Source organism: Triticum aestivum, chromosome 7A, assembly GCF_018294505.1.
Source record: "Triticum aestivum cultivar Chinese Spring chromosome 7A, IWGSC CS RefSeq v2.1, whole genome shotgun sequence".
In the NCBI taxonomy this organism is placed as follows: domain Eukaryota; kingdom Viridiplantae; phylum Streptophyta; class Magnoliopsida; order Poales; family Poaceae; genus Triticum; species Triticum aestivum.
In genome coordinates, this window is record NC_057812.1 from 698,740,390 (window position 1) to 698,884,568 (window position 144,179).

Sequence of the window (144,179 nt, forward strand, 5' to 3'; positions counted from 1 at the left end):
TGAGAGCTTCATCGCCGAGTTGGATGACTTCAACATTGCCAGGAATTCCACTTCGGCGGGGCGTGCACTTGTAATACCAATGCGAAGCTGTTGGAAACCCCCTTCGAATGAACACGTTAAAATCTATGTAGATGGGGGTTTGTCCTATGATGGGCGTGTTGGAGCTGCGGCGGCAGTATGTAGGGATGAACATGGTCAGTACCTTTGGGTCCTCTCAATTGTTCTACCCGGTATTATTAATCCGATAGTTTTAGAGACCATTGCTTACCGTGAGGCTTTAGCACTTGCGGCTGATCTATCTTTGGGTCACTTGGTAGTTACTAGTGACTGCAAACCGATTGTGGATGACATCATAAAAGGGGTAGAAGGCCCTCATATCACAGTTGCCAAAGAGATAAATAATAGAAAAGCACATTTTGCTAGTTGTGATTTTCCGTTCGAAGGTCATGCTTCGAATCAGGAGGCTCACAATCTTGTAAAATTTTCTGCCTCACTTTCGCAGGGTCTCCACTTGTGGCTTATCTCCACTCATGACTACCTTTGTATCCCTTTGATTATTGTTCAAAATTAATAAAGTATGGGATCCCTAAAAAAATACAGAGGGAGTACTATTTACTGCTAAACTGTCTATCTTTTTGTCTTGGCCTGTGTTATGATTTTTCATTTGATTTTTTGCGACATGAGGGAGTACTATTTACCTATGGGACAGTTTTCCTTTTACAAATTTCTAGAACTTTGATTTCCACAACATTTAAGAAAATATTAAAAACAAAGGTCAGATTTACTTTAAGCCCAAGGAAAATGTACATCTTTTTATTATTATATAAATATGGAAAATTTAATAAAAATAAAAGCAAAACCAGAAAGTTTCGAGCAATTGAAACCAGAAAGTTTCCAGCTTCTCAACCAAGTGTTTACCTACCTTAGCCACTAATACTACGTTAACAACGTTTCGAGCGATTGAAACCAGTGAACGAGTAGAGAAAGCCCCTTCTCTTCCCGTCCATGAGAGCGAACGAATAGACCCGGCCCTTCCCGTCCATGACACTATGTATAATAGTATCTCAAACTCTTGGGGGCATTACATACAATTTCTACCAAATCCACAGTCTTTATAGTTGCTTCAACCAAACAACCTCCAACTTTCCATAGTCCCCACTCTTGGGTTTCGGTAAAATAAGAAAAAACTTGAGTAAAAAAAACATAATAATAAAGAAAATCAAGTACGTCAACCGCTTTGTTGAACGGCCATTAGATTCTACCTGCTTTTTTTTACGGAATTTAGATTCTACCTGCTTATAGTATGTCCAGTAGTGAATATGACAGTACGGTGGTGGCTTCATAAAATGGAAGCTTTGAACGACAACACCATTAATTGGCGGGCTCCTTTCGTTAAGTTAGAGTTGCGTACCACGTTTGCCACGCGGTCTCTAGTAGATCTACATCATGCACCAACTTTATGCTATAAATTTGATCTTAACATAACTTCTTTTTAGGGTTGATCTTGACATACCCAGAAACCTATTTCTAATGAAGTCTCTCTTACCACGTTTACCACTTGCGCCGGCAGAAACGAACGGCCTATCTGCGGCTGACGCGTATTTCTTTGGGACGTGGTGTGGTACCATTGCGTGTGGATCTAGGTGTGTCGTTGCGAATTTGCTTAACGTGACTGCCATGCGTACGTGATCAGGGGACGTGCGACGTGGGTAGGGAGAGTGGGGATCGTGCATGGCATGCTAACCCATGCGTACGTGATCCCTAACTGCTAACACCCCGCCGCAGCTGAAGCGTCTGGTGACTGCATGCACAAGCTGAACCTGAATTCTTGGAACATCGGTGTCGGAAGCCCTTTTGTCATGACATCGATGAACTGCTGCTTGGTGGGGAAGTGCAAGACGCGCAGGTGGCTGATGGCAACTTTCTCCCTGATGAAGTGGATGTTGAGCTCGATATGTTTCGTCCGCCGATGATGTACTGGGTTGGCTGCCATGTAGACAGACTATATGTTGTCGCAAAAGACGATCGTGGGCTTGGGCAGGGTGATGCAAAGCTCGCCAAGCAACTGGCTTAGCTAGCAGCACTCGGCGGCGGTGCTTGCGACGGCACGGTACTCTACCTCAACGCTGCAGCGCGAGACGGTGGCATGTGCTTGGAGGACCAGAAAACCAGGAAGTCGCTGAGGTAGACGATGCAGCTAGAGGTGGAGCGCTTGGTGTCAGGGCAGCCTGCCCAGTCCGCGTCCGAGTACGCGGTGAGGCGGAGAGACGCTGAAAAACCCTAAAATAATGCCCGGACGTGACGCAACGTGCGTTCGGTGTCGGATTTTATTCATTTTTGACGTGGGGTATCGGGGTGGGGCCCCACACGCGCTGGCAAAAGTTGGGGTACATTCCGTGAAAGCGCTCAAGTACTTCATGTGAAAGGCAGTGGTTTCGGTATGGGCGGAAGGGACCTTCCGATGCATGTCTCTCCTTCACATCTGCCAAATGGGCTTAATTTTTTTCATGGGCTACAATGAGCATGACAAGCATGCACGCCAAAATTTGTTGCGTTTCGACGCTGTTTGCATTTTCTATGATTTTCTGGGATGAAAAACCCTAAAATAATGCCCGAACGTGACGCAACGTGCGTTCGGTGTCGCATTTCGTTCATTTTTTGCGTAGGGTATCAGGGTGGGACCCCATACGCGCTGGCAAAAGTTGGGTATATTCCGTGAAAACGCTCAGGTACTTCATGTGGAAGGCAGTGGCTTCGGTATGGGCGGAAAGGACCCTCTGATGCATGTCTCTCCTTCGCATCCGCCAAACGGGCTTAGTTTTTTTTTTCCACGGGCTACAAAAGCCCGCGGCCAAGTTACACGTCGTTGCAAACATCGAGCCACCTGAAAATAATAACTAATAGCTTTTCCAAGCATAAATAAAACCGTTAAGCCACATTTTTGACCGGCCCTACCGCCCACGCGTATGAATAGAGGTTTATGACGCCCGGCTATAGATGCGCTTATGTTACTTTTTCTTCCGCAGGGAAATTTTAAATCTTGCTGCAATTACGATATCATTGTGAAATCACAATTCATTGACGAGGGCAAAGCTTGCTGAAGCTTTTAGCACATTATACGTTTGTTTTCCTCACATGGAATTTCAAATCTTGCTCCGATTACCGATATCACTGGCTTCGCAATATCACCGTTTAATTGCAATTCATTAAGGAGGGCAACGCTTGCTGAAGCTTTTAGCACATTGCACGGTACTGTACCATATGATGATCACAATCTCATTCCGTAACTGAAGTTACCCATCAGGAACTGAATTTATCCCCACAGAAGATGCCCGTTCCGGCAGCCCCCCCCCCCCCTCCGCCCCTAACGATCGACAATTTTAGTAGGAGCAATGAGTAATTACCAACGAGATTAGATCAATATACGTATTCGGCCCTCCAATACTCGAATCCTAACTCCGCTATTGCGTTCTGGTAAATGCATAGGTGGAGAATTTTGATTGACTAAACAAAATTACAGTCAAGTTAGCCGTTCCGTAACGTACGTAGAGCCAGGGCTCCGCCTCCTTCTCCAAGAAAGAAAGTTAGTGTTTGTGCCTCTCGCCGGCGCCGGCGCAGGTCCGCCTCGTCTCCGGTGGCCCTAGGGCCATGGAGGCACGATGGATCCTGGCAAGGGCCGGCGGGAAGGCTCCGTTTTTAGTCGTTTTTTTCAATTTTGTTAGGGTTTATGTCCTACTCAGGAAGGCGAGACGGCGGCGGCTCTGTGAAGATGGAATAAAGGTTTCCCTGCCTAGCCCCTATTCCGGCGGTGCGTCTAACATCGTTGGTGGGCATGTGGAGGTGTGTCTCCGGCAGATCTAGCTTTGGTGGATTTGCTCGGATCTCGTCGTTGTTCGTCTACGTTCGTGTGTCTTTGGTTTGGATCCTTCCGATCTACGTTATTTTTCATCGGCGACGGTTGCTATTCTGGGGTGCTGGTCCTATGGGCCTTAGCACGACGATTTCCCGACTGTCTACTACAACAAAGTTTGTCCGACTCCGGCCATGGAGAGGCGATGACGGCGGCGCGCCTTCGGCTCGCTTCGGTGCTTGTATTGTAGTCGTCGCTAGGTGGTCTACGGATCTGGATGTAAAACTTATTATTTCTAGTGTTCGTTATACTATCATGATTGAAAATGAATAGATTGAAAAAATTTCCCGCAAAAAAAAGTTAGCCGTTCTGTAAATACAAATTCGAATTGCTTTGAGTGAATCAGCAAAAATCAGCTCGATTTTCAGGCTGTGCCCAAACCCAAACAGGGGAGCAACTAGTTAACGAGCGCTCCTTCGGGAGCCTCGCAACGATCAGCGCCACTTGACGCGCTCTCAGCCATTCACCAAGTGTCGCGCTCTGGACGCTCCATTCGGATTTTGTTTTTTTTTTATTTTTCCGCACGCGTTTTCGGCTTTTTAAACGGTTTCCCGGGTTTTTTCGACGTTTTGGTTTTCCCCGGTCGTTCTTAACATTTCGATAAAAAAAATTTAAAATTTTTTTTCGCGAAAAAACGCGTTTTCTTTTTTTCCTTTCGCGAAAGTCACGGTTTTTCTTCCGCGAGAGGCACGGTTGTGCTTTAGCGAGAGTCACGGCCGTGCCTTTCGGAAACGAAACAAAACGCGTTTTTTGTTTTTTTCTTTCGCGAGAGTCACGGTTTTTCTTCCGCGAGAGGCACAGTTGTGCTTTCGCGAGAGTCACGGCCGTGCCTCTCGGAAAGGGAAAAACAAAACGTGTTTTCTGTTTTTTTTCTTTCATGAGAGTCACAGTTTTCCTTCGCGAGAGACACGGTTGTGCTTACGTGAAAGGCACGGCCGTGCCTCTCGGAAAGGAAAAAAAATACGCATTTTCTATTTTTTTTTCTTTCGCGAAAGTCACGGTTTTGCTTTCGCGAGAAGCACGGTTGTGCTTTCGCGAGAGTCACGGCCGTGCCTCTCGGAAACGAAAAAAAAACACGTTTTCTGTTTTTTTTCCCTTATAAGAGAGTCACGGTTTTGCTTCCACGAGAGGCATGGTTGTGATTTTGCGAGAGGCATGGGCTTGCCTCTTTCGGAAAAGGAAAAAACAATGCTCCCGGTTCGGTTTTTTCGCCCGGTTTTTTCGTCTGGTTTTTTTCGTAAAAAAAGTTTATCAAAACCTGTCAACATGGGATCTAGTTTTGAAAATCTCGACGCGAGGAATCCAATGGTGAAAACGGTTTGAGATTTGGATGCACGGTTTAAGAGATAAAATGTTTTGAATAAATAGATCTATGAAAAAAGGGAAAATTCCCAGGTTGCAATAAGTGACGCGCTGCATGTACGCCACTTGTCGCGACCTAGGAAAGTGGAGTGTTCTTTGTAACGAGTATGATTTCGCCTAAACAGTGCCGTGAGCGATGTGTGGGCTTTGCAACGTGGGCCGTGAGGGCCTTAGAAAGCCCAATCAACAACGTGGGGACTTACAAACCCTAAGTCAACGTGGCAGGCCCAGGCCGCACCCATCGGCGAGCCGGCGCCGCAAACTCTGTTTTCCGTCGGCGAGCGACGCGGCGGCGACTCCGTACGGTCGCCCGCCGGTGCAAGCCCAGGCAGCTTCCCCGCCGCGGCCGCCCGCTGGTGCAAGCTCAGGTCCGCTTCCCCCGCGCGGCGTAGCGTGTGAAGCAGAAGCAGCGGCGACTCCGTGCGGCCGCCGGTGCAAGCTCAGGTCTGCTTCCCCGCGCAGAAACGTCGGAGCGGGCGGCGCAGCGGCGGCTCCACGGAGTGCCTGACCAGGTTCGCCCCTCAGCTCATCTATCCCAACTCCCAACTCAATTTGGGGTTTCAATGGTGACCGACAGACTGAGCAAATGTAACTCATTTTCAATGGATTGGCAGGCTCGTCATGTCGTGCTTCACCGGCGTCTCTATCATCGACGGCGAGCAGTGCTGTTACGAGGCGTCGGCCGTGGTGGACGCCGGCGGCGCGGACAGCGGGTACCACTTGCTCGTGGTCCGTGGATACTCGCGCACCAAACAAGAGTTGTCCGCCGGCGAGAGCATCACCTCCGATGCTTTCACCGTAGGAGGCCATTGCTGGTACATCGAGTACTACCCCAAGGGCGAAAACCCAGACTGCGGCGACTTCATTTCTCTCTATGTCACCAATTACGACGACAGTCTCAAAGAGCCCCTGGAGACCAAGTTTTGTTTCAGCTTCGTTGACGAGGTTGAGAAGCAGACGCCAATGTACATTCGTGTGGCTGGTAAGACTTGCCGATTCACCGACGGCCGTTGTTCCTGGGGCACCGACAAGTTTGTGAGAAGAGATGCCCTTGAACGATCATCGGACCTAAAGGGTGATTGCTTCACCATCCGGTGTGATGTCATGGTCATTCGCAAGGATCCCAAAGCCGAGGATGCCGGTGGTCATGACACCAAGGTGCTCCTGTCTGACATAGACCAGCATTTTAACATTCTCCTTCAAACCAAGGTGGGTGCTGATGTGACATTCAAGGTCAGCGGCGAGACCTTCGTCGCACACCGCTGTGTGCTCGCTGCCCGATCCATGGTGTTCATGGCACAACTATTTGGCCCCATGAAGGAGACATCCGCCGTCATACAGATCAAAGACATGGAAGCAAAAGTGTTCAAGGCACTGCTTAGCTTTATCTACACAGACTCATTCCCTGTGATGGAGAAGGCCACCATGGAGGAGGATGCAATGGTGGAAGTTATGGAAGATGGGCAAGAAAAGGAGGCAGTAGAGGATGAAATGTTGCTGCAATGGCTTCAAGACTTGTTGGTAGCGGCTGACAGATATGATGTCCAGCGGCTCAAGTGCATCTGTGAGAAGCAGTTGTCTGAGAACATAGGTGTGAGCACGGTGATGTCCGCTCTTGCTCTAGCCGAGCAGCACCACTGCCAGGGATTAAAGGAGGCGTGCTTGAAGTTTATCCAAGTCCAGTCCCCCTCGTGCTTGCAAACAGTAATGGCAACTAATGGTTGGGATCATGTAGTTTCGACCTATCCCTCAGTTCTGAAGGAGCTCTTTCTCAAGTTTGCTTCGAACCAGCGAAAGTAACACCCTGCATACGGTACGCTATGCATGTTCCTTAGTTAGACCTGAATTGACACTCTTTTGCATATGTGGGATCCTCTAGAGAGATGGTAATCTGTGTGTATTGTGTTTTTCTCATCATGTATATAATTTGCCCATGTGCTGAATCAGGGAAATCCAAAAATATGGCAACATGGAATGGATGGTCTGTAGGAGTAAGTGTCAAATTGATCGGCATATTAGTAATGTGCAAGCTTCCTAGCTAGTCATTTTATCCTTAGTTGTCTCGTATACTGTTGCTTCGTGCCTTCCCTGTCATGTATAACCCTTGGTTATCAAAAAGAACAATGTAGATATTTTGGAAAGGCATTTTATGAACCTGGATTTAGGGGAAACAATTTTTTCTGATTATAATGACAGCGTCAGTGTGAAACCTTGGTCGAGTACCCAGGAACCTTCTCCTGGGTGCTTGATGTTCTCCTTGTGTGGCACTTCCCATGGGAGATGAATGTGGGAGCTTGAAATGTTTTTGCAAAGTCCAATGCTTTAATTGTGCTCTGTACCTGAAAATATTACTTTCATCCTGGTATATTTTGGAGCACAGATGGTTGCTGTCAATTTAGGAAAGCTTGGGAAATCTTGAGTGCACAGACAGGGTCACAGGGGCTATACTTTTTCTTTATATAACAAATAGCTTTTGGCCAACCTACTTGGAGCTATGCTGGTGTTGATGCCCTTGAAAAGCCAAAAAATTAAAATGCCTGTACAACGTATGCAAGGAAACCGGCTGATTGGATCAATCAATGGGAGGTATCTTCGAGAAAATATGAATCATTCGCCCTTTTTAGGACATGATGAATGGGCAAGCAGGGAATGTAATTTTTGTTCCTATTTATTACTACTGGTGTGAGCTATTACCTAGAGCATTGCTTGACCACAAAAGTTCACATTGGAGATCAACTACCAACCAGGCTTGTAGTGCTAACAGCTAAGCAATCAGAATAACCATTTTTTTTGAATTGTATTTATTACATCTCCCGACTTGCCACCATTGGCTCCATTGATACATTTTCCAGTTGTTTTTTTATCCAAATTTTGTGTTTCTTGCAATTTCCAAGTATCTTGATGCAGATATGTGCACCTACCTACTTGTTTCCAATGGGATGGGTCCAGATTTTCAACATATGAATCATCACTCTTATCTGTTTGTATGTTCCGTCAGGCTTGGCAGACAAACATATACTCCCTCCGTTCCAGAATAGATGACTCAACTTTGTACTAACTTTAGTACAAACTTGGGTCATCCATTTTGGAACGGAGGGAGTACGAGTTGGTGTCCGTTGCATCTTAATTTCTTTGCGTCTTTGTGTTGTTACCCACACACCTGATCATTTGAACTGGCATTTGCTACCCATGCTAATGCTTTTTGTGTCTCTGTTCAAAATCAGTGGCAGCACCCTGCTGCTGCAAATTGCACCTTGAGCCTTCATCAGCAAGTGTGGCAGTGCCAGACAGGTAAGCATGCTTGGTTTGTATAGCCATTTGTTTTAGCAGCTCCGAGGCGGTGGACTGCGCCCTGAGGCACCTTTCGCATGGCTATTTAATTTTGGGAGCATGTACCTGGTCATGCTGTTGGTTGTATCTCCTCTCCTGATCTGGGTAAGACCACGATTTCATGACAACTTAAGCTGACTTGTCGATACTTTACAGTCCTCGGATGACTGAACCGGTTCATTGGCTGTGTGTATGTGTAGGTGAAGAATGGCGGCGGTGCTTGAACTACGTGTATGGATTGCACTGAGGAGGATCTGCGAATACATGGCCTATTGGCCTGACCATCCAAACTGAAGAGTTGTATATGCAAGCAAGAATATATCTTTGCTTGTCTAGTGTAGAAATTGTTAACACGTGATAGAATCATAGAAAGAGACCACGAAATTGCTGGAGCTGCCTGTTACTGTTTATTTATTTGCGCGAAATAGAAACGCAACTACATCACTGCTCACTGTTTTTATCTGAATACTGAATATTAGTACCTTTAAAGATATTGTTCATCAGGGTATGAAGAATTACGGGATATACTGACTATTAGCACGGCGTGGCCCTGGCTTGGGCAGCTGCTCCCTGCAGGTGTTTCTCCCTTGTCGGCAATGCCCAGTACCCAGCTGCGTGTGATGGGGCTGACATGGGTTGCAGGCGCGAGTTCTGCGATCAGGCTGCCGTGCTGGCCGGGTTTTGCGAGCCTGCCTTGGCCGGTAAGTCCCCTCGTCCCCGGTGGCGCCTCCTTCCTAGTTGCGGCGACAGCTATGGCGTGGTGGTGTTCAGGTCAAGTTGGTTGTTTCCCAGCGGCGATTGCTTTTGCCGGCGCCGATCTGGTAGCGTGGGGCCGTTTGAGGTCTCGCTTGGGGTCTTTTGCCGACGCTATTTTAACCCCGACAGCCCTAGACATGCGTATTGCAGCATCTATGGTTTGCTGGGCCATTCTTTTTTTACCAGTGAGTGACCGGTCCGTCCACCCGATCGTTTGAGGGGTGTTTGAGGCGCATTGCAGAAGCTGTTAGAAAATTTCTATTTTGGTGATAGAAAAAATCAGTCAAGTTGGGTTTACCATTCCACAAACACTATTTTTTGAATGTAAAATATGGCTAATTGTTTCTAAAAAAAAGCTAACTGTTTTTGATTTGATTGGATTATTATATCGCACAAAATTCAGCGCGATGGGCTTTGCAGTTGGGGCCTTGAGGCCCAATGACGTGATGAGTTGTTTGTGAACCCTATGCAGGCCCAGGCAGCACGCACGCACGCACGCAACAAGCCGACGGCGCACACTCTCTGTTTCCGGCGGCGTCGGCGGCGCAGCTAGCGGGGCGGCGGCGTGAACTCCGTTTCCGGCAGCGCGAGCGGCGCAGCGAGTGGGGAGTCGTCTTCGTGCGGCAGCGAACCCGTGCTGCCGCCGGACGGGTCCAGCCCCTCAGCTCGCCGCAGCCTCTGTTCCGGGGAGAAGCGGCGGCCACTCCGTGGGGTGCTCGCGGCAGCCGGACGTGGGACTGAGTCTCCTCGCATAAACTTTAAGCACTAATTTGAAAATGACTTTGATCAACAATAGGACGGAACTAGGCGATACGGTCTACCCCTGGTATCTTAGGAACAAGTAACATGCCATCGAAATTAATGCACGATATGTCGACCGTTCCCAAAGCAAAGCCGTTAATAATATCTGAGACCAGTGGTTTGATGAAATCCCAGAAACCTGGAGCCAGAACCAACCCATCCCTTCTGGGTTGCACAACCCCTGTAAGCTCGACATAGAAATTGTAGATGTGGTCCGAGAGTTCACGGCCGAAGAATGTTTTCCATGGTGAGTCAAAAGTCGAGGAGTCGCCATAAGTCGCTTGTCGCCATTAAGGTAGTATTAGCGTCCCCTTTGGTCAATCTTAAGAACCACCCCCTTGGCTCCAGTAAACTCCTCTTCCCTCTAGAGTTTGATGATTTTATTCTCGACGACGTAGCGACTTTGCCATTCAGCTTCTGACTGTCTGCTCTCCCAAATGGCTTGTCACTAGTTGCCACGTGAATTTCTCTTGAGGGTCAATTGATTTGAGATCAAAGTAGGAGAATTCGGCCCTGCTCGTTTCTTGGAGCGCAACGTGATCAATATTTTCTCAGGACATATATTCTTTCGGCTGGATTCCGCGTCTTCTTTGCCTAAAACCCCTTATGTTCCCGAACAAGATCCTCATATGAAAATAATAGCTAGCTTTTTCAAGCTAAGATGAACCATAGACCACATTGATTCAGACATATTCAACCAGGCCAATCCAAGCAGGCCACGATTTATATGAACAAATGTCGACGTCCAAGCCACGCTAGCACATTAGTACCTAATTACAATCAGAAGAACCCGCATATGCTGCTCTTACATGCTCCATGGGAACTAGAGCCCATGGCGTACTTATATTCTAGCTAGAGCCAGAGTGCAATTGCAAATTCAGTAACTCCATAGTCCCGCCGGTCTGGGCACATTACTAAGAATATACAGTACTAGCCTTATACAAATTCTGCAGATTAGGACAGTTCTCCTGCTTTCGCCTTGTATCAGCCCCCTCTCTGTCACAATGAGAGAACGATGGTTAGTTAGCATTTCCAACAAGGGAGCACCTGCCAGTGTCATTGTCATAAAAGTTTCAAACTCCTGTTAGTGTCAGAAAAGTTTCACTTTCACCATTTAATCTGTGTTATGAACTTATGATATGTTTGTGTTCTTAAACAAGTGTAAATCATAGAGTATCTTCATTCAATCAAGAGAGTGGTTTTTCTACACCCTAGATCAGTGCACCCACGGTGCACCCACGCAAGAAAACATAGCAAAACATTTCAAAACATTCTGAAACTTTGGTAGAATGATAATCAACAAATTTTATGGGCGCTTGTAAAGTTTGGTGGTCAAAAAACATTCGAGGAGCTCTATACAAAAAAGATAAAATCACTGAAAATTAGTCAAAATATAAGAGCAGATTTTGTAAGTTTGTCTTTTTTGTACAATAGTATGAAAATATGAACTTACTCGCTATCAATAGAAATTTGGCTACTACCAACTTAAAAGATACTTCATCCGTCTCAAAATAAGTGACTCAACTTTGTACTAATTTTGTACTCGAGTTAGTACAAAATTGAGTTATTTATTTTGAGACGGAGGGAGTAGCAAAGAAAGATAGGACACCAAAAAGAGCAGCTGTTAAGTGGCTTCACTTACATCCCGTCTACTTGGCAGGGGTGTGCACCTGCTGCTTCCGACGTGCGAGATATTCCTCATAGTCAGAGTCACTCTCGGAGTCAGAGATCCATCCGTAGCAGGGGCGCCTTGTGCGAATAGTTCCTGTAGATGCCAGATCTGGCGACGCCGCTCTGGGAGAAGGCGGGTCAACGAGCATGGGGACCACTTCCTCTGTCTGCTCAACTGCTAGCACAGTCTCAGATGGTGGTAGTTCACTGCGAACGATTACAATGGGCATGACATTTTCTAACGGTTCCTCCATCGTTGCTGCTTCTTGCTGCTGCATTACCAACCAAGCCCCATGTAAGAATTGGACAATATGCATAAGCTTTGTTTTCATAACTACATCAATGTCTTGTTTTAGAGGTAAATCTAATTTGTCACAAGTAACAGCAGTTTGTGCACCATAAATGTTTCATTATTGCGGAAGTACTGATGGCCAACGTGTTGAAGTTGTATTGCAAACCAACTGAGAAAATATAAAAATAGTGCAGTACTAAAATGTACGACGCTAATTCATCAGTCAACTATGTCAGCTTAAAGGAATCATGGAAGACATCAACCAGATAACTTCTTTCAGTTGGCATCGTTGTAATTTTTATGAATAAACAAGCTTTAATGTGAAAACACAGTGCTTTTTACACAAAACAAGCAAAGAAGTGACAAGTAATCTCCAATAAATCAAGGAAGTTAACAGAGAATGGCTGTACAAATGTAGGTGAAAGAATTAACAAGACAAAACATCAATCAGTCGTAAATTTGTAAGATCAGAAGGTAACCATTGTATAACCTCAAATGCCACTTGAGTTTCCATATACCATATAGATAGTACCATGTTATTCTAGCATGAAAGAGAGTGCTTCATATATCACATAAAAGTACAGTAAGGATATTAAAATAGAAATCAACAGAAACAAGGGAACATGTGAAACCATACTGACTAACTGGTAGAAACTAGGGTTCTATCCGGTCTAGGGCGTAGCCTGTAAGGGAAGGAGGGAGGAGGGAGGAGGAGATTGCGCGGCGGCCGGCGGCTGAGCGCCGTCCTTGCGGCTGGTGCGACGGCGGCGGACGCAAGAGGCGGCTAGGGTTTAGGTCTCCCGGGCTACGCCCTAGACCGGGTAGAACCCTAATTTCTACCAATTTGGTATCAGCTAGCTTTGGTTCGATCATGTCTTCACCGCCGCCCAACCCGTCTCTTCCGCTGCCGGGATCCTCCATCGCTCCCGCCCCCGCCGTCCTCACCCCGGAGGAGGTGTCCAGGGCGCTGCGGGACCTAACCCAGGAGATCCACCTGTTCTTGGTCGGGTCCTACGGGCCGCACCCGGCTGCGCCGCCCATCGCCGCCACCGCGCTGCCGTGGCTACAGTGGCAGCCGCTGCACCAGGCGGCCTCAGCCGCGCTCGCCGGGCCGCTGCAGCTGCCATCCACCGCCCCGCTCTGGCTACAGTGGCAGCCGCCGCTCCTGGCAGCCTCCGCCGCGCCTGGCGCTCCGCCGCAGCAGCCACTGCCGCTGCCCCAGGGCGTCCCCGCCGCGCTCGCCAGACCGCTGCAGCTGCCATCCACCGCCACCACCGCCTCGCCCTGGCTACAGTGGCAGCCGCCACTCCTGGCGGCCTTCGCCGTAGCTGAGGCACTCTCGCGGCGGCCGGCGGAATGCAGTGGTGCTAGGCGGTGCGCTTCTGTCGGTGACACCCTGCCTTCTCCCCGCCGGACGGCTGTTGGTCTGAACCGCACAGAGAAGAGTGAAGGGCTTGTGATGGAGAATGACGAGGGCTGTGCCCCCACAACCGCCGATGTCGCAGACTTCGAGGTCGCTGCCCGCAGGGAAAACAGCATGCCCAAGATCCCCGACGCATCGGACGAGATCAAGGTCCTTTGCGTAGCGAAGCGCAGCTGGGAGGAGCGGCAGCTGCAGACCAGGTATCTCCCACACACGCCGACACGCTAGGAGGCAGCACGCAGCAGCCTGCAGCCTCACCGCCGCCGACACGTGGCGGATAGTGATCCAAGCTGGAAGCGGTGACGGCGACGGCGGGAACTTGATCTGCTGGATGGGGACGCCCTGGGGAAGCGGTAATGGCGACGACGGGAACTTGATATGGTGGATCGGGACTCCCGCCGGCGCGGTCGATGCGGGGCTGGAGCTGACCGGCGGTGGCTGCTGCAGCGGAGCGCCGGGCACGGCGGAGGCCGCCAGGAGCGGCGGCTGCCACCGTAGCCAGGGTGGGGCAGTGGTGGCGGTGAATGGCAGTTGCAGCGGCCCGGTGAGCCCGGCGGGGAAGCCCTGGGGCAGCGGCAGTGGCTGCTGCAGCGGAGCGCCGGGCGCGGCGAAGGCCGCCAGGAGTGGCGGCTGCCACTGTAGCCAGGGCGAGGCAGTGGTGGCGGTGGATGGCAGCTGCAGCGGCCCGACGAGCGCGGCGGGGACGCCCTGGGGCAGCGGCAGTGGCTGCTGCGCCGGAGCGCCGGGCGCGGCGGAGGCTGCCAGGAGCGGCGGCTGCCACTGTAGCTAGGGCGGGGCGGTGGATGGCAGCTGCAGCGGCCCGGCGAGCGCGGCTGAGGCCGCCTGGTGCGCGAGGACGGCAGAGATGCGGGGATCTGCACGAGCGTGAGATGCGCGAGGAGGAAGAAGATCTGGGACGAATCATTTTTTTCCCGCTAGATTGAACGGCTAGAATAAATGGCATCATGCGGCTAGGGTGCGACCGGCCCAAACTTTGGGCCGGTGCGTCGGCGCAGATTACTCGCCTTTTAATATTAGGTATAGATATAGAATTGCTTAGGCCTGCTTGTTGAGATCGTAGATTTTCCTCGCAAAAAAAGAGATGGTCTTATTTTTCTTTTGTAAAACAGATCGTCCCTTATCTTCGCTGTATGGACACGAGGCTGTATGAACACGAGAACGATATTATACATGCCAATTTTACTTTTAGTCACAACCATTATAATTATATTCATCGAAATATATTATCACCAGCTTATGCTGATATTAATCAACTCTTATTGCGCAATACAGAACATTATGTCTATGATGGAAAAGGAGAAGGCAAAGGAGGAAGGGATGTCGTCGCCACTTGAATGTCTTCTGAAGAAGAGGATTTTTTACACGCTGTCTTGCATTCATCCAAAGCTGTGTAGCAGTGCTCATCTACAAGACAGCAGAAGCAAATAACTGCAGTGGTGCAAGGACTGAAACGCTTGCATAGCCCGGCAGGTAGATTGATCTTCTCGCTATGAGTCTTGGCCATGGTACCGCCTATGTAAATAACAAACGTATAATTGTTATGCAATTATTCTCAACAGATTAGTCAAGACACAAAAAAGTAAGTCTTCGGTAGCTATAGTACATACTTCTTAGAAAAGCGAAATAACTATTCCTTTTGCGAAAGAGAGAAGCAGAAGAACAACACATTCATAACCGGTGGACTAAATTCATGAAGAGTTGTAAAGAGAAATATCAGCCGGTGTGCTTACATTGAGCAATAGTAGCAGAACATACGAGTAGTGCAAGCATGCACATCGTGTACTTGTCCATCCTCGCATACATCAATACGCAGGAACCCAGTTTTGGTTCTCGATGAGAAATATTTGTTCGACTATATTTTGCTGGCAATCAACATATGACTCGTATAAATAGGAGATCTCTACTCCTAAAGATAGAGGGAGTTCGTACGTCGTTCATCGGTACTCAGTCATTAATACAAACAGATTTCATCAGTTCTCGGTCATTAATGCAAACAAATTTCGTCGGTACTCAATCATTAATGCAAACAGAGTTCATCGGTACTCAGTCATTAATGCAAACAGATTTCATCGGTACTCAGTCATTAATACAAACATAATTTGGAAATGAAGCACCAAAATCAATTTGAAAATCAAGCCATTACCTACATCTAAGTAGGGATCTTTTTCACGCCAAATCAATTGTAAAATTGAGCCATTAATGTGATCCATTAATTAGTCAGAGACTTAATTGAAATGCAAATAATTAATAATAGGAAGTTATTTCAATCGTATCTCTATTCCTAAACGGGCAGCACGTAGGTCAGTCGCTCGTTCATTACACCTCCCACTGGTTTTTGTTCCACCTCACACCGATTTTTTCAACAAAGGAACAACCCCACCGATCTTTTTTAAGCGAACCCCAGCTTTGACTGGGGTTTTTCTCTTCTAAGATTGTTTTCGCTCCGTTCCTATTTCTTTTCATCTATTCTTCCCGATCCATCATATAAAGAAACACATTTCGATCTATTCCCAATTCATTTTTTCCTTCCAAACCCAACGCCCATCCGATCTGGATCTACATGAGAGGTTTCTCCCGTCCCTTCTGCAAGCCATGGAAGCGAGAAGGAGGGATAGCAAAGGCGAGCACGGTGGCCTCTGGGCCATCACGTGGGAAAATGAAAGGAGGTGGCACGATCTTTTAGCGCACCGCGGCTGCTGCTTGTGTCATGGTTTCCCTTCCTACATCCCTACCTCCAACTCGATATCTGGCTGCCGTGACACCACAGATGGCCAAATCTGGGTACACGGCATCACAGAGGACGCCACGCGCCCACTCCTTGCATCGTCTTGTACATGGCTATTACCAGCCGGCGGTGGAGCTGACCGCCTAACCCACAACAATATCCCCGTGGCCTTCGGCGCCTTTGGGGAGGTCGTGGGGGTCACCGCACAACAGTGCATGGGTTATCGCCCAATTCCGTGATGGCCACGCTCCATGGAGCTATGGAGAAGAAGAACACGAGAGGCCTGAACTTATGTATTTATCAATCAACATTTGACTGTTTTCCAATTCAACAACATTCAGATTTCCCAACCAATGAACAGATGACACCTGTTTATCCCAAAACCCCCCATCGGCCACCGTATATTTTCTTATTTCGAGAAAACGGGTCGGGCAAAACCCTGACCCGGTTTCAACTAAAGCGGCACCACCACAAAACCTCGCCGGACCACCACTAAAAACTGGCCACAAAACTCCCTGGATCCACAGCTAACAATCGCCGTCAACTTGCTACCTACGGAAAAGGCAAGCTTCTTGGGAAATCTCCAACCCCTCCTACATAACAGCAGAGATCTCACCTAACACACACCACAAAGAAAGAAACAAATCAGGCCAACGGCCATGGAAGAAGGGTGGGGGAGAAGAACAAAGAGCGGATCAAAACCAGATCAGGCAGGCAGCCATGGGAGAGAGGGGTGAACATGGAGAGGAAGGTGTACCTGGAGACGAGCAAGAAGGAAGAACAGCAGCCAGACAATTGGGGAAATCCCAGCAAAATTAACGGGTCAGGAACAAATTCTACTGCTACGCCTAGTACTTGAATTCTTCGCCCGCGTCACATCTCTTACAGGGAATGTCTACAAAATAAATGCGTCAAAGAAACTAGATACATGTTAAGAAACAAACAATAGACAAAAACAAAATATTCTGAAAATAATTCTTCACTAGCAGTAGATAGAACTTGGATAGTTGTATAAGTTACACTTCAAGAACACATTGTGCCTGAATGAGACTGGAAAGAACAATAGCACACCAAGAATTACAGTGCAAAATGATAGTTTGTATAAATGACACTGTGACATTGATAGTTGTAAAAATTACACTAAAACTGGCTAAGAAAATGCACTGCAATTGACCAAGAATTACAGTGCAAACTGCATATAAATTACTCCATAGAAATTTCAATGTATCAATGTAAGAACGCAACAACTTACACTGGAAAAAACCTACTGTATTTACACTGTTAAAATACAACTGCTAGTTGTACTATTACTGACATTTCTTTTCCAAAATTGCAGATTGGGAGCATGACGAGAACAATAAGTCTGGATGACATCCCTAGACCTAGGACACATGACATCCCTATAACCAACAACATAATCAACAAGCACAAGAAAAAGAAAAAAAAAGAAACAAACTTGATTAACATAAAACTTGAAAAGAGCTTTGTCAAAGGATCCTTCATCACCAGAAAATTCCTGAAGAAAAAAGAAAAAAAAGACAACACAGCCAAAATAAATAAAACTGATAACATAATCTGAAAAAAAAATAACTAGAAAAATAAGACAGAAATAACTACCATATACATCAGATACGGTCCATCTTCTGCAAAGTCATTAGGCACGAATGGTTCACGAACAGAATCTGCACTCTCGAAAGATGATACTAACGGAACGTCCTGGTGAGAGACTTTCCGAAGCTTACCCATTAAACTAAAACCTATAAATTACAGAGCTAAAAGCATGAATATTACACTGAAATTAAGGCAAAAATTACATTGTAAATACATATGATAAGCAAGGCGATTACACGGTAAAACTAGGGGTACAGTGTAAAAATTGGGAAGAAAGACTACAATGAAAATTAGCATGAGAGAGTAATACAAAAATTAAAAAAAGGCAAAATTCAGGAATTACATAACTAAACCAAGGTAAATACACTGCAAAAATGTGAGAAAATACACTGTAAATACATATATAAACCACCATAATTCTAGGGGAAATTACACTGGAATCAGGGCCCATATAAAATGTCAGGAACTACATAGCTGAAACATTAAAATTACACAGTAACTCGCATAAATTACACGGAACTAAGGGACAAATACACAGAAACTATAGGATGAATTACACAGTAATTATTGGGCGAATTACACAGCAATTATAGAGTGAATTACGCTGAAGCTGCAGGACGAATTACACAATAATTATAGAGTGAACATGACACAGTAATTCTAGAGTGATTTACACTGAAACTGCAGGATGAATTACACAGTAATTCTAGAGTGAATTACATAGTAAAACTACGACATGAATTACACAGTAATTCTATAGTGAATTACACTGAAACTATAGGATGATATACACAGAAATTCTATAGTGAATTACACTAAAACTACAAGATGAATTACACAGTAATTCTATAGTAAATTACACTGAAACTACATGATGAATTACACAGTAAAAATCGGGCAAAATACACAGTAAATACTAGTAATTCTAGAGTGAAAAAACACTGAAACTATGGGCACAGTAAATATAGTGCAATTTGCATAGTGTATTACACTAGAACTATGGGGATTACACAGTAAGTCTGAGACAAAATACTCAGTAATTCTAGTGTATATGACACTGAAACTATGGGGATACATAACAACAGTCAGCAGAAGCAAAATATACAAACCTGCGTTAGATACACAGTTCCCAAGGCATTAAAAGAATGAGAAGCTTAAAGGGATTACATTGCAAAAGCACATAAAAATCACACCAAGGCTAGTACAGGGCTACACCACAGAATGACACATCAAAAACCAGAGCACTGACACTCTGGGTAGCTAGGAAGAACCTAACAACAACTAAACCTACAGTAACAGGGATTTATGCACTCACAGGCCAAAGGAGGCCTGCGGCAGAGGGCAAAGGAGGAACCTAACTACATCTATAAACATCTAGAAACCGTAGAACCAACACGCCCAGAGGAGGAAACACCCATCTACCAGCGAACAAATAGACCACCTACCAACAGAAATCACAAACCACAAAAACTCCCGTCTCAAAACCTATGATTGATCCATACATCTATTTGAATCACAAAACTAACCACACATGATCCTACCACGAGCAGACGAGGAACAAAAATGGCGGACACCACGAAGCAGACAAGGAACGATGGCGGACAGCGCGAAGCAGAACGAACCATAAAACTACAAGCACGCCTACCATGAATCTACAACAACATGGCCTGGGATCACAACACACACCTAACACGAACCCTAACTAAATCACATCAGCAACTGACCCCAGATTTGGAAGCTACACACCGAGAAATGGACAAAAATCACGCAGTCGAGAGAGAAATTGAGAGACCAACCAACAGCGGGAGGCGAGAATCGAAGAGAAATGAGAGAGAAATCAAGCTCCACAGGTGGGGGATCACGGAATCGACATGAACAGGAAGGAATCACATCCACTGCTCGAGCGCCTGTTCCTCTATCTACCTCGCTCAAATGAAAGGGGGAGGGGCGCGGAGCGGTAACAGGCTGGAACAAAAAAACGGACCCGACAGAAAAAAACAAGCCCGAAATCAGACAGCCAAGCGCCAATCTCCATGCAACAGCGGGCGGCCAATGATTTGAATGTTGGCGAATTGAATAACAGTCGACTCTAAAATAGCAAATTCGAATGTTGGCGAATTGAATAACAGTCGACTCTAAAATAGCAAATCCGTATGTATACAGAGAGAGAGAACACGTAAACGCAGGTTCGTCCACTACTCTAACTACGTCCGGAGCTAACTACACTGATGAAATACAAGCAAACACAGTACGTTCGGGACTAGGTGTGTTATTTACAGTCAAGCTAGGGAGCAGCGCTGGTGGGTTACTTAGAGGGTGTTTGGATCCAATAAACTTATTTTAGTCTGATTAAAAATAATTTTTTTAAGAGGCTAAAGTTCCAAGCACCCCTGACTAAAGAGGGGCTAAAACTAGTCTTGAGACTAAAATGTTTTAGTCAGAGGTATCCCTATTAAAATATGGAGTAGTCCTCTTTCTCTTCATTTAACTCCTCTCCTTTAACACAGGCGAGTTCTGGATTGGAGGGTTTGAAGGATAATAAATGCTCATTAACTTGATTTTAGTCTTTTTAGTATTTGGATCCAAGCATGGGTGAGAGTAGCAAGTTTTAGTCCCACTACTTTTAGTCATGAGACTAAAACGTATCCAAGCACCCTCTAAAATTTTTTAGTCAAGGGCACCCCTACTAAAATGTGAATTAGTCATCTCTCTCCTCATTTAACTCCTCTCCTTTAACACATGCGAGTTCTGGATTGGAGGGTTTGGAGGATAATAAATGCTCATTAACTTAATTTTAGTCTCTTTAGTATTTGGATCCAAACATGGGTGAGGCTAGCAAGTTTTAGTCCCACTACTTTTAGTCATGGGATTAAAACGTATCCAAGCACCCTCTTACCCCTCACGACCCCAAATGTGGTGGTGGTTATCCGGCTAGGGAGCACATGGAGCGGCGGCTCTAGCAAGTGAGTGCCGATCGAAATAACCTTTGAGCATATTTACGCTGATTTTCATGATTGCTCTTCTGACATACAACAATGCTCATCGCACTTTGACCAAACAACTACATGTTCATGTTCCAGATTTATTTTTGTATGGTCGAACCCTCTTCTGTGAATTACTTAATTTCATGTTCCAGATTGTGGGGCTAATTACTAATATGGTTAGGTCTCATGTCATATACAGCGCTATACATAAAGGAGGGCATCCCTGCATCTATTTGATCGTCGTATCGCTTAGGATAACAGTGCCCTCCGAAATTCCTCCAAATCCAATCGGGAGTGCGCTGGACATTGACGTGAAGGCCTGTCCTTGCTCCGGCGAGGTGCCGGAGTGATCTACTATGCTGCGGCAAGGTGCCGGAGTGATCTACTACACTGCGGCGAGGTGCCGGAGTGATCTACTACGCTGCTGCAGTTTGTCATCGGACTCCATTTCCTCCACCAAGATGGCCTCTCCAAACGGAGGTATAAACACAATATCATCCACTAATTTTCACATCAAATCAAGTAGTGTTCATGTGTATTAGATAAGATCCAATTAGCAGTTGCATAACCTAAGCAATTAGTCTAACATTTATTACTGCCTCCGTGTAGTGAAGTGAAAAACATTCTTATATTATGGGACGGGGGAGTATCATGGAAGCATATCAAGGAAATAGTATAGGAGCTCATGAGTAGCTTATGTATCAGGCCAGACAAAGTAAGGAATTAACATACTGTAGGCAGAAATCAACTTTTAGAGAACACCAGCAAACACAACAGATATGCTCCCAAAATGCCACGGCCATGTAGGTTACACGGCATTGGAAACATTGAGCCACATGAAAAATAATAGCAAGCTTTTTCAAGCATAGATAAACCATAAACCACATTGGTTCAGACATATTCAATCAACCAGGCCAATCCTAGCATGCGATTTATAGTGGTCGACGGCCAAGCCACGCTAGCACATTACTACCCAATTACAGTCAGAAGCATCCATATATGCTGCTCTTGCATGCTCCATGGGAGCGGCACCTGCCATTCATAGTGTCTGCTCCAGAGTCCATGGTTTACGTATATATACACAAACTAGAGCCATGGTGCCATTGCAAATTCAACAACTCCATAGTCCATATTAACAATATAGAGTACTGGCCTTATACTAATTCTGCAGATTAGGCCGGTTCCCCTGCTTTCGCCTTGCATCAGCCCCCTCTCTGTCACAACGAAAGAACGATGGTTAGTTAGCATTTCCAACAGGGGGCCTTCATCATAACAATTTTCCACAGGGCAATCTTCAACTCCTGTCAGTGTCATAAGAGTTTTGCTTTCACCGTTTAATCTGTGTTATGATACGTTTGTGTTCATAACCAAGGAAGTGTGAATCCTGGGGTATCTTAATTTGATCAAAAGCATGAGAGCAGTAACAACAGTATGAACTTACTGGCTACTAATAGAAGTTTGGCTACTAATAAATACCCAGTTTTAAGATAGCAAAGGAAGACCGGATAACAAAAACGGCACCTGTTAAGTGGCTTCACTTACAGCCCGTCTACTTGGCCGGGACCTGCACCCGCTGCTGTCGACGTGCAACATATTCCTCATAGTCCGAGTCACTCTCAGACTCAGAGATCCATCCGTAGCAGGGGGGCCTTTTGCGCTTAGTTCCTGTAGCTAACGGATCTGGCGACGCAGCTCTGGGAGAAGGTGGGTCGATGAGCAGGGGGGCCTTTTCCGCTTCCTCCGTCTGCTCAACTGCTACCACAGCCTCAGATGGTGGTACAACCATCGCAATGGGAACGAACTCTTCTGACGGTTCCTCCTTTATTGCTACTTCTTGCTGCTGCATTACCAACCAAAGCCCCACGTAAGAATTGGACAGTATGCATAAGCTTTATTGCTGGAGGGAAGAAGTAACCACAACTAGACATTCTTGACAAGGTCTTGTTTTAGAGGTAAATCTAATTTTTCATAAGTAACAGCAGTTTGTGCACCATAAATGTTTCCTTATTGCAGAAGTACTGATGGCCAACATGTTGAAGTTGTATTACAAAACCAACTGAGAAAATACTACATAGTGCAATGCTAACATGTACAATGCCAATTCATCAGTCAACTATGTCAGCTCAAAGGAATGATGGAAGACATCAACCAGACCACTTCTTTCAGATGGCATTGTTGTCAGTTTTATGAATAAACAAGCTTTTAGGTGAAAACAGACACAAGAAAGTAAATGGAGAGGGAGCTTACCGGAGCCTCCTCCTCCACCTCCTCCTGCTGCGGCTCCTGCAAATACTTCATAAATTATCATTCATGTACTAGGACCAACCTTTTTCTCGAACTAAATGCCTTAAAGCGAACAAGATGAGGAATTAGTACATATGACATGTATTACTGAGCAAGTTTCTTTTTTGGCATGGGATGACAGTTACCAATTAAAGAAACACTGCCTTGAATATATTAGTCTGTAGGTAGCAGAGTGGTATAAATTGGTACCAATGGCACACACAGCAATTAACATGGACACAAGAGAGTATGTGGAGAGCGCCCTCACCAGATGAGCTTCCTCCCCCTCATCGTCACCATCATCATCCTCATTCTGCTGCTGCTGCAACTTCTCCTGCTCCTCCAACTCAAAGAGCGCTTCTTGCACTACGGAGTAACAACTGTCCTCCAGCAACGGCCACCCATCCTTCCCATACACATCCTAAACAGACGAGGCCGAATTAATCAGGACCATGGTTTTCAATTTCAATGAAATTTTGGAAATTTATTAATTTCAGCAAGTACTGAAATATAGCATTTTTGTTAAATTATTTCAACAATTTCGGCCTCCAAAGTCATTTCCCGCCAGGGCCACCTTTGGTGGCAAAAAATCAGGCCAAAGCCCAAAACTAGCTCCCCCAAGGCCCGTGAATGCTAATATGTCTCTCCCGTGCCCTCACATCTGTACATAAAACGCCAAATCCTGGAAAATCCCCTTTCATGCCGGCGGCGCCGACACTGGAGGCTCGGGCTCCAATTGCTACTTGATGCGAAATCTGACACTGTCAGAAATAGAATCCTTTTGATTCTTTGGCAGTCCTGGCACCTGAGAAACAATGTTATACATGGTGATGGAAAGGACACAGTTTCGAGTCCTGTGCATTTCTTAGTCAGGTACGAGGAGGACGTAAATGATTCGCTGTACAGTGATGTGACTGAGAAAGATAAATGTCACTGGTCTCTGTATCCCCATAGGTCCAGCAATCCGACAGCGCCTGCTAGCGATCATTGGTCTGCACCAGCGAAAGGGATGGTTAAACTAAACACAGATGCATCTTACATTCCGAAGACAGGGGAAAGCTGGATTGGTGCAGTTGCTAGAGACCACTGTGGCCAAGTCTTTGTTGCAGTGTGCCAGAAATTAAACAAATGCTCCTCTGTAGAAGAAGCAGAAGCGGAGGCGGCATTAATTGGTCTGAAGGAATTGGCAAACTGTACAGGGGGGTGGTCACTTTGGAAATCCACTGCACTACTGTCGGCAAGGAACTGCACTATAAAGGAAAGAACCGAGCGAAGTGTTTCTCTCTGGTGGCAGACATTAATCAAGCCTCTGCCTTCGCTACTCACTGCGCCATAGTGTTTACAAGAACATGCAATGCTCTTGCACAAGAATTGGCGGCCACGGCGAGAAGTGTCGGAGACCAAATCATAGTAGCAACTGTCCCTGAATATCGATGCTAGCTGAATGTAATCACACCATTGAGTAACTATAACTCGTGGTCCTAAAAAATGATTGTCATATACTTACATTACCTATGATGAAACATCTAAGATGGTTTGTGCAGAGATGTCTTGTGATTCTTTGGCACTTTTGTGTATTTACCTATGCCATTGATTAGCTTGTGTTTTTTGTTGTTTTCTATGGTCAATTGTTATTCTGATCACATTCCAAGCCTTTGCGGTGTTGTATGCTAGCATGTGGTTTATGCCGATGATGCATATTATTGTGGAGCACAATGCGTATGTTGTTCATGCAAGACATTATATATTCTTTGTGATAAATTAACTTGCTGTCTTTTGTAAAATGTGAAATTCGTGCAATGGCTCTATTGATGATGTGATGAAAATGCATGGTATATTTCACTGGGGATATTACTGATACCTGGAGCCATGCTGCGAATTATGGAAGGCAAGGATTTTCATGTCACTATTGTGGTCTGAAGAGGCGGGGTGGAGGCTCAACCCGCCTAAAGGGACATCTAGGTGGGTTGGGAGGATCAGTGGTTGCCTGCTATAATGTGCTCTCCGAGGTACAAGCTGCAATGAGGAAGGATTGGCTGGTTTACAAACAGAAAAGGTCAAAGGTACAAGCCGGCAAACTAAGATTGGAACTTGAGCGTCTATAGGAAATGGGTGGAAGTCCAATAATTGATCTTGATCCTGCTAGTGATGAAGAGGACCATGTAAGGTTGGAAAGGGAGAAATCAATATGGGTACTCCCTCCGTTCACTTTTGTAAGTCATTTCAGACAGCTCAAAATGGGCTGTTTTGTACATTGTCTGAAATATCTTGAAGGTCTTATAAAAGTGAACAGAGGGAGTAGTAGATTTGAGGTCGGGTCCAGGAGTGGCAGCAGCAACGGCGAGTCTAGTGTCTAGTCCTACAACTCCTGCCACTGGAAAGATAACTCAATATCTTCAGCGTAAGAGCTCTCTTAGTCCTGCAGATGGTAGTACTAGGACTCCTGCTAGTGGAAAGAAAACCAAGGGATGCCAGCCAAGGATTGACTTCTCAAATCAAAAGCTAAATGCAGCAAAACTTGGTCAAGCTTGGGCCAAATGGTTCCACACTAATGATATTCCTGGACGGAAAATCAATTGTGCTTCATTTCGAGCAGCGCTGATGTTGAGACAAGAGCTACATGCAGTAAAGCACTTGCCTACAGCATATGAAGTTGATGGGATATATTTGGATGCCAACTATATGGAAATGAGGGTTCTCGTTGAGAACATGAAGCAAGATTGGGATTGTTTTGGTGTGACTATCATGAGCGACTCATGGACAGGACCTACTGGCATGAGCATCATCAACTTCATGGTCTATTGCAATGGGGCCATGTTCTTTCACAAGACTGTCAATGCAACTGGTCGAATCCAGAATTCAGGTAATGAAAATGCTTCGTGTTGCAGTCATATTTATGCTCTATTCCTTGTCATGCAATATTTAACATCAGTGTTCATGCAGAATTCATATTCAAGGAAATCAAGAAGTTCGTTGTCGATGAAATTGGTCAGAAGGTGGTTGTCCAAATTGTCGCGGACAATGGTTTGAACCACAAAAAGGCATGCAAAGATCTCGTCAAAGAGCACCCTGAGAAATATTGGCAGCCTTGTGCAGCTCATACAATCAACCTTATGTTAAAGGACATTGGTAAATATTATGAGGTTGCCTGAGTTCTCAAAAGTGCGAAAAAGATTAGTAGCTTCTTCTACAATCACAACCGGCTGCATTCTGATATGGGAGACAAGATTGGTGGAGAGTTGATCCATCCTAATACCACCCAACTGTTTTATTTCCCTGCAAAGGATACATGATAAGAAAGACAAGTTTCGGCAATGGATGGTGTCAGATGAATGGGAAAATAGTGACTGGAAAACTGAGGAAGAATTTGACTATATAGAAGCATGTCTGACAAGTAGTGAATGGTGGAACGACCTCAAGAGGTCCTAGATACAGTGCAGCCACATATAGTCTACTACGGTATGCTGATCAACAGAAGGATGTGACCGTTTCTGGTCTTAAAGCAAGGATGATGACCGCTGTTCAGGAATTGACAGCTCAACTCGGCAAGGATACATATGAATTTGAAAATTACATGAGTAAGGTGGGCCCGAGGATTCAGCATAAGTACGGCGACACGTTGATGCTTGCAGGTACCCCCTTTGTGCTGAAACTCTTAGTTGACAAATATGTAGCTCTTCTCCTTCATTTATCATGTAGCTCCTATTCCAATATGTACCTTTTGCATTTGTAGCTGCTGTCCTTGATCCTGAATCACACTATTCATTTGCATTTGACAAAGATCCAGCCTATATCGATAAACTCCTAGATGTAATAGCAAAGATGGCGGCTACACCACAGTCTGGAGCAAAGGCTATGGATGAACTTGTGTTTTATAATGCCAATAAAGGAAAGTTCGGCGGAGTGATGGCACAGCTCGTAGCATCTAGCCCAGGTAAGTGAGCTACAGAATTTAGGGGAGTTGGAATGTGGTATCTTCTCTTTTGCTGACTTATGGTGTTTCTATCTTGCAACCACTTGGTGGTCTCAATATGGTGGAGAAGTGCCCATGCTGCTGAAGTATGCGATGTGCATTGTGTCTCATTGTGTGTCATCGACTGGGCGTGAGTGCAATTGGAGTACTTTCGCGTTAATCCATAGCAAAGTGAGAAATATGCAAAGTTACATTAAGCTGACAAAGCTGGTGTACACACATTCCAACCTGCAGCCCCGCCTTCAGCAAAATGAGACTTATCGAGAAGATACGGAGGTCGATCCATGTGCTCTCATGATGAATCTTACTCAATATGATGAACAAACCCAATCATGGATTGGATGAACAACTCGAGGAGTGAATCGAACCACTTCTAGATGAGGGAGCTCATCTCAGCTTATTCGTGATATAGTTCGCGATGTGCGCTCAAAGAGGAAGATGGTCAAGGTTTCAAGTCTTGCGAGGAGGAAAAGGGTGAAGAAAGGGAAGATGGCTGAACTGGATGAAAAGGGGGAGGCTTCAGAAAGTGACGATGATGAGGAAGAAGACGGGGAAAGTGATGCTGAAGAAGATTTCGATGATGAAGAGGAGGAAATAGTTGAGATTCCTTCACCTGAAAGACGCATTCAAGGTGTTGAACCAGGAGAAGAGGCCAACTGAAGAAGCAAGGGAGACCCGGAAGTCAAAACGATCAGCTGGGAAGGACATAGATAGTACTTGTCTACTATTAGCAATGGTCAGTTCTTCTGCTGAAGTTATGTGCTAAATTACAAAGCTTCAGTTTACAATTTGATTGGTTTAAACCTGATTCTAGCTTTACTTCTATTTTATTATTGGCATCTGTGTAGTGTAGATGACTTGCTGAACGTGCTAAATATGCGGATACGTGCCTCTGCCACCGTTCTATATTACTAATTCCACATGTACATAATTACTGAAAGGTGGCCTTGTCTTTCAGCGAACTAACTTACTGAAATCTGATGTAACCACAACAGCTGTCACTACCTATCAAATAAATGCTATATTGGCATGTTCTGGAAAATCCTCTCATGCATCCTTGGACTATTTTGTGTTTTTTGACGTCTCTAACTTTTGTGCAGATATTCCTCGAGGTGTGAGAACAACATTGCTGCGACAAAACCAAGTCCAAGATGAACAGAGCAGAGAGGTACTACTCATTTGCGCTGATCCACCAACTTGCCTAGCATTGTTGAGATTGGTGATGGGCAAGTTCCATGGATTTCCAGAAAAAAAGAACTTGTACACAATTGTATTTCAGGTAACCTTGCATATGTTAGCTTGCTGAGATGGAAAATGTATGTTCACTTGTTCGTCCGTTGAAATTAAACCAGTAGGAAATAATACTGTAGCAGCATTCTTACAACCAATTTTGAGGAAGGGGGATTGGGCCTGGGGAACCAAACGAGAATGTGGAGAGGGGATCTGGCCTGGGTGGGGATTTGGTGACATGCAGGGGATCAATCCAATCCCTGGGTGGTTGAGTTCCGTTAGGGGAAGCAGACAAGGCCGAGATAATCGCAAGAATCGGCATCGACTCCCGAATCGGCTGACAAAATTAACCGTGGGAAAAAAGGCCTCTGCTCCGCGACATTCGCGCACGAGTGTCCCCGGCAAAGCGCCGATCTTTGAGGGAATTCCGCCGGTCGCCGGACCCAAAAGACAACCCTTTCTCTTTCTCTCGGCGAAGAAGCGGGTAGATGGGGAAGGGGAGGGGGGGCGCAGACCTTGAGGAGCTTGTTGACGACGCGGCGGACGTCGGCTTTGCGGTATCCCATCTCGGCGAAGTGGTCGATCGCGGCGTCCATCCGCTTCTCCCCGGCCCTCGGCCGCCGCCGGGGCATTGCTCGGCCCCGATTGAGGGGACGGACGGAGGCCGCGCCGGTCGTGCGGGGGAGGGGAGGGAGGGAGCGGTGGCCGCCGGAGCTCGCGGGCTAGGGCTTTTGGCGAGCTTGATTGGGGAGCTGGAGCTGAGCAGAGTGACGGCGTTTGGGCCCGTGACCGTGAGGTCAGGTGCGGCGCATTTCTACTCCCTCGTCGGTGCGGCACAGCCGTCCTCTCCTCTCCCCTGTTGGTTCTTTTTTCCTTGAGCTGCCCTGCTCATTCTTGGCCTTCGTAGGTGAGATTATTGATGGTCTCTTGCTAATTAGTCGCAATAAAGAAGTGCAAAAATGATCAGGTCTGTTATAAAAATTGGCCCGAAGTATAAAGTATCTCAAATATAATAAAAATTACATAAAGATTACATAAAGATTACGAGACCACGGAACGACCGATACCGCCGCCAGAACGAGCCGCCGACGCATGGTTGTCGTTGTTCCCATACCGGAGCGGCTTAACTTTGTCGATGACAGCCACAAAGACTTCGTGCACGTGCACCTAAGGGTCAGTGCCATGGAGCTGTAATTGTCGTCGTTCAACCCACACTGCTAGGGAAAACCCTAGTAGTAGCGCGGGTTTTGGGCTATTAGCAGCGCGGGCAGCCGCGCTACCAATAAGGCGCTACAGTTAACTGTTAGTAGTAGCGCGGTCTGTACACGCGCTACTATTCTGGACTGTATCAGTAGCGCATTTTCAGAACGTGCTACTATTAATTAGTTGTAGCGATTTCCTTGCCCCGCGCTACTGCTATATCTTTCATCATTTCTCCCAGCTTCCTACCCCGTTTCAGTTTCAATAAACAGCAATTTTCAGATACTAGGTACTACTAGATATCAATTTCATAAAGCATTATAGGTACTAGGTTCCAAATTACTTCTGAGGGAGTACTAGATAATAATTTCATATATACTCAACATGCATCCTCAAGCAGTACAAGGTGATATCGACGACGATCATCATATGTGGTTCTAGATTATATCGACGGCGATCATCATATGTAGTTCTACATGATATCGACGACGATCATCATATGTAGTTCTAGATGATATAGCCACACACATGTAGTTCTAGATGATATCGATGATGATCATCATCCTCAAGCCTGGGCGGTGGGTGTTCCTGATAGTAATTAGGATGGCCTGTCCAACACGAAGATTCTTGCCAACGAGGAATCTCTTCCATCCAACCGAGTTTAAGTGTGTGCGACCGTCTGTGTACATGCGGTAAGTACAGGTGGCGACGGAGCCCCTTTCGGTAAGGCGTAGTCCGGCTGAGCCTTCTTCATCAGGCTCGATACCACAACTCATAGATAGGTTCTTTGGCAATTTCTGAATAAGAAAAACATATCAATTAATAAATAGCCTCGCACATACTCTTGCAAATATATTTCTATTAAATCTAGATTTCTACACTACCAAAAGACACAGTACTACACATTTGTACTAACTAATCATGAATTCTACTAATAAGTATATATGGATTATCTACACTATTAATAGTTCATTGGATTCTACACTAATAAGAGCATGTGATCAGACTCTACACTAAAGCATATCATCGACTAGATTCACAAAGCATATCATTGGACTCTACACTAAGCATATCATCGGATTCACTAAGCATATCATCGAATAATTTGCATTTGTAAGTATAACAATAAAGCACACATATATATATATATATATATATATATATATATATATCATCAAATTACTACAGGCAGTACGTATAACATACCATTTCATGCCGATCGACCATGATACTTGCCAGGCGGGTCACGAATGGCACCCCGACAAAGTCATCACGTGGCGGAATTATGTCCCATAGGTTGCACACCTCCTCCTCGCTCAGCCTCATTCTTTGAACTATGATGGCTTCATTAAGTGGGTTCTCATCATCTTCATCGAGTGGGTCCTCATTATCTTCATCATCTTTATCATCTTCCACCAGGTTGAGATAAATGACAGCCAGCTTGGGTCTTTCTGCTCTGAAGGAGAAGCTGATCAACTCACCACCAGTAAGACGCATGTGGGCAAGGAAACGGGCACATCCATCTCCTCCAATCCGTGACATATTGCATCATTTCTCGACCTCCATAGTGTACGCCCCCCAGGAGCCTTAAATGTCACAGTGTCTCCTGTCAGTTTGTTGAATTTCAACCTCATATTGCGTGGGACGATCTGTGTAAAAAAAGCAAAATGACACAATGCAGTAATGCCAACACTAAAAATAAAATAGTTGTTACATTTCATCTAATTTCTTACCGCCGCATGACGAAAATTCGGCTGGAAGTAGATGCCGAACAACTTGCCAGTTGCAAGGCTGCTGGTGCACTTTGACTTGCACAGTCGACATAGTGGTGGTGGTGGTGGCGCCATTTTCCTAAAGCAATATGAGCAAAGGATTAACGATTCACTTAACAGGAAAGAAAAACAGTAGCATATGATATTTTTGGTTCTTCCGCGAGAAGCAATTTTATGGACAAAGCATTTCGGTGGCACCTATTGCCGAAAAAACTTTTCACAAATATCTACCAAATAAGGGTACCAACTACCAAGACATTTCATCTCATCTGGCCCCTATTGCCTAAGATAATTGATTAAAAAAACAAGTGGCAAATTTAACTAAATTGGCATCTACATTTTGCCAAAAAATAACTTATTACAAAAAAACAAAAGCATCTATCTATCCATGTACAGAAAAATAACAATAAAATGGTGCATACTAAATCAACTAAATCAACTAGCCTACTAAATCCACTAGCATACTAAATCAACTAAATCAAAATGTTCTAAATCAACTAGCCTACTAAATCAACTAAATCAACTAGCCTACTAAATCAACTAAATCAAGATGTTCTAAATCAAGTAAATCAACTACATACTAAATCAACTAAATTAAATTGTTCTAAATCAACTAAATCAACTAGCCTACTAAATCAAAATGTAGCAGGGAGGAGGGGTTGTGGATGGAGGAGGGAGGAGGGAGAAGGAGGGGTGACTTGAGGAGGGAGAAGAGAGTAGGAAGGAGGAGGAAGACGGAGCGAGGAGGGGCCAGCCGGCAGCGAGTGGAGGGAGGACGGAGAAGGAAGGCGGAGCGAGGAGGGGCCGGCCAGTGGCGACTAGAGGGAGGACGGAGGAGGAGGCTGGTACCGAGTCCAGCGAGGAGGAGGAGATGGCGGCGGCGCAGATCGGAGGAGGGGCGACGGGGGAGGACCGGCATGGGGGGTTGAGCGGGAGATCGAGTGAGTGTGAGTGTGAGTGGATCGGATAGGTCGGAGAGTGGGGGAGATGGAATGGCTTAGCAGTAGCGCGCGCTCTATAGCAAAAGGTGCTACTGCTAAACGACCTAGAAGTAGCGCCTTTCACAAAGAGCGTGCTACTGCTATGTGTCAGCATGTAAAAATAGACATCAAAAATACATTGATCATCAATAATCTTTTTGTGTACAATCTGATTTATCAATATGAATCCTCATCAGTTTAGGAACTGCTGAAGACTCATATTGCGGCCACAAATTTTACACATAGAGTTCAATGAAGACCAAGTGGTTGTGAAAGTTTGAGAAGTAACATATTTTTAGCAAAGGGGTAAATTTAGCAGTAGCGGTTATTGTGTAAATGCGCTACCACTATGGTCCCTAGCAGTAGCGCTCTTCATACAAGCGCGCTGCTGCTAGAACTAGCCTCGCGGCGGCGTCGTGGCAATTATAGCAGTAGCGCGTGAAAGTGCAACTATCCCTAGGTAGTTTTGGTAATTCCTAACAACATATAGCTCATTGAGCTAATACTATTCCAAGATTAATATTTCAGGAAAAGCTCAATAAATGGCATGGCATGGATGAGGAAAGTGGACCCCTCAAAATACTAAGGACAAAAAGATTGGCTCAAGCTCAAAGCTCAAGACTCTACATTTTATATTTTAGTGATCCAAGATCACATTGAGTCTATAGAAAAAGCCAATACTATTAAGGAGGGATGAGGTGTTGCTTGATGAGGTTCTTGCTTCATAGTGCTTAGTGATATGCTCTAAAACCCTTAACTACCTTCCCACATCCACATATGACCTAAACCAAAAATCAAACTCGGCCCCACCGATTCTTTCTATCCGGCGCCACCGAGTTCAGATGTCATAGCCACTACCACAAACCCTAGGTAAATCGGTCTCACCGATAGGGATCGGTCACACCGAGATGGGGTTGTAATCTCTCTGTTTCCCTTCGTAACATTTCGGTCCTACCGAGATGAGCAATCGGTCCCATCGAGATTGCAATGTAAACTCTCTGTTTCCCTTTTGTAACATTTTGGTCCCACCGAAATGAGCGATCGATCCCACCGAGTTTACCTGACCAACTCTCTGGTTAGCTTATTACCAAAATCGGTTCAACCGAGTTTGTGTAATCGGTCACACCGAGATTACGTTATGCCCTAACCCTAACCATATCGGTCCTACCGAGTTGCATCTCAGTCCCACCGAAAATTCTAACAGTCACTAGGTTTGCTAAATCGGTTCGACCGAGTTTCTCAATTCGGTCTCATCGAGATTGGTAAATTGTGTGTAACGGTTAGTTTTTGTGTGGAGGCTATATATATACCCCTCCACCCACTCTTCATTCGTGGAGAGAGCCATCAGAACATTCCTACACTTCCAATACACATTTTCTGAGGGAGAACCACCTACTCATGTGTTGAGGCCAAGATATTCTATTCCCACCATATGAATCTTGATCTCTAGCCTTCCCCAAGTTGTTTTTCACTCAAATCTTCTTTCCACCAAATCCATATCCTGTGAGAGAGAGTTGAGTGTTGGGGAGACTATCATTTGAAGCACAAGAGCAAGGAGTTCATCATCAACACACCATTTGTTACTTCTTGGAGAGTGGTGTCTTCTAGATTGGCTAGGTGTCACTCGGGAGCCTCCGACAAAGATTGTGGAGTTGAACCAAGGAGTTTGTAAGGGCAAGGAGATCGCCTACTTCGTGAAGATCTACCGCTAGTGAGGCAAGTCCTTCGTGGGCGATGGCCATGATGGGATAGACAAGGTTGCTTCTTCGTGGACCCTTCGTGGGTGGAGCCCTCCGTGGACTCACGCAACCGTTATCCTTCGTGGGTTGAAGTCTCCATCAACGTGGATGTACGATAATACCACCTATCGGAACCACGACAAAAACATCCATGTCTCCAATTGCGATTGAATTCTCCAAACCCTTCCCTTTACATTCTTGCAAATTGCATGCTTTACTTTCCGCTGCTCATAGACTCTTTGCATGCTTGCTTGAATTGTGTTAAGATTGCTTGACTTGTGCTAAGATAGCTAAAATCTGCCAAAGACTAAAATTGGGAAAAGGATAGATTTTTAATTGGTCAAGTAGTCTAATCACCCCCCCCCCTCTAGAGATACTTTCGATCCTACATCGCGTCTTAGAGTGGGCGCGCTACTGATACATTCATTTCAGCAGCGAGGTTTGTGCGCGAGCGCTACTGCTAGTTAGCAGCAGCGCCTTATTTTAAAGCGCTCTGCTGGTAAGATTCTGTGTATAGGCTTTTCCCTAGTAGTGCCAAGATCTGAAGCACCCGCCAACAATTCTCGCCACATGATTAGAAACCCTAACCTCACCACCCTAAGGAGACGGTAGGATTCTATCATCGGAGCTCGGTCGATTATGTTTAAATAGCCGAACTTGAGGAGGGTCGAAGTCCGGAAGACAAACTTGAAGAAGATGTGCCGCCACTCGTCAGAGCGCCGCACTTGCAATGACTAAAAAACCTAACCTAAACTACTAACCGAAGCATAGGCATCGGGATTCCCTTCCCGCCCCCGGCACCAGAGCAACGAGCAGGGGAGAGGCGAATACATGGGTTCGCTAGCGTAACTTGAAGGAGAGAGTTTGCCATGGTCCATCATTGTATGCTGAAATTTAGTCTATTTTTGGCCAGCCCTATAGCATTTTCAGAATTTATAATAAATCCTAAAGGCCCACTCAGCTCATCCATGCAAGACAAAAGGTGGGACTAAAGTTTAGTCCCATACTGCTCACCTAGTAGGAGTTGAACCTTCTTATAAGGGAGGTTATTTCCCCACATGTATGAGCATGGGAACAAGGAAGACATACACACACGCTCCTCCTCCACCGCCCGCCACGACGTGTCGCGCCGCGCCGCGGGAATGAGCCGAGCCGTTGTCTAAATTTTTACCACGCACGACTGGTATACGAAAGGTCACAAGGAAGCTGAAAAGTTTTGTCTCCCTCTTTTGCTTCACCTCCCGTCGTTGTCTATTCGCCTCCTTCTCCTGTGCCTATAAAATAGAGGTCGCTCCTCTCTAGAGAGACACACGAGAACAACACCTTCCTCACGCCGTCGAGTTCCAGAGCACTGAGCTACCGCTACGATCTTTCCCATCCCGCTTGCAGCGTGCACCACAGGTCGGGACATTAGGTCTCCGAAACCCCACATCTGTGAGTCATGTACGGGAGAAGGGTGATAACATTTTTGGAGAGCGCTCTGCGCGACTACTGACATGTTCATCACGGACACCCCGAACGCCGACGACTACTTCCCAAACAACAACATGGGTGACAACGTCAACGCCAACGCTACTGCTACTGCCTCGGCTCAGTACGTGTTCATGTTCTTCTTGTTTGAGTACCTACTATAATTTCTTCTTCTAGTATCTGCTCTATATATTTTCTGTTCTAGTAGTTCATATGTGTAAATGCTATTTGCGTTCTCTCTATTAGATTACATGACTTATTTCATCTCTGCTATAATAGTCATGTTTTATCTAGTATTTTTATGGATTAAATTATATGGTAAATTGTTCATATTTCCAACAGTACCTCGCCGAGACGCCTCGTCATGCTGCATCGCCATGCCTCGTGCTTCGACCTCACTCTGAAGGAACAAAGTTAGGGCATTTCAAAAGTGTCCTTCATTTTCTTTTCCGACATTAGAATAAAATAGAGTAACCTTCTCCTCTAATGTCAAAAGCTAACAAAATGTTCGATAAAAGCATAAATCCCTTAGACTCGATATACTAATGATTGATATAGACAAAGATAGATAATGTACTCATGCGACAAACACCGTCTTTGCTCGACGCGGTATACCAACGGGAAATGAGTTAAAAATGTATGTTATTTTATAAGATTAGCATCACCCTGGGTGGACATACGTCTGCTCTCACATCCATACTGAACCATAAGGATCAAAGGTTTTGGCAGGTCATAGCATTAGTCATTGATTGATGTCAACTTGGATGGCGGGAACTTATCACTAATTGACATGAATCAGTGAGTGACAACTACATACAGTTAACACATCGTGGCTAATCAATATGGATATAGTGCTACTTGAACAACATGTCCTCTCGGGTCTGAATCAAGCCGAGTTCCTGAAATCCTGTACTACCCATGTAGCATCACATGACAAATTCTTTAAAAGCAATTTTTCTGTACCAGATGTGTGGCCCGTAGAACACAAAGTGGGTAGTAGATAAGATAACAGTTGCTGCAGAAGAAGATGCAGGCAGGGTCACGCTCGAACATCCAGTGGTGGCATTTCATTTTCACCTGCAAGAACTGGAAATGGATGACATTTTACAGCAAAGATGTGAATCCATTTCAGCTGCATGCATTCCACTTGTCAGTGCCACTATCACTGAAAACGAAAGAGGCGTCCCCTTGTTTGAAATCCAAATAGAAAGAGGCGTTAATCGTGAGCCCCAATTTAGATTAATTCCTGCTATGTTTTATTGTATTGATTGGCAAGGAAATTGGAAATGTTCCAATTACACTTGTTTGAACCCTGAATTTCTTTCTATGTACGTCTCTTCCCTCCACGATAAAACAGGGGAGAGAAGAAGCAGAGAGCGACGTTTCACAAATTATTTACAGCCCTTTCATTAGTGGCCATATTATTTATAGCCCTTTTCCTATTAGTGCTTCATCAATATATATTACATATTATGAAAATTATTTTAAAAAGCATTAATATTAAAACACTTCGGCTACGGTACATCCCCCCCCCCCCTCACACACACACAAATCAATGGTGGAGATCGGTCCATACTCCTTCATAATTAAGGGCATCATCCACTATTGAAACCCGTATGACCCATTTGAATATGTGTGCATTGATTGTACACTTAACACGGTTGTATCCATATGAATTTTTATGGGCGTCATCGCCTACTAATCCTCCTGCTCGCCTCGTCCTTGTCTGTAACTAAAGGCACCAGTGTTGCATGCCTTTAGGCGACGCGTCCTTATCCAATGCGCCCACAACTCATCCATGCAAGATGCTTTGCTAGATGCAGGATGCGATCTCCCCCGTTAGAATTGGAGTAAGGTTTCAATATATGTCCTTGTGATTTCTTCTCCATGTCAAGTATTAGAATTATGTCTTTTCTATGCAATTCATAAGTATAGGAACTTATAGTCTATGCTTATAGGAACTTATAGTCTATGCTTGTTAATGTTGTATTCCGTAAATCACATTTTTGTAATTTATTTAGATTTGTAGATGTCAAGCGTGATTTTATATACCATCTGACACCACTTATCGTGATTCTCTAGATGGTGGCGCCGCACCAGGTACTTCACACCAAGCAGGTCGACCTTGTAGCAAGCTGATACGTCTCCAACGTATTTATAATTTTTTATTGTTCCATGCTATTATATTATCAATCTTGGATGTTTTATATGCATCTACAAGCAATTATATATATATATATATATATATATATATATATATATATATATATATATATCATATTTTGGGACTAACCTATTAACTTAGTGCCCAGTGCTAGTTGCTGTTTTTTGCCTGTTTTTGGTTTTTCAAAATATCAGTACCAAACAAAGTCCAAACGCCACGAAACTTTTTGAATATTTTTTCTGGGCATAAGAGACCCTGGAAGCTTTACTAGAGGACCAGCAGATGAACTAGTGGCCCACGAGGCAACTTAGTGCCCAGTGCCAGTTGTTGTTTTTTTGCCTGTTTTTGGTTTTTCAGAATATTAGTACCAAACGAAGTCCAAACACCACGATTTTTTTGAATATTTTTTCTAGACATAAGAGACCCTGGAAGCTTTACGAGAGGACCAGAAGATGGAGCAGTGGCCCACGAGGCACCAGGGCGCACCCTGATGGCTCATGGGGCCAACATGGCTCCGTTTGACCTAACTCCGCCACTATAAATTCTCTGAAATCGAGAAACCAACAGAGAGGCAGTCAAAATACTTTTTCTACCGCCACAAGTTCCTATTCTGACGAGATCGCATCTGGAGGCCTTTTCCGACACTCTGCTGGAAGGGGAATAAATCACGGAGGGGCACTACATCAACCTTACTGCCCTTCCAATGATGTGTGAGTAGTTTACCACAGACCTACGGGTCCATAGTTAGTAGCTAGATGACTCTCTCTCTCTCTCTTGGTCTTCAATACAATGTTTTTGGAGTTCTATTCGATGTAATCACTTTTTACGGTGTGCTTGTTGGGATCCGATGAATTGTGAGTTTATGATTAGATTATCCATGAATATTATTAGAGTTTTCTTTGAACCCTTTTATGCATGAATACTATATCTTTGTATTTCTCTCTGATCTATTGATTTGGTTTGGCCAACTAGATTGATTTTTGTTGCAATGGGAGAGGTGCTTTGTGATGGGTTCGATCTTGCGGTACTCAATCCCAGTGGCAGAAAGGGACATGAAACGTATTTGTATGGTTGCTATTAAGGATAAAAAGATGGGGCTTATTCATGCATGAGGTTACTTTGTCTACATCATCTCATCTTGCTATTAAGAGTGTATTGAAACTGACACATGTGATATTGTATTGAAATTACAATTTCAGTTGGTCTAATTTGTTGTAATTGAAACTCAAAATTTTGAATTGTTGTGACATTGGAAAACTGACACAGGTGAGATGTTGTGAAACTGTAATTTCTTATATGTGATTCATGAGATGTTGTGTAAATTGATATTTGATCTGACATTGAAATATTTGTTTGGTAAACTTAAGATTCTATGAAATTAAAATATGCAGGGGTGTATTGAAACTGACATATGTGAGATTGTATTGAAATTGTAATTTCAGTTGATCTGATTGTTGAAACTGAAACTGAATATTTGAATTGTTGTGACATTGGGAAAGTAAAATAGGTGAGACGTATTGAAATTGCAATTTCTAATATATGATACGTGACAGGTTGTGTAAATCGATATGTGATTTGACATTGAAATATGTGACCTGGCATTGACATATTTGTTTTTTAATTGAAATTCTCTAAAATTAAAATATTTGAGAGTGTATTGAAATTGTCATACGTAAGGTTGTGTTGAAATTACAATTTCAATTGGTATGATTGTTGTAATTGAAACTGAAATATATGAATTGTTGTGACATTGGCATGAATGAGTGGTAGGAGGCATGAATCAGTGAGTGACAACTGAAATATATGAAGAAGTTCACCCTAGAACCTGGGAGGAAGGACATCGGCAGGCTGCAACTGGGAATGAACCGAGCGCACCCGACTAGCCACGGGGTGCTCACCTGGAGCAGAGCACCACCAAAACCCACGAACTGGACACCGAAGAGAAAGAGATGCTGGAACGGACGGAGAAGAGCAGTAGCAAGTGACCCAAAAAAGGCACCAGCTACCGCCGCCGCTGCACACCCACTCGCCGAGGAGCCCAAGCCCACCTAGCTCCCAAAAACGGCGCCTTCAGGAAGGACGCGACGCCAAGGACGCCGCCGCCGCCCAACAGAGTTGTGGTTTTCACCTGGAAGACTAGAGGGAGAAGGGGACGACGAATCTGACCTAAACGGCGCCTCCAAGGAGGGGAACGGCGCCCTCAAGCGTCGCCGCCGCCAACACCGGCAAGGCCGGCTTGGGATTTCTCCCGGTCTTCGAATCCCCGCCATCCTTACCCCAACGACGCAAGATCCGGCGGCTCGCAAGAAACCGGCCAGATCCGGCCAGGGTGGATCTCGTCGAACATGGGAGGCAGGGGCGGCCAGATCTGGCGCTGCCGATAGCCACAACAGCCGCAACACCAAGGCCCCCGTCCTTCGATTCACTCGCCGTCCACACGGCCAGGATCGCCGGCCCACGCCCGCGCCACCGCCGGCCGCAGGGCCTGTGACGCCTCTCCGACCAGGGCCACCGCCCCGGGGAACGCGACCTGAAGGAAATATGCCCTAGAGGCAATAATAAAGTTATTATTTATTTTCTTATATCATGATAAATGTTTATTATTCATGCTAGAATTGTATTAACCGGAAATATAATACATGTGTGAATACATAGACAAACAGTATGTCACTAGTATGCCTCTACTTGACTAGCTCGTTGAATCAAAGATGGTTAAGTTTCCTAGCCATAGACATGAGTTGTCATTTGATTAACGGGGTCACATCATTAGAGAATGATGTGATTGACTCGACCCATTCCGTTAGCATAGCACTTGATCGTTTAGTTTGTTGCTATTGCTTTCTTCATGACTTATACATGTTTCTATAACTATGAGATTATGCAACTCATGTTTACCGGAGGAACACTTTGTGTGTTACCAAACGTCACAACGTAACTGGGTGATTATAAAGGTGCTCTACAGGTGTCTCCGAAGGTACTTGTTGGGTTGGCATATTTTGAGATTAGGATTTATCACTCCGATTGTCGGAGAGGTATCTCTGGGCCCACTCGGTAATGCACATCACTATAAGCCTTGCAAGCATTGCAACTAATGAGTTAGTTGCAGGATGATGTGTTACGGAACGAGTAAAGAGACTTGCCGGTAACGAGATTGAACTAGGTATTGAGATACCGACGATCGAATCTCGGGCAAGTAACATACCGATGACAAAGGGAACAACGTATGTTGTTATGCGGTTTGACCGATAAAGATCTTTGTAGAATATGTAGGAGCCAATATGAGCATCCAGGTTCCGCTATTGGTTATTGACCGGAGACGTGTCTCGGTCATGTCTACATAGTTCTCAAACCCGTAGGGTCCGCACGCTTAAAGTTCGATGACTGTTATATTATGAGTTTATGTGTTTTGATGTACCGAAGGAGTTCAGGGTCCCGGATGAGATCGGGGACATGACGAGGAGTCTCGAAATGGTCGAGACGTAAAGATCGATATATTGGACGACTATATTCGGACATCGGAAAGGTTTCGAGTGATTCGGATATTTTCAGGAGTACCGGGAAGTTACGGGAATTCATATTGGGCCTTAATGGGCCATACGGGAAAGGAGAGAAAGGCCTCAAAGGGTGACCGCACCCCTCCCCATGGGCTGGTCCGAATTGGACTAGGGAGGGGGGCGCCCCCTTCCTTCCTTCTCTTTTTCCCTTTCCTTTCCTTCGCTCCTACTCCTACTACTTGGAAGGGCTCCTAGTTCTACTAGGAAAAGGGGAATCCTACTCCCGATGGGAGTAGGACTCCCCTAGGGCGCGCCATAGAGAGGGCTGGCCCTCCCCCTCCTCCACTCCTTTATATACGGGGGCAGGGGGCATCCCAAAGAGACAACAATTGATCTCTTGATCTCTTAGCCGTGTGCGGTGCCCCTCTCCACCATAATCCACCTCGATCATATCGTAGCGGTGCTTAGGTGAAGCCCTGCGTCGGTAGAACATCATCATCGTCACCACGCCGTCATGCTGATGAAACTCTCCCTCAACACTCGGCTGGATCGGAGTTCGAGGGACGTCATCGAGTTGAACGTGTGCTGAACTCGGAGGTGTCGTACGTTCGGTACTTGATCGGTCGGATCGTGAAGACGTACGACTACATCAACCGCGTGCTAACGCTTCCGCTTTCGGTCTACGAGGGTACGTAGATAACACTCTCCCCTCTCGTTGCTATGCATCACCATGATCTTGCATGTGCATAGGAATTTTTTGGAAATTACTATGTTCCTCAACACGGCCCCCTGTAGAAGATGCAGGGCAGCCAGGGCCCCGCCGCCACCTTCCTCGGCGGCGCCCCGGGCTTGCCTGACGGTGGCCTCAGGCGGCGGCGAGGGAGGAAGGGAGGGGAACGGGGGGAGGCGGCGGAGCTAGGGTTTGGACCCCCGAGTCGCCCTGGCAGGGGCGACGCGAGGGGAGGGGGGAGTGTTCGTTGGAGATCGACTGGGCACATATTACAAACCTCTACTCTATAACCGGATAATCTACCTCCTTATTACATGAAAGTGCACCAGGGATTGTTGTGAGGTGAGAACACATGGTTATGCTCTCACTTAAAAAAAACTCTTAAACTATTAGGCCTCCTTTGGTTTGTAAAATAGGAACATGAATATGGTAGGAACATGAAAGTTATAGTGAATGAGATGGCATGCGTCACAAATCCTGTAGAAAAAGAGATGGCATTTGGTTCATAGAATATTGCTATTTTTCTATTAGGAGGAGGAAGGGTTGGTGATTTTGGTGCAATTTGTGATGGGGTTGGGATGTTGGGTCTGACGCGGCGGGTGTGTCCGAGCGCCCCTATATCCGCCTTATATTTGGGCTGAATATGAGGGGTGCCGGTCAGCCCGGGCGTTTGAGGCTTGTTTAAGGAGCCTGTTTGGGTCGAAAAATCATGACCGATTAGTGACCGGGCGGCCTGCTCGGCGTATGGGGCGGGTTTGAGGCGCCGGGTTGTAGATGCTCTTATTCCTAAGATACCATGGGAACACGGTATCGCCATGATCAATGTCATTTTCAAATTAGAGGTTAAAGTTTATGCGATGAGACCCAGTCCAATCGCGCCTAAAATAGTTGATTGCGTGCAAACTACTTTCATTAAGGGTTATTTTATTTTGGAAGGAGTTCTCAACCTTAATGAAAATTGTCCACAGACTCAAACGTAAGAAACTTCCAACAATCTTGCTTAAACTGGCTCAACAGTCGTGTCAGTAGGTCCTTTCTGCATGAAGTGCTACATAGGAAAGGGTTCCATGCAGGTATTATCCATAGGATCTTTCAGCTTGTCTCGGGTGCGCAAACTGCTATCTGTATAAATGGAGAAATTGGGCAATTTCAACCCCCCTCTTCAACATTGTGGCCGATACCCTATCCACCATGCTTTCCAAAGCCAATAGGGCTGGACACCTCAAATGGGTGGTGCCCACCTCATCCCTGGTGGAGTGACGACTAGCCTCCAATATGGTGATAGTACCATGCTCCTCGTCGAACCGTATTCCAGTAACTACCATCAAAACCCTCCTTATCTGTTTTGAAGCTATGTCTAGGATGATGATCAATTCTGACAGAAGTGAAGTATGCACTATGGGCATGGAGATCGCACTGGTGGAAAAAAGGGCCTTTGGTCGCGGTTCGCAACTGCCATTAGTCGCGGTTGCGCAACCGCGACCGAACGGGCGCGACTAAAGGCCCCCCCCCTTTAGTCGCGGTTGCTTAAGAACCGCGACTAAAGGCCCGTCCACGTGGGCGCCAGGTGGCCGTCGGGGCGGAGGACCTTTAGTCGCGGTTCTTCTGGCCAACCGCGACTAAAGGCCGCCGCAGGTTTAGGGTTTTAGCCCCCCCCCTTAAACATGTTTTCTGTTTAATTTGTATTGTTTTATTTCTTTTGTGCTTTATTTTAATTTTGAAGGAGTTTCATATATTCTACGGTACTACATACATGCATATGAATGTACAATTTCAAATAAATTTGAAATTAGAACCAAAAAGAATTCAAGAGGAATATACAATATATATTCAATATCATCGGATGACCATATACAATTTTGAACAAGTTTCCATACATGATTTAATGCATATAAAGTTCTACGTCCTCGTAATAGTGTTCTCCTTTAGGATGGAGGACTTCCCTGCTGAACCATCCAGCTAGTTCCTCTTGAAGTGGTCGGAAGCGAGCTTCTGGACTAAGCATCCACCGGAGGTTATTCCTCTGAGCATTGGTATCACTCGGAACCCGCTCAGAGGTGTATCTCCGGATCATCTCACAGACATAGTATCCACATAGATTGGTCTCCGGTGGCTGAATATCCCCAGCATTCTTAGCCTTTAACATTTTGAATTCTAGCTCTTTTTTGAATTCACCGACCTTTGTATCTACGAACCGTCTCCAAACCCTACGAGGCAAAGAAAATTAAATGAACAAGAGAGTTATTAATTAGTTACTTGATATTAGGAAATGAACGAAATAGGCCGATCGATATAGAGCGCAAATGAATGAAAATAATTACTTCTGCAGCATTCTTCTCATGCCGCCCCAAAGCTTTGGATCCATATTCACAGAGTCGTGGACGAGACATTCTGAGGTGTTAACTTTAATTACTAGCAGAATCCAGTGGAACCTGCGGACACGATACATGCACAGTACGTCATGCATAACTCATCGATTAGCCGGCCACATACCATGCATGGAGTAAACAAAAGAGAATGTGCTCAAGACAGAAACACTCACTCAAAATGGTAAGGAAATAGAATATCACTTTTGAGTTCCTGCTTTGTAAGAAACTGCCACAGGTCTGCCTCCACGTCGGCGGGGTAACGCTCCAACACATGTCCATTAACGATGTGTGGGTCAATGAACCCAACATCATGGATGTTCCTTACTCTGCATTCCTTAATCTTCATTCTGCATGTATAATAGCGGACACAACAATATAGTTAGGACATATATATAGTGCAGGCAATATGAACGAGATGGGGTAGAAATTAATAAATCACTTACAGAACGTAGCAACTGATGATAGATTTATCGAGCTCGCGCAGATTGAAAAGCTGGAACAATTCACTCAGTTCAATTTGTACATAGTAATGTTTGAAGTGATGCTCATGTCTAACTTCCGCATAAATATATTCTTTGGCGTTTTTATTTTTTATGTAACCCTTGTACCATTTCAGCAGACCTTTCATTTGTGGAGGTAGATCCTTTTCCTGCGCAGGCTCGACGAGAGGCCCATTCTTGACATATGTAATTACTACCTCCTTCACTGGCGCCTCATCAAGGCCTAACAGTTCACGAAGAGTAATACCTAAGTTGGCCGCTTGTTCTCTGGCACTCGTTACAGTCAATCCCTGTGCTGCCGCAGCTTGTATGATCTCGGGGGCATCCGGACAGAAGGCTTCCACTATAAGCGGGGCAATCGATTGTTTACTTTGTTCCCCGAGCTGGGCAACTTGTTTCCCGCTTTTTTTACTTTCGGCCTTCTCCCGCTCTTTGTTCTCCTTGAACATGAGTGCCTGCCTGCGAAGTTCACGTGCATAGTCGTTAGGCAGATTCTTCGCGGCTTGGGACGGTGTGCTCAAAAATGACTTAGCCCACTTCTTTTGCTCATCAGAAAATACTGGCTTGGGCTCGGGCTCTCTTTTCTTCTTGCAGTCCGCCTTCCATTTCTCCAAATCAGCAGCCGCGGCCGCGTCGACTTCCTCGGCACTACGTTCCCAAGGCCTTGTGGGGAGAGGCTTCAGTGATGGCTCCGGTACCTTTGTGGTCTTAGGTACATAAGGGTCCGGGTTAATAATCCAGGACTGCTTCTGCTTCTTTGCCGGAGGTGGATTGGGGGGCGGCGTCTGATCACCCGCCGGACGAGGACTGGGGGGCGGCGGCTGATCACCCGCCGGACGTTGTGGACTGGGGGGCGGCGTCGGCTGACGTGACGGAGGTGTAGGTGAACCGCCACCACCACCACCACCACCACCACCGCCACCGCCACCACCACCACCGTAGGGGGGTGGACTTGTTGTCCTTGGCGCCTCGCCTGGAAACTTGATAAACTTCTTTTGCCATAGAATGAAATGGCGCTTGACATCTCCAAGTCTTTTCTCCCCTTCAGGTGTAGCAATGTCAATCTCCAGGTCCTCAAACCCTTGGACTATGTCCTCCACCGTGACACGAGCATAGCCATCTTGAATGGGGTTGTTGTGGTGGAGTGCTCCAGGTAAACATGGTAAAGCACTGCCGATGGCTACCTTCATGGACATGTTCCCGATAGGATAATACAGATGACATTCTTTCATCTCCTTTATATCGTCCACGGGGTAGCGAGGAGGCTCCGGTGAAGTAATTTCGACCACCAGAGGCTCCGGTGCAGTAATTTGGACCACCAGAGGCTCCGGTGCAGTAATTTCGATCGTCGGTGCATCTGCACCAGCCGGTGGGGCCTCCGTGGAAGCCACGCTGCTTCTCCGCTGCTGGCTTCCGAGATCCGCTGGATGATCTTCATGCTGCACCCGAGCTGCATCTCTTTCGGCTACTAGTACACTCATGGTTTTCTTCATCACATCCATTTCCGATGCCAACCGCGCCACAACATCTGCTTCCCGATCCATCTTTCTCTTACGGCTTCTGTAACCGTACGGGTCATCGTTCTGGGGGAACCCTATTTTCCACGGAATGTGCCCCATGCCTCGTACACGTCCTCCGTGTTCAGGATTCCCGAGGGCTTTTGTCAGCGCGTCGTTCTCTCTGTTGAACTTGATCTTCCCCTGTTGAGCATCCCTCATTGCGTTAATAAGGGCTTGGGTGGGTTTAATTAATTTGCCCCGGTAAACACACTCCCCTGTCTCCGGGTTCAGCGTTCCCCCATGCCCGTACCACCAGCTTTTGGCCCTTGGGTCCCATCCCTCCGTACCTGGACGGATTCCTCGCGCCCTCAGCTCGTTCTCCATCTTCTCCCACCTAGGCTCCCAAAGGCGATACCCTCCTGGCCCCATAATATGATTGTACTCCTTCTTAGCCGCATTTTCCTTATTTTTTTCGATATTTGAATGAACTGCTCCGATTTCTTTTGCTTCACAAATTCTGGCCAATCATGTTTCAGTTTCTCATATTGTCCTTTGAAATCCGGAGTCTTGTTCTGCTTGACAAAGTCATGGGCTAGATTTTGCTTGAATTTCCGGAATGCGTCGGCCATCTTATGAAGAGCGAACTGTTTGACTAGCCTCCTCCTCTCCTTGTTTTCCTCAATCTTGTTACCCTCCTCATCGAATTTGTTGTATTCCGGAGGTAGAACGAAATGTTCCATAAGCTTCTTGAAGCAATCTTTTTTTGTTCTCTTATCGACAAAAGTGAAACCATCAATTCGTGCCTTCTTTGGCTCATTCCACTCCTGGACGGTGATCGAGACGTTGTCTCTAACAATGGCTCCGCATTGGCTGACAAACTTGGTGGCGTTCTTGCGGGGCTCCAGCGGCCTGCCGGTTGCACTGTCGACAACCTCGATGGTGCATGTTTCTCCTTGTTTCATCGTCTTGGTTGCGCCACGCTTTGACGACGTACTCGATTGTTTCGACGATCCGGCCGAGGGCTAAAATAAGAAAGAGTCGCGCGCGTTAGTACACACATATTTATTCAAATCAGTTAGTTTGTATCACCAGAGGCTCAATGTATATATATACCTCGGCGCCGGAGGTGGTTGCTACTTCCATTTGAAGATCGTCGTTTATCGACGTTTGTTCGGCATCATCTTGCTGACGGCGCCCTTCATCTTCATCGTCAAGGTTCAGATAAGAAGAGATATCATCTTCTTCTTCTCCGGTCGGCACATATAGAATATCGCCGTTTATGATGCCGAACATATGTGCTTCACCGTCCGGATCATAGTTGTCCATAATCGGGTCAGCTCTATCGTCCGCCATTATGTCAGTCCTGAAAACATGTAGTAAAAACAAATTAATTAAGTGAAGAAGGGGGGCGGTGGCGGTGGCGGTGGCGAAAGGGCGGTGGCGAAAGGAGGGGGCGAGGAAGGGGTGGGAGAGGGTGTCGCGGTAGAGCGCGAGACGGGGCGGCAGACGACGGCGTCACGGAGAGGGGAGGCGAGGACAACACATTTATAACCCTCGCCGTCCCCTCTCGATCCCTAAAAAAACACCGCGCGCATCGCCGCCCCCCTCGCCGCCCCTCTCCGTATAAAAACATATAGTGGCTAGGGTTTGGCCAGGGATGCGGATGGAGACGAATATATGTGGGGTCGGGATGGCCCATGTGCAGGGCGGGGGGTGCTGGCCACACTCTTTTTTCTTTTCTTTTTCATTTCATTTCATTTTTTCTTTTCCTGTTTTTATCCTTTTCATCTTTAAAACAATTCAGTATATCAAAATATAGCAATGAAAAAAGATATTTGAGAAATCATAAAATGTATGTGAATTCAAAAAAATGAATCATAAAATGTTCATGGATACAAAAACATTGTGATTTTGCAAAAAAAAAGGTTTTCAAAAAATGTTGATGATTTTGTGGAAAAAACAGGAATAAAAACATATTGTGTATTCAAAAAATGTTTAGGGATTTCAGAATAGTTCACGTATTTAATTTTTTCACTGATTCATGACATATTCGTGAATTTAAAAATTATTCGTGTATTTCAAAAAATTGATTTTATTAGACACAAAAAAATTCATCAAAACAAAAAAATATTAATGAATTCCAAAACATATTCTTTCTTCTTTCTTTCTTCTTTCTTTTTTCTTCTTCCTTTTTTTCTTCTTTCTTTTTTCTTCTGTTGTTTTCTTCCTTTTTCTTTTTTCTTCCTTTTTCCTTTTTTCTTCCTTTTTCTTGTTTTTCTTCTGTTTTTCTTTTGTTTTCTTCTTCCTTCTTTCTTCTTCTTCCTTTTTCCTTTTTCTTTCTTCTTCTTCTTCCTTTTTCTTCTTCCTTCTTCTTCTTCTGCCGGCGCGCGGAGGACGGCAGGCAGGGCCAGCGGGCGGCGGGCGGCAGGGCGGCGGGCGGCGGGCGGCGGGCGGCGGGCGGCGGGCAAGGGCGCAAGGCACGGGCGGCGGGCAAGGGCAGGGCACGGGCGGCGGGCAAGGGCAGGGCACGGGCGGAGGCGGCGCTCACTGGGGACGGGGGCGGCGGCGCGCAGGGCTTCGGCGTCGGCGTCGGCGTCGGGGCAGGGCTTCGGCGTCGGCGTCGGGGCAGGGCTTCGGCGTCGGCGTCGGGGCAGCGCTTCGGCGTCGAGAGAGAGGAGAATGGGAAGTGGCAAAACTGCTAAGTGCAGTATTTATAGACGCACCTTTAGTCGCGGTTGGAGAGGCGGACCGCGACTAAAGGTACCCTTTAGTCGCGGTTGGAGAGGCGGACCGCGACTAAAGGTACCCTTTAGTCGCGGTCCGCCTCCCCAACCGCGACTAAAGGGTTTTGGCGCCGCTTCCGTTCCCGCGCAGAAAGACCCTTTAGTCGCGGTTGGAGAGGCGGACCGCGACTAAAGGTACCCTTTAGTCGCGGTCCGCCTCTCCAACCGGGACTAAAGGTCTGTGCTAGAACTGGCGCGGTTCGGTGGGATGTTTAGTCCCACCTCGCTAGCCGAGAGGCTTCGACAGTGGTTTATAAGCGCGGCTGCGCTCACCACTTCGAGCTCCTCTCAAATGCAGGCTTACGGGCCTATTCTGTCACTATGTGCCTGTGGGCCTACTCGGCCTTCTGCGGGCCTGAATCCTGGCCCTTTAATGGGTTTCTAGTCGTATTCAGGCCGTGGTGGCCCAGTAGGTGGCATATTTTCTTTTTTTCTTCCTTTTTTCCTTTTTCCATTTTTCTTCTGTTTTTTTCTTCTGTTTTTTTCTTATGTTTTTTTTCTGTTTGTTTTTTTCTTCTGTTTTCCTTTTTCTTCTGTTTTTTCTTCTGTTTTTTCTTCCTTTTTCCTTCTTTCTTCTTCTTCCTTTTTCCTTTTAAAATCAGAAAAATAAAACTAATTCATTTTAAAACCCCTTGAAGGTTTGACAAAAGGTTTGATACATCATTCAGTTCATCGACCAAATACAAAGTTTGGTACAATAAATTATTACACATCAATTCTTCCCTTGTGTCCCTGCTTGCTTACGATTGTGCCGTATCCATGGAGCATCCTCATCATTTAACTTAATGCTTGGGTCAATGTTCACTTTGAAGGGCGGAATTTCACCAAACATATTATAATCTTCTGACATGTCTGTCTTGTCCTCCACTCCCACGATGTTTCTTTTCCCTGAAAGAACAATGTGGCGCTTTGGATCATCGCATGATGTACTGATCGTTTTCTTATCTTTCCGTTTCCTCGGTTTGCTACTCATGTCCTTCAAATAAAAAACCTGAGCGACATCTTTGGCAAGGACGAATGGTTCGTCAAGGTAACCAAGATTGTTGAAATCCACCATTGTCATTCCGTATTGCTCGTCCACCTTTACCCCACCTCCTGTTAGCTTGAACCATTTGCACCGGAACAAAGGGACCTTAAAGGAGGGTCCATAGTCAAGTTCCCATATCTCCTCTATGTAACCATAATATGTGACCTTTTGCCCATTCTCGGTTGCTGCATCAAAGCGGACACCACTGTTTTGGTTGGTGCTCTTTTTATCTTGGACGATCGTGTAAAATGTATTCCCATTTATCTCGTACCCTTGGAAAGTCGTTATAGTCGAAGATGGTGTCTTGGCCAACATGTACAGCTGATCTACAACATCATTGTCATTCATTAAATGTTTTCTCAACCAACTGCCGAAAGTCTCCATGTGGGCCTTCCTAATCCAGGATTCAGGCTTCCCCGGGTTGTCCGAGCGTAAAATATTCTTGTGTTTCTCAAAGTACGGAGCCACCAAGCTGGAATTGGTCAGTACAGTGTGGTGTGCTTCAGTCAGAGAATGGCCGTCCATACATATCGTTGATTTCCTTCCGATCGTGCCTTTTCCACTTAGTCTCCCCTCGTGCCGCGATCGAGGAAGACCAATCGGCTTAAGGTCAGGAACAAAGTCAACACAAAACTCAATTACCTCCTCATTTCCATAGCCCTTGGCGATGCTTCCTTCTGGCCTAGCACGGTTACGAACATATTTCTTTAATACTCCCATGAACCTCTCGAAGGGGAACATATTGTGTAGAAATACAGGACCGAGAACGAAAATCTCTTCGACTAGGTGAACCAGGAGGTGCGTCATAATATTGAAGAAGGATGGCGGGAACACCAACTCGAAACTGACAAGGCATTGGATCACATCGTTCTGTAACCGTGGTAGAACTTCTGGATTGATTACCTTCTGAGAGATTGCATTGAGGAATGCACATAGCTTCACAATGGCTACTCGAACATTTTCCGGCAGGAGCCCCCTCAAAGCAATCGGAAGCAATTGCGTCATAATCACGTGGCAGTCGTGAGACTTCAGGTTTTGGAACTTTTTCTCCGCCATGTTTATTATTCCCTTTATATTGGACGAGAATCCAGACGGGACCTTCATACTGCTCAGGCATTCAAAAAAGATGACCTTCTCTTCTTTGGTCAGAGCGTAGCTGGCACGACCTTGAAACCATTCCGGATGCCGGTCATCAGGGTCTTTCAAACGTTGCTGGTCCTGCCGTGCTTCCTTTGTATCATTTGTCTTCCCATACACGCCCAAGAAGCTTAGGAGGTTCACGCAAATATTCTTCGTAACGTGCATCACGTCGATTGCAGAGCGGACATCTAGGACTTTCCAATATTCTAGCTCCCAGAATATAGATTTCTTCTTCCACATGGCTGCGTGCCCGTCAGCTCCCTTCGGAACTGATTGTCCGCCAGGACCCTTTCCAAAGATGACTTTCAAATCCTTGACCATATCAAATACCTCAGCACCAGTGCGTTCCGCAGGCTTCGGCCGGTGATCTGCCTTGCCGTTGTAATGCTTGCCTTTCTTTCTTACTGGATGAATTTTCGGAAGAAATCGACGATGCCCAAGGTACACGTTCTTCTTACAATTTGGCAAATGTACACTTTCAGTCTCATGTAAGCAGTGCGTGCATGCATTGTATCCCTTATTTGACAGTCCCGAAAGGTTACTAAGAGCAGGCCAATCGTTGATGGTTACGAAAAGCAACGCTCGTAGGTCAAATTCCTCTTGTTTGTGCTCATCCCACACACGGACACCACCCCACAGCTGTAAAAGTTCATCAACTAATGGCCTTAGGTACACATCGATGTCGTTGCCGGGTTGCTTCGGACCTTGGATGAGCACTGGCATCATAATGAACTTCCGCTTCATGCACAACCAAGGAGGAAGGTTGTAGATGCATAGAGTCACGGGCCAGGTGCTATGGCTGGAGCTCTGCTCGCCAAAAGGATTCATGCCATCCGTACTTAGAGCAAATCTTATGTTCCTTGCGTCAGCTGCAAAATCTTTGAACCATCTGTCGATCTTTCTCCATTGCGTTCCATCTGCGGTGTGTCTCAACTCCCCGTCCGACTTACGGTCCTCTTTGTGCCATCGCAACAACTTGGCATGCTCTTTGTTCCTGAACAGACGTTTCAACCGTGGTATTATAGGAGCATACCACATCACCTTGGCGGGAACCCTCTTCCTGGGTTTCTGGCCCTCAACATCGTCACCAGGGTCATCGCCTCTGATCTTATAACGCAATGCAGTGCATACCGGGCATTCATTCAAATTCTCGTATTCACCGCGGTAGAGGATGCAGTCGTTGATGCATGCATGTATCTTCAGAACCTCTAAACCTAGAGGGCAGACAACCTTCTTTGCTTCGTACGTACTGGCGGGCAACTCGTTATCCTTTGGAAACATATTCTTCAACATTTTCAGCAAGTTTTCAAATGCCGAGTCAGCTACACCTGCCTCTGCCTTCCATTTCAGCAAATCCAGTGTGCAGCCCAGCTTTTTCAGACCATCATCGCATCCGGGGTACAGCGCCTTTCTGTGATCCTCTAACATGCGATCCAAATTCTCCCTCTCCTTTTCAGTTTCGCAGCGTCTCCGTGCATCAGCAATGGTCCGACCAAGATCATCAACGGGATCATCACGTGCCTCTTCTTCACCTTCCCCTTCACCTTCAGCATCCTCCATGAAAGTATCACCGAAATGAGCAAGATAGCTTTCATCGATGAAATCATCCCCTTCTTCATCTTCTTCCATTATAACCCCTCTTTCTCCATGCTTGGTCCAACAATTATAGCTTGGCATGAAACCGTGCCGAAGCAGATGCATGTGAACATCTCTTGAGGAAGAGTAACCCTTCTGATTCTTACAGATAACACATGGACAGATAACAAAACCCCCCTGCTTGTTCGCATTAGCCACTACGAGGAAATCTTTCAAACCCGTAGTGAACTCGCCGGAGAGTCGGTTACCGTACATCCATTGCCGATTCATCTGCATTATTATAATATAAAATATATAATTAACCATCATGCATTTGTTAAACTAACTAGCTACAAACAATATAAATTAAACAATGAACTGCACACATGCATATTTTATCAATGACACACATGCATGAAAGGTTCAAGTTGCTAACCGCGATCGAGGAGGAAAAAATAAATGAGGAACCTCAAGTGTGGCTCCAACACTTCATATCATGTTTGTTTCACCCTCTTAGGGCATTTCATCAAACACCTTGTGTGCATAAGAGGAACCAAAAGCAAACCTACACCCCCTTGTGAAGCTTGTGAAGAGAAGTGGCACCAAATGGCTAAGTGAGCGTGCTGAACTGGTATATATAGGGGAGGAGCTTTAGTCGCGGTTGGCCTGGCCAACCGCGACTAAAGGCCTTTGCGCACCTTTAGTCGCGGTTGGCCTGGCCAACCGCGACTAAAGCCCCTCACGTGCACCAGCTGGCCACCGAGCGCCCTGGGCCCAGGCCTTTGGTCGCGGTTCGTCTGCCGAACCGCGACTAAAGACTTCATTAGTCGCGGTTCCTACAGTTTCGCGACTAATGGGGCTGGACGGAAGCCTCTTTTTCTACCAGTGTCGAGGATAGTAGTCGGATAGCTAATCTCCTTAACTGTAAGAGGGTTTTGTCTCTCATGTCCTATCTTGGCCCTCCTTGCTCGACAAACAGGTATTGGTGTTAGATATCCAACATTCAGTGAATTTGTCAAAAGAGTTGACCTTTGGTAAGGAAAATTGATGTCCTTTGTTGCTAGGTTGACTCTTAGCAACGCCTTCTTATCGGCGATTCCTACATTGGTGATGGGCCTATTCATTTTGGGGTACGATGTCCGTTCGCAATTCGACAAAATAAGAGCTCATTTCTTCCGGGAGGCGGACATGGCAAAACGCAATTACCAGATGGTTAGCTGGGCTGATGTATGTAAACTGAAAACCCGATAGGTTTGGGCATCACCAAGTCTAAGAAAATGAACTTAGCGCTAGTTACCAAGTGGATCTGGAAAATTGCCCAAGGCAACGACAACCTATGGGCCCATATCTGTAAAGTGAAATATTTTTTGAACATTTTTTTTCAGCTGTAAAGCCAAGGGCTCTCAATGTTGGAATGAGATCCAAAAACACAATAAAACAGGGGAGGCAAGCAGAGGGTGACATTGCACAAATTAAACTACGTGCCGCTGCCTCTGCCATAAAAGGCACCTCGTCCGTTTCATAGGTCTGAGAACCAGTCGTCCTCGTCGTCGTCGTTGAGGTAGAGCCGGTAGCGGTCGAGGTCCTCGTCGGCGAGGCCGTAGCGGCGGCGCCAGTACTCGAGCCTCGCCTCCGCCTCCCGCATGTTGCGCGTCACCCTCTGGTACGCCGCGTTGATCCGCTCGAAGTCCACGCCGTCGTCGTCCTGGTGGCCGTCCCGCACGACGTCCGGATGGTACTGCAGCGCGAGGCGGCGGAAGGCTCTCTTGACATCGCCCCTGGTGGCGCCCGGCGCGAGCCTCAGCGTCCGGTAGTGGTCCTCCTCCAGCCCCCCGCCCGGGACGGCCGGCCTCGCCCGCGTCGCCCCGGACCTCACCGCTGCCCGCCGGCGCCGCCCCACGCCAAGGACGACGGGACGCGCAGGCTCAACGCCACTCCTCCGGCGACAGCCATGGGTGTGCCGTGTGCAAGAAATGGAATGGCGAGGTGGATCTGGACAACTACGGGAGCTCTGTATCCGGATGTGATGTTCGCTCTGGAATGGCTGGAAACTTGGAATGGACGAGGCTGCCGCGCGGGCTTATATAGGGTGGAGGAGGAGGCGGTTGCGGTACGTTCCGGCTCGCCGGAAGGGGCGGCACGTTTGGGCGACGGTTGGCTGGCTCGCCGGTGTTTCCCACGTTGCCATTGCTCGCACGTTTCGGTACAGACGAAACACCGCGGCGTCCATATCCGTTTCGTCTGGAAAAAACAGGAAGCTTTCACGTGATGTAAACATTGTCTTTTACAATTTCAGCACTCAGCCATTGACCGGGTACACGTTGCAACCCGGACAAATACATCCCCTGGGTATCCATCCGGTGGACCAGGGCGGCTTGTGGTTGTGGTGCACCCGTTTCCGGTTTATACTTTATAAATAAAAGATTTTTTCAAAAAATCTAGAAAATATACGATACATTTTTTTTATATAAATCTGGGACAATGCTTGTGCGGTGCAATGTGATATAAATATTTCAGTATATTAGTTTGTGATTTACCTACCCATGTTTATGTGGTTGTGTAAATAAATGTTTGTCAGATTCTGTCGTCCTTGATTTACCTTATATTTTGACGAGAAATTTGGCAAGTGAATAAATATAAAATTGGTTCAAAAGGTATGTAAATTAAGGTGATTATCTTACGGGGAAGGTTGGATGGGTGGTGGAACGAAAAGTAAAAGATGAAACCTTACATTCTTTTTTACATACTAGGACAATGCATGTGGATGATTTCTGCAGTTCGAACATCCAAGTCTCAAATCGCCATGGATGGCGCCCACACCGGACGGGCTAGACCTCTTAGTGGGCGGCTCTTCCTCTCCAGAGGACGGTTCGGCCAGGGCCGGAGTCATTATAGAGACAATGTAGGAGAAGTCATGTTTGCTTCGTGTCATCTTCTGTTCTTTTGCAATGTCAAACCTAGAAGCGGAGATCCATGCTATTTTGGAGGGCGTGTCGCTGGCCCTCCAAATGTCTAATCTAGTAGTCTCCCAATTCTCGTCCAGTACCCTCTCTAACGCATGCCCCCTTGATAAGTCGCTGTATGGTTAATTCATCAAAGAAATGGTGTTTCATGATAAGTCGCTGCTCATGGTAGAGCTTGAGTTTGTTTCTGTTAAGAAGATAGCTATAAATCCCAAAATGGTGTTTCATGCTGTCTCGCTATTTATACTCGAATTGCTCGCAACACCGCTTGTTGGTTTGAGTGCGATCCTACTTACATTCATAACCTTGTATTAGTAGACTGTAACCCTGTTGTTATGCAATAATAAAACTCAGACGGAGATGAGCCCAACGTCGCCATCTTTACCTTGAAAAGAATAGCTGGGATGAGATAAGAATTCCCGTACGTGCCTATCCTCAGTACATGAGCTGGGCGGCGACGAGTCCAACGTCGCCATCTCTAAAAAGGCACCCTGTTACAGGCGTACTACTTCTGTAGGCACGTACAGGAGCTAGCGGGGTTCCCATCGATCACCCAGCCGGAGACAAAACACTGTTCCGTTCCGACGACCGGCGCCAATCCCACGGTGCTTCCACACGGCAGCGAGCGGCTCGGTCGAGGAGGGCGAGGGGAGGCTATACATCCTCCCTGTCCCTGTTCCGGCGATCGCCGGGTGCTCCACGCTTCTAGCTAGGGCCGGCTGTCCCTTCCACGAACCCACGAGCATGCACACACTTGGCCGGCAAGTTGCAGCGGTAGCAGCCAACGGCGGCGTACGTGACGTGCTCGCGCTCGCCGGCTCGATTGCTCTGCCGCATCGGACGAAACAAACGAACTGCGCATGCAGCTTCGCCGTGCTGTGACCGGCATTTCAATGTCACATGCAGACCAACCTAGAAGATGGAACTAATGGCGATGCGAGCAAGACGAGAGACGAATTCATCGCGTCTAACAATTGCGTCAGTCCTGGGGTGATGTGATGATGCTGCAAGAACTTTCTGAACGCTGGGAAGGCTGGCCTGCCACTGCGACGCCAACGGTATGAACTAAACTATGGAGGATCGCGAGCCCTCTGCCGCGTTAAGTGAACAGTCTTGCTAAGTCTCACCCGATCGAGACTTTATTAAGTCTGTCCATCAAATTTTACTTTAGGATCCGTGTAAAAAAATTTTGTAATTTTTTTTTCTTACATGTTATGTCACTTGACTGAAACTTGGTTAAATCTCAGTCGATTGATACCTAGCCACACCTTTAAATGAATGCAATGTTTTTTGTTTCGCTGAAGTAGAATGTTTTAGCAAAAACCAAAAAGGCTACAATCACACGAAGGTACACAGAGCTATGCGATACGTTCAACTTATATTGTTTTTTAGCTGGGTTTTTTTTTGCAAGCGTTTTTTAGTTGGTTAACAAACGACTTATTATATTAAAGCGAGAAAAAATTTATTTCTACCTGTAAATTACGTGTGCTAGGCGTTCCTTTCCAAAATTTAGTTGCATTGAAAAGAAATATGGCCAGTCTTTAAGATACAAATCTTTTATCTAGAAAAAGATGAACCAAAAAGAAATGTGAACATAGAGAAAAATGAACCAAGAACCATCATATTTATCTTGCTCCAGGACTGGACATCTTTAACAAGTTTCTTTCTGCCTCCAAACGCAAACCACTGGACACAAACAACGGCACGAGACAAAGGCCGTCCTAGGCTCCAGCAGTACTGCCAAGTCCCAACACACGGCGCCAAAGTGCCAAGGATTTTTTTCAATCATAGAAACAAATCTATGCTAATTAAGGGACAAGAAACATGTTTGCACAAAGCTGATGAGACATCAGGAGCTATAAAGAAAGTGCAACTCAGCAGTTTGGGAACAATCAGTGCTATAAGAAAACATGACAGCATATGTGCTACTATATATGGCCATCCAATAAGTAATACTGCAAAGGCAAATCAAATCGGCCTGAACATTCAATTCATATATTCCTTGTTGCGGAGAATGGAGGCTCGTCATCTTCTTGTTGTATCTCATGACATGGAATTGGAATCATGCTCTCTTGGAGGCGATGCCCAGTAAGAACCATGCAATATTGTTCTTTGCAATCTTCACCATTCCTGAGACGTTGCCGTCAGTATCGCAGCGTAACACACGGTTCCTATTAAACTGGATCAAGAGCTCACGATCGTTGAACATAGCAATTTGATTGAACCATCTCACTGTTGTATCAAGTGGTGTCATCCTTTTCCGTTTCAGAGAGGTTAAATTCAATTGTCGTGATTTCTCCACTCTCGGTAGGTCAATCCGGTACTTGAAGGCCCAAATATTGGCCTCGTAATCCTGCATCACCCACACATCCAATGTGCTCAACGTGACGACCGAGAAAGCTAGTGCTTCTTGCATGTTGAGCAAATTGCCCATATGATACACATCAGGTTGAATTAGTAGGTTCGGACTACGCATCCACCGGAATGATTCGGCTTGTGTGTCAAACACAATAATGTCTTCACCATCTCCTGTAATCTGTTTGGCATCAGCAGGACACCAGTGCAGACTGCCCCGGTGTTGGATTGGTGGAGTACGGATCAGCGCCTCCACTAACACCCATTCCATGGAAGCCGACAAGACTGTTGGCATTGTGACTTCGACGTGCCTCGGCTTGTCCGATCCAACCGTAAGGACGTATAAGCTGGATTCGGTCCAGTTTTGTGATCCTGAGACCCAAAGCACCCTGTACTCTCCGGTTGGATGGTGCATGTATAAAGCAATTACGGTGGTGCGGACGCCTAGCCCAGATGGAGGTTGCGGTAGGAGAGCTTGCTTGCGGGTGACTGGGTTGCAGATGTAGAACTGACCTCTACGGGCGATGATGGTGAAGCCATCGCAGGTGCATCGGAGACAAACCTCATCGTTACGGTGTTCGAAACCTGCGAGGAAAGGCCAGAGCTGCTGACTGGTGGTCCTCGCGCCGGCGTCACGGACGACAACGAGACTGGCAGATCGTCCGGCCCCGTCGACGATGGGGAGCGATGGCTGGCGGCGGCGGTGTTCGAGCATGAATTCAGGCGTGGAGGTGACACTGCGCCACAGCGCACAGACGACGCGGCAGCGGCCGACGTCCCGGGGCGGCAACCGGATGAGTATTCTGTCGATGATGTCCTCTGGAAGGTGGTCGAGGAAGGTCCTGGCGCCTCTCTTGCCCGGCATGGTGCCCGGTTGAGTCGGGTGGACTAACAAGAAGAGGCACGTACGCTCAAGTGAATTGCTTTTGCTTCTGCGTGAAGCTGAACTGCGGCTCGGTCGAGGCGAGGTGGCGATTAAGGAAGGCGGGGTCAAGCTTTAAGGGATGTGCTCGTCCGAATCCCTTAACAGTAATTTATTCTCCCGAGCTCAAATGCACCTTCGTTAACAGTAAACCCAGAAGAATAAATAGTAAAAGTTATATAAATTCTGTTTTTTTGGCAACAAACATTGTTGAATGTCTACAGACGTGCCAATTTTAATGAAGAAAAAACATTTCTATTGCTCAAGGAAAAAAAGAAAAACGATGCAGCAAAATGACTAATTTTGAATGCATTTTAGTGTGTTTGTTTGGTTACTATTTTTTTCTATACCTCAACGAATGTGATTTCATCACGAAAATTTGCACGAATGAGGAAAACCAAGCAATGTTTGTTATCAAAAATTCATTTTTTATGTTTTCCTATATTTGTATTTTAAGTTCATAGAGGAGCACTTGAGCTTGGGACCAGAAGGGCACTATTCTCCCGTTCCACTATAAATTAGAAATCCTCTCAAGAAAGAAGAAAAGTTCACTGCTTGCTTTCCAATCTACTACGTCAAGGTTATCCAGAAGAACCAAATACCAAGTATATAATGCAGAAACTATTGAGTTTACAACATAAGAGCATTCTTGCAGATCCGGTAAACCGCATACCGCAAAATTCATTTACGGGATACTGTAACTCGATTTTGCGGTACCGCGGAGGGCACGGCGGTGTAGATCCTGTAAGGTGTGCTACATAATTTAAACATACTAGATAAACACAGTTCCCGCTACCAATACTTTGCCGTAATTGAAACATAGTTCATCGCAACAACTTTAAACATACTAGATGTCGGGGGTTATAAATACGTGGTAGGCCCAAATACACGAATGGCCCACCAGAAGCCCATGACTCGTATAAGATACGATTCAGAAGGAAATGGGCCAAGGGGCTTCACCATCAACCCATCAGAGACAAGGAGGGTGGCACGAGACTGCACTAAGTCCCAATTGTCGGATGCCCGACTACTCGACTGTCGTGTATCAGCACTCGGTCGGGGACAAAGGTCGTACTCGACTAGGCCATTAGTCGGCGGCTACTTAGGATACCTCATGGCCACGCCTTAATGACGACAGTTACCCAAGGTGATATAATCCAGTTAAATACGCCAGTTACCAGTAGTAAATTGCATGAAACAATCGGCCACACTAGTAGTAAATGCCATGAAATTGCCCATTATGTAACCCTACCTGGCGCATTCTATATAAGCCAGGAGGAAAGCTTCGGGCGGAAGGTCGAACATCCACACTTTGTACCCTACGCCAAGAGCAAAGCACACCACAGGAGTAGGGTATTGCCTCCACTGCAGAGGGTCCAAACCTATATAATTCCTTGAGCGTACTACCAACCGCACCATTTTCGCTAGATACGGTTGCTTCTACATTTCTACTCCATTAGTATTGTCACCATTAATTATATCCACGACACTAGATTTAAAACTAATCTAAACTACTCATCCTTCTTGACATGGAGATGATACTCCATCGCGGAGCTGGAGAGGGTGAAGGCGAAGTCGTACTTCTCCTTAGCCCCCTCTAGCCGCGCGCCGGCCCCTTCTTCTCCGGCGGCGAACGCCTCCATCTCCGAACTAGCGTTCTGCCTCGCGGAGGCACTTGGTGGTCGGCCAAAGGATCTCGTGGAGGCGGTCGAACTCCCTCCATGGCCTCCACGGACATCTCGTGCTCTGCCTCCATGGCCTCCGGCCGCCGCTGCGAGAGATGGCGCTGCACTCCTGCGTCTACATGCGGTGCCATTCCTCCACCGGAGGGCCGATGGCGGAGCTCCCGACCTCGTCGTCATGGAGGGCCCTCTTGTGCGACAGCGAGCCATCGTGGCCCCCTCGGACACCACGCCCGCGTCCTCTGCTTCACATCGGGCCGGGCTTTCTTTGGCTGTGCCCGTGGGAAACGTCAGCCGGAGGGAGAAGGATATGTCGCCGGAGAGTGAGAAATTGCGGTGGACGAGGATTGGGAATTTGCCGGATAGAAACCCTAAAATGCGTTGGCTCCGGTATATATAGAGGACATGCCGGGGTTTACACTACTAGAGAAAAGGCTAGCAGCAGCGCAGGTTTTAGGCCTATCAGCAGCGCGGGTGCCCGCGCTACCAATAAGGTGCTACAGCTAACTCTTAGTAGTAGCGCTGCCTGTACCCGCGCTACCACTATTGACTATAGCAGCAGCGCTTTTCAGGAACGCGCTGCTATTACTTAGCTGTAGCGATTTCCCGGTCCAGCGCTACTGTTATATCTTTCACCATTTCCCCATTCCAGCTTCGATAAACTGCAATTTCCAGATACTAGGTACTACTAGATATCAATTTCATAAAGCATTATAGGTACTAGGTAGTACTCCCTCGGTTTGAAATTACTCGTCGTGGTTTTAGTTCAAATTTGAACTCAAACCACGACGAGTAATTTGGAACCGAGGGAGTACTAGATAACAATTTCATATATACTCAACATGCATCCTCAAGCAGTACAAGGTGACATCGACGACAATCATCATATTTAGTTCTAGATGATATCGACGACGATCATCATATGTAGTTCTACATGATATCGACGACGATCATCATATGTAGTTCTAGATGATATAGCCACACACACATATGTAGTTCTAGATGATATCGACGACGATCATCATCCTCAAGCCTGAGCGGTGGGTGTTTCTGATAGTAATTATGATGGCCTGTCCAGCACGAAGATTCTTGCCAACGAGGAATCTCTTCCACCCAACCGAGTTCAAGTGTGTGCGACCATCTGTGCCCATGCGGTAAGTACATGTGGTGACGGAGCCCCTTACGGTAGGGCGTAGTCCAACTGAGCCTTCTTCATCAGGCTCGATACCACAACTCACAGATAGGTTCTTTGGCAATCTCTTAATAAGAAAAACATATCAATTAATAAATAGCCTCACACATACTATTGCAAATATATTTTTATTAAGTCTAGATTTCTACACTATCAAAAAACACAGTACTACGCATTTGTACTAATTAATCATGAATTCTACTAATAAGTATATATACGGATTATCTACACTATTAATAGTTCCTTGGATTCTACACTAATAAGCATGTGATCAGACTCTACACTAAAGTATATCATCGGCTAGATTCCACAAAGCATATCATTGGACTCTACACTAAGCATATCATCAGATTCACTAAGCATATAATTGGATAATTTGCATTTGTAAGTATAACAATTAAGCATATATATATATCATCAAATTACTACATGCAGTACGTATAACATACCATTTAATGCCGATCGACCATGGTACTTGTCAGGCGGGTCACAAATGGCACCCCGACAAAGTCATCACGTGGCGGAATTATGTCCCATAGGTTGCACACCTTCTCCTCGCTCAGCCTCATTCTTTGAGCTATGATGGCTTCATGAAGTGGGTTCTCATCATCTTCATTGAGTGGGTCCTCATTATCTTCATTATCTTCGTCATCTCCATCATCTTCCACTAGTTTGATATAAATGACAACCAACTTGGGTCTTTCTGCTCTGAAGGAGAATCTGATCAACTCACCACCAGTAAGACGCATGCGAGCGAGGAAACGGGCCCATCCATCTCCTCCAATCTGCGACATATTGCGTCCTTTCTCGACCTCCATAGTGTACGACCCCCCAGGAGCCTCAAATGTCACAGTGTCTCCTGTCAGCTTGTTGAATTTCAACCTCACATTGCATGGGACAATCTGTGTAAGAAAAGCAAAATGACACAATGCAGTAATGCCAACACTAAAAATAAAATAGTTGTTACATTTCATCTAATTTCTTACCGTCGCATGACGAAAACTCGGATGGAAGTAGATGCCGAACAGCTTGCCAGTTGCAAGGCTGCTAGCGCACCTTGACTTGCACAGTCGACATAGTGGTGCTGGTGGTGGCGCCATTTTTCTAAAGCAATATGAGCAAAGGATTAACGATTCACTTCACAGGAAACAAGTGGCAAATTTAACTACATTGGCACCTACATTTTGCCAAAAAATAACTTATTACAAAAAAACTAAATCGAGCATACTAAATCAACTAAATCAACTAGCATACTAAATCCACTAGCATACTAAATCAACTAAATTAAAATGTTCTAAATCAACTAGCCTACTAAATCAACTAAATCAACTAGCCTACTAAATAAACTAAATCAAAATGTTCTAAATCAACTAAATCAATCAGCCTACTAAATCAACTGAATCATATCAACTAAATCAAAATGTTACATATGAAAGCCTAGTAAATCAAAATGTATCAGGGAGGAGGGACAAGGAGGGGCGACTCGAGGAGGGAGAAGATAGTAGGACGGAGGAGGAAGGCGGAGCGAGGAGGGGCCGGCCGGCGGCAAGTGGAGGGAGGATGGATCGAGGAGGAAGGCGGAGCTAGCGGCGAGTGGAGGGAGGACGGAGGAGGAGGCCGGTACCGAGTCCAGCGAGGAGGATGAGGCGACAGCGGCGCAGATCGGGGGAGGGGCGACAGGGGAGGACTGGCGGCGCGCGGGGGGGGGGGGGGGGTGAGGAGGAGACCGTGAGTGTGTGTGAGTGTGATCTGTGGATGAGGCTAGTGAGTGGGGGGAGATGGAATGGAATAGCAGTAGCGCGCTATAGGTAAACGCGCTACTGCTAAACTACCTATCAGTAGCGCCTTTCGGCCTGAACGCGCTACTGCTATGTGTCAGTATGTAAAAATAGACATAGACATAAAAAATACATTGATCATCAATGGTCTTTTTGTGTACAATCTGATTTGTCAATAGGAATCCTCGCCGGTTGGTTTAAGAACTGGCGGGGACTCCTATTGCGGCCACAGATCCTACACATAGAGTTCAATGAAGACCAAGTGCTTGTGAAAGTTGTAGAAAAAACATATTTAAGGTGGGTAAAACTCTCTTCACGGAGCGAGGTGGGACTAAATTTTTGTAGTTAATTTAGCAGTAGCGATTATTGCCTGAATGCGCTGCCGCTACGTTACGTAGCAGTAGCGCTGTTTATTTTAACGCGCTGCTGCTATAACTGGCCTCGCGGCGGCGTCGTGGGAATTTTAGCAGTAGCGCTTCTTGGAATGCACGCGCTACTGATAAACTTGTTTCAACAGCGAGTTTCCATAGCCCGCGCTACTGCTACTTAGCAGCAGCGCCTGATTTTAAAGCGCGCTGCTGGTAAGATTCTGTGTATAGGCTTTTCCCTAATAGTGTTAATGGGCCGCCCGTAATTTTTTACGGGCCGGGCCTTTTTTACAGTATATGCTCGGGCCGAATTTTTCCCGGATCTTGTAAATCGGCCGGAATTTTACGGACCAACGAGCTTATACGGGATCTGCTAGAGATGCTCTAATCATTCATGTTAAAAATGTTAAAATTGCAGAGGAAGATCAATTAGCCTCATATGGAAAATTCTGAGGCCCCATTATTAAGATATGAAACCCGAAGGGGCTCTGTCTGTAGTGCTGGGCTTTTATATGTTGTAGCTCGGAGGCTAAAACTGTTTTGCAAGTAGCCAGATGGAAGTATGACACAGTTGTCTCTCATATCATGATATGAAGTCATATCCAGCCTTGTCCTTGCCTCCCATGTGTTGTTTTCTTTCTTGATGGTGATCCTCTTTTAGTATCCAAGCAGCAAGGAACAATACATGATCAGTAGAATTTGGTCATGCTAGTTGCTACCCTGACCTCAGTAGCATAGTCATCTGAGTACTCCACAAACCATCCAGTCCAACTTCAAAATGCTTGCAAATAGTTGATTCACAAGAAGACTACATTTAGGTATTACAGTTCACGCACACTCTATGCCAATTATTTCATTTGAAAACAGACGATTTACTCCTAGGGCAGGGGACAAATGTTAGAAAATGAGAAGATAGTAAGGCTACTTCCAATGCATTGTAAGGCTACTTACATGAGGTGTTAAGCACATTAAAAACTTTAGCAACTAAAGCCTCTAATACATAGGTGTTTAACTTGTTGGTGCTAAGCACCCTTCATTTAATGATTTTGGAACAAAATTTCTTCATGCATTGGTGGGATTCTTCCATTCAAGTGTTTTGCCTAGGTTCTCACACTTGGCATTGTTTCTTTCTGGGGTCACCACAATCATCTCTCTCCTTTTAATTACCTTGCCACATCAAACTTTTTGCTTACATGGCAGCCTTAGCACCTGTACAAGGTGAAGCATTGGGAGGGGCCTAAGTGCAACTTGCAACAACCTACGGAAAGAAAGAAAAGGCGCCCTTTGGCTAGGGTTTCTCGTGCCTCTCGCCGGTGCCGCCACCGGACTGCCTCGTCTCCTGTGGTCTTAGGGTCATGGAGGCGTGGTGGATACCGGCCCTTGCCGGCGAGAGGGTTTCGTTTTTTATGCTCTTTCTAGTTTTGTTAGGGTTTGTGTCCTGCTCAGAGAGGCGAGGCGGCTGCTCCTCTCTGAAGATGGAATAAAGTTCTCACCACCTTGTCCCCATCTCGATGGTGTTTCTAGTATCATTGGAGGGCGTGTGGAGGTTTGTCTTCGGCGGATCTCGCGGGATTCAGTCGGTGCTTGTCTTCGGTGGATCCACGTGGATCTTGTGTTCGTTCGTCCGTGTTCATGTGTCTACAGGTTGGATCCGCCCGATCTATGCTTGTCTTCATCGGCGGCGGTTGTTATTCTGGTGCACTGGTCCTATCAGGCGTTAGCACGACGACTTCCTGACTATCTACTACAACAAGATTTGCCCGTCTCTGATGAGGGAGGGGCGAAGACGGCGGCGCGATTCCGGCTCACTCTAGTGCTAGTAGTCGTCACTAGGTGGTCTACAAACCTAGATGTATTTTTTTTACTTCTAGTGTTTTTTGTACTACATTAACAGTTAATGAATAGATTGAAAGTTATCCTTGCAAAAAAAAAACTTGCAAGCACCTTTTGCAATTGATACTGCATTTCCTCTCAAATGAAGGAACGAACATTAGGCTATTAGATGCTCTCCAAGTTTGAGTCAGGTGTGTTTAAATTCAAACGAATTCTCCAAAAGCTCGGCAATGTGTTTAGTAGGCAACAAGACAAGCGAGCCATTTCTATAAAATCTATCTTGCAGTTCTGTCAGAATAAAATCCAGCTGCTCTATACTAAGCCCGTGAGAACATACATCAGTACATTTAATCTGTTAGCAACATCGCTTGTCAAAATTCATGTACTGAAATTTGTACATTTGGACTAATTGACGTCAAGTATGTATAATTATATATCATCGAGAAATTATGCGAGCAGCTAAACCATCAGCCCAGGATGCTCTTTTGAAAACAAAAAAAATGTGTTTAGCTAGAAAACTACAAAAGTTTAAGACACTACAGTCTCTGGTACCCTGATTTAATCGTCTCTGGCCAATGATAGCATATATAGGGGAATGGTATAATCACACGGAGGTGAAGAAATATCTATCCAGCTTGTCAAGGCTAATTGGTTTGATGCCAACATTTGGCATTGCCAATACTTGGCAAGCCAACAATTGGCAATTTCAAAAGTTGCCAAAAATTGATAAATTTTTATGAGGTTGGCAAGTAAAATTGGCAACCAACCAAACCCTAGCCAATATTTGGCATTTGCCAAATGTTGGCAACTTGGCATACCAATTTTTTGCATAAAACCAGTTAGCCTCGTCTCTTCTCTCATGTGTCCATGTGGGCCCATGCAAATATACCACCAGTTCGTGGTTCTACTTTATCAGAACGATGGAAGCTTGTAGGTATGCCGTCTATGGGTACAAGGCGTCTCTGAGAGGGCAATATAGGACTTCCCAATGATTTCTGTTCTTCCCTTCCCCACTCTAGATTACTTGACCAGTTGTGCGCTCGTCAAAGGGTCGAGAACTTGACAATTCGCCGCTGGGATGGAAGAAGCTACCTTCATGGAATCATGGATTGGATGGTTTCATGCACATGCACCATCGGAGCTGGACGCGTTCCCACTCATGCACATGCACCGGGTCTTTTTGCATGAAAAAAATGAGGTGTAACTCAAACCTTTTTTTTGGCTGTGACTCTATTTCATATGGAGAAAAATACGTATTTAGTATAGTTATACAGATCTCATGGCGGTGCTCTGTTTATGTACAGAGTGTAGATCTAACAGTAGTGGTCTATTCATTTCTAAAGGGTCCACTAAATCAGTGACAAAATGTTTTTCCCTTCTTTTAGAATTTGGTGACCCCTCGATTTTTCTTGTGTATTGTGCTTTTACTATATGATAAATATTTTTTTTTGATAAATGACATTTCCAATCAATCGATATATCAGGATGCACACAGCCAAAATGTCCAACATGACCAGAAAGAAAAATATTGTTGTGCACCAAAAATAAGAAAGATCGGCCTAAGGTGGGGTAGATCGTATCTAAAGATTACGCCACCCATGATGGGAGAAAATTTCCCTCGCCGTATACTCTAGTCGGGTAGGCATCATCATAAAAAGGTCTATGTCCTTGGGTCCATCCAGGATAGACAAAGTATGAAGCCATCGCATACATGCACAAATAACCTGCACAAGAGACTAAACACATTTTTGTGTGTGTTAAAAACCACATCTTATTCCTTGTACGCTACAGAGCCCAACATAAGGATGCTGCTCACACAAGAACGGATGAAGAAAATTATTTGTCAATACCGCGCAACCAATTGTCAAACATATCACACACACTGCGAGGGGGGTAAAAATTTGAAGCTACTTGAACAATGGACAACACTGCACGAGCAACTTTACACCATAAAAATAGGTGTTTAATAGACTTATCATGTTGGCAAAAGACACAAGTCTCGCTACCTTGTCAGTTGCCGCGTGCCGAGTTATCTCTAGTCAAGATCGAATCTCTGTTTTAAAACAAGAGGAATATCTTCACTCAAAAAGTATTGGTTGTACCCCCATACCAGTGTACCCTCTATCCACACTCAAGATAGAATATAGATATATGTTCATGTTCTGCTCTGCCCGTGGGCTTCAGCAAAAACGGTTTGAGTAAACAAGAGGATTTGAAAAAGGAGACGGGAGTGAATAATTAATCATTTTTTATTGAAGCTAAATTAATGTCAACTCCGCTAGTTGCGCTGATTTATTTCATGTGCTGGCCCCGTTTGATAACAATTTTTTTTCTAAGTATTCCAAGAATACTGCAGTTTTTTAATTACCGTGAGTTGTTTGATTAGCCAACAAATTGTAGTATTAATTACCATGGTATTTTTTCTGTATAAAAAAAGAGGGTCCGACCACTTTTTTAAATCTGAGCAACTGAAAAAGACGAATCCATGCATGGCGCAAGGTCGCTATTCTTCCTTACCCGGTTCTGATGGCGCCCGGTTTATTAGGATATGTCGCTCGATGATTTTGACTTTGTGTTAGGACTTTCACCGTGATTACCCTCGAAAAACAGGATCTTCACTGTGATTTGACTCAACGAAACATCCAAGAGTTAGGGCGGTTACCACATAACACATGTGGTAAGCAACTCAAATAATCTACTATCTACTACCACTATAAAAAAAGAGAGGGCGGAGAATCAAATCATTCTATTCATCGAAACCTGTAATCTGATGGTCTACATCCCTCCAGAATACTAAACGCGTTTTATGCATTAATTACCCATCATACCATTACTTAATTAATTACCAATCATTGCCATTAGCATCGTTCCCCGACCACGTCACTCGCAACCAGCAGTTTTGGCCCGACCACAGCCCCACCCCTCGCCCGCCTAGCAGTTTTGGCCCGACCACCGCCCCACCCCTCGCCCGCCCCGCCCCGCGCCGTCCGCCTCGACCGCCGCCACGCCGTCCGCCTGGTCCGCGCCGTCCGCCTGGTCCGCCGCGCCGTCTGCCTGGTCCGCCGCGCCGTCCGCCTGGACCGCGCCGCCGCGTCGTCCGCGCTCCATCCGCCCGGACCGCCGCGCCGCCAGGACACAGTCCGCGCCGACCGGGTCGCGTTCGCCGCGCCGTCCGCCTCGACCGCCGCCGCGCCGTCCGCCTGGTCCGCCGCCGCGCTGTCCGCCTGGTCCGCCGCGCCGTCCGCCTGGTCCGCCGCCGCGCTGTCCGCCTGGTCCGCCGCGCCGTCCGCCTGGTCCGCCGTGCCGTCCGCCTGGACCGCCGCGCCGTCCTACCTCATCCTCGCCTCCCAAGGACCTCGGCAACCGGGAAATGTTTAATTTGATCTCGCCTGCAACACCGTCGCTGTCGGGAAGTCGTCCAATGAGATCCGTGCGCATCAGACCTGGCGGTGGCTCCTCTCCTCAGCCGGACCCAAAGCTGGAGAAGGCGCTGCTGGCTGTCCACTTCATCGGCTACTTCACCCGGGATGGCGTCGCAGGTGAGTCCCGCCACCCCCTGAATCCTTCTTATTCTCCCCCATTCCCCACGTCCAACACCTATACACCCACGTGCAGCAACTCCTCGATGCTTCACATGTTCAGTTGCTCCTCTAATCACTCTCTCTGTGTGCTTTTCTTTGTATTGTCTACTAAGTACAGTAGGTGTACTGTTCTATCTTTGTACTATTTTCTTTAACCTTTTTTGTTGTATATACTTTGTTAGTAAATGCTCAGTTTTTTGCAATTATCTCATCACAGCGATCTGGAAGTGTCTGGTTTGAAACCCTTCTAAATAGTCACGTAAAGTTTTTCTCTAATGGAGAAATCTTCCCAAATAAAGAAAGGAGGATTAACTTTTCATCTGTAATAAAGACAATGGATAAGGTGTATAACTTGGATTGACATAGTAGTGCTTCCAAGAATGAGTGCACTGTTGCTGTTGCCTTCAGTTGGATGTTTAATCAGGTGATGATTTTGATCAGTTTTCTTTTTATTTGTAGGCATATCGTTGTCAAGTTGGTGTTAAAATCAATGTACGCATATTCTTAGATCTGATTAGGGTCGTCGAGGAGAAGAACGGTGGCCCGGACCGCATACACATTATGGAACGCAACTTGCGGACGATGTGCGTGGAGAAGAGATCCTGAGGTATGTAGAAGCCATATGAGCTTTTTAGTTGAGTGACAGCAGAACTAAACAATTTTTTATGTGTACTCTTTTTAACTTGATTTAGTTACAGCCTTAATTCGAGAGCATGTGTGTTCTGTTTTTGGATTGATGATGATGAGTTGTAAATTTGTGAGATTAGTTGCACGAAATTCGGTTCAACAATTCAGTGTTTATACATACAAGATACTATACTATAGCTCAGGGTTAAAATGTTATATGTAGTTCTGCACTTCGCAAGTCCTACTGACTTTTCCTTGTGGTAGGAGGAGAGGATATTGGATCTGAGTGCGCGAGGGAGAAGCAAAAGGATATTCAGAAAGGTTTTGCTCTTCAAAATAAATGCATTCGTAAATACTAAGCTTAATAAGGTTTTTAGGGATCTGAAAGTACTGAAAGGATCTGAACTTCAAACTCTGCTTTTTTCTTTGCTTGCTTGGCAGTACAGTCTGCAGTATATACATTGAAATATTGCCAATCTCCCCGCTGCTTCTGACGAAGTATCAATCTCGGGCTGATTGCTCTCTTCTTGTGGTCTTACAAGACTTGAAATATTGGTATGTCCCATACATTGTCTTAATGCATTAGTTTTGTTATATTTGCAGTGTGCACATGACTCTTTCTTATCTTTATTTATTAATAACAAATAAACAACATTGTTTGTTATCTTTACTTAATAAAAGTAAGTAGGAATTCTGGATAATGACTTATGAATAACAATATGTAGAAATTCTGAATAAAAAAGTACATGAGAAATATGGTGTCCACCTTAACAGAGCAATAATAATTTTAGTTGCTGAGAGGTTGACGTTGAAAATTTTAGAGAGCTAGACCCATCTTGTATGCCAACATTGGTCTTTAGATTAGTCAGTGTTGTGTTGCAGCATATGTTCGCTATAGAATATGTTTAGGATTTCTATAGAATTTGATCTGCAGGATTTTGATACTAATGTCTACATCCTTATAAAGATGTTTCATGTTTCTGAAATGAATTTTGTCTATGTGAAGAGAAGAAAGAGTGGATAGCAGTAGCAGGTCTTAAATTTGCAAGCTTTTCTTCAAGCAAGTTAATCATATGTACTAAATGTTTGTCAAATTATAATTAAAGGTGAATGGTTTGTTACAAATCTAGCATACATCTTTTTTATCTCTATCTTGGTGCACATATAACTTACACAATGTGAAGTTGTATATTAAAGTATGATGTTTCCAAAACGAATGCCAAACATAAGGGGAGTATGTCAACTTCCAAACATTGAAGAGGGGTGTATAACATCGTTGATTTTGGCTCTTGTTGCTATAGATGGGAGGATAATACATCTCTACTCTGTCCTTTACATAATTCTTGCCGTGGTTTTAGTTCAAATTTGAACTCCTCACAAGAATTAGAATTCTGCATGAATTGGAGGGAGTACTTTGGTGCTTTATTCTTTAATTCTTAATTATCTCTCATATGTGTGCTCGTAAGCATTTCGTTGAATGATTTGCTACCATGACAACACAAAATTCAGTTCACTGGTTCTTGATTGGATATCTGATTGAACAAAGAAATGTATATTTAGGCATTTGACAGGTTTCATGTCTGAAATTCCAGACTAGGCATTAGTAAATGAATAGATATACAAGGAGTAGTCTTTAAGTAAGGCCAGTACAAGAAGGTGATCATAGCATCAGATTGTCCTAACTTGGTGCAAAATTATGGTCATCACGCATGGGCATATCACTTTCAGGACCAAATCCAAGACATAAGTCAATGCTGGCTACCTTTTGGTGTATTTATTTGTTTTTGTTAGTTGATGATTCTCTTTTATTGGCTAGATCAGCTATCCAACTTGTATCTGTTTCGTTGTATGAGGCTCCAGGGTTAATCCTAGCTCGTGTGATGAACAATTCAATCAAAAAGTTGTTTGTTTCATATTTGGATTATCAAGGATATATTTGTATATCAATAGTCAATTTTGAAACATAACAAGCAAGACCATGCCCTTTTGGCCGGCCGAAAGAAAAAGTCCCCTTGGTCCTTTCTTTGCACCAATCCTTGTGCAACCACGATGACAAAACACTTGAGTTCCTAGATTGAAAAGAATAAATCAACTTAGGTTGTACTAGAGTATTGCAGATGATGTTGTTTATGATCATTCAGCGACAACACACTTCAGAAACTAACTTTCTCCAAAAAGCAAGACGAGATGAGATTACTACCTGTAAGTACTGGACTTTCTAGAATTTGTCCTTAGCCTTAGATGTCCTTGATGTCATGTATGAATTTATTTTCCAATGAGTGGACAGATTTTATGCTCTCAAGTTCTTATGCTTTTAATAATTTTAATTTGGCTCTATTAGTCAACACGTACATTGCACGTGCACGATTACTAGTAATAATAATAAAAGAGTTAGGCTGGCTCCTAGTCCAGTACACGATTAAAAATCAGCATGGTAAGCTGGACAGAAGTAGGGACTCCGTTGGTGAACTAGTCAACTACTGTTTGCATGCAACAGTGGCTGGTTTAAAAGAACGCGTGTGTTTGCTACAGCTAACGGCTAGCCAGCATTTTTACATCGATGCCCATTATGCTAGTCAAACAGCTTCTCTGTATGATTGATACTTCAAAATACGTTGATATGTAAAACCGTGGTATCCTATAACCACATGTTAAAATACTGCAGTTTTTCAATACTTTATGTTTGATAGCAAAGTATTGAAAAACTACAGTATTTCAGCCAATAGGTTTAAAATACCACAGTTTCAATATATCCCACGATTTTGAAGTATCAGGAATACTTTGGAGGTGTTTGGCTACTGCTGTATAAAGCAAAGTAAATTAGCTAGCTAGCTATTTTATCCTTAGCTAGCGAGCCATTGCAAACTCAACGGCCATGCACAAAGGCCACGGCTAAACTAAAACGGCCATGCACAAAGCACGGTGAGGCAGCCAAACTACTGCAACACGACGAACTCCTCGGCCTTTTCCGTGATACCACTGAGGGACACCAGGAGCTGCATGTGGAGCTAGAACCTGACACTCGGGAACAAGCCGCCGGCACATCACACGGCGGAGCTGCACGTGGGCGGAACGGCTTGACCTTGTTTTCCGTCAACGTCGAGGGGCACCATAAGCAGCGCGTCAACTGGAACTACATGGCCAAGCTCAATGTCTTGCATCAGATCTGGCAGGCGGTGGCTTCTCTGAGGCATTTATTCGAACATATGACTAGCTCCCAGCGGATGGAGACGAATTCCAGGGACGAGAGAGCAGCGGCAGCTTATGAGAGAGGAAGAAAATAACGAGAGGGCTGTTTCTCACCTGCTCAGTTTTTTTTAAAAAGGTCAGTGGTTCTTTTGTTTAGAGAGAGGAAATACTGCGGTTTTGCAAAACGGTAAAGCTAAATTACAGTCGATTGTATTTTAGCAACAAGTGCGTACGATCTCAGAGCGGTCAGATATCGATCGCACGTCCCGTGTGGATTCCATCATCAGGGAACAAAACACATCTCCTCGTTTGCAAAATTAAATAGCCATCATAGGATTCTAACCATGGCCGCTTTCGCCCCAACATGAGGTCAATAACCACCCCGCCAACGATTCATTTGTGTCTTATTTAATCCAAGTACTTGATTTGACTTTGTATGAATACTACATGCGAGTGAAAAAGAAAAGGAAAAAAACAGCTAGTGGGATTTGAGCCTACTAGATGACGTTCCAGGATCGCGATCAGCTTGACTAATTCTCTCTTATGACTAGGTATAGGTACTTTGTGTACATCATTTAAAATACAAACTTGAAAAAAAGATCTCATCAATCTAGGTTTTCATTGACCCTTCTGGCTATAAAATAGGTACACGTAAACGACAAACTCATATGTACATAATTTTTCACGTGGGATTTTTTTGTTGAAACACACCCTCGGTAATTTGTGTGTAAATAGCACGGTAATTTATGCACCTCATGCCTCTTAATTGACTTACAAACGTCGATGTAACTTTGAACTGAGAAACTTATGTGTAAATAACATGCTAACTTACACATTGCAGACCCGACAACACACCTTCCAGTAACTTTTGTGCATATAACATGCTAATTTATGCACCGTAGACCTTATAAGTTTGTACAAACACCGCGGTAACTTTGATTCAATGAAAAAATGTTGATAACATACCCCGATAATTTATGTGTAAATACATTGGTAATATACGCATTGTTTGACTGCATATCGTTCGGATCCGTTTACTAAAAGCAGAACGATCGGAAGTTAGCAAAGCCTAATAGCACGGTAACTCACACATCGCATACCTGATAACTAGAACTTATGTACCCCGGTCCTGATAACTTTAACGCCGGGGGGGGGGGGGGGGGGTGATCACAAACCTAATAACTTATGTATCGTAGTCCTGATAACTTTTGGCATGGGGAATGGGGGTTGATTAAATATCCCCCCGGTAACTTTTGTGTTAATAGCATGATAACTCACACATTGCAGACTTGATAACTTATGTGCACTCACAGTCGCAGCCATGATAACTTATGACCCCAGTCCTGGTAACTTTGGCGACCGGAGGGGGGGGGGGTGGCTTGATGAAATATACACCCAGTAGCTTTCACAAGTTGCGGACCTGATACCTTATGTGCCTCGGTCCTAGTAGCTTTGGGGGGCGGGGGAGGAAGGGGGTGGTGATGAAATATACCCACGGTAACTCACACGTTGCAGACATGATAACTTATGTACCCCAGTCCTTGTAACTTTGGCGACGAGGGGGGGGGGGGTAGGGGGTTGATGAAATATACCCCCTCGGTAACTCACACACTACAAACCTGACAACTTTTGTACCGTGGTCTTAGTAGTAACTTTGGCAACGGGTGTGGGATGTGGGAAGGTGTTCAAAAAAACCCTGGGAACTTTCATGTAAATAGCTTGAAATTGTACACACCTTATACGCGATAACATATGCATAAATACCATGACAACTTTGATCCGGGGTGGTGGGAGGGGAGAAAGTAGTTTGAAAACATACCCCTCCCGATGACTTCCATACAAATGTCACGATAATATACGTACCATCGACTTGATAACTTATATACAAACACCGTGATAACTTTGACCTTGGGGGAGGAAGTTGTTTGAAAACATAACTTTGATAACTTATGCATAAATAACATGGTAACTCGCGCACAAACACCGCGGTAAATTTGTCCCGGAAAAAATAGTTGTTGAAAATGTACCACGGTAACTCATGTGTAAATAACATGATAATAGACACACATCCGAGCTGACAACTTACTTAGCCCAGGCCCGGTAACTATTTTCACAGAAAAAAGTCATCAGAACATATCAACATGGGATATAGTTTGGTAAGTCTCATCGTAACTGATTTTTTATGTGAAAACGATTTTTTGATCAGACAGACGCTTTAACCTATAACACATTCTAATGTTTTGAAATATGTAGAATCGAGAATGCATCCATTTTTCCCTTTTAATGTATGTATCCATGTGCATGTGAAGAGAAAATTACAAGAACTATCTTTTATGTCCTAGTAATTTTTGTATAAATAACATGATAACTTATATACAACCGCATGATAACTCGTGTAGCACACGCGTGGTAACTTTTGACTCGAAAAAAATATCATCAAAACATACCAACATGGGATCTAGTTTCGAAGGTCTCGTCACGACGAATATTTTATGTGAAAACAATTTTTCAATCGGACCAACAGTTTGAGCTACAAAATATTTTAAATTTTCACATTGGGAAGAATCTTTGATGGTATCATTAATTTCATTTTTTTCTGCATGTATATGATTAGTAGCTCACAGAAAAAAGAAAGAATATAAGATGAAGCTAATGCATGCATGCAAGCTAGGGAGGAATCGTGCGGATCTGTTACTTAACTTCAGTACGTGTGGAAGTTAGCACAGTCCTTTGCAAAAACTATAGTATTAATACGAAAATGCTAGACCTACGTACGGCTGTTACATGACTTACATAAACTTCCATTCCATCTAACTAAACATGCCCCCCCCCCCCCCCCCCCTGATTCTCAGGGTGGGCACCAGCCTCCACTAATGTCCAATCAAAGACAGCCAAATCATCCCATACTTAAGGTACGTAAAAACCTTTTCGTAGGTGTAGCATTGCTCATATTACAAAAATGCTAGACATACAAAGATTTACAAGCTTTTACAAGCACTTTCCATCTAACAACCAATCACAAACCTCTTCCCTCCCCCCCTGATTTTCAGGGGGTGGACCGTCCCGCTCACTTGTTGACCAATAAAAACTAACCCACCTGTAAGAGCAGGTAAACTGTTTGTACGTGTAGCATTGCCGCTTGTATTAATAATACAGTTTTTCGTTATAGCCAAACAGCTCACTGTAATTAAAATTGTAGTAATTAGGAAAATTGTAGTATTCTCAAGATGCATAGAAAATACTGAGCTTAACGCAGATACACAAGTTCCTGCTTTCTCATGGAGTCAAGTTCATATTTGACCGTGGCAACGAAGTGGGCACATCCCACTTGCTTTTTTCTAGTCCAAAGTTGGACCCGGTAGTGGGTGTGAAATGTGAGGTCGATGAGCACATAGATATCTCTCACCTATTTTATGGTCATGCTCAAGCTTCATCCTCCCCAACAACCACCAAGCTCAATCGATGTGTTCTTGCCGTCGTCCCAGTCCTACCATTGCCCTAGTCTTGGTGTTGCTATGGCTCTACTATACGCCGTGCCGGACCTTCTCACTCGCCTTCAACCTCAACTTCTCCGACCCCAGCGCCTTCTCGTCTATCATCACCGCCGGCGACGCATCCATCAGTGCACCCACGCTTGAGCTCACAAAAAATGCACGTCAATTTCCCGACATTCGGAACAGCGTCGGACAGGCGACGTTCGCGCACAAAGTGCAGCTATGGAGCAGCTCCACTGGCGAGATGGCTAGTTTCACCACCAACTTCTCCTTCCAAATTACTCCTGCTCCTGGTGCATACAACATTCCATTTCCCTACGGTGATGGGATGGCCTTCTTCCTCGGGCATTTCCCTACGGCGATCCCGCAGAACAGCTCCGGCCGCAACCTCGGCCTCCTCACGGACTTCACTGCCGGGATAGGTGACGGCCGGATCGTGGCCGTTGAGTTCGACACTTACTCCAATCCGATATATGATGATATCAACGGGAACCATGTCGGCATCGACGTCAACTCCCTCTACTCCATGGCGTCCACGGACACTACAACCTCGCCGGGAAAGAACCTCTCCTCGTCCATTGTTATGGAAGCCACGGTGACGTACCACAATGACACCAAGATGCTGGCCGTTGATCTCCTCATCAGTGATGCCTTGTACCGGGTCAATGCAACCGTTGATCTGAGCAGAATTTTGCCGGAGGAGGTCGCTGTCGGCTTCTCCGCGGCGACTGGCTTATCCGCGGCTGGGCTACAGCAGGTGCTGTCATGGTCATTCAGTTCAACTCTCCCAGATCTTCCAACCAGCAACAGCTACAAGAGCAAATGAGCATGGCCAAGAACAGTTTGTCGACAGAACTGGCCTCGAGAGAGGTGTAGCTGCCGGCGGCCCCGGGCGGTACAATTACCGCGAGCTGGTTGCCGCGACAAGCAACTTCGCAGAGGAGAAGAAGCTGGACGAGGCGGCTTCGGGGGCGTTTACGGGGGTCACCTCACACTCAAACACGCTGCCGACAGTCGGGCGGTGGCTGTAAAGATGCTGTCGGCAGAGTCATCGGCGCAGGGGCGGAGGGAGTTTGAGGCAGAGGTGAGGATCATCAGCAGACTGAAGCATCGCAACCTTGTGCAGCTGCTGGGCTGGTGCGACAGCCGCAAGGGGCTCCTCCTTGTCTACGAGCTCGTCGCGGAGAGCAGCCTCGACAAGAACCTCTACAGCAAGGACGGCACGTATCTTGTTGTTGTCGAAATCGCTACAGTAGCCGCTAATCTGAAGAAGTTCAGAGAGAGGCAGAAGGAAGAAGACAGTAGTTTTTGTGCCGCACCACAAGCTGCAGCGTTTTCTATTATTCCCATCTGCTATATCTCTTGTTACAGCAGTTGTCAACTCGCTAGCTACCTCCCGATCCGCTGGCCATGATCCGATTCTGCCGTGCCATCCCACGGCCTCGTCACACAGCTATTGCGGATCGGGAGAACAGGTAAACCGCGGGATCGTGTGCAGAGTGCAGCACGCCCGTCCTAGCTACTTGCACGCGCCACATGCGGCCATGCATTATTAACAGAAAACAAAGCTAACTATCGTGACAATAGAGATTACAGAAAGCTAACATTTCACCCCCTTAATCTCTTTGTCCATCTCCAATCTTAGCCACTCCCAGACGCTGCCGCAGCTCGATGAACTGCACCCTGCCCAACGCCTTCGTCAGAAGATCAGCTAGTTGGTCCTTGGTGCCCACATGATCAATTTGCACTTTTCCGGCATCCATACAGTCACGGATATAGTGAAACTTGATGTCAATGTGCTTGCTGCGGTCATGGTGAACAGGGTTTTTGCTTAGCTCAATCGCTGATTTATTGTCCACCATCAGTTTGAAGCTCTTCGGTGTTTCTCCCTTCATGTCTGCTAGCAGACTGTTGAGCCATACACCCTGACAAGTAGCTGCGCATGCTGCCACATATTCTGCTTCACAAGAGGAGAGAGCGACAATTCTCTGTTTCTGGGAGCTCCATGTGATCAGATTCTTACCGAGGAAGAAGACCTGACCTGAAGTGCTCTTCCGATCTCCAACATCTCCCCCGTGATCAGAATCACTGAACCCAAGCAAGTGTGCATCGCCATTTCCTGCTCTGTAGGTACAGCCATAGCTCATTGTGCCCTTTATGTAACGCAGAATTTGTTTGACGGCTGCCCAATGATGAGTACTTGGCTTCTCCATGAAACGGCTGACAATCCCAACTGCATGAGCTATGTCAGGACGGGTATTTACCAGGTAGCGAAGACTGCCAATAACTCTGCGATACAGTGTTGCATCTGCAGGCTTACCCCCGTCTTCCTTGATCAGCTTCAGTCTGCACTCCATGGGAGTGGTGCAGCTGTTGCAATCACTCATACCGGCCACTTCCAGGATCTTTCCGGCGTAGCTCTGCTGTTTGAGTGTGATCACCCCATCTCCTTGTTCCACTTCTATGCCCAGATAGTAACTGAGACGGCCAAGATCGCTCATCTGAAATAACTGGCACATCTGTCGCTTGAATTCCTCGATCTCTATCAGGCTTGTCCCTATGATGACAAGATCATCTACATAGACACCCACCAGCAAGAAGGATTGCTTGTCACCGCGGCGATACACTGCATGCTCGAGAGGGCTGCGAGTAAAACCCAATGACGCCATGGAATCATCAAACTTTGCATACCATGCTCGTGGAGCCTGTCGCAGGCCATACAGTGCCTTCCGCAACTTCAACACACTCTGCTCCTTGCCAGCGATGACGTATCCCGGCGGTTGTGCCACGTAAACCTCTTCACTGAGCTCGCCATTCAGAAATGCCGACCTTACGTCCATGTGATGAACTTCCCAACCAGAGTGCGCGGCGAGCGCGAGCAGCAGTCTGACAGTTTCCATCCGTGCCACGGGAGCGAAAACTTCCTCAAAGTCCACCCCCTGACGCTGTACATATCCCTTGGCGACAAGACGGGCTTTGTGCTTGACGATGTTGCCTGCCGGATCGCGCTTGACTCGGTACACCCACTTGAGCCCGATTGCTTTGTGTCCGGCAGGCAGCGAGACAAGCTCCCAGGTGTTGTTGTCGTTCATGGGCTGCATCTCGCTGTCCATGGCGCCCTTCCATGCCTTGTCCGTGAGGGCCTCGTCCACATCCCGCGGCTCCTCGGCACTGAACAAGCAGCGCACGAGCAAGCAGCAGTCGAACTGGTCGTAGACGGCCTCCTCCTCCGTGTCTGCCATCACCTCGGACGTCCGCCGGTAGCGGCGTGGTTGCCCACTCTCCACGTCACACCCGTCGTCGTGCGTGAGTGGCGTGACCCACTTTGCATCTCGAGTCGCCACGGGTGTGTTCAACTCTGGCGAATTTGGCTCCGCCGCTGGAGTGGAGGGCCCGGCGTCATGCGTGCCCGGAGTGCGCGACACCGGCGTCGCGGGCGCCGCGGTCGTCACGGAGCGCGGCGTGCAGGTGCACGTCTCTCCCGTGTCGACCTCCGTGGTGCCGTGCTCGGTGATGTACTCGACGGTGAATGTGCGCGGCGCGCTGACCACGCTCGGCGCGCTGTGAGCCTCCCAGTTCCACGGCCTGCTCTCCTCGAACAACACATCACGCGTCACCTGCACCTTGTTAGTACTGGGATCATACACCCTGTACCCTTTTGTGCCTTCTTCGTAGCCAACAAACACCATGGGCGTTGAGCGATCGGAGAGCTTTGTGATGCCGGGGCCGGTTCTCTTGACATGCACCGTGCAGCCAAATGTGCGCATGTGCTGCACCGTGGGCGGTCGTCCGCGCCATGCTTCGTATGGCGTCACTCCGGTAAGGCTTCTCGTCGGCGTCCTATTGAGGATGTACACGGCCGTCCTCACCGCCTCCGCCCAGAAGAGCGCCGGCATGGCCATGCTCTTTAGCATGCACCGTGCCATCTCGACGACGGTTTGGTTGCGGCGTTCGACAACCCCATTTTGTTGGGGCGTGTACGGGGCCGTGGTGAAGTGCTTGACGCCGTGGTTGATGCAGAACTCCGCAAACTCACCGGAGTTGAACTCGCCGCCCCGGTCCGACCGGAACGCGCGCAGTTTGCACTGCCCCTCCGCCTCGGCCATGGCCTTGATCCGTTTGAAACGGTCGAACGCTTCATCCTTCGACTTCAGAAGCTCCACCCACATATAGCGGCTGTGATCGTCAACGACGAGGATAAAATACTTGTTACCTCTCGGCGTCGCCGGCGATATCGGACCGCACAAGTCGGTGTGGACGAGCTCCAGGCCCTTTTCCGCTCGGTACTCCGTGGCCCGCGGGAACGACGATCTGTGCTGCTTCCCGAGCACGCAACCATCGCAGTACTCCGCCACGCAGTCGATCTCCGGCATGCCCTTGACCATGCCCTTTGTGGACATGGCACGCAGCGCCCGGAAGTGAATATGACCCAGGCGTGCATGCCACCGCCAGGTCACGTCGTTGCTCTTCGAGAGCAAACAGGTGGGCGTGTCGATCGTGAGTACGCCGGTGTACAGGCGCGTCGCCGTGCGCTTGATGCGGGCTAGGACGCGCCGCGCTGAATCCTGGATCGTCATGATGCCGTCCTTGATGTCGACCGTGCACCCGCCCTCATCGAGCTGACCCACGGAGAGTATGTTACTCCGCAGGCTCGGGATGTAGAACACCCCAGTGAGTGCCCGCTGGTCACCACTCTGGCCGCGGAACACGACGGAGCCACGTCCGCGTATCGCCACGGTCGATCCGTCCCCGAACTTGACAGTGCCATGCACGGTCTCGTCCAGCGTCGCGAACACGTGCCGCTCGCCAGTCATGTGGCTGCTCGCCCCTGTGTCGAAGTACCACACGCCCTCCGGCGATGGCACGGGGACGAGCTTCTCCTCGTTGAGGTAGACGGCCTGCGGCGCGACGACGTGGGTGGTGCTGATGCCGGTGACCATGGCCATGAACAGGCCCTGGTCGTGTTCGTCGCCGGCGCGCACTAAGTTGGCCTGTTCTCGCTTGCCCGCTTGTTCCTGCTCCCGCAGCTAGGTCCTGCACTCCTTCTTCCAGTGCCCTGGGATGCCACAATGGTGGCACTTTCCTTTCTTTTTTTTTGCCGCCGGATCCGCCAGAGCCGCCTGACCCGGCGTTGCCCGGTGTGCTCTTGCCAGCGCCCTGGGCCTTGGCCTTGCCAGTCGCCTTGCTCTTGCTGGTGTTGCCGCCGCCACCGCTTGACAACGAGCCTCCGCCGCCGCCCGCCTTCTCACGGGCCAGCCACTCCTCATGAGTGAGCAAGAGACGCCCGACGTTCTGCGCTCCATCGTTGAGGTCGTAGTGGTCCTCGCAGGCGGAGAGGCGGCCGACGAGCTCCTCGATGGTCATGGTTTTCAGATCGATTAGGGACTCGATCGCCATGGCCATCGGGCGGTACCTCCGCGGCACCACGCGAAGAAATTTCTGCACCGCCTTGTGTTCGGAGACCGTGTCGCCGTACAGCTCCAGATCGGCGACAAGGGCCGAAAGCCGCAGCCCGAAGTCCTCGACGGACTCGCCGTCCTTGAACCTGAGATCTTCGAACTCCCGCCGGCGCACCTGCGCCTTGGCCTCGCGGGCGCGCTCGCTGCCCATGCGCATGGTCTTGATTGTCTCCCATGCCTTCTTCACAGTGTCCTTGGCGGCCAGCATGCGCAGCATCTCCGGCGGGACGCCAGTAAGAAGGATCTGCAGCGCGCGCCGGTCATCATTCTCGTCGGCGGCGTCGCCGGTCACCGCAGGCCAGACGCGGGCGACCTGCAGCTTTACCTGCATCACCAGCGCCCACTCCTGGTAGTTGGTGCGCATCAGCATCATCGACGTCCCCGTCTCCTCGCGCACGACGCGCTCCACCACGCGGACCTCGCCGCTGCCGCTGCCGGTGAGGCGCGCGAGCGGCGCCTTGGACGACGGTGACTTGCTCTTCTTCTCCTCCGTTTCCGAGTCCGACATGACCGCAGTGGATCAAACACCACTCGGTCAACCAGGCGCAAGATCAAACACCTGCTGCTCTGATGCCAACTGTTGTTGTCGAAATCGCTACAGTAGCCGCTAATCTGAAGAAGTTCAGAGAGAGGCAGAAGGAAGAAGACAGTAGTTTTTGTGCCGCACCACAAGCTGCAGCGTTTTCTGTTATTCCCATCTGCTATATCTCTTGTTACAGCAGTTGTCAACTCGCTAGCTACCTCCCGATCCGCTGGCCATGATCCGATTCTGCCGTGCCATCCCACGGCCTCGTCACACAGCTATTGCGGATCGGGAGAACAGGTAAACCGCGGGATCGTGTGCAGAGTGCAGCACGCCCGTCCTAGCTACTTGCACGCGCCGCATGCGGCCATGCATTATTAACAGAAAACAAAGCTAACTATCGTGACAATAGAGATTACAGAAAGCTAACATATCTAACATGGCCACAGAGGTACAAGATCATCCTCGGCTTGGGATCTGCACTGCGCTACCTCCACAGAGAGTGGGAGCAGTGCATCGTGCACGGTGACATCAAGCCCAGCAACATCATGCTCGACTCGTCGCTCAACACCAAGCTTGGGGACTTTGGGTTGGCTCGGCTCGTCGACCACGGCACCGGGTTAATGCAGACCACCAAGGCCGTGCTCGGCACCGCCGGCTACATCGACCCGGAGTTCGTCAATCGCGCCGGCCCAGCACCGAGTCTGACGTGTACAGCTTTGGCGTCGTCCTCCTGGAAATCGTCTCAGGCCGGCCGCCGGTGACTGAAACCGCGGGGAAAACCTTCTCGCTACTCAAATGGGTGTGGAGTATGTACAACAGAGACGAGATCCTTGACGTGGCGGACCCGCGGCTGAGGGGTGTCCAGGACGACGAGTGGTGGATGGTGCGGGTGCTCGTTGTGGGCCTCTGGTGCGCGCTTCCGGACCGGAGCGAGCGGCCATCTGTGGCGCAGGCCATGAACGTGCTGCATTCAGAAGAGGCGAGGCTGCCACAGCTCTCGCCGTACATGTACATGGCCGTACGGCCAGATCCAGCGTCGTCCGCCGGGCACGGCAATTTCTCCATCGACGACCCTGGCCCGGGCCCCGGCTGCGGTTTCGTTCGCTCTTCTTCGAGCAACACCGAGGACACCATTCTTTCCCCGGGCTCCTCGTCAGCTGCGTCGGTTCGACATTCTAGGTTTCCAACGGTCTAGCTATTTGATGAGTGAAGATAAGGCTTCACTAATTTTCTTGTTACAAGTTGCTATTGACAACAACAATTATGTTAAGAAACTAGTTGGGTGACCCGCGCATTTGCGCGGCTAGACATACTATGCATCTGTCATATTTGGCATATAATTCATATTATTTGGCCATGTTTTAAGCCATTAATCATACATTTTTCTTGCTTCTTTACCATTGACACTATATACAATTGAAAATAAGCATAGGAAATTATTGTAGTGCAAATTTATGTCATCAAAGGCATCATAGTATTTTGTAAACCATTTTGTTTAGTCTATTAATTATATTATTAGGAAGGACTTTCGGAATGGAACACAAGACATGCAATATTTAGAGATGGACCGGCCATATACCACCGTACATTGTCATATTAACCGTGAATTTTCTTTTCAACTACTCATCTCTAATGTGTATCTTTTCACTAAGAGTTCATTACACTTTTGATACATAAACTTGCATCCGATGTACATATCCATACAGAAACTTGAAAAATGATACAAATAGGTCCAACAACTTGTATTTTGGTTAGTTTGAGTGCATCTCTATCATCGTTCGTTAACTCTCCGTTAAAAGGTACACGCCAGCTGGCCCGCTCTCTATACCTACGTATGGGTTTCACGTGTGAGTAGCAAAGTATAGAAATAGAAACGTAATAAAAGTTATTGCGCTCACCACCATTCGATTACAAGGTTGTTAAGCCACGGACTTGATCTCCAAGCTAGCTAACAGAAAGGTTGGAATAGGTCTCTTTAGCCTAACTGAATACAACAGCATGCACTTTTTACCCCGCAAAAAAAAAAAAACACGCACGCTACATATTACAATGTTTAACAAAGCCCATCAACATCATGCTCGACTCGTCGCTCAACCCCAAGCTCGGAGACTTCGGGTTGGCCCGGCCATCGACCATGGCGCCGGGTCAATGCACACAACCAAGGCCGTGCTCAACACCATCAGGTACATCGACCCAGAGTTCATCAACAGGCGCCGGCCTAGCACAAAGTCCGACATGTACAGCTTCGGCGTCCTCCTCCTGAAGATTGCCTCCGGTCGACGGCCGGTGATCGAGACCGCGGAAAGGTCCTTCGCGCTGCTCAGCTGGGTGTGGGGCCTGTACGGGAGGGACGCCATCGTTGATGCGGCGGACGAGCGGTGGATGGAGTGGGTGCTGGTCGTGGGGCTCTGGTGCGCACAGCCGGACCAGAGCGAGCGGCCGTCCGTGGCACAGGCCATGCACGTCCAAAAGTCCGACGAGGCGAGGCTGCCGGCACTCCCGCTGCACATGTATAGAGCTGGACCGAGTTTGGTCGTCCGTCCCATACGAGTTTTTCTCGGTCGATAGCTCTGCCTCCGGTTGTGTTCGCTCTTCTTCGGTCCGCACCGGCAACCTCACCCATTCTTCTGAGCCATCCTCGATCATGGGACGTGCACGGCCTGGGCCACAGATGCCCGCTCGCGAGTATCCATAACTATTTGGTCTTTTCTATGAATGTAAGTCGACATGCGGCCATTTCCTGCATCGTTTGTCTTTACTGAAATTTAATGATATGAATGTGTTCGTGTACTGAAATGTTGTATGTCTGAATATCTCTACTTCTAATGGACGAATTGGTTGAATAGTCCCACCACTTTCGTCTGGTTTTTTTTCGTCCGGTTTATTTTCGTCTCACCTCCCACCACCACTCCTACGTTAATTTTTTCTTCTTCACACTTAAAACCGAATCGTGCCTGATACTTCTTCCATTTATTCATGCTTGCTTTGGCAGGTGTTGATTCAATCAATCATGTAAATATTTGGTAATTAAGAATTCATAAATAATACCATATACAGGAGATCACTTTCCAAACAAATCACCTCCCTCTCCGATTTATTTCTCCCATTGATCTCCTTCCATCCTAATAAAGCACGCATTACATTCCTAATTAAGAAAGAAAATAAAAAAAGAACCTCCACCTGCACGACCCCTCCCACGCCTCCAGTGCGCCGCCACCCGCCACCACGTTGCTGCGTGCCACCCCCACCTCCAGTGCCCCGCCACCCACCGCCACGCTGCTGCGTGCCGCCGGGCGCGGCGGCGGTGATCTCCGGCCAGATCCGGCTGAGGAGGCAAGTAGGGGTCAGATCCTGTTCTGGGGACGGTGTGGAGACGATCTAGGAGGCACGGGAGGAGGTCCAACGACGGGGTTTTGAACTCCAAGTTCATGGCGGCGGCGTTCCTCGCCGGTTCCGAGCGAGCGAGCTCCGACAGATTCTGCGTCTTGCAGCGATGATCGTGTTATCTCTGCAGCGGCAGCGGCTACACACAGCTGGTGCCGTGCTCCGTAGATCAGCTTCTCTCATCCCTCACCCTGGGATACCCTGATCTCTCTCTCTCTCTCTCTCTCTCTCTCTCTCTCTCTCTCTCTCTCTCTCTGTGTGTGTGTGTGTGTGCGCGCGCGCGCGTGCGTGCGTGCAAGGGATCTTAAATTAATTGTTTGCTTGGAGTTTAGGATCCAAGTACGCCCCTCTCCGTGGTGTTCACTGATTTCTTGGAGCAACAACGTGTTGTTGGAGTTGCGGAAGCATTAGGTCGAAGGAAAGATGACGATGAAGGACACACAGAGGAGTGTGAGCGGTGATGGCAGCAAGGTTACCGGCAGGTATGCATGCAGGAACTGACTGTACAGTGTTCCTGTGTGATGCTACTGGTTTTAACGTTTGTATTGTGATGCCACTGGCAGTTTAAATAAATCTGCTATCATTTGGGATGTGAGTTGTCACAACTTGCTGTGCTCTGGTGTTTGGCTCAAAATTGCTTTTGGGAATGATTCCTCTGAATAGACTACTTATGCTTGACATTTTACTTTCGTTATTTCTATTTGTAACTCAATTTTGGTATCCTCTCATATTAACAATACTTTTTCTGGATATGGTAGTTGAGAATAGTTATGGTATATAGCGGAGTTAGCCCATCCTCACCAATGACTCTTCCTCATGGATTTGCTGAACTAGAGTTAGTAATGGGGGTATTGTAGACTGTTTTGAAGGAGGCTCTTTTTTGTCTCATTAGGACAAACAAAGAAGCTGAATTAAATTTTTGTGCAATTGAAAAAGGTGTATACAACTTGAATTTATTAGGTAGTATAGGAGAGATATGAAATTTTGAAAGTGTCAGTCAGATTTGTGTGTTGTTTTGGGTAGTATTCAGTTTTGTTCCATCTTAGAGGCCAATAATGCACATGTGATATTATCTACATTATTCAGTTTATACGGCTTCATATTCCAATGGTTGTATTTTGCTAAATTGCCCATCTACTTACTGGAATTCTCACAAATAGAAGTGCAGTCAGAAGGTAAAAAGGATGGTATGGTATGTCTCCATTCACATGGTACTGAACTGTTAGTGATGCTTTGTGTTATTCTGCAGACTTGAATTTAGTTTCTATGGTTTTCTTTTTCTGTTCATAGACGAGAGTATAGTCTGAAGGGGAAAAATGGTATGCTCTCAAGGGTGTGCAAGAACAGTGAGATTTATATTACTGAACATATTGTTAACAATTTGTTATTTTGCAGACTTGCTCTCAGTTTTTATTCTTGGTAGGTGATTCTTCATGACAATTTTTCATAGAGGAACATTTTTGGTAAGCGTATTGTAATATTGACTCCCACCTTTTTATTTACATGTAAAGATAACCAATTGTAAATTTTAAATGTACATTTAACTTATTTTGTGAAATAACATCATGTCGTTCAGATAATTTGATTTCCCTCTATGATATTCTTTGGCTTTAGTATATCTTAGGACAAATTGTTAGAAGTTCTATGCTTCATAACCAAAACATAATCTCCTTTTTGTTATGTGATTTGCATCATGATGTGTTCCCATATGTTCCCCTATCGCTTAAAAAAATCAACGCCCGATGCAACGCACGAGCATATACCCATCATGACAAATAAACCTCATCATGAAAGCATTTATGTACCTATTTAATTTGCGATGGCAGGGTGGCGTCAGAAACGGGGATCGGTGGTGCTGGTGTTGGCGGTGCGGTGCGGTACAAGGTCAGGATGCGGGACGGGACGACTATCCGTGTGAGGCACTCGGCGGTGAGAGTTTGTGGCATCAAGAGGAGCGCCCACGGCACCTCCAGATTCAAGGTGTTGGCCCGAGACCACCAAAGAGGGAGGAGATGAGGTTAGTATTTCCAGAGGAAAAAAACAAGAGAAGAAGAACAAGAACGACGCCCATCTCGGGTTCCAGGTACGATGGAGCCGGCGGCGAAGCGCATGGCGCTTGCAAACATGTTACTGTGATAGTGGATGGCGCCGATACCCTCAATTGCGGCCTCTGCTACCTCCCTCTCAAGCACCAGTCTTCCAAGTGCGTACGCTCGTCGTCCATGCTAGGCCGATCCATCACAAGTTTGTGTACCAATAACACTGGAACGTCATTTCTGCTCGGGTGCAGTGTGGCTTCGGTCATACCATATGCTCGCGGTGCCGCGACAAGATGATGGCGGCAAGGAGGTGCCATGTGTGTCACGTCCGGTTGACCGGCGGCTATCGCTGGAACATCGCATTAGAAAGGCTAATGGAGTCCATCCGGGTGCCATGCGCCCACTGCTGCCCATGCTACTGCCCGCAGGCGGACTGCGGTTTCGCTCGCTCCACGGCGGCGCTCCTGGACCACTTCGCCGACGCGCAAGGGTGGCCGTGCACGACTGAGCTTCGGGCCTGGGTGTGCGTCGAGGTCCAGCTCTGTGACGGCTTCAAAGCCTTCTCGACCTGCCCAAGGCCGGTAGTACCTGTTCCTGCTGAACGTGGTGTTGAACCCGTTTGGCCGAGCGGTCTCCGTGCTCTCACTGCATCCTTGGGTGTTGTCGATGGCGCCATGTTCTTTGAAGTTCGAGGTCAGACTCAGGTACTGCTGCAACATCGACCACCATGGCGACATGTGCCTCGGCCATAACCACGAAACTACGTTTAAAGTAGGGTGCACTGATCTCTTCGGTGGGTTATCGAGCTCTGAGTACTCTTCCCGGTTATTCCTACACAAATACGTCCATCCACATGACATCCGTACTATCATGGCCAGTTTCGACGTAGTACCTGTTTCCTTGGAACTATCATTATGTTGTACTGTATTAACAAATCTGACTTTCTTTCTTTTTCATATTGTGCAGGATTCAGATTTATGACAAGGACACAAGAAAATTTATAGCGTCCGTTGTGATGATACAAGGGAAGTAAGCATAGATGCGTATTTTGTTCAATGTGATGATACATGGGAGAGCTCGGCCTATGCTGCCAACTGATCTGTGGCGGCGCAGAAGGAAATTTCAAAAGCAGGGCAAGCGAGAGTGACTGTTCTATTGATGGTCAGAGGGAGGGCTTGGCAAGAGAGATTGAGGGAGCTCTACTACCTCGATCTTGGCATAGAACCTGATGGCATCATGCCCAGGTAAGATTCTTCTATGTTCCAATTCTGGCACTCGTTGGTCTTTTACTCTCGGAGCTTACAAAATCTTAGATGCTGCCTACAAAAGACTGAGACACAATATTTTGATTGCAGATTGTATATTCGTCAGTAATATGCAAAGACTAAGTGAGAGACACAATGTTTTGATTGCAGTCTTGCAGACAACATCTTGTTCAGCAAGTAGATGCCTTCCTATGCATGTATATCCCGACTGGATTGTAAGCCATTATCGAAATTTACTGGTATTGAAACAGAAGGGCATATGCTGTTAATCTCACCTTTAATCTCAAAATCTACCAGTAGGTTATAACATAAATCTTAGAGATTTTAATGATATGTATTAACCTGCAAGTCTTAACTTTTAATGATATTTTTTAGTACATTGTTCACCTTTTAGTCAACTTCCTTATGGATGTATTTCAAATACAACTTTCCCATGTAGTCAACCTTGAATATTAATTTATTGGAACCATTTAGATTAATTACAAGAAGTAGTCATTATATTTCTACATGGGTTGAAGTGAAGCAAATAAACAATTATCCCATTTAATTCATGTAAAGTTCATATCTGTCATTACTAATGGAGGTGGCACCTTCAAACATGAGAAATTATGCAGTATATCCATTTTATTTTGTATCTAGCATTGTTGCTTACAGTGTAGGCTTTTTTGGGTCTTATGTGGGTGTATGATTTATTGCAGTATAATAAACATAACTGGATGTGTGATTTATATTCACTTTTCTTCCTTCATGCTTTGCTTTTCTTCTCTCTCTCTCTCTCTCTGTGTGTGCGCGCGCGCTTGTGTGTGTGTGTGCATGTTTGTGTTATGCTAGATGGCTCATCCTCATCGTTTGGATTTCTCAAATTGATGCATTATTTTGTATCTCTTAGTTCAGGGACACACCTATTTTGAAAGTACAACAGGTGAATTTAATTTTGAGGAATATCAAGAAGAAATAATACACGCTCCTGAGTTTACCCGTGCAATTTAGCATTATTTAAAACCTACAATGTCCATTTCCTCTAATTATTTCAGAGATCTTACGTGCTCTTCCTGTTGGTATGTGGCTCTGGCTCGAGGTTCGTGTTGGTATGTGGAACAAATTGGTTGCCAACCTGGGACATGAGGAAAATTGCTTTTGTAGACAGGACCAGTGAGATGGATGGCTTATTTACTGATTTTGTGCTTTGATCTGGTTTGGATTTCCTCCGCTGACTTGCTCTTCCTGTGTAGCTCAACGCTGCATCGCTCGGTTCGTTTGCTTGCTTCCTTTGCTTGGCTCAGGGAGGAGAAGGCCAGGACTAGCGACAAGGACCTAAGGGTCTTGCATCACGGCCTTTGCCCAGAAGGCGAAGACCCAAAACTAAATTCTTTGTTTTTAACTTCCAAAAAATTACATGGTACATAACTATTAGTAGACTTTAGATCTCAACCATTATAATCTAGATCAATTGATCTTTGCCAAGCTTTTTTTGATATGTATACTACAAATTTATTTTCCAATCTAAGTACACAAAGTTTTGTTTTAAAGAGCTGAGTAAGTTATAAGAAATAAGCAGGAGTCCGACTTCTCCTTTTGGTATTGAACATAATCACATGTATTTTGATTGGACTCTTCCTTAGGGTCTTCTTTTTTTATTTGGATTCTTTTTTTAGTCTACCATAAGATGGCTACCGAAAACCTTGTGGTTGTCGTGTTACGCAGCTAAGTTTTTTAATAGAAAGGCATTGATCTATCTATACTTTTTTTGAGAATGATATGTGACATGTTAAACTATTTGTACATGGTAATATTTATAAGTAACGCCACATTTTTAAATCTCATCTGTTAATATGTGAAATTTATGGTTCAGATATTTTAATCTACGTGGTCAAACATGATGGCTTGTTTGCCTTTTGTTTGAAGTATTTAACACTCCAAATATATGAACATGTTAAACTATTTGCTCTGTATGTAGTCTGCGTTAGAATCTCGAAAAAGACTTATATTTAGGAATGGAGGGATTAGATAGCACCTGTATAAAAACGCTTTCAGGTGTTATCTATCGTTTGTGATGCAGTGCAAAACTGTTCTATATTCTTAAACCACTTTCTTTTATTTTGTGCATCAGATGAGTCAGTATAGGTCATTGAATTACATTTTTTATACATTGCAATTAAAGTGGAATTCAATTTTGTATACATGCATTATGTTTATATATGCAATAAGTAAGTTTTTAAAAAAGCCCGTGGCAACGCACGGGCATTCTACTAGTTTTTCTTATGTTAACAATGTTGATACGTGCATGAGAACTGATTGTAGGTTGAAAGTTTTAGAGAAGGCTAATGGTTTGAAGAAACTAATTATGGATGAGTCTCCTTCTGCTTATCATGTTCATTGCTTTCCCATCAACTTAAGTTAACTCTTGTTGTTGTTGCTATAGTCTATAGAGAATGGTGAATGCTTTTCGTTCTTCAAACAACTGCCATCTTTACTGAATGTTTTGGGTTTGTCGTGTAAAAAGTTAAAAATGTTTTAAGAAACTCAAGCTGATTATCTCATTGAAGCATTGTAATCATACGAAATTGAAAACGACAAAGGGAAAAACAGGAAATGGGCCTAGGAAGACGATGTGAAACCCGTTGGGATCCCACTCCAAAATTGTGTCACGGGTTATTTCTTTTTACCCTTCAATCCATATAGTTCTTAAAAGGATTGTAGAAGTGTATAATAGTGTTGAGGGTCTTGGAGCTCAAACTATATTGAGAGCATTTGAATCATTCTAGTTTGTTTTCATGTTGCACTTGATGGGAGAATTATTTGGGTACACAGATGGCCTGAGTCAAGCTTTGCAAAAGGAGGGATCAAGATATTACGAATGCCATGGATCTAATTTCTCTCACTAAGCAACACCTGTTGAATCTGCGAGAAGATACTGGGTGGGAATTATTTCTACAAAATGTCAAGTCTTTTTGTCTGAAGCATATGATCAAAGTGCTTGACATGGATGGATTCTATAAGTCAGCTCATAGATCTAATAAGTTATTCAAGAATGTAATGAATCTTCATCGCTTCATATTGATATGTTTTTGGGTCTCATTGATAGGCAACTTCAGGAGCTCAACAATAGGTTTGATGAGGTAAACATCGAATTACTTATTTGTATGGCATTATTCAATCATTTTGATTCATTGACGCTTATGATCAAGAGAAGTTGGTCAAGCTTGCCCCCTTTTATCCTAAGGATTTCTCAAAGACATACATATCGAAATTTCCTTATCAATTGTGAATGTTTATTGCTGATATTCGTAGAGATGAAATATTTAGAAAGGAGAATATTGCTCAAATTTCTGCCACGCTTGTTGAGATAAAGAAGAACATAGCATATGCCATTGTGTATAACCTTGTCAAGTTGGTGTTAATTTCCCCTGTGGCGGCTGGTAGTGTTGAGAGTGTCTTCTGTTGGATGAATTATGTGAAGAATAAGTTAAGAGCCAAAATGGGGGAACACTATTTAAATGATTGCTTGGTTACTTTTCTTGAGCGTAAATTCTTCATGCAAGTAAAGGAAGACACCATCATTTCTCGCTTCCAAAAGGGTGATCGTAGAGTTATACTACGATTCTCCTTGTTGCAATGTAACTGAATTATTGGAGACATTGTTGTTGTGTTATTTGCGAGGAGGGGACATCGTTGCTACAAAGAAAACATTATAGTTTTGTTGTTATTACTAAAACTTTTTAATTTCTTACACTGTTATGTATCAATCTTTTTTATCCTGCACACCCATGTCAGAAATCATGGCTCCGCCACGGGCGTCAGGGGATTTTCGTCTCCCATCATCTCCGCCAAGATTTCGCCTGCACCGACGCAAACGTCGTGCCCCACTTTTGTGTCTGACTAAGACTGACTTATTGGAAACGACCGATTCGAGCATTCCTAGCAAGCCAGACTCTGAATTGATTTAAGAGCAACACCAACGGGCCGACTCAAACGGATGGCGATTTCGTCCGCTTTTTGTCTGTTTGGGTCGGCCGCCTGCCCGGCGTCCGCCCTGTTTTTCATATGGGTCGGCAGCGCGCCCAATGCGCCGACCCATATTTGCAGGGGTGGCCGGCTGGGCGTCCAATTTTGCATTGCATTCAACAAATTGTGAAATGAAAATTTAACAAACAAAATAGTTCGCCCAAATAAATAGTATAGTTTTATAGGCCAAATAAAAATAAAAATGTTTCACATAGTTTTATGAACGAATAAAAGAATATACATCTATTGGTTGCCAAGATGAGTCCACATGCTCAACCAAATCATTTTGCAGTTGCACGTGAGTTTCTCAATCACGCATGTCTTTATGAAAGTGAGTGAACTGCTCAAATGTTGCCGCTACTTCATGCTCAGGCACAACATTCTCACCCTAAAACTAAAAGCCTTGATCGTACAGACGTTCCGGGCGCTCGTCTTCTACGATCATATTGTGCATGATCACACAAGCAGTCATCAACTCCCATAGTTTCTGCGTGCTCCAAGTATTAGCAGGATACCGAACGATGCCGCACCAAAGGCACGCTCGACATCCTTTCTAGCACTCTCTTGCTCTTGGGCAAATCTTTTCCTTTGTCGTAGTTGTGGCCGTTGACAGTAAAGTTCACCGGTGGGCTGTTGCCTTCGGCAAGCCTATCAAACACTGGCGAGCGCTGAAGCACGTTGATATCATTGTGTGATCCAGCCATGCCAAAGAAAGAGTGCCAGATCCAGAGATCTTGAGACGCCACTTTCTCTAGTATGACAGTGCAAGCCCCGACATGTCCCTTATACTGCCCTTGCCAAGCAGAAGGACAGTTCTTCCACTCGCAGTGCATGCAGTCTATGCTGCCAAGCATCCCCGGGAAGCCCCTGCTAGCATTCATCGCCAGCAAACGGGCTGTATCTGCAGCTGTCGGCTCTCTCAAGTACTCAGGATCAAACACAGCAATCACAGCCTTGCAGAACTTATACAGTGACTCTAGGCATGTAGACTCGCTCATACGGACGTACTCGTCAATGAGATCACCGGGCACTCCGTATGCAAGCATTCGGATGGCGGTAGTGCATTTCTGATAAGAGGAGAAACCAATCTTGCCAACGGCATCCTCTTTGCACTCGAAGTAGTCATCATAGCCGACCACTCCCTCTCTAATACGGTTGAAAACATGCCTACTCACATGGAACCGGCGTCGGAATTTGTGATGTTTGAACAACGGGTTTGTTGTATCAAAGTAGTCCTTCCAGAGAAGGAAATGCCCGCTCTCTCGGTTACGATTCAACGCCGGAAGGTGGCCCGGAATGGAGCCACGGAACAACGGCCGCTGGTTGTTGAGGTGGTGATGGACCACCACGGCAGCCAATATCTCCTCCTCGTCGTCGGACGGCGAATCGTCGGAGTCGCAAAGGAAATTGTGGAAAAAGAACTCGTCGGCGGAGTCCATTTTCGTACCTTGGCAAACTGTCGAACAGCTTGTGGGCGTCGAAGAAGGAGACGACCGGCAAGGGGAGACGCGGCGCCCACAGACCAGCTAGCTGCCCAGCCGGCGTCCGACGAGCGTGAAGGTCGTATGTGGTGGGGGCGGCGAGGCGTCTTCTTGGTCGCGGGCGGCTGTGCGGTGGGGGAAGCGGCAGCGGGAACTAGTTTGCTCCCCAGCGGCAGCGGGCGACTGGGGACAGGGGCGGCGTTGCTGGGCGGATGTGGAGGCGGCGGCAGCTGGAAGAGTCGCCGCAAAAATGGGCGGCGGCGGCGGTGACGGAGGAGGCGGGGGGGCGAGGGTTGCTTGTTGGCCGGGGGGGAGGGAGGCCAATGTGCCACAGACCAACAGGCCCGGGGACAGGAAGAGGGCGAGCGTGCGCACGTCCATCTTATGTCCGCGCCGACGCAAATCAGACTTAAAAATGGGCCGAGAATGAGTCGCTCGCGGACGAAAAATGGACACGCGTCCTTTTGAGTCGGCGCGTTGGGCCGCCTTTTCTGTCCGCGCCGACCCAAACGAACGGCCGCGAATGAAATAGATCGCCTTATTGGAGTTGCTCTAAAGTTCGTGCACGTGCGAGCTAGCGAGACCTCCCTATATGCAACCAATCATGATTTTCTCGTATCCACACAGCCTGCTTGGGTAATGCAGTCTACCAAACACGAACCAGTAGTATCGATCATTGTGCTATCTTTTCAAGTTGCTGCCTGTGTCCCACTTGTAGCAGTTGTTTATTCATTTTGAGCCACCACTTGTCTAATCCAAATGCACTAGCTTTTTTTTAGTCCATCTAACTGGGCGAATGAAAAACTATATCGCGTGAATGGGGCCTACCCCTTTTGGCCCATAGCGCAATAAAAAGACACAAAGAACTCGCTTGGGTCAAGTCGTCCCGACCACTTCAAACTTCCCGGCCCCACGGGCCACTTAGCTTTCTTTTGGTTCATAGAATAGGATTATCGTAGGAATATGAATTTTGTAAGAAATGAGATGACATGTATCTCAAATTCTATGAGTATGAATATGAAACGAGATGTCATTTGGTTGACACCAAAGAAATTTTTCCATTGAGTCTAGGCTCATTTTTATTTTCCTATGAAATGTGAAGGATAGAAACCAATTCTATGTAGGAATAGGAATCTATTACTATGAACCAAAGGGCTCTAAAGGAAAAAATCCTATAAGAATTCTATCCTCTAGAATTCCTATGAAATTCCTCCAAACCAAAGGAGGCCTCAATTTGTCCACTTGAAATGCCGATGAGCTACACATCTCCCTTGCACAAGCTTGCCTCCTTCCCAAACACCAAGCCCAAGCAATGGCCTCTCGCCGGCGTCCTAGTCCTACCACCCTAGTCTTCCTGGTGTTGCTATACCTCTACTGGGCGCCGAGCTGCGCCTTCTCGCTCTCCTTCAACCTCAACTTCTCTGATCCCAGTGCCGGTTCATCCATAGACGTCGCCGGCGATGCATTCATCAACACGCCTCCATCGACCCTCGAGCTGACCAGAAATACACGTAGTGCGGGTATTCAGAACAGCGTCGGCCGGGCGACCTACGCGCACAAAGTGCCGCTGTGGAGCAACGCCACCGGCGAGATGGCTAGCTTCACCACCACCTTCTCCTTCCAAATCACTCCAGGCAAGGACAGCCTGTCGCTCACATGCGATGGGATGGCCTTCTTCCTCGGCCATTTCCCTGTAAGATTGGAAGCGTTCCTACCCCCTCGAGGGGAGCCGCGTTGGTTTATATTGAACGGGGCAGAACAGCCCTGCCGTGGCGTACAAGAAGAGAGAACCGATCGCTAGGATTTGGTTGTAACGAGGACTCCTAAACAGCTATGGGAGGGAGAGAGATAGAATAGAGTTGGGATTACAATGTGGAGATAGACATGAATTCTAACACCCTCCCTTAATCTCAACTATTCTATGTTTAGATTCCTCTTGAACTCTTCAAATGGTTTTGCCGGCAGTGCCTTGGAAAACCCATCAGCCACTTGATCTTTGGAAGGGATGAATCGTATCTCAAGTTTCTTTGCTGCAACCCTTTCACGCACAAAGTGAAAATCAATCTCTATATGCTTGGTTCTTGCATGAAACACTGGGTTTGCAGACAAATATGTTGCTCCCAAATTATCACACCATAAGCATGAGATGCGATTCTGCTTGACCCCCATTTCATCCAGTAGTGACTCAATCCAAATGATTTCTGCAGTGGCATTAGCTAAGGATTTGTACTCAGCCTCTGTACTTGACCTTGATACAGTGGCTTGTTTCCTAGCACTCCAAGAAACAAGATTAGGCCCAAAAAACACTGCAAAGCCTCCAGTTGATTTTCTATCATCACTGCAACCTACCCAATCAGCATCAGAGAATGCACTCACAAGAGTAGAATTAGAGCGTCTGAAATGCAGTCCTACTTCCATAGTATGTTTGACATATCTTACAATTCTCTTGACAGCTGTCCAATGTGCAGTAGTGGGTGCATGCAGATATTTACAAACTTTGTTAACAGCAAATGAGATATCTGGACGAGTGAGAGTCAAGTACTGCAATGCTCCAACAGTACTTCTATACTTTGTGCTATCTTCCTCATGAAGTAGCTCACCTTCATATGCTGAAAGGTTCTCTAAAGAGGACAACGGTGTAGGTACATGCTTGTAGTTTTTCATCCCCATACGAGATAGAAGCTCAGTAATATATTTCTCTTGTTTTAGTACTATGCCATCTTGAGTCTTCTTAACCTTGATGCCTAGAAAGAAGTGCAAATCACCTAGATCTTTCAAGGCAAACTCTGAGCTCAAATCATGTAGAAGGGCATTAGTAGCACTTTGTGATGAACTTGCAACTATGATATCATCCACATATATGAGAACAAAGATAACTACTTTTCCCTTGTTATAAATGAACAGCGATGTATCAGCTTTGGAAGCAATAAAACCAAGACATCTCAATTGTGAGCTCAACCTGGAGTACCATGCTCTAGGTGCTTGTTTCAAGCCATAGAGTGCTTTGTGAAGCTTGCACACATAATGTGGTGTTTTCTTACTCTCATATCCTGGTGGTTGACTCATGAACACCTCCTCTTCCAGAACACCATGCAAAAACGCGTTCTGTACATCTAGCTGTCTCAAGCTCCATCCCCTGGACACAGCAATAGCTAACACAAGTCTTATCGTTGCAGCTTTTACAACCGGACTAAAAGTATCCTCATAGTCTATGCCATAGCGTTGTTTAAAACCCTTTGCAACTAGATGTGCCTTATATCTGTCAATAGAGCCATCTGCTTTCTTTTTAATTCTATATACCCACTTGCAAACAATGATATTTTTACCTCTCTGATTAGGCACAAGATGCCACGTTTTGTTCCTCATAAGTGTAGAATATTCCTCATCCATTGCTTTCTTCCATTTAGGGTCACCAAGTGCATCATTCAGTGTCGTTGGTTCCCCTGAAATACATAGCATGCCATACCATATAGTACCATCAGTTCGTATTTTTGGATTACGTATACCTTTTTGTAATCTGGTCATAACTCGCGAAGGAGCTTCTTGCTGCATGTGTACAGGAATAGAATCCATTGGCGCAGAAGATCCACCTCCTGCTGAATCTGATGGTGATGCAGAAGATCCACCAGACATGTGCGCAGAAGATCAAGTGGACCCAGTGGACCTTGGTATGGCCCCCTTTCCACTGGACGCCCGGGAAGCCACAGGGCGAGCGAGCACAGGCGATCCCTGCCAGCCTGCATATGCGCGGAGCACGAGGAAGGGCCGACCGTGCGGCCGGTCCCGCTGGGCCTGCTGTCGGGCGTGCGGCTGGTCCCGCTGGGCCTGCTATCGGGAGACGCGTCAGCGTGGGAGTGGCCCTCCCAGGAATCTGGGCCACTGCCGCTTAGGACGCGATCCAAGAAGGATCTAGGCGCACGATCCGAGGCCTGGAACCGCGCAGGAGTCCCAGGCGCCGCCATATCATCATCGGGATCAGCAGCAGGCTCGTCTTCTTCTGGAGCATGAAATAACACAACATCTTGGGCTATATTTTCATGATTTTGACCGTTTTGAACGCCGTTTTCTTCAGGAACTTGCACGGGCATAAGAGTAGAGCTGGGACTAGCAGGGTTATCATCATATTGGTCAGTACAATTGTCTCCCCCGTGATCAAAGTTTCGAAGATGTGATGGAAGGAGAATTTCCTTTCGAAGAAGAGCACCGGCATTGGGATGAAGAGATGCAAAGGGAAACACTGATTCATCGAAGACAACATCTCTGGATATATAAACCCTACCAGTGGAAACATCTAGACATTTAACCCCCTTGTGCATAGGGCTATAGCCTAAGTAAACACATTTTTTTTGAACGAAACGCGAGTTTGCGTGTGTTGTAGGGTCTAAGATTCGGCCAACATGCACATCCAAATATACGGAGAGATGTGTAATCGGGTGTGACACCAAGAAGCCGTGTGATGGGTGTTTCTAGTTTGATAACTTTGCTTGGGAGCAAGTTAATAAGATATGTAGCAGTTAGAAAAGCTTCATCCCAGAACTTGAGTGGCATGGATGCATTTGCTAGTAATGTGAGTCCTACATCAACAACATGACGGTGCTTTCTTTCAGCTGATCCATTTTGTTGGTGGGCATGAGGGCAAGAGACATGATGCGAAATACCAAGTTTTTGAAAGAAGGAATTTAGCTTCTCATACTCACCACCCCAGTCAGTCTGCATAGCAATGATCTTAGAGTTCAGTTTGCGTTCAACAAGATATTGGAAGTTGATGAAAACTTGAAAGACATTAGACCGCTTCTTCAATAAGTAAATCCAAGTAAATTTACTATAATCATCAATGAAGCTTACATAATAGGAAAATCTACCAACTGAAGTAGGGGCTGGCCCCCATACATCTGAAAAAATAAGTTGCAATGGAGCGGTAGATACACTAGTAGAAATAGAATAAGGTAACTGATGACTTTTGGCCTGTTGGCACGGATCACAAACTGACTCAACACTAGACTCATATGAGAGTTTATTTTTGCTAAGAACATATCTAACAATAACTGAAGATGGATGACCTAAACGACTATGCCACTTTGCTGAAGATGGCTTAGTGACAACATATGCTTGTTTATTGGACCATGATGATGATGATGATGATGATGATGATGATGATGATATGAGTGGATAGAGACCTCCCACGCACCATCCTCTAAGAATGATTCTCCTCGTGGCTAGGTCCTTTACTAAGAAAAAAAAAGGATAAAACTCTATAAGAACATTGTTGTCAAGAGTGAATCGATGAACAGAAACAAGGTTTTTGGATGTTTCAGGAACATGTAAGATATTTTTCAAGTGCAAATTTTTTACGAGGTTTTTGACAATTGAACTACCAATATGTAAGATTTCCATACCAGAACCACTCGCCGTGTGGATTTGGTCGCCTCCATTGTATCTCTCCCGCATGGTCAGCTTGTCAAGCTCTCCGGTAATGTGGTTTGTAGCTCCGGTGTCAGCATACCAATTTGTATCCACACCGTAGGAGACAACATGTGCCCCCTTCTCCTCCTGATCGTTTTCTTCATAGCGCCACCAAGATGAGCGTGCACCCCCTGGATGATGTTTGAGACAAATCTGGCATTCAGGATAGTCATGCTGTTGCTGTTGTTCACGCCTTTGTTGCTGTTTTTGTCGAGGGCGCCCTCTGTTTCCGCCGCCGCTACCTGCAGGAGAGGGCTAACGATCACCACGGCCGCGCCCCCTTCCTCCTCGCCCGTGATAGGATCTCCCGCGGGTCTGTCCACGGCCTCTATATGCCGCGTTTGCAGATGTGTGGAAACTCCCTGATGACGAGTCACCTAACATCTCCATCCTTTGATCAAAAGCGGAGATTTGGGCAAAGAGGTCATCTGGTGTGATCTGATTCTTGACAGCTCCTATTGCCGCAACTACTGGATCATAATCGCGATCAAGGCCTGCAAGAATATAGTCAACCATCTCTGGATCTGACACCGGGCGGCCAGCAGCGGCCAACTCATCTGCAAGGTTCTTCATCTTCGCCATGAAGACAGAGCTTGACATGGAGCCCTTCTTGGTTGTGGTGATTGCAATTCTCAGGTTTGTGATCCTGGATTGGGATTGAGAGGCGAAGAGAGTTGTTACCGTTGTCCAAAGCTCGAAGGTTGATTCCTTCCCGACAACTTGTCCAAGGATTTCTGGATTCATGGAGTTGAGCAAGTATGAGAGGACCTGTTGATCTTTGGCGATCCATGGCCAATACAGCGGGTTCGGCTCCATGGCCGAAGTCTTGTCCACCTTGGTGATCTCCACCATCTTGGGTGGGGCAGCGTCGTAGTTGTCCAATAGCCCAGTAACTTGCGCACCTCGCAGGGCTGGGAGTACTTGCGTTCTCCAGAGGATGAAGTTTCCTCTCGCAAGTTTCTCTGATGGAGGCGCACCGAGGTTGAGGGCAACTCCTGTTGACGACGACATGAGGGCGACACCGACGTGCTTCTGGTTCGATTTTTTTGTGGATAGATGTGGGAAGAGGTCGCTCTGATACCATGTAAGATTGGAAGCGTTCCTACTCCCTTGAGGGGAGCCGCGTTGGTTTATATTGAACGAGGCAGAACAGCACTGCCGTGGCGTACAAGAAGAGAGAACCGATCGCTAGGATTCGGTTGTAACGAGGACTCCTAAACAGCTACGGGAGGGAGAGAGATAGAATAGAGTTGGGATTACAATGTGGAGATAGACATGAATGCTAACATTCCCTTCGGCGATCCCGCGGGAAAGCTACGGCGGCAGCCTCGGCCTCCTCCTCACCAACACTAACGGTACAGGCGACAATCGAATCGTGGCCATCGAGTTCGACACTTTCTTCAACACGCGATATGGAGATATCAACGGGAATCATGTCGGCGTCGACATCAACACTGTCAACTCCACGGCATCCACGAGCACGACGAGACAGGGCAAGAACCTCACGTCGCTCCATGTTATGGAAGCCACCATCAAGTACCAGAATGACTCCAAGATGCTGGCCCTTGACCTCCTCATCGACGATGCCTTGTACCAGGTCAATGCGACCGTCGATCTGAGAAGATACTTACCAGAGGAGGTTGCCGTGGGCTTCTTTGCGGCGACTGGCGACATCGCCGAGCTGCACCAGATACTGTCATGGTCATTCAGTTCCACTTTGCAGCTTGAATCAAAGAAGGAAGCACGTCCACCTGCTCAACCTCTTTCGATTCCAAGTTTTCCAACCATAAGCAGCAACAACCACAAAATGTTGGTACCAATCCTTGTATCCATACTAGTTCCTCTGCTTTTTTTTGTTGGTCTATGCAGCGACACAAAAGAAGAAGAGCAAACAATGAGGACAGCGAAGAAGAGTGTGACGACAGAGCTGAGCTCGAGAGAGGTGTGGCTACCGGCGGCCCTCGACGGTACATGTATTCCGCCTGGTTCCCGCGTTTCTCGCTACCCGGCGAGAAAGGTGCGTACCGAGCAAAAAAATCGAATTTTTTGAATTTCAACGGTGATAGTCTGGTCAACTAGGGACAGAAACTAGGGAGAACCTACCACCGCGCCAAAAGCAACGTCCTGAACTAGTTGAGCTCAGTGCTAATATATTCCTAGCTCAGAAAATTTTGAATTCAAATTGTATTAAAAAAATTCAGGCGGTATTTTCTCGAAATTTCTCGGTAACCGCGTTTCTGGCCCACCCTCGGTATTTTCTTGGGATCCGGTAGCCAAAACGTTGATGTACCACGAGCTGGTCACGACAACGAGTAGCTTCGCGGAGGAGGAGAAACTCGGGCGAGGCGGCTTCGGGAGCGTTTACAGGGGTCACCTCACACTCACACTCGAAGGCGCCGTCGAAGGTGACCAAGACCGTCGAGAGGTGGCGGTGAAGGTGCTGTCAGCAGAGTCGTCATCGCAGGGGAGGAAGGAGTTCGAGGCAGAGGTGAGGATCATCATCAGACTCAATCATCGCAACCTTGTCCAACTGTTGGGTTGGTGCGACAGCCGCAAGGGGCTTCTCCTTGTCTACGAGCTTGTCGCCAAGAGCACCCTAGTGATATGTCTCCAACGTATCTATAATTTTTGATTGCTCCATGCTATATTATATACTGTTTTGGACATTATTGGGCTTTATTATCCACTTTTATATTATTTTTGGGACTAACCTATTAACCGGAGGCCTAGCCCAGAATTGCTGTTTTTTTGCCTGTTTTAGGGTTTCGAAGAAAAGGAATATCAAATGGAGTCCAAACGGAATGAAACCTTCGGGAACGTAATTTTCTCAACGAACAAGACCCAGGAGACTTGGACCCTATGTCAAGACACAAAAGAGGAGGCCACGAGGTAGGGGGCACGCCTACCCTCCCCAGGCGCGCCCTCCACCCTTGTGGGCCCCCTGTTGCTCCACCGACGTACTCCTTCCTCCTATATATACCTACGTACCCCCAAACGATCAGATTGGGAGCCAAAAACCTAATTCCACCGCCACAACTTTCTATATCCATGAGATCCCATCTTGGGGCCTGTTCCGGAGCTCCGCTGGAGGGGGCATCGATCACGGAGGGCTTCTACATCATCACTGTAGCCCCTCCGATGAAGTGTGAGTAGTTTACCTCAGACCTACCGGTCCATAGTTATTAGCTAGATGACTTCTTCTCTCTTTTTGGATCTCATACAATATTCTCCCCCTCTCTTGTGGAGAACTATTCGATGTAATCTTCTTTTTGTGGTGTGTTTGTTGAGACCGATGAATTGTGGGTTTATGATCAAGTCTATCTATGAACAATATTTGAATCTTCTCTGAATTCTTTTATGTATGATTGGTTATCTTTGCAAGTCTCTTCGAATTATCAGTTTGGTTTGGCCTACTAGATTGATCTTTCTTGCAATGGGAGAAGTGCTTAGCTTTGGGTTCAATCTTGCGGTGTCCTTTCCCAGTGGCAGTAGGGGCAGCAAGGCACGTATTGTATTGTTGCCATCGAGGATAACAAGATGGGGTTTTCATCATATTGCATGAGTTTATCCCTCTACATCATGTCATCTTGCTTAAGGCATTACTTTGTTTTTAACTTAATACTCTAGACGCATGCTGGATAGCGGTCGATGAGTGGAGTAATAGTAGTAGATGCAGGCAGGAGTCGGTCTATTTGTCTCGGACGTGATGCCTATATACATGTTCATACCTAGATATTCTTATAACTATGCTCAATTCTGTCAATTGCTCAACAGTAATTTGTTCACCCACCGTGGAATACTTATGCTCTCGAGAGAAGCCACTAGTGAAACCTATGGCCCCTGGGTCTATCTTCATCAAATTAATCTCCTACTACTTAGTTATTTCCTTTGCTTTTTTACTTTGCCTTTATTTTACTTTGCATATTTATCACAAAAATACCAAAAATATTATCTTATCATATCTATCAGATCTCACTCTCGTAAGTGGCTGTGTAGGGATTGACAACCCCTTATCGCGTTGGTTGCGAGGATTTATTTGTTTTGTGCAGGTACGAGGGACTTGCGCGTAGTCTCCTACTGGATTGATACCTTGGTTCTCAAAAACGGAGGGAAATACTTACGCTACTTTGCTGCATCATTCCTTCCTCTTCTGGGAAAACCAACGCAGTGCTCAAGAGGTAGCAAGAAGGATTTCTGGCGCCGTTGCCGAGGAGGTCTACGCAAAAGTCAATATACCAAGTACCCATTACATACCCTTATCTCCCACATTACATTATTTGTCATTTGCCTCTCGTTTTCCTCTCCCCCACTTCACCCTTGCCGTTTTATTCGGCCTCTCTCTCTATCCTCCCTCTCTTTCTCTATTTGCCTCTTTTTGCCCGCTTGCTTTTTGTTTGCTTGTGTGTTAGTTTGCTTGCTTGTCACGATGGCTCTACCTAAATTTGGTGATCTTCACCTTAAAAGATTAGAAGAGATCCGAAGCAATGTCAGGAGCTTTATGGTTTTGCAATTTGAACATAATAGTTTCTTTAGAAACGAGCTTAAGGAACAAAATTTTTTATGAGTTTTATGAATAAAGAGCTTTATGATATGTCTAAAGAGTTCGATGGTTTGGGATCCCAAATTTCTTATCTTGAAAAGTTGACCGCTGAAATTTCGGATAAGCAAGCCACCTTAGTTAATAGGATGGCCGCTAAACCGGATTGCTATGAAAATAAAGACGAAGATCTAAAAGTTATTGATGTGTCCCCTATTAAATCTTTGTTTTGCAATATGAATCTTGATAATTATGGGACTGAATATGATCCACCTTTACCTAGAAGGCGTTCCAAGAATTCAGAATTTTTTGATCTTGATGCTAAAATTGATAAAAGTGGGATTGAAGAAATTAAAACCCTAGATGTTGCTAAACCCACCATTATGGATTTCAAGGAATTTAACTATGAAAATTGCTCTTTGATTGATTGTATTTCCTTGTTACAATCCGTGCTAAATTCTTCTCATGCTTACAGTCAAAATAAAGCGTTTACTAAACATATCGTTGATGCCTTGATGCAGTCTTATGAAGAAAAACTTGAATTGGAAGTTTCTATCCCTAGAAAACTTTATGATGAGTGGGAACAAACTAATAAAATTAAAATTAAAGATCATGCATTTTATGCTTTATGTGATTTGGGTGCTAGTGTCTCCACGATTCCAAAGAGTTTGTGTGATTTGTTAGGTTTCCATGATTTTGATGATTGCTCTCTAAACTTGCACCTTGCAGATTCCACTATTAAGAAACCTATGGGAATAATTAATGATGTTATTATTGTTACAAATAGGAATTATGTGCCCGTAGATTTTATTGTTCTTGACATAGATTGCAATCCTTCATGTCCTATTATTCTTGGTAGACCTTTCCTTAGAACGATTGGTGCAATTATTGATATGAAGGAAGGAAATATTAGATTCCAATTTCCATTAAGGAAAGGCATGGAACACTTTCCTAGAAAGAAAATTAAATTACCTTATGAATCTATTATGAGAGCCACTTATGGATTGCCTACCAAAGATGGCAATACCTAGATCTATCCTTGTTTGTTATGCCTAGCTAGGGGCGTTAAATGATAGCGGTTGTTGGGAGGCAACCCAATTTTATTTTTATTCCTTTATTTTTGCTCCTGTTTAGTAATAAATAATTTATATAGCCTCTGTTTTGGTTGTGTTTTTTGTGTTTAATTAGTGATTGTGCCAAGTAGAACCGTTGGGAAGACTTGGGGAAAGTCTTGTTACACTTGCTGTAAAAAACAGAAACTTTAACGCTCATGAGAACTGCTGCCATTTTTATTTGGTAGTGATATTTGGTTAATTCTTTTTTAATATGATTAATAGATAAATTCCTCATGTCCAGGAATTTATTTTAGAATTTTTGGAGTTCCAGATCTTGCGCTAGCTACAGATTACTACAGACTGTTCTGTTTTTGACAGATTCTGTTTTTCGTGTGTTGTTTGCTTATTTTGATGAATCTATGACTAGTAAAATAGTTTATAAACCATAGAGAAGTTGTAATACAGTAGTTATGACACCAATATAAATAAATAATGAGTTCATTACAGTACCTTGAAGTGGTCTTTTATTTTCTTTCGCAAACAGAGCTCACGAGATTTTCTACTTTAAGTTTTGTGTTATGAAGTTTTCAAGTTTTGGTTAAAGATTTGATGGATTATGGAACAATGAGTGGCAAGAGCCTAAGCTTGGGGATGCCCATGGCACCCCCAAGATAATCTAAGGACACCTAAAAGCCAAAGCTTGGGGATGCCCCGGAAGGCATCCCCTCTTTCGTCTACTTCTATCGGTAACTTTACTTGGAGCTATATTTTTATTCGCCACATGATATGTGTTTTGCTTGGAGCGTCTTGTATGATTTGAGTCTTTACCTTTTAGTTTAACACAATCATACTTGCTGTACACACCTTTTGAGAGAGCCATACATGATTTGGAATTTGTTAGAATACTCTATGTGCTTCGCTTATATCTTTTGAGTTATGTAGTTTTGCTCTAGTACTTCACTTATATCTTTTAGAGAACGGTGGTGGATTTGTTTTATAGAAACTATTGATCTCTCATGCTTCACTTAGATTATTTTGAGAGTCTTAAATAGCATGGTAATTTGCTTAAAGTCTTAATATGCTTGGTACACAAGATTAATAATAAAATTTCTTATGAGTGTGTTGAATACTATGAGAAGTTTGATACTTGATAATTGTTTTGAGATGTGAAGATGGTGATATTAAAGTTAAGCTAGTTGAGTAGTTGTGAATTTGAGAAATACTTGTGTTAAAGTTTGTGATTCCCGTAGCATGCACGTATGGTGAACCGTTATGTGATGAAGTCGGAGCATGATTTATTTTTTGATTGTCTTCCTTATGAGTGGCGGTCGGGGACGAGCGATGGTCTTTTCCTACCAATCTATCCCCCTAGGAGCATGCGCATAATACTTTGCTTTGATAACTTGTAGATTTTTGCAATAAGTATATGAGTTCTATATGACTAATGTTGAGTCCATGGATTATACGCACTTTTCTCACCCTTCCACCTTTGCTAGCCTCTCTAATACCGCGCAACTTTCGCCGGTATTATACACCCACCATATACCTTCCTCAAAACAGCCACCATACCTACCTATTATGGCATTTCCATAGCCATTCCGAGATATATTGCCATGCAACTTTCCACTGTTCCGTTTATTATGACACACTCCATCATTGTCATATTACTTAGCATGATCATGTAGTTGACATCGTATTTGTGGCAAAGCCACCCTTCATAATTCTTTCATACGTGTCACTCTTGATTCATTGCATATCCCGGTACACCGCCGGAGGCATTCATATAGAGTCATATTTTGTTCTAAGTATCAAGTTGTAATTGTTGAGTTGTAAGAAAAATAAAAGTGTGATGATCATCATTATTAGAGCATTGTCCCGGTGAGGAAAGGATGATGGAGACTATGATTCCCCCACAAGTCAGGATGAGACTTCGAACGAAAAATAAAAAAAAAGGAGAAAGAAAAGAGGCCATAAAAAAGGAGAAAAGGCCAAAATAAAAAAATGAGAGAAAAAGAGAGAAGGGGCAATGCTACTATCCTTTTACCACACTTGTGCTTCAAAGTAGCACCATGATATTCATGATAGAGAGTCTCCTATGTTATCACTTTCATATACTAGTGGGAATTTTTCATTATAGAACTTGGCTTGTATATTCCAATGATGGGCTTCCTCAAAATGCCCTAGGTCTTCATGAGCAAGCAAGTTGGATGCACACCCACTTAGTTTCTTTTTGAGCTTTCATATACTTATAGCTCTAGTGCATCCGTTGCATGGCAATCCCTACTCACTCACATTGATATCTATTGATGGGCATCTCCATAGCCCGTTGATATGCCTAGTTGATGTGAGACTATCTTCTCCCTTTTTGTCTTCTGCACAACCACCATTCTATTCCACCTATAGTGCTATGTCCATGGCTCACGCTGATGTATTGCATGGAGATTGAAAAAGTTAGAGAACACCAAAAGTATGAAACAATTGCTTGGCTTGTCATCGGGGTTGTGCATGATTTAAATATTTTGTGTGGTGAAGATGGAGCATAGCCAGACTATATGATTTTGTAGGGATAACTTTGTTTGGCCATGTTATTTTGAGAAGACATAATTGCTTTGTTAGTATACTTGAAGTATTATTATTTTTATGTCAATATTAAGCTTTGTCTTGAATCTTTTGGATCTGAATATTCATACCACAATTAAGAAGAATTACGTTAAAATTATGCCAAGTAGCACTCCACATCAAAAATTCTGTTTTATCATTTACCTACTCGAGGACGAGCATGAATTAAGCTTGGGGATGCTTGACACGTCTCCAACGTATCTATAATTTTTGATTGCTCCATGCTATATTATCTACTCATTTGGACATTATTCGGCTTTATTATCCACTTTTATATTATTTTTGGGACTAACCTATTAACCGGAGGCCCAGCCCAGAATTGCTGTTTTTTTTGCCTGTTTTAGGGTTTCGAAGAAAAGGAATATCAAACGGAGTCCAAACGGAATGAAACCTTCGGGAACGTAATTTTCTCAACGAACAAGACCCAGGAGACTTGGACCCTACGTCAAGACACAAAAGAGGAGGCCACGAGGTAGGGGCGCGCCTACCCCCCAGCCGCGCCCTCCACCCTCGTGGGCCCCCTGTTGCTCCACCGACGTACTCCTTCCTCCTATATATACCTACGTACCCCCAAATGATCAGATACGGAGCCAAAAACCTAATTCCACCGCTGCAACTTTCTGTATCCACGAGATCCCATCTTGCGGCCTGTTCCGGAGCTCCGCCGGAGGGGGCATCGATCACGGAGGGCTCTACATCATCACCATAGCCCCTCCGATGAAGTGTGAGTAGTTTACCTCAGACCTACGGGTCCATAGTTATTAGCTAGATGGCTTCTTCTCTCTTTTTGGATCTCAATAAAATGTTCTCCCCCTCTCTCGTGGAGAACTATTCGATGTAATCTTCTTTTTGCGGTGTGTTTGTTGAGAGCGAGGAATTGTGGGTTTATGATCAAGTCTATCTATGAACAATATTTGAATCTACTCTGAATTCTTTTATGTATGATTGGTTATCTTTGCAAGTCTCTTCAAATTATCAGTTTGGTTTGGCCTACTAGATTGATCTTTCTTGCAATGGGAGAAGTGCTTAGCTTTGGGTTCAATCTTGCGGTGTCCTTTCCCAGTGACAGTAGGGGCAACAAGGCACGTATTGTATTGTTGCCATCGAGGATAACACGTTGGGGATTTTGTCATATAGCATGAGTTTATCCCTCTACATCATGCCATCTTGCTTAAGGCATTACTCTGTTTTTAACTTAATAATCTAGATGCATGCTGGATAGCCGTCGATGAGTGGAGTAATAGTAGTAGATGCAGCCAGGAGTCGGTCTACTTGTCTCAGACGTGATGCCTATATACATGATCATACCTAGATATTCTCATAACTATGCTTAATTCTGTCAATTGCTCAACAGTAATTTGTTCACCCACCGTAGAATACTTATGCTCTCGAGAGAAGCCACTAGTGAAACCTATGGCCCCCGTGTCTTTCTTCATCATATTAATCTCCTACTACTTAGTTATTTCCTTTGCTTTTTTACTTTACCTTTATTTTACTTTGCATCTTTATCACAAAAATACCAAAAATATTATCTTATCATATCTATCAGATCTCACTCTCGTAAGTGGCCGTGTAGGGATTGACAACCCCTTATCGCGTTGGTTGCGAGGATTTATTTGTTTTGTGCAGGTACGAGGGACTTGCGCGTAGCCTCCTATTTGATTGATACCTTGGTTCTAAAAAACCGAGGGAAATACTTACGCTACTTTGCTGCATCATCCCTTCCTCTTCGGGGAAAACCAACGCAGTGCTCAAGAGGTAGCACCTAGACATGCACCTCTATAGCAAGGACGACACATATTTGACATGGCCGCAGAGGTACGGCATCATCGTCGGCCTGGGATCGGTGCTGCGCTACCTCCATGGGAGTGGGAGCAGTGCATCGTCCACGGCGACATCATGCTCGACTCGTCGCTGAGCACCAAGCTCGGGGACTTCGGGTTGGCCCGGCTCATCGACCATGGCGCCGGGTTAATGCAAACCACGAAGGCCGTGCTCGGCACCGTCGGGTACATCGACCCGGAGTTCGTTAACACGCACCGGCCCAACACCGAGTTGGACGTGTACAGCTTTGGCGTCGTCCTCCTGGAGATCGCCTCCAACCGACGGCCGGTGATCGAGACCGCGGAGAGGTCCTTCACGCTGCTCAGCTGGGTGTGGGGCCTGTACGGGAGAAACACCATCCTTGACGTGGCAGACGAGTAGCTGAGGGGCGACGAGGTGGACGAGCGGTGGATGGAGCGGGTGCTGGTCGTCGGGCTCTGGTGCGCCCAGCCGGACCACCCTACATCATCCAAGATCCTCCCAAAAGCGGCAGGAACGTCCATCCCCGATCAGCTAAGTCGTGGAGGCCCGGGAGATAGCCTGCACATCAGGGCACCGAGGGATGTGTAGGTGTTGCCATGGCCGCGTCGAGTCCATTCTTTGCATCCAAAGCCAGCGCACGTGTAGTGAGATGCCCGGTGGAGATCCAGGATCCCGAGTCCCCCAAGCAAGATCGATCGGTAGCTAGTTGACAAGGCAATGTCCGCTGCTGGTGTCTTTTTGGCCATACCAGAGGAAGTTGCGGATGAGCTTGTTAATTTTCTTGAGCACAGAAGGGTTGAAAGCCACAACAAGGAGAGTATGCACGGGGATTGTGGACAACACGTAGCGGCAGAGCGCCAAATGGTCGCCGCGAGACATCATGAATGCCCACCACGGGGATAGGCCATGATTGAGCTTATTGATCAGGGTTGTAACGCGGCGGCGCTGACCTTGCGGATGGACAGGGCAATCCCGAGGTAGGGGTCGGAATATCCCGGAGCAGCCAGTCAAAGTTGTTGGCGATCGGGTGTGGTCCGAGGGCGCGCACACTGGATGGGAGAGGCCATTGACTTGGCAAAGTTGGTGCGCAGCCCAGACACCGCGTCGAAGAGTTGTAGGATCGTGAAGATGGCCGTGAGGTCTTGTTTCTCGTGGTGGAAGAAAAGCACCACGTCGTTGGCATAGAGAGATACGCTTCAGGCCATATGTTGCGTGGTCAGCTGCTGGAGAAATCCCGTCATTGACGACACTACAGATGAGGCTATTAAGGGTGTCGATGATCATCACAAGGAGCATGGGGGAAATGGGGCCCCCTTGACGCAGTCCTTGGCGATGGTGCATAGGAGGTCCTGGGATGCCGTTGATGAGGATGCATGTGCTCGCGGTGCCAAGGAAGGTGCATATCCATTGGCACCAGCGGTGACTGAAGCTATGTTGTAATCTCACGAGGAGGAAGGCCCGGGATATCGAGTCAAAATCACGAGCTATGTCAAGGTTGAGTATGTTGCAGGGGTGTTTGAGGTTATGAAGTTGCCGCGCGGTCTGCTGAACGAGCAAAAAGTTGTTGTGGATTGATATCACGGTGATGCATGCACTCTGGTTCATAGAGATCATGTCACCAAGGCACGGCGCCAAGGGAGAGCACCTTGGCGAATAACTCGGCAAAAATGTGAATTAAGTTGATGGGGGGGGGGTACTCCGAGAGTGTTCTGGCGTTAGTCTTCTTAGGGAGAAGTGTGAGTAGCGCCTGTTAAGCCATTGGAAGCCATGGCCATTAAGGGCATATAGAAGGCGGGGCCTTGAGAAAGTTGAAGCATGTGCGCTATCTGGCAATGTACCTGTCAAGGGATGCTAGACCAATGTAGACGCCCTTGAGATGGTGCCAATGTGATGCCACTGCAGGGGAGAGCTAGCGGATATCCCAAGCAACATCGAAGCATGCAATAAGCTCTCGCATGATAGAAAGCTGGAGCGAGATGTTGCCCACAATCTTGGAGCTCCAACGTTGGAGTTGCTTGGCCATGGCGCGAAGCCGTGCAAAGATACGACGGAAGGGATCGGACTCATGAGAGAAGCTAGCCCACGCCTCGGCGACGACCTCATGGTACCCTGGCAGCTTGTGCCAGAACCTCTCGAAGTGAAAGCGGTGAGGGGCCACGGATTTAGGCATCGAGTCAATGAGGAGAGGCGCGTGATCAGATGCAGCCGAAGTGAGGCATCACAACATGGAGTGAGGGTGTTGAATTTCCCAGCCTGCGGTACAAATGACCAGGTTGATGCACTATAAGGTAGGGAGCTCATGCTCGTTATACTATGTGTAACGGCGACCGTGGAGGTAGATATCAGAGAAGCTCCTCGTTTAGCAATGAAATGTGGGAAGTGCTGCATGGTGGCCTGGTGAAGGTTTGATCTGTTCTTGTCCTCGGGCCTGATGATCATGTTGAAGTTGCCCCCAAGGAGCATGGGTCGGTGCATGAAGATCACATATCATGGAGATCAGCAAGGAAGGTGATCTTGTCGGCCTCGGCTTGGGGGCCGTAAACCCCGGTCAACCACCAATGTGGCCTTTCGTCATGCCAGGTGACATGCACGTTGATGAAATGATCTCCAATGGTTGGGTGGGACAAAGACACTAGCTCGTCCTGCCAAGTGATGTCTACTACACAACCTTCTTCTTGTAGACATTGTTGGTCCTCCAAGTGCAGAGGTTTGTAGGACAGTAGCAAATTTCCCTCAAGTGGATGACCTAAGGTTTATAAATCCGTAGGAGGTGTAGGATGAAGATGGTCTCTCTCAAGCAACCCTGCAACCAAATAACAAAGAGTCTCTTGTGTCCCCAACACACCCAATACAATGGTGAATTGTATAGGTGCACTAGTTCGGCGAAGAGATGGTGATACAAGTGCAATATGGATGGTAGATATAGGTTTTTGTAATCTGAAAATATAAAAACAGCAAGGTAACTAATGATAAAAGTGAGCACAAATGGTATTGCAATGCTAGGAAACAAGGCCTAGGATTCATACTTTCACTTGTGCAAGTTCTCTCAACAATAATAACATAACTGGATCATATAACTATCCCTCAACATGCAACAAAGAGTCACTCCAAAGTCACTAATAGCGGAGAACAAACGAAGAGATTATGGTAGGGTACGAAACCACCTCAAAGTTATTCTTTCCAATCAATCCATTGGGCTATTCCTATAAGTGTCACAAACAGCCCTAGAGTTCGTACTAGAATAACACCTTAAGACACAAACCAACCAAAACCCTAATGTCACCTAGATACTCCAATGTCACCTGAAGTATCCATGGGTATGATTATACGATATGCATCACACAATCTCAGATTCATCTATTCAATCAACACATAGAACCTCAAAGAGTGCCCCAAAGTTTCTACCAGAGAATCAAGACGAAAACGTGTGCCAACCCCTATGCATAAGTTCATGGGCGGAACCCACAAGTTGATCACCAAAACATACATCAAGTGAATCACGTGATATCCCATTGTCACCACAGATACGCACGGCAAGAGATACATTAAGTGTTCTCAAATCATTAAAGACTCAATCCAACAAGATAACTTCAAAGGGAAAACTCAATCCATTACAAGAGAGTAGAGGGGGAGAATAAACATAAGATCTAACTATAATAGCAAAGCTCGCGATACATCAAGATCGTGCCAAATCAAGAACACGAGAGAGAGAGAGAGATCAAACACATAGCTACTGGTACATACCCTTAGCCCCGAGGGAGAACTACTCCCTCCTTGTCATGGAGATCACCAAGATGATGAAGATGGCCACCGGAGAGGGATTCCCCCCCTCTGGGAGGGTGCCGAAACGGGTCTAGATTGGTTTTCGGTGGCTACGGAGGCTTTCGGCGGCGGAACTCCCGATCTATTCCGTTCCCCGATCGTTTTAGGGTATATGGAGATATATAGGTGGAAGAAATACGTCAGGGGAGCCACGAGGGGCCCACGAGGGTGGAGGGTGCGCCCCCGTACCTCGTGCCTCCCTCATTTATTTCCCGACGTGCACTCCAAGTCTCCTGTATTGCTTTCTTTCCAAAAATAACTTTTCCGAAGGTTTCATTCCGTTTGGACTCTGTTTGATATTCCTTTTCCGCGAAACACTGAAACAAGGGAAAAAACAGAAACTGACACTGGGCTCTGGGTCAATAGGTTAGTCCCCAAAGTAATATAAAAGTGCATAGTAATGCCCAATAAACATCCAAGATGGATAATATAATAGCATGAATACTTCATAGATTATAGATACGTTGGAGACGTATCAGCATCCCCAAGCTTAATTCCTGCTCGTCCTCGAGTAGGTAAATGATAAAAGAAATAATTTATGAAGTGTGAATGCTAGCAGGTGCACAAGTTTGATCAATGATAATTTCAATCACCTTTTCTAGCATCATTATATCATAACAATAGTTCATCTCATAAAGCTTCTCATGATCAAGTAATAAGCTATTCACATGTTAAAGTATAGATCGTAAACTTTCTTGAAAACTAACAAACCATGTTATCAGTCATCAAACAATTCCAATTCATCTTATTTTCAGGAAGAGTCTATGTCAGAGCTTTTGATTTAGCAAACCCCACATGCTCAACTGTCATGTCGTCTTTCACAATTGCTAACACCCACGCGATATTTATGGGTTCAAAGTTTTAATTAGACACAGAGAAAGATAGGGGCTTATAGATTCGCCTCCCAACCTTTTACCTCAAGGGTAATGTCAACAATAATAGTTCATGATGCCTTACATCCAATTGGATATATATATTAGAATCTTTCCAGCACAATGTGCTTGCCAAAGGATAAAATGTAAAAAGGAAAGGTGAAGATCACCAAGACTCTTGCATAATGGTAGAAGATAAAAGTAAAGATAGTCCCTTCGTACAGGGAAGCAGAGGTTGTCATGCGCTTTTATAGTTGGATGCATAAAATCTTAATGCAAAAGAAAGGTCACTTTATTGTCCCCTATGGTAGGCACCTTTATTATGCAGTCCGTCGCTTTTATTGCTTCCATATCACAAGATCGTATAAAGCTTATTTTCTCCACACTAAAAGATCATACATATTTAGAGAGCAATTTTTATTGCATGCACCGATGACAACTTACTTTAAGGATCTTAATCAATCCATAGGTAGGTATGGTGGACTCTCATGGCAATACTGGTTTAAGGGATTTTTGGAAGCACAAGTAGTATCTCTACTTGGTGCGAAGAATTTGGCTAGCATGAGGGGGAAAGGCAAGCTCAACATGTTGGATGATCCATGACAATATACTTTATTTCAGATATAAGAAAACATAACCCATTACATTGTCTTCCTTGTCCAACATCAACCTTTTAGCATGTCATATTTTAATGAGTGCTCACAACAACAAAAGATGTCCAAGATAGTATATTTATATGTGAGATCTCTCTTCCTTCAATATTCTTTCATGAATTGTTCAAGTGACCAATACAATGTTTGCTAACCTTCAATAAATTTACCACCTCTACTTCTTATATGTGAAGTCATTACTCCCCATGGGATAAGCATATGAAACATATATAATTTCAGATTTATGATATTCACTCACTCAACTATTTACTCATAGGATATAAGTGAAGCACACGAGTAAATGACAAACTACTCCAAAAAGGTATGAGTGAAAATCAATGAGTAGTTTAAATAATTATACAACTATGTGAAGACTCTCTAACATTTAAGAATTGCAGATCTTGGTATTTTATTCAAACATCAAGCAAAACAAAGTAAAATTACATTCTAAGAATGGCAAACATCATGTGAAGAAGCAAAAACTTAGGATCAACCGAAACTAACTGATAGTTGTTGAAGAAGAAAGGTGGGATGCCAACTGGGGCATCCCCAAGCTTAGACGCTTGAGACTTCTTGAAATATTATCTTGGGATGCCTTGGGCATCCCCAAGCTTGAGATTTTGTGTCTCCTTAATTCCTCTCATATCACGGTCTCCCTAAATCTCAAAAGCTTCATCCACACAATACTCAACAAGGACTCATGAGATAAGTTAGTATAAACCATTGTAAAAACCTTATCATACTCTACTGTAGCAAATCACTAAAATTATTATTCAACATTGCATACTAAATGCCTCTACATATTTAATAGTCCTATCCTCAAATAGAATCATTAAAGAAGCAAACATATGCAAACAATGCAAACATAACAGCAATCTGCCTAAATAGGACAGTCTGTAAAGAGTGCAGCAAGATCCATACTTCCCTAACTCCAAAAATTATGAAAGAAAATTCCCACTGTAGTAAATTTATCAGAGCTTAATATTCAAGGTTTCAACATTTTATCACATTTTGACTTTCTAGGGAATTATCGCAGCATCAGTAAACTTTCTGTTTTCCAAACAGCAACATGAAGACTTGTAAAATGGGCATAGTAAAGGCTATCAATGCCAATTTTATTGAAATAAAAGATGCAAAACATTGTTCTAAATAAAATCAAGCAAATCCTAACAAAATAAATTGATGCTCCAAGCAAAACACATGTCATGTGGTGAATAAAAATAAAGCTCCAATTAAAGTTACCGACGAACGAAGACGAAAGAGGGGATGCCTTCCGGGGCATCCCTAAGCTTAGGCTCTTGGTTGTCCTTGAATATTACCTTGGTGTGCCTTGTTCATCCCCAAGCTTAGGCTCTTGCCACTCCTTATTCCATAGTCCATCGAATCTTTACCCAAAACTTGAAAACTTCACAACACAAAACTTAACAGAAAACTCGTAAGCTCCGTTAGTATAAGAAAGCAAATCACCATCATAAGGTAATGTAATGAACTCATTCTAAATTCATATTGGTGTAATATATACTGCATTCCAACTTCTCTATGGTTCATACCCTCCGATACTACTCATAGATTCATCAAAATAAGCAAACAACACATAGAAAACACAATCTGTCAAAAACAGAACAGTCTGTAGTAATCTGTAGGTTTCGACCACTTATGGAACTCATAAAATTCTCAAATAAATTGGTGTACCTGAGTAATTTGTCTATTAATCATCATCAAAAAGAATTAACCAAATATCTCTCTCCAGTAAAAAATGTCAGCAATTCTCGCGAGCGCTAAAGTTTCTGTTTTTTACAGCATGATCATAAAGACTTCACCCAAGTCTTCCCAAAGGTTCTACTTGGCACAAACACTAATTAACACATAAAACCACATCTAAACAGAGGCTAGATGAATTATTCATTACTAAACATGAACAAAAGGCAAGGAACAAAAATAAAATTGGGTTGCCTCCCAACAAGCGCTACCGTTTAACGCCCCTAGCTAGGCATGATGATTTCAATGATGCTCACATAAAAGATAAGATTGAAACATAAAGAGAGCATCATGAAGAATATGACTAGCACATTTAAGTCTAACCCACTTCCTATGCATAGGGATTTTGTGAGCAAATAACTTATGGGTACAATAATCAACTAGCATAGGAGGGTAAAACAAGCATAACTTCAAGTTTTTAAGCACATAGAGAGGAAACTTGATACTATTGCAACTCCTACAAGCATATATGCCTCCCTCATAATAATTTTCAGTAGCATCATGAATGAATTCAACAATATAACCAGCACCTGAAGCATTCTTTTCATGATCTACAAGCATAGAAATTTTATTACTCTCCACATAAGCAAATTTTTTCTCATTCGGAATAGTGGGAGTATCATAAGAGACTTGAATACTATAAATTGTGTCCACATTAAAAGAGTAATGTTCAGAGAAGGGGTACTCATAATCATGACAAATTTTATAAATATAATCATCACTACTCTTTATAGCATAAGTTTTATCACAATAATCATCATAAGTAGCAACTTTGTTCTCATCATAATCGATTGAAACCTCTTCCAAAATAGTGTATACATCACTAAATAAAGTCATGACCTCTCCAAATACACTTTCATAAATATTATAAGATTCAACATCCTCCAAAATAGTGGGATCATTACTTCCTAAAGTTGACACTCTTCCAAACCCACTTTCATCAATATAATCATCATAGGTAGAAGGCATGCTCTCATCATAATAAATTTGCTCATCAAAACTTGGGGGACAAAAAAATATCATATTCATCAAACATAGCTTCCCCAAGCTTGTGGCTTTGCATATCATTAGGATCATGGATATTCAAGGAATTAATACTAACATTGCAATCATGCTCATCATTCAAAGATTTACTGCCAAACATTTTAATGCATTCTTCTTCTAACACTTTGGCACAATTTTCCTTTCCATCATACTCATGAAAGATATTAAAAAGATGAAGCGTATGAGACAAACTCAATTCCATTATTTTAGTTTTCTTTTATAGACTAAACTAGTGCTAAAAGAAGAAACAAAAAGATTCGATTGCAAGATAAAAAGATATACCTTCAAGCACTCACCTCCCCGGCAACGGCGCCAGAAAAGAGCTTGATGTCTACTACACAACCTTCTTCTTGTAGACGTTGTTGGGCCTCCAAGTGCAGAGGTTTGTAGGCCAATAGAAAATTTCCCTCAAGTGGATGACCTAAGGTTTATCAATCCGTAGGAGGTGTAGGATGAAGATGGTATCTCTCAAGCAACCCTGCAACCAAATAACAAAGAGTCTCTTGTCTCCCCAACACACCCAATACAATGGTAAATTGTATAGGTGCACTAGTTCGGCGAAGAGATGGTGATACAAGTGCAATATGGATGGTAGATATAGGTTTTTGTAATCTGAAAATATAAAAACAGCAAGTTAACTAATGATAAAAGTGAGCACAAACGGTATTGCAATGCTAGGAAACAAGGCCTAGGGTTCATACTTTCACTAGTGCAAGTTCTCTCAACAATAATAACATAACTGGATCATATAACTATCCCTCAACATGCAACAAAGAGTCACTCCAAAGTCACTAATAGCGGAGAACAAACGAAGAGATTATGGTAGGGTACAAAACCACCTCAAAGTTATTCTTTCCAATCAATCCGTTGGGCTATTCCTATAAGTGTCACAAACAGCCCTAGAGTTCGTACTAGAATAACACCTTAAGACACAAACCAACCAAAACCCTAATATCACCTAGATACTCCAATGTCACCTCAAGTATCCGTGGGTATGATTATACGATATGTATCACACAATCTCAGATTCATCTATTCAATCAACACATAGAACCTCAAAGAGTGCCCCAAAGTTTCTACCGGAGAATCAAGACAAAAACGTGTGCCAACCCCTATGCATAAGTTCATGGGCGGAACCCGCAAGTCGATCACCAAAACATACATCAAGTGAATCACGTGATATCCCATTGTCACCACAGATACGCACGACAAGAGATACATCAGGTGTTCTCAAATCATTAAAGACTCAATCCAACAAGATAACTTCAAAGGGAAAACTCAATCCATTACAAGAGAGTAGAGGGGGAGAAGAAACATAAGATCCAATTATAATAGCAAAGCTCGCGATACATCAAGATCATGCCAAATCAAGAACACGAGAGAGAGAGAGATCAAACACATAGCTACTAGTACATACCCTCAGCCCCGAGGGAGAACTACTCCCTCCTCATCATGGAGAGCACCAGGATGATGAAGATGGACACCGGACAGGGATTCCCCCCTCCGGCAGGGTGCCGGAACAGGTCTAGATTGGTTTTCGGTTGCTACGGAGGCTTCTGGCGGCGGAACTCCCGATATATTCTGTTCCCTTATCATTTTAGGGTATATGGAGATATATAGGTGGAAGAAATACGTCAGGGGAGCCACGAGGGGCCCACGAGGGTGGAGGGCGCGGCTCCCTACCTCGTGCCTCCCTCGTTTCTTTCCCGATGTGCAGTCCAAGTCTCCTTTATTGCTTTCTTCCAAAAATAACTTTTCCAAATGTTTCATTCCGTTTGGACTCCGTTTGATATTCCTTTTCCGCGAAACATTGAAACAAGGGAAAAAACAGAAACTGGCACTAGGCTCTGGGTCAATAGGTTAGTCCCAAAAGTAATATAAAAGTGCATAATAAAGCCCAATAAACATCCAAAATGGATAATATAATAGCATGAATACTTCATAAATTATAGATACGTTGGAGACGTATCACCAAGCAAGGAGGAAGCCGCCGCGCGTGTCACTGGATGGCAGGAAGAAGAAATTCGAGTATCCAGTACCAAGTGCGTTAGTATCAGTGGCGGGACGATAGCGAGTTTTGTTTCTTAATACAAACAATGTCACGATTAGCAAGTGGAAATAACTGAACGCAGTGCGCTGCGCTTGGCAGGGTAGTTTAGACAGCGCACATTCCAGAAGATGATACGCTAATTGTAATCTATAAAAACCGATTGGATCCGACGGGGGGGGGGGGGGAGGGGGGGGACGGGGCAAAGAGAAGCCTAGGCCTCAGCCACGAGAACCGACGCGCTGGCCATGGGGTCAGCGGGTGTCGGTGTCAAAACCGGCGGATCTCGGGTAGGGGGTCCCGAACTGTGCGTCTAAGGCAGATGGTAAGAGGAGGCGGGGGACACAATGTTTGCCCAGGTTCGGGCCCTCTCGATGGAGGTAATACCCTACTTCCTGCTTGATTGATCTTGATGATATGAGTATTACAAGAGTTGATCTACGACGACATCATAGAGGCTAAACCCTAGAAGCTAGCCTATGATTATGATTGTTGTTGTCCTATAGACTAAACCCTCCGGTTTATATAGACACCGGAGGGGGCTAGGGTTACACAGAGTCGGTTACAAGGGAGGAGATCTACATATTCGAATTGCCAAGCTTGCCTTCCACGCAAAGGAGAGTCCCACCTGGACACGGGACGAAGTCTTCAATCTTCTATCTTCATAGTCCAATAGTCCGGCCAAAGTATATAGTCCGGCTATCTGAGGACCCCCTAATCCAGGACTCCGTCAGTAGCCCCTGAACTAGGCTTCAATAACGATGACTCTGATGCACAGATTGTCTTCGGCATTGTAAGGCGGGTTCCTTCTCCGAATACTCCATAGAAGAGTTTGAACACAAGGACCATGTCCAGCTCTGCATAACAAATTCCACATACCACCATAGAGAGTATATTATTCCACAAATCAAATCTGCTGACAACTTTTTATAACGTGATGTCCTGCCGTGGCCCGGTCATTGCGAACCGTTTTTCCTTGTCACTGCGCGTGTTGCGAGGTGGTTTTATTGGCATGTCTTGTCGAAGCAGAGATCGTGTTCCCCTTATCACGGGATTCTCATCAATACGGATATGGGTAACCCAACCGTGCCATCAATCGCTGCGCTTGGGGAATAAGCAATTTTATGGGGCAAGTGGGGAGACGCACGGTTTCTATCGCCTTTATAAAGGGATAAGGATTCCTCTTTTTCAACCACGCCTTCTTCTTCCCCTGCCCATCCATTCTCGCGCACTCGAGCTTCCAGCCCCCAAGTTCTCATCTTCTCCGCAAAGCCATTCCGAACATGTCCGGAGCGGGGGGAAAGTGGATGGTCTCCTCCGTTACGGAGGAGAACATCACGGAGCTTTGGGAAGCCGGATACCTGGCCGCAGACATGGCGCACCGGCTCCCTGCCGCGGGTCAGATCGTCCCTACTCCAGAACCCCAATGAGAGGGTTATATTCCTCACGCACTTCGTCCGTGGACTGGGATTTCCCCTCCACCCATTTGTCCGCGGGCTCATGTTCTACTACGGGATGGATTTTCATGATCTGGCCCCCAATTTTATCGTCAACATCTCGGCGTGTATCGTCGTGTGCGAGGCCTTCCTCCGCATCAAGCCCCACTTCGGCCTATGGATGAAGACCTTCAACGTGAAACCTAAGGTAGTGATCCGCCAGCAAGCGGAGTGCGGAGGCGCCATGGTGGGCAAAATGCCTAACGTCACCTGGCTCGAGGGCTCCTATGTGGAGACTGTGAAGGGGTGGCAATCGGGGTGGTTCTACATCACCGAGCCACGCGACACCAACTGGGTGGCGGCCCCCGAATTTCGATCCGGCATCCCCATGCGGCTCACCTCCTGGAAAGTGAAGGGCCTATCCTAGTGTTCATCAGTGGAGCTGACCGGTCTCCAGACCTGTGTTAAAAACATGGTAAGCAAGAAAATCAAGCTCGTCAACGTGGTCCAGGTCATGCTCTTCCGCCGGATCCTTCCGTGTCAAAGGCGAGCATTCAATATTTGGGAGTTCGACCCGGCCATGCACCAGGCGCTGCGAGAGCTCTTCGACACGATGCATCAAGATGTCTGGAGGGTGCTGTTCATGGCCATCGAGGTACCTCCTCCCCTTTGTAAGTGCATCTAGTGCCCCTTAGTGATTTTGGTGTATTGAAGACTTATAGGTTAAGGGACTAATGTGTTTATGAGTGTACACAGGTCTATAAGTCTATGAGGAGTTTGGTATTTACAGAGAAAGTCGACCCCTAAAAATGAAGTTCTTCGACTGAAGACTTTGGATTTCTAAAGACTTTCTGAAGACTTTGAAAGTGAAGAAATTGGTGTGACCTTGAAGACTTGGTATTCATTTGAGGAACATGAAGCGTGAAGACTTTTGTTTTTGTAGTTTCATTTTCTCTTTCTTGAGTCATAGGAAACACCGTACTGTTAAAGGGGGTCGAGGAAATACTAAGGAAAAATTTCCATGTGATGCTCAACTCAAAATCCTACACCTACCAATCCCTTTGAGTGAAGCCATTGGAAATCTCATACAGTTCAGTCATATTCTTCAGTGACAGAGACGAAGTTCTTCTGGTCTCTGAGAAATTTGTCCTGACTGAGGAGTTAGGAATTCTCCAGTGCGGATTGCCTAGACAGTGAGGAACATGATAGCTCTGAGGATTTTGCTACTCAAAATTCCGACCGTTGCTGTGCTATGCGTCAGCTGTCCCAAAATATCTACCGACCTAACGGTCATATCATTGAAGGGCATTTATGTCTTATCATGTCGGGCTACTCCCTAGGCTATAAATAGCCGCCCCCTACAACCACTAGCTGGTCGGCTGCTTCGAGAGAAACTGACACTTGTCATTTGAGAGCATCCCATCCACCGAAGACTTTGAGTGAAAATGATCAAGTGAGGAAAACCAAAACACAAACACCTACAAACCCAAAGTGATTGAGCATCACTGAAGAGATTGATCCTGCGTGGATCCGATGCTTGTTACCTTTGAAGACTGTGCTTCTTCCAGACGGTTAGGTGTCATGGTCTAGAGCATCCAAGAGGAATTGTGGATCGCCGAGTGACCGAGTTTGTGAAGGTTCGAAAGTCACCTGAAGACTTACCACGAGTGTTTTGGCAAGGTCTGTGTGACCTTAGCTCAAGGAGAATACGGTGGGGACTGTGTGTCCGGGACTGTGTGTCCTTAGGTTTAAATACCTAGCCGCTCCAACCAGATGTACAACTGAGACAGCAGTTGGAACTGGTCTTCCAAATCATTGTCTTCACCAAGCTTACGGGTTCTATTTCCTCAACTCTTTCATTTCCTCATATCTGTGTATGAAGACTTTCTCAATTTCCTTAGTTTAATTTCTTCAGTCTGTTTGTCTTCATCCTGTGTTATCATGTGCTTACGCTTTCTGTACTCTGTGCTTGTCTTCATTTCATCATGATGACTATGCTTGTGTTCTGTTATGTTTACTTTTGAGTACTTATTCCGTTGCAAGTAGTTCTTCGCTAAGGAATTCCCTCACCCACAAATTCCTCAGTGAAGAATTCATAAAAACCGCCTATTCACCCCCCTCTAGTCGATATAACGCACTTTCAATTGGTATCAGAGCAAGGTACTCCCTTGTTCTGTGTGATTTTGGTTTAACCGCCTGGAGTTTTAGTTATGTCGACCACAGGTATGATCAAGGTATCTGCTGGGTGTCCTACCATCGATGGGACGGACTACCCCTACTGGAAGAACAAGATGCGAATGCATCTTGAGGCAATTGATAATGATCTCTGGTATGTTCCCTCAGTCACACCTTCTCTAAATGCTACTGATGTGAAGAGATTCAAGCAACTCGACTCTCAAGCGAAGAATATCATATGTGGCCATCTGAGCAAAGGATAGTATGGAAGAGTGAGTGCGTTGGAAACTGCTAAGCTTATCTGGGATAGGCTATCCAAGGTCAATGAAGGAGTCTCAACATAGCGTGACTCTCGAGTTGATGTTCTTCGCAATCTCTTCAACCGCTTCAAAAGACTCGACAATGAAAATGTTCAACAAACCTTCGATCGCCTCATTGACATCTCAAATGAGCTGCAAGCGCTTGGTGCCACTGACATCACCAACCATGAGGTGGTGAAGAAATTGCTGAGATCGCTTGATTCCTCATTTGACACTCTCGCATTGATGATACAAGAACGTGCTGATTACAAGAAACTTGATCCCACTGATATCCTCGAAAGGCTAAATACTCACGAGTTTCAGCTTGCTGAGAAGAGAGATCTCTATGGTTCGAGCTATGGCAGATCACGTGCCCTGAAGGCCAAGGCAGTGTCTGAATCTGAAGATGAAGATTCTAGTAGCAGCCTTGGTGATCCTGAAGAACTGAGCCATGAGCTAGCACTGCTCGTGAAGAAATTCAAGAAGTTCTCAAGATGTGGCCGCTTTGGAAAATCCTCAAGGAGCAATGATTCCTCATCCAGTGACTACAAGAAGAGGCTTTGTCACAAATGCAAGAAACCTGGACACTACATTCAAGATTGTCCGCAGTGGGAAAAGGAATCAAAGAAGAAGAAATACAAGGATTACAGTTCTGATGATGCGAAGAAAAAGAAGAAATCCTGAAAATCTTCATCATCAAAATCCTCGAAGTATTCGTCTTACAAGAAGAGCAGCTCCAAGAAGGCTCGGGCATTCATTGGCAAGGAAATGGACTCTGAGGCTGAATCTGAGGAACATGAGGAAGAGGAGGCATCTGAGGAGTCTGAGTCTGGTGTGGCGAGCCTAGCCCTTGCTACTGCATTCGTCAGCAATTCTATCTTCAACTCTGAAGAAAATGACCTCACCAACAAGGCTGATGAAGGCAATGATGACTACGCTCCCATCAATTGCTTCATGGCAAAGGGTGCCAAGGTACTTAAATATACCTCCTCTGAATCAAGTGAGAATGAATCTGATGAAAACCTCAAACCTAGCTACTCCAAACTTGCTAAGATTGCTGTAAAACAACAAAGGCTTTTGAAAAGGTTCAAAACATGCTAGAAAAAAGTGATGATATGTTGGGTGAAGAAATGGATCGCACTAAAACCTTGACTAAAAATCTTCAGAGACTTCGGTCTAGGTTTGACAACCTTCAAGGTCATCATAACACTCTCTTATCTGATCATGAGAAGCTTTCATATGAATTTCTTCAAAGAAAGCAAGATCTTGAGAAGCTAAGAGTGAGTTATGAAGATATTCAGAAGGAGTGCGATTCATTACTTGCTCAACAAATCAACGCTTCTCAGGAAGAATTTTTCCTCCATGTTTGAAGTGCATTGAACGTGAAACTACTAATTCTTCACCTGAATGTTCAAATGCTTCTAATATTACAAATTCTTCACTTCCCTCTGCTATCACTAATTTCTCATCCGAGGACATTGCTAGTATCACTAATGATGCAGGGCTGAAGGAATTGTACATGACAGGCATGTACAAAAGTCTCAAAGGGCATCAGACTCTTTATGATGTGCTTAAAAAGTAGATCCTCAATAGGAACCCTAGGAAAGAGGGTATTGCCTTTGAGAGGAAACTCAATGCTGATGGTACATATTGGAAGCCTGAGTAGTACCCCAAAACCTCATGGGTTGCTGCAGAGGGACCTCTAATTGATCCATCTAACTTATCTGGCTTTGCATGTGAATCTCCTCGTTCTGATGATGAGTCATTTGACTCCAACTATAAACTGTTCAAAAATCGGAATGGTGAAGTATTTGCTAGATATGTTGGCACTAACTACAGGAACGGTTCCCTTATGAAGAAAATATGGGTTCCCAAAAAGTGCCTTGAAAGTCTTCAGGTGAATGTCCTCAGGACACCACTGTGAAGAATAGGAACCCCAGATCAAATTCTTCATATGGACCAAATTCCTCAAAAGGATCAAAGTCCTCATATGAATATCATCGTGCTAACAACTCTGTTTCGCAGGGAAGAGCTAAGGGCTATGAATATGAGCATTATTCTTCTTAGCATTATGTTCATAAGTCCTCGAAGAATTTCTCTGCTTATTCATATGCTTATCCTAACTCTTCTTATGTGAAACAAAATGGACTGGCTTCTACGCCACCTTTCTCGTATGGAGCTCGTAGAGTGATGAACTCTTTGCCACCCCTTCAGATGTGGGTGGTGAAGAAAAAGAACTAATCTCTTCTACAGGGTCAGGTCTCCAAACGAACGTAATCGTCTGAAGAATTTGCTGGAGACCTGAGTATGACTGAAGGACACAGGCTAATCATGAAGAAATGAACTTTCATTTCTCATGTCCTCATACTGCTTTATCTGATTGTTACTTGATGAATTTGATCTGATGAATTGATGTCATATTCTTCGCTGATGAAGTATATGAGTTCGTAAGTTGCACTAATTCATCTGCAGGTTGATCAACCCAAAGCCACTGAGTGGGTCCTCGATAGTGGATGTACAAATCACATGACTGGTGACATGAATCTATAATTTCACCCACATAGCATGTGCAAAAAAGTAGAGAGGGTTACCGCAAAAACTGGATGCACTTCGTGTACAAAATGGACAATCTCTTTCGAAGTATCAGGGTTTCGGACGAAAACTCATCTGTTACAAAGGCATTTCATTTTTTAAATAACCTAAGCATTACCAAATTGAATATAATGATAAAACACACTAATATTAAACATAAGAAAAAAGAATCACTGAAAAATCTATTTTCAAAGTTAAGTTATTCACAAACTAGTGATTCACACAAATTTCAAATAATTCAAAATTTAAACTATTCAAATTTGTAAACTACCGGTACTAACAGAAAGTTTGTAATTTTTTGTACCTAAAGCAAAAATATTCACAAAGAAACTCTAAATACAGCAAAAAAACAACTCAAAAATAAATAAAACAAAAATAAATAAAGCAAAAAAAATAAGAAAAAAGCCCACCTACTGGGCCACAGCGGCCTGCATACAACTAGAAACCCAAATTCTAGTTGGGCCAGGATGCATGCCCGCTAGCCCAGTAGGCCCAACAGGGCATCACAGAAGAGGTAGGCCCAGAAGGCCTGCTTAAGAGAGGAGCTTGAGACAGCAGCGACGGCGGGGCTTATAAGCAGGTGCGAGTGCCCCTCTGCTAACGAGGTGGGACTAAACTTTTGTGCCCCTCGCCTGGCAGCGCACACCCTTTAGTACCGGGTCGTGGCTCCAACCGGTACTAAAGGGGGGCCTTTAGTACCAGTTGGCGCCACGACCCGGTACTAAAGGGGGTGCGGTTCCCGCCGCTTCGCCTGGCCAAAACAGACCTTTAGTACCGGTTGGTGGCTCCAACCGGTACTAAAGGTGGGTTCTATATAAGAAAACACTTCAAAAAAATTGTCAGTTTCTCATCTCTCCCTGCTTCTTTCTCCTCTGCCCCGTTGCCGCCGCCCCTCGTCGCCGCCCCCATCGCCGTCCGTCGCCGTCCCCGTCGCCGTCGCTGTCGCCGTCCCCGTCCCCGTCCCCGTCGTCCCCGTCGCTGCGCCGCGCCCCGCCCCGTCCTCCCGTCGTCCCCACCCGGCCCGTCCCCGTCCCCGTCGTCGCCGCCCCGTCCCCGTCCCCGTCCCCGTCGTCGCCGCCCCGTCTCCGTCTCTGTCCCCGTCCCCGTCGCCGCCCACCTTCGTCGCGCCTCGCCGGTGAGCTCCTGCCCCGGCCGCCAACCACACACACACACATTGTTATAGAATTGTTAGCAATCTTTCTGTTTTTTAGTTATAGAATTATTAGAAATGTTTGTTTTAGTTATAGAAATGTTAGTTATATAGAAATATTAGAAATGTTAGTTATATAGAAATGTTAGTTATATTAGAAATGTTAGTTATATAGATATGTTTTTTAGTTATAGAAATATTAGAAATGTTAGTTTTAGTTATAGAAATATTAGAAATGTTAGTTTTAGTTATAAAATTTAGAATTTGCATATATGAAATCACAATCCATCATTTAAAAATGTTACTTTACTTTTGCGGCATATAGTATTTGTTCTCAACGATGCCCGGCCCGCATCCTCGCCATCGACCCGTTCGCGACGACGTCCTGCTTCAGAGGACCCATTTTCGGGACTGGGCTCCGCCGGGCTGGCACTGGGAGGTGCTACCTTCTGGGGTGCGACGCTTGGTGAGGAACCCGGCCCCGGGTCCCGTCGTCGACCCTCATCTCCTTTGGTGGCGTTCGCGTGGGCCACTTTCGGTGCGGAGGGAGCCGGCCCCGCCGGAGGTGGTACGTCGGCATGTCAGGGAGGAGGACGAGCACGTCCATCGCTACATGGCTGCTATGGACGTCAGGTTCTCCAATACCTGGCAAGTTCTTTTGGGAGATCACCCGAGCTATGATCCAGTGATGGTTCCTTCTCTTTGGGTGTCCACCGCCCGCACCTCAGGAACCGCGAGTGGCCTAGATTACTCTGTAGTATTCGATCTTTATTAGCTTGCTAGCTAGCTAGCTAGTGATGTATTCGATATTATATCTATTATTCAAGATGATGTATTCAAGATTATATCTATTATTCGAGACGACGTATGCGAGATTATATTCGATGATGCTTATTATGTACTATGATTGATTCAGTTTTTCCTTATTAATTGATTGCATCCATGCATTGTAATTTGAATATATTTCTTTTGGATTAGTTAAACAAAACCTATGGCGGACAATACCGGCAGAGAGGGAGAAGGGGCCCTGTTCAATATCATACGCAATCCTCGCGGGCCAGATGATGATCCGAATGAAGAATATTATGAAGGCTCCGAATATCTAAACAACACCGGGGAGGGTGATATGATATTCGATCATGACGACCGAATTGAAGAAGTCATGAACTATGAACATGACGAAGAAAATGTTGATCTTGAAACAACAAAGACCGGCAAGGTATATATATTTATATAAGCAGGCATCTGGTGATCATCACATGTTTGAAATGACTTGAAGATATATTAACGAATCAATCTTTCTTCTTTCAACCATCTGGATCGAGCAAATCTTCAGGCAACAAGAAACGAGGCCCGAACAAAAAGTTGAAGGAAGGCGTAAAGTACAATATCGAGGCCATCAAACCTAATGGCGAACCATTAGCGCCTAAGAAGATTGCAGACAAGTTCATTCGTCAGTGCGGAGTTCTTGTGAAGGACCAACTCCCGATCTCCCTTCAAGAATGGAGAGAGCCAGCAAAGCCACGTCCAGGAGTTACTTTTGTCGACGACAGACAAAAACTTCTGCTTTGGGAAACGCTCATGGAACATTTCACTCTACCAGATCATTTCACAGATGCAGATGTGGAGAAAGTCAAGGACGCTGCTCTTAGGAAGATGGCGGTTGCATTCAAGAACCACAAGATTCGTGAATGGGCCAAGTACGTCATGTTGGAAATATGCCCTAGAGGCAATAATAAAATCATTATTATTATATTTCCTTGTTCATGATAATTGTCTTTATTCATGCTATAATTGTGTTATCCGGAAATCGTAATACATGTGTGAATAATAGACACCAACATGTCCCTAGTAAGCCTCTAGTTGACTAGCTCGTTGATCAACAAATAGTCATGGTTTCCTGACTATGGGCATTGGATGTCATTGATAACGAGATCACATCATTAGGAGAATGATGTGATGGACAAGACCCAATCCTAAACATAGCATAAGATCGTATAGTTCGTTTGCTAGAGTTTTCCAATGTCAAGTATCCTTTCCTTAGACCATGAGATCGTGTAACTCCCGGATACCGTAGGAGTGCTTTGGGTGTGCCAAACGTCACAACGTAACTGGGTGACTATAAAGGTATACTACGGGTATCTCCGAAAGTGTCTGTTGGGTTGACACGGATCAAGACTGGGATTTGTCACTCCGTATGACGGAGAGGTATCACTGGGCCCACTCGGTAATGCATCATCATAATGAGCTCAAAGTGACCAAGTGTCTGGTCACGGAATCATGCATTACGGTACAAGTAAAGTGACTTGCCGGTAACGAGATTGAACGAGGTATTGGGATACCGACGATCGAATCTCGGGCAAGTAACATACCGATTGACAAAGGGAATTGTATATGGGGTTGCTTGAATCCTCGACATCATGGTTCATCCGATGAGATCATCGAGGAGCATGTGGGAGCCAACATGGGTATCCAGATCCCGCTGTTGGTTATTGACCGGAGAGCGATCTCGGTCATGTCTACATGTCTCCCGAACCCGTAGGGTCTACACACTTAAGGTTCGGTGACGCTAGGGTTGTAGGGATATGTATATGCAGTAACCTGAATGTTGTTCGGAGTCCCGGATGAGATCCCGGACGTCACGAGGAGTTCCGGAATGGTCCGGAGGTAAAGAATTATATATAGGAAGTGTTATTTCGGCCATCGGGACAAGTTTCGGGATCACCGGTATTGTACCGGGACCACCGGAAGGGTCCCGGGGGTCCACCGGGTGGGGCCACCCGCCCCGGGGGCCACATGGGCTGTAGGGGGTGCGCCTTGGCCTATATGGGCCAAGGGCACCAGCCCCAAGGGGTCCATGCGCCAAGAGATAAAAAAGGGGAAAGTCCCAAAAGGGGAAGGCACCCCCTAGGTGCCTTGGGGAGGAGGGATTCCTCCCTTGGCCGCCGCCCCCCTAGGAGATTGGATCTCCTAGGGCCGGCGCCCCCCAGGCTCCCTATATATAGTGGGGAAAGGAGGGCCTCTCAATCCACGCCTTTGGTGCCTCCCTCTCCCTCTCCAACACATCCTTCTCCTCCATAGAGCTTAGCGAAGCCCTGCCGGAATACTGCAGCTCCATCACCATCATGCCGTCGTGCTGCTGCTGGAGCCATCTTCCTCAACCTCTCCTCCCCCCTTGCTGGATCAAGAAGGAGGAGACGTTACGCTGACCATACGTGTGTTGAACGCGGAGGTGCCGTCCGTTCGGCGCTAGGATCTCCGGTGATTTGGATCACGTCGAGTACTCCTTCCACATCCCCGTTCTTTGAACGCTTTTGCGCGTGATCTACAAAGGTATGTAGATGCAATCTGATCACTCGTTGCTAGATGAACTCCTAGATGGATCTTGGTGAAACCATAGGAAAATTTTTGTTTTCTGCAACATTCCACAACACGTCAAGGGTGGAAGGAAGACTCCAGTATTCGAGGGAACACTAGAGAAGCAAAGTGCTCATTGGGATGATTTCGTGAAATTCAAGGATTCAGAATTATCTAAGGAACGGTCGAGAATAAACAAGGCCAATGCCGCAGAAAAGGATAAGTTCCATAAGCTGGGGCCAGGTGGCTATGCGGTGGGATTGCCTAAGTGGGATAAGTCTGAGAAAGAGATGCTGGATGTAGGTGTCACTCCAGAAACATTGAGCTGCCCCCCAAGTGCAAGACTTGGTTCTATGCGCATGGGGGGGGGAGTTGGACCCGAAGACAGGCAAAGTTTCGAAGAAGGCATGTCTGGACGGAGCCAAACATAAGCTACTTGTTGCAATAGAGGAGGCTCGGTCGGGGGTGTTCGAGCCCAACAGAGAGAACGACGAGCTTACGCGTGCCCTGGGAAATCCTGAACACCCAGGAAGAACATGAGACATGGGCGCTATTCCATGGTATGAGGGGTTTTCAGACTGGAACGCCGACTACAGAACCCGTGCGAGAAAGAAGATTGCGGAGGAGAAGAAGAGGAAGATGGAGGAGTAGCAGAGGAAGCTAGACTATGAACTCCTTCAAGGCCTAGAATCAACGCACGCGGACTTGCCAGTCAAATTCCAGCGGCAGCAGGAGCATATCGACTCACTTAGCCAGCAAAGGGGGTCTCAGCAGCTAGCGGATGATCCACCATTGGATAGCACCGTCCCATCCATGCCGAGAAGCAGCGTGGGTTCCGCCCCGGGCGACGCATTGCTGGATAGCTACCCAGTGGATGACATCATGGAGAACACTAACTGCGAGCTACACTTCAAAATGAAGAACATATCCATGAAGGTGGCGGACGCCCTTGCTTTTACAAATCCCCTCGAGGCAACCTTCCATTGCAACCCGATTCCAGCGGGCTATGCTCGTGTCTTGGTTGATGAGGTGGTGGACCAATATTCGGGGCTAGAGCTTGACATTCCTGGAGGTGACGATGAGCACACACTAGGAGAGGCCAACCATTGTATCATCCTATGGAGAAAGGATTGCATCATCTTTCGAAGGCCACCGACACCGCGTCATCCGACTCCTCGTCGAAGTCCGCCACCGAGTCAGCAGACTCCCGCTCCTCCAAGTCCACCAACGCGTCAGGCCACTCCTCCTCCAAGTCCGGCACAGCTTCAGGCCACTCCTCCTCCTCCAAGTCCGGCAAAGCGTCAGGCCACTCCTCCTCCAAGTACGGCACAGCTTTAGGCCACTCCTCCTCCAAGTCCGGCACAGCTTCAGGCCACTCCTCCTCCTCCAACTCAGCCACGTCAGCCGTCTTCGCCGCCTCAGCAATCACAGAAGAGAGCCGCCTCGGCTATGGTGCGTAGCGGTACAAGTCGAGGTAGTACTGGAGGTACAGGCGGAGTCAAGCGATTTCAATATGGTCCAAGCCTCGCGCCTCTTCCACAGAGGCCTTACGACAAGCCCGAGGAGGAAAACGTAGCCATATCGAAGGCCGAGGTGGAAGCCCATTTTGCACCGAAATCGCCACCGCCGCCAAGGAAGAAAGTGCCTGTGGAAAAGATTGACCACTTCATTCGTATGGCTAGAGCACCAGCTCCCAAGCCCGTTGACACACACTATGAGCGCCACATCAAGAAGTTAAATCAAGCACGTCTACAGAAAGAGGCGAGCTCGAGCTCGAGCAAATCAGCTGGCAAAAGGAGCGGTAAAACAGTTCCTCAGCTGGGAGAACAGGCGGCGCAATCAATCCTCCCGCTTGTTGTGCCAACAACACATGAGAGTAGGCGCGCCCAATATTATTGTGGGCAAACCGTTAACGTTCCCGGGGTGGGCGATGTGGTAATAACCGAGGAGCATATTGCACAAGCTGAAACGATCGGGATCACTGTTGAACAACTCCTCGCTATCGAGCCCATGTCTCCGACTAGAGAGGAGGAAATAAAACGGAAATATGTCCGAGGCCAACCTTTGGTCGAGCCAGACGAGGTCAATAAGCTCCCAACGAGAATGTATGAATTGCATCAATGGTACATGGACATTACCAAGATTTCTAATCAACAGTCCCTCATGGTGAATGTCAAGAAGGATCATTACTACCGTGAGAAAGCTGTGATCGTTGAGTATTCAGAACTATTTCAGCTATACAATCAAGACGCACTCGACAAATCTATCGTCAGTTTCTATTGTCTGTAAGTGATTTCTTTCTGTAATTTAAGTCTCAAGCTAGCTGTAGTGATCATTTTGATCAATCATTACTTGTAATTATCCTCACTATATTCTTTTCTGTGGTATTATGCAGGATGAAGATTTATGAAATGAAAAAAGGTGGACGCTATGGCATTGGGTTCGTTGACCCAAATACCATTAATGAATACACATGAAAAATAGATTCATATTACGAAAAAAGTGTAGAGGAAAGCATGCTAGAGTTCTTCAAGCACCTCAAATACAATGAAGATATACTACTTCCTTACAACTTCGAGTGAGTCACACTGTCTTGTACTACAAAATCTGTTTTTGCCTACTAGCTAGCTACATGTTTTTGCTTACATATGCCCGCTTAATTAAGACAAGCAAACGTGTGTGCATGCAGATTTCACTGGATCTTGTTAATCATTAAAGTTGATGAAGGAACAGTTGAAGTACTAGACTCACTACTTAAGAAAGCAAGTGACTACACCATCGTGAAGGGGATAGTCAACAAGTAATTTCAATCATTATTAACTATATCTCGGCCTATTTAATTAGTTCGTCATTTCCTGATAACAACTATTTAATAACCCATTTATTCATTTTATTTGTCGGCGGGCAGGGCTTGGGCAAAGTTCATCAGGGTCACTCCAGGCCCATGGAAACAAAATCTGAAATGGTATCCACCCCAGGTAAGTAATTAAGTAGTACTAGCTAGCTGCCATCTCTTTAATTATCATGCTTGATTAATTATTATCTGATCAAATTCCATTCTCGTAAAGGCCCTGAAGCAGGCGCCGGGGAATAATTTGTGTGCATACTACGTTTGCGAGAATATTTGCATGATGGCGTCCGAAAGGAGCAAATCTCAAAGACAGGAGTGGGTACGTTTGTCAGAACACTATGGACAATTTTTACACCATTATCGATATCTAGTCACACAACTAATACACATGCATATTGATCTCCTTCTTAACAGTTCAAAGAGGTGCGGGAGAATCTCCTAACAGAGGAGCACATAGAAGCAATTCAAGAGGAAATAGCGGGATTTTTGCTCGACCAGGTCATAGACCCAAAAGGAGAATACTATTACCCGCTACCGCCCCCATGAACCACTTCCAATTGTTATCGTGCTCCGAAGGCACACACACACACACACACACACACACACACCCACATATATATATATATATATATTATGATCGGTTCTACTAGAAATTCTATTTATATATATGCATAACGTGTACAATATGTAGTATCATAAAATACCAGCAAACAAAAAAGAATTAAATGGAAAACACAAAATTAAATGAAAAAGAAATCATAAACCCAACCCCCAACCTTTTAATACCGGATGGTGACACCAACCGGTACTAAAGGGCTCCCTGCCCCCGAAGCTGGCTCGTGCCACGTGGTTGCCCTTTAGCACCGGTTCGTGCTGAACCGGTACTAAAGGGGGGGGGGGGCTTTAGTGCCTACACTTTGGCGCCGGTTACCAAACCGGCACTAAAGGGCCTTACGAACCGGTGCTATTGCCCGGTTCTGTACTAGTGTGAGAATGTCAAATTCCTCAAGTATCACTTATGCGGAGCCTGTGAAGCTGGAAAGATGACCAAGACCAAGCATCCAGCGAAGACTATCATGACTACTACTCGACCATTTGAATTACTTCACATGGATCTCTTTAGCCCTACTCACTATGCCACATTTACTAATTATGCATCTTTATATGGCTTTGTCATTGTTGATGACTATTCTCGATATACATGGGTCCATATCATCACTTACAAAACTGAAGTGCAGGAAGTCTTCAAACGATTTTCCTTGAGGGCTTCAACCAACTTTGGTGTGAAGATCAAGCACATCAGAAGTGATAATGGAACTGAGTTCAAGAACACTGGCCTTGATGACTATCTTTATGAACTTGGTATTACTCATGAGTTATCTTCTCCTTATACTCCTCAGCAAAATGGCGTCGTGGAGCGCAAGAATAGGACTCTTGTTGAGATGGCCCGCACTATGCTTGATGAGTACAAGACGCCTCCTCGCTTCTGGCCTGAGGCAATTGATACTGCGTGCCACATCATCAACAGAGTATATCTTCACAAATTCTTCAAGAAGACAACATATGAACTTCTCACTGACAAGAAACCCAATGTGAGTTATTTCAAAGTCTTCGGTGCTAAATATTGGATTAGAGATCCTCATCACAGTTCTAAATTTGCACCGAAAGCACATGAAGGTTTTATGCTCGGTTATGGTAAGGACTCGCACACCTACAGAGTCTTCAACACCTGTCATCACAAGGTTGTTGAAACTATAGATGTGCGGTTCGATGAAACTAATGGCTCGCAAAGAGAGCACCTACTTTCTGTGATAGATGAACCAACACCTGAGGAATCTATCAAGTTCAAGGCTACTGAGGATGTCATTCCTACTGAAGAATCTGCTGAAGAATTCATTCCAGAACATGAAGAACGTCGAGCTAATGCACCTGAAGAACATACTGAAGAAAATGGTGTTAAAGAAAATGCTGATCAAATTCCTCGACGACAACCAGCTCATCCTCGCGTTGCAAAAGAAGTGCAAGTTGAAAAGATCATCGATGACATTAAAGCACTAGGTCCTCTCACACGCTCAAGAGCTTCACATTTATCTAACTTTTGTGGGCACTATGTTTTTGTCTCTATCACAGAGCCCACTAAGGTAGATGAAGCATTTCTGGAGCCTGAGTGGATTCAGGCCATGCAAGAAGAATTACATCAGTTCGAGCTCAACAACGTCTGGGAACTGGTCAAACGCCCAGATCCTCGCAAACACAATATTATTGGCACAAAGTGGATCTAGCGCAACAAGCAAGACGAAAATGGCCTTGTGGTGAGGAATAAGGCACGACTTGTAGCTCAAGGCTACACACAGGTTGAAGGAATTGACTTCGATGAAACTTTTGCACCTGTTGCTAGACTTGAAGCTATTCGCATATTACTTGCTTATGCTAACCATCATGACATCACTCTATATCAAATGGATGTGAAATGTGCATTCCTCAATGGTAAGCTTGAGGAAGAAGTATATGTTGCTCAACCCCCAGGTTTTGAAGATCCAAAGCATCCTGACAAAGTCTTCAGACTCAACAAGGCCCTCTATGGCCTCAAGCACGCCCCTCGGGCATGGTATGATACTTTGAAGGAATTCCTCGTGAAGAAAGGCTTCAAACCCGGTTCACTCGACCCTACTCTTTTCACTAAATCTTATGATGGTGAACTATTTGTGTGCCAAATATATGTTGATGCTATTATCTTTGGCCGTAGTGACCAACGTTATAGTGATGAATTTGATTATATGATGAGTGAAGAATATCAAATGTCTATGATGGGAGAATTGAAATTCTTCTTAGGTCTTCAAATTCGTCAACAACGAAATGGCATATTCATATCTCAGGAGAAATACCTCAAGGATGTACTGAGGAAATTCGGCATGCAAGATTGCAAAGGAGTCAAAATCTCTATGCCTACAAATGGCCATCTGTGCACTGATGAAAATGGTGTTGACTTTGATCAAAAGGTATACCGCTCCATGATTGGTTCTTTATTGTACTTATGTGCATCTAGGCCAGATATTATGCTTAGTGTTTGCATGTGTGCCCGATTTCAAGCTACACCGAAGGAATCACACCATAAGGCTGTGAAACATATTCTTCGATATCTAGCTCACACACCAACACTTGGATTATGGTACCCCAAGGGCTCGTCTTTTGATCTCATTGGATATTCAGACTCTGACTATGCTGGTGATCATGTGTAACGCAAGTCAACATCTGGTACATGTCATTTCCTCGGACGATCTTTGGTCTGTTGGTCCTCGAAGAAACAGAACTGCGTATCACTGTCGACTGCTGAAGCTGAGTACATTGCCGCTGGTTCTTGCTGTGCTCAATTGCTATGGATGAAGCAAACTCTCAAGGACTATGGCGTCAACGTGAAGAATGTGACTCTCTTCTGTGACAATGAGAGTGCCATCAAGATTGCTTACAACCCAGTTCAGCACTCGAAGACAAAGCACATTCAGATTCATCATCATTTTCTTCGTGATCATGTGTTGAAGGGCGACATTTCTATTGAGCATGTGAAGACTGAAGGACTGCTAGCCGATATCTTCACAAAGCCCTAGGATGAGAAGAGATTTAGCAAGTTGCGGTGTGAGCTAAATATCTTAGAATCTTCGAATCTTCTTTGAAAAGGACACTCATCCTAACACCTATGCAAAATTGATGACTTAGATGTGCACTCATCTAAGTGTGAAGAAATTAACGAAGAATTCGATTCTCAGAACCCTACGACAATTGTACGCGGTGTCTGAAATCATCATTCTTATACGGCGGGTCACGCCACCACCAAAGTTGAGAATCTTCAATTTGAGTTTTCCCCAGTTCTTTGAAATTCCTCAGATTTTTCCAACTTTGCATTATCTTCACTGTTTCCGTTGTTTTTCTTCATTGGCTATATATATATATATATATATATATATATATGAGTTTACGTCATCTACAACATTCACTTATTGCTATTTCTTCAAGTTGGTTTTTCTGCTAAGTGAATCTGATCGGACCCTTCCCCCTCTATGCTATACTCAACCCAATCTATTCACAAATTCTTCATGTGCATTCTGTTTGAAACTTGTTCAAAATCTTCACTGTGTCCTTGTCAGCTAAAGAATTGCGAACGGAACGTTAAAACTTATCTTATCCAAATTTTCGGCTTTGCCGCTCAAACCTTTCTGCATCCCACTAAATACTTATCTAATCACCCACGATCGCACACGATCTCCACTTCTCAATACGTGGGTGACACATGTCAAGCGAATGAGAAGGGTCAGGGGCACGTTCATCCAAATTCTTCGGGCGAACGGTTTTTTACCGTGGCTATAAATACCCCCTTCCCCTTCCTCACTTCCTTTACTCCGCTCGACCTCTCTCCGGGTCGAGCTTCTCAAACCCTAGCGCCGCCGCTACTTCATCGTCGCCCATGAGTAAGAGCTTCATTGCCTCGACCTCGTCGCTGTCGTACTCGCGCCGGCCGCAGAAATCTTCCCTCCACCGCCGCCGTAGCTGTCTTCCTTCGCCGAGTTAGGGCGTGGAAGATCTGCACTGACGAACTTCACATCTCCACATTCCAGTTCGTTGTGTTCTTCGTCCAGCGTAATTAAAAGTTACTTTTACTGCCCTCTTTGATTCTAATGTTTTATACAAAATCTTCAAAGGTGTTTTTCTTCAATTCTTCACACACTAAACACCTCACATGTTATCTTATCTTGACTCATTTCTCTAAGCTATAATTTATCTTCAAGATTCCTCACTTGTGCGGATTTCTAATCTGTACAACTCTGGAACCTGAGACTAAGAACGCTTACTGAAATTCTTCAAGACTCGTCTGGTCAATTCCTCAAACTTGTTCATTTTACAAAACCTTCCGAGAACGCTTATGACCTCTCCAAATTCCTCGCAACTATACTCTGTTCATAGGTACTCATGTCCGCTGCTGAATCACGAGGTTTTCATCAACTTAACTCATTTGCAGCGTTCCTTGAAGAAAAGTTGCATACTTCTTCAGAGAATTCAATTGTTCAAATTCCTCAACTGAAAAAAATGGCTGATGGAAAGAAGCCACAAAAAGGAGGAAAGAGGCCTGAGGTCAGCACTGCTTTTGAAATTCCTGAGGACATCTATGCTGGGTACTGCACACCCCCTGAGGAAGATAAAAATCAACGCAAGGTGCGCATTCAAAAGATAGAGAGGAGATGGGCAAGAGAATGGAGGGAGTACAGATATGTTACTCCAAAGTACATGAATAAATTTGATGTTACCCCTCCATGCTCAAGACCTCCATTGGCACCTGGCCAAATAACATATCCCACCAACCTCAAGCACGGTGAGGACTATCCTGAAGAATGGGACAAGCGCCAGGCCAAGTTGGGCAAACAAGCAAAAGATGCAGTTAGGAAATTCAACGAAGACTCTGCTGCCGCTGCTGCTGTTGAGGCCTCTGTAAAGCCGAAGAAGGCCATGCCAAAGAAGCCCACTCACAAGCCCAGTGCTTCACCAGCAATGCCCTCACGGCCAAGTTCCTCAGCTATGCCCTCACGGCCAGATTCCTCAAAGCCCTCACGTCCAATTCCTCACGCTGCTCCCGCTCCTCCAAAATCTTCAGCTACTCCAACCAAATCCTTAGCACCTGTGTATCTCGCCACGTACCAAAGGACCACAGGCATATCTATTGCCTCAGGAGCCTCTGCAAGTTCCTCAGCTGCTCCCTCTCTTCTGACGAAAAAGACACTGCTGGATGAGGTCCTCGACCAAGTCCTCACAAGAAACAAGTCGCTTTCCAAGTGCCCTCTGATGATGATGAGGCTGATGATGAAGAACTTGCCGAAATCATCAGAGACAGGCAAGTCAGGGCCGCTAGAGCCAAGGGCACAAGTGTGCCTCTGCTTTTGGATCCAAAGTTGATCCTCAAATACATTGATGTTTGGCACAAGGACCCCAACACTCCCATGCCTGACTTGAAGCTGACTCCTGGCCAAAGTCATATGTTGACTCACTTCATACAGGAAGAGAAATGGAAGTTTGAGAAGGCCAGGTAGATCAAGAAAGCGCAGTACAAGAAGGAGCGCTATCTGAAGAAACACGTTGTCTCTATGACAACTGAAGAACTTGTCACTATTCAAATTGAGATCAAGAAACTCAGTGATGAATTTGACGCATACCACGCTGATTGGCTTGGAGCCAAGGTTCGTTTTGTGAGACTTGCTGACAACTTCACCTCAAATGTTGCAGCCCCAACGCAACAGGAAATTCCTCAGGCTGAAGCATCTGCTCAGTCGACTGAAGAACATGCCAGCACCGCTGATGAAAATATGGCTGCTAAAGAAAATGTGAGTTCCAGGGTTGATGACTGCATTCTAGCCGCTGAAGAAATTGCCAGGGCATCCACTAGTGGTGCGACTGAAGAAAATGAAGAAGTTAGGGTAACTGCATCAGTTGCACCTGAAGAAATTCAACCCAATTCCTCTGCTCCTCTTGCGCCTACACCAACTCCGATCCTTTCATCTGCATCAGATGTGAAGAAGACTAAGGCCGCAGAGCGTGCAGCAGTGAAGAAAAGGAAGGCATCAACTTCATCAGATTCTTCAGCCCCAAAGAAGATGATGCCACTGATAAACTCGTTTGCAAACCCAATTGATGTTGTTCCTATCTCAACAATGTCATCAAAGGACCTTGTTCCTTTTGATGAAGAATATATGATTCCAAGTGAATCCGATGAAGAGAATCCCTCTGCTGCTTCGTTAGAGCAGATGGATGAAGAAATTGAAGTGGATACAATCCCTTGAACACCAGTTATCTCCTCGCATATGCCTTAGTTTACTGTTGAAGAGGCTGGCGTTGAAGAACTAGAAGATGAATATGTGGACATTGGCTATACCACACCCGTGCTAAGTGATGAATTTTGGGAAAGTCAGCACCCCAACTCTCCACACTTCACACCGTTGCAACAAATTCCTCAGTCCCCAAAAATTACTGTACACATGGGATCTGATGAACCACATGCCACACCATCTGTCCATGAAGAAATACCAGCCACTAGTGTTGAAGATCATGTAAATGAAGAATTGTAGTCCCAGGCTGCCGCTGAAGCAGCACCTGAAATTCCTCAGCCTGTGGAGCCTGAGATCGAGATCCTGGAGGTTGTGATGCAATTGACTAACACTCCTCACCCTAAGCCAAAGGATCCCTTCTCGAAGAAGCAGAGATTCAAGGCTGATGATTTCTTCGGCGAGCACGTGTTGTTCACTGACTACAATCCTTATGACTCTGCTCGTCTAAGGAGGAAGCGTTTCTAGACTGCAAGCCAGGCCAACTTCTACTCTTCACTACTTTTCAATAAAGTCAAAATCTTCTACCACGAGCATATTCCTCATGTGGACATGGAATCATTACCTTGCTTCTCTCCTGTGCTCAGTGTTCTTCATGATGCCGGCCTCCTTTAGTTTTGCTCTAACATAGTTGATTGGAATGAAGAGCTTATTCTTCAGTTCTACGCTACATTGCATATCGCAGGTGATCCTGATGATATCAACACCTGGGTCTTGGACTAGATGACCGACAACACTCATTATAAGGCATTGGCCTCTGAATTGCTTCACGCCCTGCCCATCAGTCCACCCAGTGAAGGAGCTCGCTGCCTATATCACGAACCAGAACTCACAGCTCATTACATGCAAGTGTTAATGAAGCCTTTGAAGCCCGGTCAAGCCCCATGGAACAAATTCCTCGTGAAGGATTTACTATATGTGCCCAGAACCGTCTATCGCATTCTGACGAGGACAATGAGTCCCATCAAAGGCCACGACTCATCTGATGAGGAAATAGTTGGCATCATGAAGAATCTACTATTCAACATCATTCATAGCATTCCTATCAGCTATCACGATTTCTTCATGAGGACTCTGGCAAATGCTGCACTTTCTCTTTTTGAGCTGAAGCCTTATGCACCTTGGATTATGAGATTCCTCAGGACAAGGTCTTCACTCAACTACAAGGCTGATTTTCAGAATCACCTTAGCTATCTGCCCCCGATTGAAGTCCTCAAGCAGGCTTTTACTTCAACTGATGAAAAGGGCAAGGCTCCTGCTGTCATTGATGAAGGCATTCATCCATTGGATGGTCAGTTTCATGAAGCTGCATCTTATTCCACCAATGGTGACTCTGCCACACATGACTCTGCTGCCAATGCACCCAAGTCTACTCCTCAAGCCACTGCTCCTCGCGTGATGACCGACCGTGAGCTTCTGCTTAGTCTTCACCAGAAGGTGGATCGAAACCATAAATCAATTAAGCGTTAGTTTGGTTCATTTCTTCACAACATGACTGCTACACACAATGCAGTGAAGAAAAACCATTACTACCTTCATGAGGTTTTCGGTCGCACGTGGGCTATTCTGTCCCATGTCTATAGTGCAGAAGATCTGAAGAAAATGGGTCTCAAGGAAGATTTTCACTGGTCTGCACCTCCACCGAAGAAATTCAAGAAGGTCAAGGTTCCTTCTTTGGTGTCCAGCTCATATTCTTCATCGCGCGACACCGATGAGCATGAAGACTTGGACGACACTGCGGCAGGCCCTTCAACGACAAACGACCCCAACAACGTTGGCGCTCCTTCATCAACTTGATATTCTTCAGGGGCGTTAGTCCTCATTTTCGATCCTTTTGGTCATTTGATGACAAAGGGAAGAATTTTGAGTTAGTCTTCAAGCGGGTCTGTCGATATGGGCGTTTTTTTGCTAAGTTACAACTCTCGCTCTTCTGAAACTTTATTGGATCAATTTTAAACTTAAACCCGATGGTGCTCTGATACTTTGATGTGTCTTTCTGCATGCTTATTCCTCATATATGTTAATGCACGCATGCTGAATTACATCAGTCACCATATTCCATCATGCATTTCAAATTCTTCATTATTATATGTAAATGCGTATATGAATTACAAGATATAGGGGGAGATATCCATGATTCAACTCTTCAAGTGTGCATTGCTTCAAAAGCAAATTTCTCACTATGCACATCTTCAGGGGGAGTTCTTCTATATCTTGCAATACAATTCCTCAATATCAGTATTTACACTTCATATGTTTATCCCCGTTGAAAATTTAACCTATATTGTCATCAATCACCAAAAAGGGGGAGATTGTAAGTGCATCCAGCCTTAGTGATTTTGGTGTATTGAAGACTTATAGGTTAAGGGACTAATGTGTTTATGAGTGTACACAGGTCTATAAGTCTATGAGGAGTTTGATATTTACAGAGAAAGTCGACCCCTAAAAATGAAGTTCTTCGACTAAAGACTTTGGATTTCTAAAGACTTTCTGAAGACTTTGAAAGTGAAGAAATTGGTGTGACCTTGAAGACTTGGTATTCATTTGAGAAACATGAAGCGTGAAGACTTTTGTTTTCGTAGTTTCATTTTCTCTTTCTTGAGTCATAGGAAACACCGTACTGTTAAAGGGGGTTGAGGAAATACTAAGGAAAAATTTCCATGTGATGCTCAACTCAAAATCCTACACCTACCAATCCCTTCGAGTGAATCCATTGGAAATCTCATACAGTTCAGTCATATTCTTCAGTGACAGAGACGAAGTTCTTCTGGTCTCTGAGGAATTTGTCTTGACTGAGGAGTTAAGAATTCACCAGTGCGGATTGCC

The 144,179-nt window shown here is 45.6% G+C and overlaps 2 protein-coding genes, 2 long non-coding RNA genes and 3 pseudogenes across 6 annotated transcripts; 4 read left to right on the top strand and 3 right to left on the bottom strand.

Annotated features, from left to right (window-relative positions):
- Positions 1-5,491: 5,491 nt before the first annotated feature.
- On the top strand, positions 5,492-9,046 carry LOC123149451 (BTB/POZ and MATH domain-containing protein 2). Of its 2 annotated transcripts, XR_006474673.1 has the most exons (4): positions 5,492-5,784; positions 5,887-7,085; positions 8,497-8,707; positions 8,803-9,046. XR_006474673.1 is itself a non-coding variant. In XM_044569103.1 (2 exons), exon 2 carries the CDS (start codon positions 5,894-5,896, stop codon positions 7,070-7,072), a length of 1,179 nt encoding a protein of 392 aa, XP_044425038.1. In that variant the 5' UTR covers positions 5,492-5,784; positions 5,887-5,893; the 3' UTR covers positions 7,073-7,134. The 2 variants fall into 2 exon arrangements, 1 of the variants encoding a protein (XP_044425038.1); XM_044569103.1 differs by lacking the exons at positions 8,497-8,707; positions 8,803-9,046 and having other exon boundaries at positions 5,887-7,134.
- A 5,718-nt stretch (positions 9,047-14,764) lies between these two features.
- On the bottom strand, positions 14,765-15,599 carry LOC123149297 (uncharacterized). The gene is made up of 2 exons (XR_006474595.1): positions 15,297-15,599; positions 14,765-15,078 (listed from the first exon to the last, which is right to left on the bottom strand). It is a non-coding gene; the product is annotated as an uncharacterized lncRNA (long non-coding RNA).
- Positions 15,600-21,730: 6,131 nt separating this feature from the next.
- On the bottom strand, positions 21,731-29,211 carry LOC123149453 (actin-binding protein). Of its 2 annotated transcripts, none has more exons than XM_044569107.1 (5): positions 28,888-29,211; positions 23,438-23,590; positions 23,134-23,169; positions 22,408-22,723; positions 21,731-22,100 (listed from the first exon to the last, which is right to left on the bottom strand). In XM_044569107.1, exons 1-4 carry the CDS (start codon positions 29,002-29,004, stop codon positions 22,436-22,438), a joined length of 594 nt encoding a protein of 197 aa, XP_044425042.1. In that variant the 5' UTR covers positions 29,005-29,211; the 3' UTR covers positions 21,731-22,100; positions 22,408-22,435. The 2 variants fall into 2 exon arrangements, with proteins under 2 accessions (XP_044425042.1, XP_044425041.1); XM_044569106.1 differs by having other exon boundaries at positions 22,408-22,726; positions 28,888-29,204.
- Positions 29,212-54,175: 24,964 nt separating this feature from the next.
- LOC123154951 (chaperone protein dnaJ 8, chloroplastic-like) lies at positions 54,176-55,188 on the bottom strand (annotated as a pseudogene).
- A 14,082-nt stretch (positions 55,189-69,270) lies between these two features.
- On the top strand, positions 69,271-71,870 carry LOC123154954 (uncharacterized). The gene is made up of 4 exons (XR_006477135.1): positions 69,271-69,446; positions 69,948-70,095; positions 70,380-70,436; positions 70,557-71,870. It is a non-coding gene; the product is annotated as an uncharacterized lncRNA (long non-coding RNA).
- A 4,896-nt stretch (positions 71,871-76,766) lies between these two features.
- Positions 76,767-85,478, top strand: LOC123153775 (L-type lectin-domain containing receptor kinase IX.1-like; annotated as a pseudogene).
- Positions 85,479-96,269: 10,791 nt separating this feature from the next.
- Positions 96,270-111,025, top strand: LOC123153776 (L-type lectin-domain containing receptor kinase IX.1-like; annotated as a pseudogene).
- The last annotated feature ends 33,154 nt before the right edge of the window (positions 111,026-144,179 follow it).

What these genes read in the sequence shown, in the direction of transcription:
- LOC123149453 (XM_044569106.1), bottom strand. Translation starts at nt 29,004, where the DNA reads ATGCCCCGGCGGCGGCCGAGGGCCGGGGAGAAGCGGATGGACGCCGCG. An exon ending in AGGGGGAGGAAGCTCATCTG is followed by an intron (nt 23,170 to 23,437) that starts GTGAGGGCGCTC and finishes AAGTATTTGCAG; the next exon opens with GAGCCGCAGCAGGAGGAGGT. An exon ending in AGGTGGAGGAGGAGGCTCCG is followed by an intron (nt 22,727 to 23,133) that starts GTAAGCTCCCTC and finishes TTGGTAATGCAG; the next exon opens with CAGCAAGAAGTAGCAATAAA.
- LOC123149451 (XM_044569103.1), top strand. Translation starts at nt 5,894, where the DNA reads ATGTCGTGCTTCACCGGCGTCTCTATCATCGACGGCGAGCAGTGCTGT.